This window comes from Schistocerca piceifrons, chromosome 2, assembly GCF_021461385.2.
Source record: "Schistocerca piceifrons isolate TAMUIC-IGC-003096 chromosome 2, iqSchPice1.1, whole genome shotgun sequence".
Lineage (NCBI taxonomy): Eukaryota > Metazoa > Arthropoda > Insecta > Orthoptera > Acrididae > Schistocerca > Schistocerca piceifrons.
Window position 1 is genome coordinate 63,803,296 of NC_060139.1, and position 144,179 is coordinate 63,947,474.

At 42.2% G+C, this 144,179-nt stretch overlaps 1 protein-coding gene across 1 annotated transcript; it reads right to left on the minus strand.

Annotated features, from left to right (window-relative positions):
- Positions 1 to 27,536: 27,536 nt before the first annotated feature.
- Positions 27,537 to 72,819, minus strand: LOC124775149. Its single transcript, XM_047249989.1, has 6 exons — positions 72,804 to 72,819; positions 59,851 to 59,999; positions 54,743 to 54,920; positions 49,972 to 50,166; positions 34,939 to 35,050; positions 27,537 to 27,743 (listed from the first exon to the last, which is right to left on the minus strand). Exons 2-6 carry the CDS (start codon positions 59,987 to 59,989, stop codon positions 27,537 to 27,539), a joined length of 831 nt encoding a protein of 276 aa, XP_047105945.1. The 5' UTR covers positions 59,990 to 59,999; positions 72,804 to 72,819.
- Positions 72,820 to 144,179: the final 71,360 nt, after the last annotated feature.

A 144,179-nucleotide genomic window follows, 5' to 3' on the forward strand; every position in this document is an offset into this window, starting at 1 on the left:
AAAGAGACTATAATATGAATATTAATAAAAATAAACCTAGGATAATGGAATATAGTCCAAGTAAATTAGCGATTCTGAAGATGAGTTTTGTCTTCTGTGCAGAAAAATAACTGATAATGGCCGAAGTAAGGAATATATAAAATACAGACTGGCAATAGCAAGAAAAGCATTTCTGGAAAAGAGGGATTTATTAATATCTAATATAAATTTTGTGTTAGAAAGTCTTCGCTGAAGATATTTGTCTGGAGTGTAGCCTTACGTAAGAGTGAAACGCAACTGAGACAAGAAAAGAGAAGTTTTTTTTTAAATGTTATGTATAGAAGAATGCTGAAGATTAGATGGGTGGATCGAATAACAAATAAGGAGGTGCTGAATCGAAATGGGGAAAAGAGAAATTTGTGACACAACTTGACTAAAAGAAGGGATGGATTCACGTGACATATCCTGAGGCGTCAAGAAACTGACAGTTTCGAAATGGAAGGAAGCGTGAAGGGGTAGAAATTGTAAGGGCTGGCCAAGACTTGAATACAGAAAGGAGGTACGTTGTAGCAGTTATACAAAGAGGCTTGCACGCAGTGTATCTGTAAGCCTTATGTTTGCTATACGTGGGGATCGCTGGATGTTATCGTACCCTTGAGAGCAGATCGCTTTCATCAGGTTATCGATCATCCGTTATCGTTGGCGGTGGGAAAGCGCACGTCAGTTAACCACTCCAAATCTGTTGCAAGTCATCTAGACGTAACATAATGTTGTGACAGTAACTGTTCTATAAGGCAGTGTTTCATGCTTCGTAGTGGAATGCTTCTTTGTGTAATTGACACGGGCGTAGAAGACAGTATCGATCTTAAATATGAGCTGGAGATCAACGTAGAACGCTGGGGCGTGCAGAAACCCAAAAAGGATATTTCAGACTACTTGAAGTTGCAAGCTAACATCCCATAGATGTTCGGGCTCACATGCTTTTCCTCTTCGTCGAAATGTCTTGGCTCAAACTTGTCTAGGGGTTGAATCGCAGGTGTCGCATTACACGTCCTAAATTAGACAATTGTGACCCTTTGGTTAAATTGTCTGGCTGATGGCAAGTTTGCGAAATACAAAGTGAATATACCATATAATAACAGTAGTAATAATACCGGGAACTAAATTAACGACCCATAAATGATCTAGAACACACAGTTGCGATTTGGTTAGAATAATGTTTATTCAGGAAGCAAACTAATAGCGAAAGTGGTCGTATTTAAAGTTACTGTTACACTCGAGCGCATGTCCATTTGACACAGTTCGATCATTCGCAATCTCATAGCGAAATACAAGTTATCTACGCGAAGAGTTAGAGTTCACACCAGACGCCCAGCTGCTCACTGCTCAGAGACTAAGACCCGCCATACCACACAATGCGAAATTTTCTAAGTCGTTTCACTTCCTAGCTGCGCAAAGACCGACTGTCCGCTTTTTTATTTTTTTATTCATTTGTTTATTGTTCCGTGGGACCAAATTAAGGAGAAGTCTCCATGGTCATGGAAAGAGTCAATAAATGAAATTATAACACGATATTAGAAACAGATAAAATGAAATATAAAAAAACATATTCAGGTGACAAGTCGTAAGTTTAAATGAAGAAAATCGATGTAACACTGGAATTTGCTTAATTTTTTAGCTCTTCCAGGAGCTCCTCGACAGAATAGAAGGAGTGAGCCATGAGGAAACTCTTCAGTTTAGACTTAAAAGAGTTTGGGCTACTGCTAAGATTTTTGAGTTCTTGTGGTAGCTTATTGAAAATGGATGCAGCAGAATACTGCACTCCTTTCTGCACAAGAGTCAAGGAAGTGCATTCTGCATGCAGATTTGATTTCTGCCTAGTATTAACTGAGTGAAAGCTGCTAACTCTTGGGAATAGGCTAATATTGCTAACAACAAACAACATTAAAGAAAATATATACTGCGAGGGCAATGTCAGAATTCCCAGATTTTTGAATAGGGGTCGACAAGAGGTTCTCGAACTTACAGCACATATAGTTCGAACACCCCATTTTTGAGCCAAAAATACCCTTTTTGAATCAGAAGAATTACCCCAAAAAATAATACCATACGACATAAGCGTATGAAAATATGCGAAGTAGACTACTTTTCGTGTTGAAGTGGCACTTATTTCAGATACTGTTCTAATGGTAAATAAAGCAGCATTTAGCTCCTGAACAAGATCCTGGACATGGGCTTTCCACAACAGCTTACTATCTATCCGAACGCCTAGGAACTTGAACTGTTCCATCTCGCTTATAATATGCCTATTCTGTCTGATCAAAATATCGGTTTTTGTTGAATTGTGAGTTAGAAACTGTAAAAACTGGGTCTTACTGTGATTTAGCATCAAATTATTTTCCACAAGCCACAAACTTATTTCATGAACTACATTATTTGTTACTGTTTCAATACTACACACAAGATCCTTCACTATCAAGTTGGTGTCATCAGCAAACAGAAATATTTTTGAATCACCTGTAATACTAGAAGGCATATCATTTATATAAATAAGAAACAGCAGTGGCCCCAGCACCAACCCTTGGGGAACGCCCCACTTAACTGTGCCCCATTGGGACTGAACATCACTACCACTCTCAATATTGCGGAGAATTACCCTCTGCTTTCTATTCTTAAAATAAGAGGCGAACCAATTGTAAGCTACTCCCCTTACTCCATAATGGTCCAACTTCTGCAGTAATATTTTGTGGTCAACACAGTCAAAAGCCTTCGTTAAATCAAAGAAAACACCTAGCGTACGCAACCTCTTATTTAATCCGTCCAAAACCTCACAGAGAAAAGAGAATATAGCATTTTCAGTAGTTAAACCATTTCTAAAACCAAACTGAACATTTGACAGCAAATTATGTGAATTTAAATGCTCCAGTAACCTTGTATATACAACCTTCTCGATAACTTTAGCAAACACCGATGGCATAGAAATAGGTCTACAATTGTCAACACTATCAACATCTCCATTTTTATAAAGTAGCTTCACTACCGAGTACTTTAATCGGTCAGGAAACCGACCACTCCTAAAGGAAAAGTTACAGATATGGCTGAGAACTGGGTTAACATACATAGAACGATACTTCAGTATTCTGCTAGATACCCCGTCATACCCATGAGAGTTCTTGGTCTTTAGTGAATTAATTATTAACTCAATCTCCCTCTTGTCAGTATCATGGAGGAGCATTTTGGGTAACAGTCTCGGAACACTTTTTCTAAGAGCGCTATATGATTCCCTGTTGGGACTAGGTTTCTATTTAGTTCACCTGCTATATTCAGAAAGTGATTATTAAATACTGTACATATATGCGACTTATCAGTAACACGGACATTCCCACTAAGCACAGATTCTATATCCTCGACCTGTCTCTGCAGACCAGCCACTTCCTTTACGACTGACCATATGGTTTTAATTTTATCCTGACACTTAGCTATTCTATCTGCATACCACATACTTTTTGCCTTCCTAATAACATTTTTAAGCACCTTACAATACTGTTTGTAATGGGCTGCAGCATTTAGATTTTGACTGTTTCTAACGTTTTGATATAATTGCCACTTTGTTCTACAAGACATTCTTATCCCTCTAGTCAGCCACCCAGGCTGCCTGTTTGTGCTAGTACCCTGTTTTAAACGTTCTAACGGAAAGCAACTTTCAAAGAGCGTGAGAAAAGTCTTGAGAAAAGCATTATATTTATCGTCTACTGTATCAGCTCTATAAACATCTTGCCACTCTTGTTCCTTGATAAGGTTTACAAAGGTCTCTACAGCAAGCGGATCAGCTTTCCTAAACAGTTGATAACTATATTTAACATGTGTTGCAGCACAAAAATCTTTTAGAGTTAAAATTTGTGCATCATGATCTGAAAGGCCATTCACCTTTTTGCTAACAGAATGCCCTTCTAGTAATGAGGAATGAACAAAAATGTTGTCTATGGTTGTTCTACTGTTCTCTTGCTCTCTCGTTGGAAAGAATACGGTTTGCATAAGATTATATGAATTAAAGAGGTCTACCAGCATCCTATTCCTTGCACAATCACTTGTACTATTAATATTGAAGTCACCATATATAATTAACTTTATGTATTTCCTATAAAGTTAACCAAGAACCTCCTATAGCTTTAGCAAAAATGTTGTGAAATCGGAGTCTGGGGATCTATAAATAACAACAGTTAGAAGTTTAGCTCCGTTAAATTTAACCACACCTGCACAACATTCAAACACCTTTTCAGTGCAGTACTTTGAAATATCAATTGACTCAAATGGGATGCCGTTTTTCACATACATGGCGACTCCCCCACACCACAAAGAGCTCCTCGAAAAGCTGCCAGCCAACCTGTATCCTGGTAAAGGAAGCCTCTGAATTATCTCCTTATATAAGAAGTGTTCAGATATACCAATAATTTCAGAGTCAACATCTATAAGCAGTTCACTAACTTGATCTCTAATACCTTGTATATTTTGATGAAATATACTAATTCCCTCATTACTCAGATACCTAAGCTTTCTCAAAAGTGATTCCCTTGTTAGAGAGACTTCCCTTAAGCAGGAATACCTATCAGCTGACTTCAATCTAAAAAAGGTGCAGCTCTAACACCCACTACTGCAGGAATTTTCCCATGAGTGATCCCACCAACCCCACCTATGCTGTCACCTATAAGCTTTGCCAATCTCCCCTTCCCATACATGTTGAGGTGCAGGCCATGTCTAGCGAAACCCGTCCTGTTGATAGACTCCACCGACACCACTGAAATGTGACCCATGCTTTCTGTCATCAGCGCACCCCCAAGTCTCATGTTATTACGCCTGACGGCTGTATTAAGATGAGGCCGATCGTGACGCTGAAACAGTTCCACGAAATGCACATTCGTGTTGCCAGTCTGAGTGGCTATCTTTTCCAGGTCACCATCTATGTTATACTCCCCATCCCTATCAATACTGTTACCAGCCCCACCCACAATCACTACCTGATCCTCTTTAGTAAAATCCCTACATAACCCCCCTATGTTAACAGTCACCTGAGCCAACCCTGCATTAGACTTCACAATGCTGGTGACGTGGTACTCACTCCCCAGCACTTCCTGCAACTGCTGGCCTACACCTCTGCCATAGGAACTACCTAACAGCAGAACCTGCTTCTTCCTCTTCGACTTTGCAGCTGTTCTAGGCACAGTAACTACTGAGGTCTGCTGCATACTTCCTACATCTACAGCTACTAGAAATTCGTCTCCACTAGACTCTGACAGTTGGTCATATCTATTGTAAACACCAATAGTAAAACTATCTGAAAATCTTCTTCTCCTAGCAGATCTCTTGCCAACAGCCAGCTCCCATTCCCCAACCCCCTTCTCCCTCCTCATCCTATCTAGCTCCTCCTGCGTGTTTTTCAACTGCACCTGAAGGGCACAGATCTTACGCTCCTGCTCCTCTATCAACCTACTCTTGCTACATAACCTGCAGTTCCAGGAGAGGATCTCACCAGAACGCCCACAGGCTTCCCCAGTGAAAATACTTCGAACAAGTCTCACACCGCAATCCACTACTCACGAACCTACGGCAAAGCCCACACTTCTCACTCATGGTAAAATTTTTCTTTTTCTAAGTCCTGCTACTACAATAAGAAGATGTTAAAAACCTGACTACAATAATCACAAACTTACTCTACAAGGGAACTAACTACTGTTACTAACAGTATTAATAAACAACAAACGTGAATATAACAAAAGACTAGTACAGAAAGAGAATCAAACATCTAATGACACAGTAACGAAGCTGAAAACAGTTCCCAAAAGGTTCTTCTGAAATTATTTCACCAGAAAACACCAAGAACACCGGTTGAAGACTACTAAAGTTCCTAAATAAACCACTATACACAAACAATTAATTAGTACTTAGCTTTCGATGCGCCGCTACAGCTGCAACTGGTCAGCGTGGAATGTAAACACAGGCAAGAGGTTAAGTTGCTCGATACGAAACACTCACAAATATCAGGTCACAACACAAGAAAGGCAGAGGTGCATGAAGAAACCACTAATACGTCACTTATATAGTAAATATTATCACAAAAACCGTTAAGATATGTATGTGAAACCTAAAAATATATGAAAACTTAGAGAGCGATCTCACACGCAGTCATTCACTTATGACGTCACACCAAAGGCTTGGTGGTGGGAGGATGTATGGGACAGGTCTTGCATCTAGGTCTATTACAAAAAGTGGTTCAAATGGCTCTGAGCACTATGGGACTTAACATCTGTGGTCATCAATCCCCTAGAACTTAGAACTACTTAAACCTAACTAACCTAAGGACATCACACACATCCATGACCGAGGCAGGATTCGCGTCTCAATCCGAATTATACACTTTGGTGCCTCCAGCCGCACTGTACTCTTTGGTGTCTAGACCAGAACTACCCTCTGCCCGCCTCTGACGGCGTTTCCCGCGCACCGAACATCTTCGCTCAACCAACTAACGCAGTTCCCTTTTCTGAAGCCGTCCATATGATTGGCTACAGCTTATTCTACATTATTTTACATTTGAACATATTTAAATAATCAAAGCTTGACGACTTTCACGTTATAAATAAAGTAACAATAATATCCATTACATAATAAACGTTAAATTCTTTTACATAAAACCAATACAGTTTCCTTCTTAGCTTTGAATGCCACGGCCAGTAGCTTTGCATCAATGTTATCGACTACAGTCTTAGGCAACTGAAGGCATACTGCAAGCAGTAGCACAAGTGCATGATGGGAGTGGCGACTGGGTAGGGGTAAAGAGGAAGCTGGAGTGGGGAGGGGGAGGGATTGTATGGTGGGAGTGGCAGACAGTGAGGTGCTGCATGTTAGATGCAGGGCAGGGAAGAGGTGGGGAGAGGGGAAGTTGTGGTAAAGGAGTGAAGCAAAAAGACCGAGTGTGATGGTGGAATGATGGCTGTGTGGCTGTGTAGCGTAGGAATGGGAACACAGAAGGGGCTGGATGGGTGAGGACAGTGACTAACGAAGGTTGAGGCTAGGAGGGTTGTGGGAATGTAGGATGTATTGCAGGGAAATTTCCCACCTGTGCAATTCAGAAAAGCTGGTATTGGTGGGAAAGATAAATACGGCACAGGCTGTGAAGTAGTGATTGAAATGAAGGACATCCTGTTTGGCAGCCTGTTCAGAAACAGGGTGGTCCACTTGTTTCTTGGCCACTGTTTGTCAGTGACCATTCGTGTGGACAGACAGCTTGTTGGTTGTCATGCCCACATACATTGCAGCACAGTGTTTTCAGCTTAGCTTGTAGATCAGATGACTGGTTTCACAGGTAGGCACGCCTTTGGTGGGATAGGTAACATTTGTGACCAGACTAGAGTAGTTGGTGGCGGGAGGATGTATGGGACAGGTCTTGCATCTAGGTCCATTACAGGGGTATGAGCCGTGAGGTAAGGCGTTGGGAGCAGGGGTTGTGTAAGGAAGGAAGGGTATGTGTGTAGGTTCAGTGAACGATGGAATACCACTGTGGGAGGGGTAGGAAGGATAGTGGGCAGGGCATTTTTCATAGCAGGACACGATGAAAGGTTGTCGAAACCCTGGCAGAGAATGTTATTCAGTTGCTCCAGTCCTGGGTGATACTGAGTTATGAGAGGAATGTTCCTCTGTGGCCAGACAGTGAGACTTTGGGATGGGGTGAGAGCCTGGAAACGTTGGGAGGATAGTTACAGCCTGTGAAGCCTTCAGTGAGACCTTCAGTATATTTTGAGAGGGACCACTCATACTGCAGATGTGGTGACCATGGGTGGCTGGACTGTACGGAAGGGACTTATTGGAATGGAATGGGTGGCAGCTGTCAGAGTGAAGGTATTTCTGGTGGTTAATAAGGCTGATATGGATGAACGTACTGATGTAGCCAACTTTGAGATGGAGGACAACTTCCAGGAAGGTGGCTTGTTGGGTTGAGCAGGACCATGTGAAGCAAATGGGGGAGAAGTTGTTGAGGTTCTGGAGGAATGTGGATAGGGTGTTCTCAACCTCGATCCAGATCACAAAGATGTCATCATTGAATCTTAACCAGGTGAGAGGTTTAGCATTCTGGGTTTTTAGGGAGGCTTCCTCTAGATAACCCATGAATAAGTAGGCATAGGGTGGTGCCATGTGGGTGCCCATAGACATACCCTGGATTTGTTTGTAGCCTTCAAAGGTAAAGCAATTGTGGGTGAGGATATAGCTAGTCATGACGACAAGGAGGGAGGTTGTTGGTTTGGAATCCGTCAGGCATTAGGAAAGGTATTGTTCAATAGCGGTAAGGCCAAGACATTAGGAATGTTAGTGTAAAGGGACGTGGCATCAATAGTGAGAAGGGCATTGTGTGGTAAAGGGGCAGGAACTGTGGAGAGTCAGCGGAGGAAATGGTTCGAATCTTTTATATAGCAGGGTCGGTTCCAGATAATATGTTGAAGGTGCTGGTCTACAAGAGCAGAGATTCTCTCAGTGGGAGCACAGTAACCAACACAATGGGCATCTTGGATGGTTAGGTTTATCGACTTTAGGAAGCATGTAGAAAGTAGCAGTGTGGGGGGTGGTAGGGGTGAGTAGAGAGACTGACTCCAGGTAGCGGTCCAGGAGGGGCCTAAGGATTTGGCTAGTGACTGGAGATCCTGCTGTAATTCTTGAATTGGGTCACTGTGGCAAGGTTTGTAGGTGGAAGTATCTGACAGTTGATGGAGTCCTCTTGCCAGGTAATCCTTGCGGTTCAAAAGATCAGTGGTGGAGCCATTGTCTACAGGTAGGATTATAAGGTCAGGACCAGTTTTTAGATGGTGGACTGCAGTTCTTTCTGCAGAGGTAAGGTTAATTTGCATGCATCATCAGCCACAATTACTTCCCATTTGAAGTCATTACCTACAAACAAATCTGGGGTACGGCTATGGGCACCCACATGGCACCATCATACGCCAACCTACTCCTAGGCCACCTAGAAGAATTCTTCCTAAAAACTCAGAAACCTAAACCCTTCGCCTGGTTGAGATTCATCAATGACATCTTTGTGATCAGGATCGAGGGTGAGGACACCGTATTATCCACACTACTCTAGAACCTCACCAACTACTACCCCAATTGCTTCACATGATCCTACTCAACCCAACAAGCCACCTTCCTAGATGTTGACCTCCATCTCAAAGATGGCTACATCAGTACCTTCGTCAATATCAAACCTACTAACCATCAGCAATACCTTCACTTCGACAGCTACAACGAATTCCATTTAAAGAAGTATCTTCCTTACAGCCTAGTCACCCACGTCGATGTGTGACAACAAAGAGACAGTAGACAATGACTCACACCGCTGGCAGCCACAAAACATACTTACGAAGCTGACGACGCAGCTGCCGTAGCTAGTAATTACGTAAAAATGGAAGACATTAGGGAAATCTTACTCCAGGAACACGATGTAAAACAGAACAGCATTGCATACCCTGTAATTCACATTACAGTAAATGACGTAAAATTTACTACAGTACTTGACTCTGGCAGTCCCATTTCAGTAATTAGTGAAACAGCCTTTAGCAAATGCAACAAATCGAACAACTGCCCCACACTACCATTACGTAAGATTGAATAACAAGGTGCAAATTGTAGATGTACGCGAACAAACCAACTTAGAATTCTTTTGTCAAAGCCACAGTTTCTCTATGAACTTTCTTATCGTTGCATTATTGTCGACAGAAATTGTATTGGGAGTAGACGTTTTGAATGAATATGAAACAATCTTAAACTTTCACGATGCTGAAATAAGTATAAAGAAAGAAGGTAAGTCAATAGCTTTGAAATTTGTGGATTGACTCTCGAAACATGACGAGGAAATTAATCGGCTTTACCTCTTGTTAGACAACAGTTCGGAATTTTCGACGGAACTTGACACTAACAATCACTTTGCAAGTATTGACGGGGATGATATCGACTTAATTCAGAATAAAATTCAAACAATTGAGAACCATAATGACACTGATAGGCAGGATCTTTTCGATATTTTACAAGCACATTCCACAGATTTTACTCACAAAACAGGAACAATCAAGGCATTTCACTACCAGTTTTGTGTTCGTGATTATACTACATTTTGTGTTAGACCATACGTAATTCCGGCACATTATAGGGACCGTGTTAGAACAGAAATACAATCCATGCTTGACGAGGACATTATTGAACCTGCATTAAGCTCATACAACAATCCATTACATGTTGTTGAGAAGAAAAATGGATCGATAAGGCTTGTCTCAGATTCGAGACAAATCAATACTATCGTCGTTCCTGAAACAGACAGACTGCAAACGTTAGAAAAACTTCTTCAAAATTTTAATGGTGTAAAAGTGTTGTCTTCTATTGATCTCAGATCCAGCTTTTATCAGATCGAACTTCATCCAGAATGTAGAAAATACACAGCTTTTCTTTGTTTCGACGTTTGTTATCAGTTTCGGAAACTTCCTTTTGGTTCGAACATTTCTTCGGCAGCATTCATTAGCGGGCTAAATTCTATATTAACTGAGTTCTTAAAACGTCATATCACCTTATATGTGGACGATATTCTAATAGCAGAAGCCTCATGGGAGCAACATAATCGCATACTCAGCAGTGTGTTACGTATTTTTGCAGAATCTGGAATTACTGTTAACTTGGAAATGTCGGAATTCGGTAGGTCAAAGCTGAAGTTTTTGGGACACATTATTTCTTCTGAAGGCATTCAGCCGGACCCTGAAAAGTTACAAGCAATCAGAGCCATTCCAGTGTCATCCACAAAAATAAAAAAAAAAAAAAATAAAAAAATCCGCAGTTTTCTAGGTCTCGTAAATTTTTACCGTCGTTTTCTGAATATGCAAATTCTAGTAACACTAAAACTTCGTTCTCTCACTGGAAAAAATACTGTATGGAACTCGGACGAACAGGCACAGTCGGAATTCAATTCTCTGAAAGAAGCGCTACTTAACGCGCCAATACTAGCACAGCCAGATCTGTCAAGAGTTCTGCCTTAGCACGGATTCTTCTAAAGTAGGTCTTGGTGCCCATTTATTTCCAGAAGTCATAGAAAATGACACTACTGTTCAGAAAACTATTACTTTTGCTAGCCGCTTGCTAAAAAAATCTGAAAAATCTATTCCGTTACTGAATTAGAAGTTTTAGCTATCGTTTGGGCATTTATCAAATGCCGTTTCTTTCTTTCTGGTAAACAAGTAAAAGCATACAGTGATCATCGTGCATTACAATTTCTTATGTCTTCAAAATTAAATAATGACAGGTTAAAACGTTGGCATTGTTTCTGCAAGAATTCCACTTCACAATAGTCTACATTCCCGGCAAGGAGAACATTGTTGCGGACGCACTGTCACGTTCACAAGCTGGGCTTGAGAAAAGTAACTCAGAAGGAAACTTTTGAAAAAGTTTCAGTATTCTTTACATTCAGAAAGTCGCCTTTGAAAACTTCATCACCACATATTTAAAGGACAGAAGATAAAGATCCGATTTGGAAAGGCATCAAAAGTAAATGGCATGAAAAGACACACACAGATTCGGCATTATTATCTGGTAAGAAACAACATACACTTCAAATGCTGCACTGTTGATGACAGACTATGGGAGCTTTGCATTCCTGACGATTTTGTTAATAAGTACATCTGGTAAATTAATTTCAGCTACGCACATTTTAGTCCACGAAAATGTTATCATATTCTTCGAACGACTTGTTATTTTAACAATATGGAAAAGAGAATTCAGAGAGTCTTGTCTATTTGTAAACTTCCCCAAAAAGCTAAACCATCTACCATCTCACATTGTGCTCCGTTGTTTCCTATCATTCCTTCTAAATTAAAAGAATTTGCTGCTGTTGATCTCTTGTGGACCTGTGTCAGAACATCGATGGATTTTCGTACGTTCTAGTAGCTGTTGAACTAACTTCAAAATTTGTTTCTTTCACTCTGTAACTTAAAGCCACTGGACGGTCTGTATCCAACGTCTTTGTTAAAAATTTCTTACGTGAAGTTGGACACGTTGCTAAAGTCATTTCAGATAATGGACCGCAATTCAGATCTGCTGTTTGGTCACGTATGCTTCGGATTCATAAAATCAAACCTGTTTTTATTTCATTATGCTCACCACATTGTAACCCGTCTGAACGGATTATGAAAGAAACCAATAAGCTTTGTAGACTTTGTTGTCACAGAAAGCATCAGTATTGGGACAGACATTTGCACTTATTTCAAAACGTGCTGAATGACATGCCTCATGACTCCACTGATTTACCACCTATTCTTGTACTGAAGAATGAAGAACCACAAAACAGAATCAGAGAGCTTGTACCTTTTCCGAATACACGTAAACTTTGACACAAAGACATAATTGATTTGGCTATTAAAAATATAAATTCTGCTGCAGACAAAAGGAGAAAACTACATAGTAAAGAAACTATATATTGGTCTGAAAGTTCTCATTAAAGCTCATTCATTGTCACATAAGAAGAAACACTTGGGTCACAAATTCTTTCTGATTTACAATGGACCTTCAGAATCCGACGTATATCACGTGATAATTGCGTTGAAGTTGAAACTCTGCGTACTAGGAAGAGTAAAGGTTTACACCACATTTCACATGTAAAACCGTTTACTGAAAGATAATTTGCTTTCTGAATTAGTCGTTGCTATAAGATTTCTACTTCACATTACTAGTATGCTTTGTCACACTTAGAGACTGTTAACATGCAACAATGTTTTGAAGTTAACTATCCAGTCAAGAACCTAGGGAACTTATTTAGACAGTAATTACGAATGCACTGTTATAGTGAACAGACGACAAAGTGTTATTGTGTGTACATTCTTGCTTGTTAGTTGCACGATTACATAACGACTATGAGGCGTATTTACTTAGAACATATACTGCTAATGAGATTTTAATGCAACATTTTGGTTTACTTGAAAATACATTCTGGATTTAAAGTATTTTCTGAGAGATTGCAGATGACTTAGTATTTGGTTTGCTTGACAGCTACATGATTATATCAAGTCGACTATTAACGAGTAATACAATTTACATTGTTGCTTTTGGGCTGTATCTGTTTTATGTCTGCACAGTTTTTCTGTATTATTCTGGAAAGTAAAACATGTTTGAGTAGTAACTTTTATGGTATAGTTACAATGAGACAGCTTTTTCCGTAGCACAACAATATGTTACAGTATAGTACTTTCTTGATCAAGGTAATGTACGTAATAACTACAATATCTATACGCATAGCATTTCACTTCTGTTTATTACGAGGTAAGTGCATTGATTTCTGTAGAACTTTGCTTATGGACGATGACAATTACGACACTTGGCACATTTTTACCATTAAGTAATGACAGAGATTATCTTACAACAAGACGCACAGTTTAGCCCTACAGTACACGCATTTGAGTGATTAATTTTTGTACTTGGAACATTTTTTTTTTTTTGGAAAGATTTTTGAATTACAACGATACAAAGAAGGTTTTCTGTGATACATTTCATTCGATTGCTGTAATCTGTAACATCCGAGGGTATAATTGCATTAACCTTATGGGTTACACGCCTACTTTGTGTACTAAGCATGTGGCAAGTTCTAGAAGCCCTAGCTAATATGGTATTTGCTTATACAACTTTACACATCGGTTCCATATCTCTCTAACACAGAATTACACAGCTATCTGATCATTTAAGAGAGACAAACACTTTTTTTACTACATCAATGAATTCACACTTACGAAATAGCATTGTGTCTGTACTTTGTGAACTTTTCATATTTTTTTGGTACCACTGTGATACTATGAGAGCTTTGGATGATATATTTGGTATGGGATCATGATTTTTAAAGTATGTTTTAGGTAGATGACACTATTGAAATGAGCAGAGAATTTTTTTTTTCGTTTTGAAATTATTAAACAAAGCTACAACGTTTTTGAGATTTGACTGTGGTATTATGATGTTAATATTGTGACTACAATGTGTATTATGCTGTTGAGATATGTTTATTATCAATAAAATGATGCTATATGAGGAATGTGATTATGTGTTTATATGCATATGAGTAATGAGAAGAGATTAGGGACACTGGTTTGTGAAAAGCATGCTGGAAACCAAGAATCGTACTTTAAGAGTTATGAAATGTGTGTACGTGGGTCAATGTAGCACAATGCTGGCAGGAAATTTTTGGACACTCTTATATTTATCAGATTTTATTTCTACACATATGTAACGTAAATTTTCAACCTGTGAAATTTTTTATATGAGACTATCACTATAGCAGAAACTGCTGTCATAAATATTTAGGTAAAGAAGCTAAGTGAGCTTGACATACTGCATCGTGGGTGCCCAGCTGTGTGACAGTTGCCTGGAAGAAAACCATTAGTGTGGGCATTTTAGAGGCACAGATGTAGAAAAAGGGGCCATTAACCTAGATATTGACATTTGTTTGTAGAAAGCATCGCAAATACGACACACTCATACATGAAAACATATGATTACACTTTGGAGCTTGTAATTTCTGATATTTGCTGAAATGCCTATGAAATCATGAGAAGTATTTTACGTCTACAAATCTGACTATGACTACTGTCTTTCTAGTAGAGAGACTTTTTTACTGCCTAATGAAATGCCATATGGCTAGCGAATGAAATCTGTATTCTTTGCCTTGTATATATTTGCTCATTTTGTTTAATATCTAGTTTCTAGTTGCACTGCAGCACTGGTTAAAATAAAATTTAATAGATGTACTAATATCACTATTTTATGCCTACAGATCCAGTAAATAATAATTTTATGATCTACTTTCTTAAAAAAATGGAGCACAAATAGACATTTCCCTTCACAGGAATTGCATATTGCATACATAATTTTTTCACCAGTTTGGTAACTTGTTTTGTAGAGTAAGTTATCATGATGCATCACTCTAGTGTTATGATGTGACATAGGTATCAGACATTTCGTATCGTTACGGTAATATTATTTCTACTTGAGCTTTGTCATATTTATATATAAGTATAGTATTTGCTGCTGCTGCTTGCCAGACATAGTGCTACTGAATTTCACGTTGCATTACTTTTTTAAGCCAGTTTTACTACTGATTTATTTTTCTTATTGCTGGACATTGCCTTATATTAGTTGTAATGTTGCATTTGCTTTGCTAATTTAGATATACTGCGGTTTGCTTTGCCAATTTGCATTTTTTGTCACTGCTGTTTGTGTTAATTGTTTTGTGCTGCTGCATTACCTCGTCCCTTAGTTTATGCATCTGAGCTCAGCAGATTCAAGTTAGCTCAAGAGGCGGTAAGTTATATAAGAGAATGAGTTATGATGAATTGGAAGAAATCCATTGACAAGCTATAAGAAAAAGGTTTGGCCAGAAAAGTAGTGTACAATGAAGAATAATTATTTTGAAAGAGAATGTGAACAAAAAAGTAGGGTTTAGGGACAACAATTTAGGTAGGATTTTCTTGGAAAGAAATGGTGAGGTAAGTTTGAATATTCTCATTTATTTACTTATGTTATAATTCCTGTAGCACTGACGTATATGTTTATTTCTATTCTTTTTTAAATCCCATATTTCTACAAATATTATCTGTATTATTATGCTCTTTAATGATATATTTTGTACCTTTGTAATTGTATTCTTATGTTGTAAATTTATAATTGTATAGACACCAGATCTTCAAATTAAGTTTCATTTCACTGCACATGTTTCTGTTTGGTCATAGTATATGCACAATATGTAAGAAGTTAAAACAGAAGGACTGTTAGTGCTCGCATGTGTGTTTATTGTGGTGTCACCGCCAGCCACCACACTTGCTAGGTGGTAGCTTTAAATCGGCCGCGGTCCGTTAGTACATGTCGGACCCGCGTGTCGCCACTGTCAGTGATCGCAGACCGAGCGCCACCACACGGCAGGTCTCGAGAGACGGACTAGCACTCCCCCCAGTTGTACGGACGACGTAGCTAGCGATGCACACTGACGAAGCCTCGCTCATTTGCAGAGCAGATAGTTAGAATAGCCTTCAGCTAAGTCAATGGCTACGACCTAGCAAGGCGCCATTAGTAGTTTATTGCCTGAATCTACAGAGTCTCACTTGTATCGTCAATAGCGATGTACAACAAGAATGGATTAAAGTTAAGTATACCAGCAGCTACGTACTTTTCTTTATAGCTTTCATTACGTATCCTGTTTCAGACGTATCTCTAGCCTGCGTGAGTTAACGCGTGCCTTTCGGCTACTTCCGAGTGGCGTGGCTGTTAACCTACGCCACAACATTTATAATTCAGCAAGGGACTGGTTAACAACATTGCTGGTTTTAAGGACATTTGAAAAAAAAATTTTTTTGATTGCACAAGTGGTGGTTTACGGACTTGTCATATTACCTGCAAGACTCTTCGATGGTGATTGTGCAGCTGCACAGTCGGAACAGATGGCTACTGGCCATTACTACAGGGACTACTGTGGGCCTGCACATTTGATGGCCCACCAATAACATTATCTCTACAAGGACTAGAGTGGGTCTGCACCTTTGGTGACCCACCAATACCATAATCTCTACCAGGACTACAGTGGGTCTGCTCTGTGATGACCTACCTACCAATATTCTTCGTAACTTCGACTGACTCTGCTGTGGGTTTGCTCTGTTGTGGCCCATTATCTATCTGCATGTCAAGAGTCAGCACTGTCTTTCCGTTGGAAGGACAACACTACTTCTTCAAGACTGCATGGAAATCCACTACTTCCATGTGCATTTTCTTTTACTGCTATGACTTTGTACTACTGTGATGAATGATCACGACTGTCTTTATGGACTGTGAGGACAATTTTTGCTTTTGACCAACAGTGTATCAATAAGTGTGTTCATTTGATATCTTTGTTTTGTAATTACGAGAAATTTTTTCAAATCAGTATTGAGTACTGCCCAAAACAATTTGTAAAATTTTTTGTGGGGAGCATGGGGGCTATGTAAGGAGGCTGTTTAGGTTTTTATGTTGGTAACGCCACGTAGCCCTCTGTATGAAAATCACTGACTGTGCTGTGTGCAGTCTGTGGCTGGTTGGCATTGCTGGAATATTCGCTATTGTAGTGTTGGGCAGCTGGATGTGAACAGCGCGTAGCGTTGTACAGTTGGAGGTGATCCGCCAGCAGTGGTGGATATGGAGAGAGAGATGCCAGAGTTTTTAGCGTTGGGCTGTTGGAGGTGAGCCGCCAGCAGTGGTGGATGTGGAGAGAGAGATGCCAGAGTTTTGAGAGGTTACTACAAGCAGACGATCTGGACGTGTGTCCGCCAGAAACACAAGATGGTTGTCATGAATTGATAGATATATATGATGACTTTTGAACATTGTTGAGGTAAATACATTGTTTGTTCTCTATCAAAATCTTTCCTTAGGTAACTAGTTCTTGTCAATCTTTCCCATATGCTCTGGTTCTTTCATATTATCCAGGACCCATCTCCTCAAATTCCCGCGTTTTTGCAGTTTCTTCAGTTTTAATCTACAGTTCATAACCAATAGCTTGTGGTCAGAGTCCACATCTGCCCCTGGAAATGTCTTATAATTTAAAACCTGGTTTCTAAATCTGTGTCTTTATCTGAAATCTTCCAGCGTCTTCAGGCATCTTCCATGTATACAACTGTCTTTCATGATTCTTGAACCAAGTGTTAGCTGCGATTAAGTGCTGTGTGCAAAATTCTACCAGGCGGGCTTCCTCTTTCATTCTTTACCCTCATTCCACTTCACATCATATTTCCGCAAAATACGACGTATCTTGTTAATAATGTTCCCTGTGTAAGCCAAAGAGGCCGTAGACTCTGATGCCACGACAGTCACACGGTGCGACATGGTCGCGAATTGAACAGTGACCTGAATATAGAATAAATTTCCTTTAGTTCACGTCTAAGGTCACAGATTTTTTATCATCAGGCTATCTGTTTCGGTCTATAACGACCATCGTCAGATATATTTTATGAGAACGTGTCCTGATATACTGTAGCCATAGTGGCATCATCAAATGCTTAACACGAAATCAGCGCCAGCATCGTCAAATATACAAATTTCTTAGCAAATGCCTTTCCGAGATTGGCCTCTGAAATACTCCTCTGTGATACAGACAAGAAGGAGATTGAGTCAATAATTAAATCACTGAAGAATAAGGACTCTCATGGTTGTGATGGAGTGTCTAGCAGAATATTAAAGTACTGTGCTGCACATGTTAGCCCTGTATTTAGCCATATTTGTAATTTTTTCCTTTAGGAATGGTCAGTTTCCTGAGCGATTAAAGTACTCAGTAGTAAAGCCGCTTTATAAAAAGGGAGAAAGGGATAATGTAGATGTTTTTAGACCTATTTCTATTCCATCAGTGTTTGCAAAAGTTATGGAAAAGGCTGTGTGTGTAAGGTTAATTGATCGTTTTATGTCACACGATTTGCTATCAAATACACAGTTCGGCTTTAGAGGTCGTTTGACAACTGAAAATGCTATATTCTCTTTTCTCTGTGAGGTACTGGATGGGCTAAACAAAAAGTTTCGAACGCTTGGCGTATTTTTTGATATAATTAAGACATTTGGACCATTACGGAAAAGGGGAGTAGCTCACAATTGGTTCACCTCTTACTTTAGCAACAGGCACCAAAAGGTCATTATTCACAATGTTGATAACGGCTGTGATGTGGGATCTGAGTGGGGTACTGTCAAGTGTGGGGTGCCCCAGGGATCAGTGTAGGGGCCGCTCCTGTTCCTTACTTATATAAATGACGTGCCCTATATTATTATGGGTAACTCTAAAATATTTCTGTTTGCTGATGACACTATCTTGGTAGTAAAGGATGTTGTGTGCAACACTGACTCGGTTTCAAGTAGTGCAGTACATGACCGCAGTTCATGGCTTGTATAAAATAAACTAATGTTAAATCACAGTTGTTGTTGTTGTTGTTGTGGTCTTCAGTCCTGAGACTGGTTTGATGCAGCTCTCCATGCTACTCTATCCTGTGCAAGCTTTTTCATCTCCCAGTACCTACTGCAACCTACATCCTTCTGAATCTGCTTAGTGTATTCATCTCTTGGTCTCCCTCTACGATTTTTACCCTCCACACTGCCCTCCAATACTAAATTGGTGATCCCTTGATGCCTCAGAACATGTCCTACCAACCGATCCCTTCTTCTGGTCAAGTTGTGCCACAAACTTCTCTTCTACCCAATCCTATTCAATACTTCCTCATTAGTTATGTGATCTACCCATCTAATCTTCAGCATTCTTCTGTAGCACCACATTTCGAAAGCTTCTATTCTCTTCTTGTCCAAACTACTTATCGTCCATGTTTCACTTCCATACATGGCTACACTCCATACAAATACTTTCAGAAATGACTTCCTGACACTTAAATCAATACTGGATGTTAACAAACTTCTCTTCTTCAGAAACGCTTTCCTTGCCATTGCCAGCCTACATTTTATATCCTCTCTATTTCGACCATCATCAGTTATTTTGCTCCCCAAATAGCAAAACTCCTTTACTACTTTAAGTGCCTCATTTCCGAATCTAATTCCCTCAGCATCATCCGACTTAATTAGACTACATTCCATTATCCTTGTTTTGCTTTTGTTGATGTTCATCTTATATCCTCCTTTCAAGACACTGTCCATTCCATTCAACTGCTCTTCCAAGTCCTTTGCTGTCTCTGACAGAATTACAATGTCATCGGCGAACGTCAAAGTTTTTATTTCTTCTCCATGAATTTTAATACCTACTCCGAATTTTTCTTTTGTTTCCTTTACTGCTTGCTCAATATACTGAATGAACAACATCGGGGAGAGGCTACAACCCTGTCTCACTCCTTTCCCAACCACTGCTCCCCTTCCTTGCCCCTCGACTCTTATAACTGCCATCTGGTTTCTGTACAAATTGTAAATAGCCTTTCGCTCCCTGTATTTTACCCCTGCCACCTTTAGAATTTGAAAGAGAGTATTCCAGTCAACATTGTCAAAAGCTTTCTCTAAGTCTACAAATGCTAGAAACGTAGGTTTGCCTTTCCGTAATCTTTCTTCTAAGATAAGTAGTAAGGTCAGTATTGCCTCACGTGTTCCAGTGTTTCTACGGAATCCAAACTGATCTTCCCCGAGGTTGGCTTCTACTAGTTTTTCCATTCGTCTGTAAAGAATTCGCTTTAGTATTTCGCAGCTGTGATTAATTAAGCTGATAGTTCGGTAATTTTCACATCTGTCAACACCTGCTTTCTTTGGTATTGGAATTATTATATTCTTCTTGAAGTCTAAGGGTATTTCGCCTGTTTCATACATCTTGCTCACCAGATGGTAGAGTTTTGTCAGGACTGGCTCTCCCACGGCCGTCAGTAGTTCCAGTGGAATATTGTCTACTCCGGGGGCCTTGTTTCGACTCAGGTCTTTCAGTGCTCTGTCAAACTCTTCACGCAGTATCATATCTCCCATTTCATCTTCATCTACATCCTCTTCCATTTCCATAATATTGTCCTCAAGTACATCGCCCTTGTATAGACCCTCTATATACTCCTTCCACCTTTCTGCTTTCCCTTCTTTGCTTAGAACTGGGTTTCCATCTGAGCTCTTGATATTCATACAAGTCGTTCTCTTATCTCCAAATGTCTCTTTAATTTTCCTGTAGGCGGTATCTATATTACCACTAGTGAGATAGGCCTCTACATCCTTACATTTGTCCTCTAGCCATCCCTGCTTAGCCATTTTTCACTTCCTGTCGATCTCATTTTTGAGACGTTTGTATTCCTTTTTGCCTGTTTCACTTACTGCATTTTTATATTTTCTCCTTTCATCAATTAAATTCAATATTCCTTCTGTTACCCAAGGATTTCTACTAGCCCTCGTCTTTTTACCTACTTGATCCTCTGCTGCCTTCACTACTTCATCCCTCAAAGCTACCCATTCTTCTTCTACTGTATTTATTTCCCCCATTCCTGTCAATTGCTCCCTTATGCTCTCCCTGAATCTCTGTACAACCTCTGGTTCTTTTAGTTTATCCAGGTCCCATCTCCTTAAATTCCCACCTTTTTGCAGTTTCTTCAGTTTTAATCTACAGGTCATAACCAATAGATTGTGGTCAGAGTCCACATCTGCCCCTGGAAATGTCTTACAATTTAAAACCTGGTTCCTAAATCTCTGTCTTACCATTATATAATCTATCTGATACCTTTTAGTATCTCCAGGGTTCTTCCATGTATACAACCTTCTTTCATGATTCTTAAACCAAGTGTTAGTTATGATTATGTTGTGCTCTGTGCAAAATTCGACCAGGCGGCTTCCTCTTTCATTTCTGTCCCCCAATCCATATTCACCTACTATGTTTCCTTCTCTCCCTTTTCCTACACTCGAATTCCAGTCACCCATGACTATTAAATTTTCGTCTCCCTTCACAATCTGAATAATTTCTTTTATTTCATCATACATTTCTTCAATTTCTTCGTCGTCTGCAGAGCTAGTTGGCATATAAACTTGTACTACTGTAGTAGGTGTGGGCTTCGTATCTATCTTGGCCACAATAATGCGTTCACTATGCTGTTTGTAGTAGCTTACCCGCATTCCTATTTTCCTATTCATTATTAAACCTACTCCTGCATTCAGAATGAGATTTTCACTCTGCAGCGGAGTGTGCGCTGATATGAAACTTCCTGGCAGATTAAAACTGTGTGCCCGACCGAGACTCGAACTCGGGACCTTTGCCTTTCGCGGGCAAGTGCTCTACCAACTGAGCTACCGAAGCACGACTCACGACCGGTACTCACAGCCTTACCTCTGCCAGTACCTCGTCTCCTACCTTCCAAACTTTACAGAAGCTCTCCTGCGAACCTTGCAGAACTAGCACTCCTGAAAGAAAGGATATTGCGGAGACATGGCTTAGCCACAGCCTGGGGGATGTTTCCAGAATGAGATTTTCACTCTGCAGCGGAGTGTGCGCTGATATGGAGAGCTTCTGTAAAGGAAGGTAGGAGACGAGGTACTGGCAGAGGTAAGGCTGTGAGTACCGGTCGTGAGTCGTGCTTCGGTAGCTCAGTTGGTAGAGCACTTGCCCGCGAAAGGCAAAGGTCCCGAGTTCGAGTCTCGGTCGGGCACACAGTTTTAATCTGCCAGGAAGTACTCCTGCATTACCCCTATTTGATTTTGTGTTTATAACCCTGTAGTCACCTGACCAGAAGTCTTGTTCCTCCTGCCACCGAACTTCACTAATTCCCACTATATCTAACTTCAACCTATCCATTTTCCTTTTTAAATTTTCTAACCTACCTGCCCGATTAAGGGATCGGACATTCCACGCTCCGATCCGTAGAACGCCAGTTTTCTTTCTCCTGATAACGACATCCTCTTGAGTAGTCCCCGCCCGGAGATCCGAATGGGGGACTATTTTACCTCCGGAATATTTTACCCAAGAGGACGCCATCATCATGTAATCATACAGTAAAGCTGCATGCCCTCGGGAAAAATTACGGCTGTAGTTTCCCCTTGCTTTCAGCCATTCGCAGTACCAGCACAGCAAGGCCGTTTTGGTTATTGTTACAAGGCCAGATCAGTCAATCATCCAGACTGTTGCCCTTGCAACTACTGAAAAGGCTGCTGCCCCTCTTCAGGAACCACACGTTTGTCTGGCCTCTCAACAGATACCCCTCCGTTGTGGTTGCACCTATGGTACGGCTATCTGTATCGCTGAGGCACGCAAGCCTCCCCACCAACGGCAAGGTCCATGGTTCATGGGGGGGGAGGAAAAATCACAGTAAGACTCAGTTTCTACAGTTTCTAACATACAATTCAACAAAACCTGACGTTTTAATCTCACAGAACGAGCATATGATTAGTGAAACGGAACAGTACAAATTTCTAGGTGTTCAGATAGATATTAAACTGTTGTGGAAAGCCCAGGGTCAGAATCTTGTTCAGAGACTTAATACTGCCATTTTCACTATTCGAACAGTATCAAAAGTTGTAAGTAGGCTGTTTATGTTTTCTTATTGGCAACGTTACGTAGCGCTCTGTGCTGTGTGCAGCCTGTGGCTAGTTTGCATTGTTGTCTGCCATTGTAGTGTTGGGCAGCGGCAGCTGGATGTTAACAGCGCGTAGCGTTGCGCAGTTGGAGGTGAGCCGCCAGCAGTGGTGGATGTGGGGAGGGAGATGGCGGAGTTTTGTAATTTGTCATGAACTGCTATATATATTATGACTATTAAGGTAAATACATTGTTTGTTCTCGATTAAAATATTTCATTTGCTAACTATGCCTATCAGTAGTTAGTGCCTTCCGTAATTTGAAACTTTTATTTAGCTGGCAGTAGTGGCGCTCGCTGTATTGCAGTAGTTCGAGTAACCAAGATTTTTGTGAGGTAAGCGATTTGTGAAATGCATAGGTTAATGTTAGTCAGGGCCATTCTTTTGTAGGGATTTCTGAAAGTCAGATTGCGTTGCGCTAAAAATATTGTTGTCAGTTTAAGCACAGTTCTGTACAATTGTTCAAAGGGGACGTTTCAAAGTGAGTGATACTTCGACACGTAAATTAGTCTATTTTGCTTATTTTCATTCACTTATGTCGTATGGTATTATGTTTTGGGGTAACCCTTCCCATTATAGAAGGATATTTTTGGCTCGGAAACGGGCGGTTCGGGCAATGAGTGGCGTGAGTTCACGAACCTCTTGTCGACCCCTGTTCAGGAGTCTGGGTATTTTGACATTGGCCTCTCAATGTGTATATTTCTTATTGTCGTTTCTTGTTACCAATATTAGTTTATTTCCAAGAATAAGCAGCTTTCACTCGGTTAATACTCGGCAGAAATCAAACCTCCATTTGGATCGGACTTCCTTAACTCTTGTGCAATAAGGTGTGCAGTATACTGCTGCATCCATTTTCAATAAGCTGCCACTCTTCACAAATCTTAGCAGTAATCCACGCGCTTTCAAATCGAAACTGATGAGTTTCCTCATGGGTCACTCCTTCTATTCTGTCGAGGAGTTCCTTGAAAAATTAAGCTGATTCTTATTGTATTGCTGGTAGCGTTTATTTAAACTTATGGACTGACTTTTTTTCAGGTTCATGAACATTTACTTTTATCTGTTATTACTTTTATGTTGTAAGTTCATGTACTGACACGTTCCATGACCCTGGAGATTTGCTCCTCAATCTGGTCGTACGGAACTTGACGTGTAAATAAATAACAAAAAATAAAAAATATATATAAATAAAAGTACGTACAAGAGTCATATTTTCAGCCACTCTGTTGTTCAGAACAACAGTGAACAGAAGTGCTGCTGCGAGATGACCCTTTTATATACTAGAGATTGAAAATTCCGCTGCAGTTGTAAGGTTCTTTTATTTAACACACGACAGGCTTCGGGCTCTTACAGGTTCAACTACAGGTGTCGTTCTGAAAATAGCAAGAAGTGGGAGATGATTTTTACATGCTGTAATGCACATAAAAAAGAAAAACCCCTAAAAAAATTAAAAAAAAGACATTGAAAAACTGCCGGTCGGTCTAGGTGTTGTGAAACCTAATCACGAATTCAAACTGTGAACGTCCGAACTAGTGGCCTCGCGTTCTTCTTCCAGTCAGCAGATGACAGTACCTTTGAGACTGGTTTACCAGCTTGCGTCTCCTTCTCGTCCGCTACTCCACGCTCTGCGCTCCTTGGTACCACACCGCGTCTTCCACTCGTCCACCGCGGCGCTCAGGGTCACAGCACCAAGTGTAAGTGTCCTGGTACTCTTTGCACATTTCTTTGCCCGGCAGTCGTCGTTAGTACTGTCTGGTGTCACTTTGACCCTGACTTAGGTTTCACAGCACCTAGCCCTACCGGCAGTTTTTAAACGCTTCAAAATCTTTCGAAACGTCCCCTTAGAAAAATTTATGAATGTCTGTGCTGATAAACCTCTTACATTAATTGATTTTCACACAGCTGAGCAGAACTGAACGTACTCAGACATTTCGCTCTTTACCTATTTTGATCAACACTAAACTGACACACAATAGCCGGCCGCGGTGGTCTCGCGCAGTCCGGAACCGTGCGACTGCTACGGTCGCAGGTTCGAATCCTGCCTCGGGCATGGCTGTGTGTGATGTCCTTAGGTTAGTTAGGTTTAAGTAGTTCTAAGTTCTAGGGGACTAATGACCACAGCAGTTGAGTCATAGTGCTCAGAGCCATTTGACACACAACATTTTTAGCACAACGCAATCTGACTTTCAATAATCCCTACAAAAGAATGGCCCTGACTAACATTAAACTATACCTTTCACAAATTACTTACCTCACAAAAATCTTCGTTACTCGAACTACTGCAATACAGCGAGCGCCACTACTGCCAGCTAAATAAAAGATTCAAACTACTGAAGGGACTAACTACTGATACGCATAGTTAGCAAAGGAAAGATTTTGATAAAGAACAAACAATGTAATTACCGTAATAGTGTTCAAAAGTCATAATACATGTATCAGTTCATGACATACAGTCTTACAAATTTACTGTCTCTGATGGACACACGTCCAGATCGTTCGCTCTCAAAACTCCGCCATTTCTCTCCCCACATCCACCACTGCTGGCGGCTCACCTCCAACTGCACAACGCTACGCGCTGTTCACATCCAACTGCCCACTACAATAGAGAATTTTTCAACAATGCAGACCAGACACAGACTGCACACAGCACAGCCAGTGATTTTCATACAGAGCGCTACTTGGTGTCACCAATATAAAAACCTAAACAGCCTACTTACACTTTTTATGGATTTATGTTTTTATGTGTAGTGCAGCGTGTAAGAGTTATCTCCCGTTTTTTGCTGTTTTCAGCACGTGACCTGGAGATGAGCGGATAAGAGCCCGAAACTGGTCTTGTGTTAAATAAACGAACCTTGCAACTGTAGCGGTATTTTCAATCTCTGGTATAATGCTCAGTTGCGGATGTTCCTACGACAAGATTGCTTGTGTATACTATTGTATATATATATTTTACGATGCTGGCGCTGATTTTGTGTTTAGCATTTGACGATGTCACTATGGCTCCAGGATATTAGGACATTTTTTCAAAAAAAAGATTTTAAGATTGTTATTATAAACCGAAACACGCATTATCATCACCCACCTGTGCACATCTGGTCGAAAGTGCGATGTACGTCTGATCTTCTTTCACTATAACCATTCTGACGACAGGTGAATCTGAGACCGGGTAACCCACCTGGAAAATAACCCACCTGGAAAACTCTTAGGATCTGAGATGACACGTAGAGCCGGATTGTGACAACTATCAGGTATACGTCAGTGTGAGTAGGACCCCCTATTAACGGCAGGTTCCAATATACCACCAACCTTCCGCCTGACCAACACATCAAGAAAGGGAAGGCAGCAATCCTTTTCCACCCCCACCGTGAGACAAATGTTCCGATGAATTGAATTCAGGTATTCTAAAAAGTCGCTCAAATTCTCACTGTCATGGGGCCAAATAACAAAAGTATCGTCTACATATCTGAAAAAATACGCACTACGACTTAATAACAGTTGGAGGTGCCTGCTTTTCCGAGAGTTCTTGCTTGGGCCCTTAAGTATAAGGGAGAACGTTTTAATGTTTTACCACAGTGTCTTGCTCAACTTGTTTTGTTGTAAGTGCCAGTCTTACTTTCCCGCGATGTTTTTTAGCCTTTATTCTATATTTAAATTATAATTTTAATTGCACATTGACATATTACAGCCTTTGCGGGTGGCTGGACCTGAACAGGTGAAAGCCCAAATGGTAGAGAGTGTTTGTAATTTTAAGTGTAAGTGTATTTTGTGCATTTTTAGTTGTAGCTTCTTTAGCCTCATTCCTGTTGGCTCGTTTGAGCATGAGCGCTAATAACACAGCTCTCTAGAGCCCTAAATGCACACATACATACACACACACACACACACACACACACACACACACACACACACACACACGCACACACGTACATACACAAGCGCGCTCATAATGACCTGTTGTGCCACTAGATACTCCCTTCGTTAACTAAATTATATAACGTTATTTAAACACCGTCTGGCCTTCTCTTCAGTGGGTTTATTCAAATGGTTCAAATGGCTCTGAGCACTATGGAACTTAACTTCTGAGGTCATCAGTCCCCTAGAACTTAGAACTACTTAAACCTAACTAACCTAAGGACATCACACACATCCATGCCCGAAGCAGGATTCGAACCTGCGACCGCAGTGGGTGGCGCGGTTCCAGACTGTAGCGCCTAGAACCGCTCGGCCACCTCTGGGTTTATTCCCGAAGTTACGAGCAGAGCAGTGATTAAGATGATCACCATCACTGGCTAGCTTAACCAGACGAAGAATTCATAAATCAAATAATGCATGGTATGTCGTCCCAGACCATCATGTATTATGAGCCCGGATGACGATAAAGTTTTAAGGTTTAACGAGAAATAAATTTCACACTATTGTAATAAAAAGTAATTATTTTATTTATAACAGTGCTTTTGGAGTGGTCTGGAGATGGGTTTTTAGCAGAAGACTCCCACTACTTTGCAGATGATGTCGTTCAAGGTATAGACGGAAATTGCCTCATTAACTGCGTCAACAATGACGGGCACGATGGCTCCCAGGATATTGTCCTTCTGGTTGTCGAGGATTTGCGGCACCAGGTCGCTGATGATCTCATTCGTCACGTCGCTCAGGTCTCCTCCACCTAGCAGACCCGTGAAGTTCGTCTGGAACAAGCGTATAAGTAAAGTCGTTCTATTAGTCGACACAAGAAACTAACACACGTACATCGCTTGCTTCCAAATATTTTTTTTGAGCACTATGGGACTTAACTTCTAAGGTCATCAGTCCCCTAGAACTTAGAACTACTTAAATCTAACTAATCTAACGACATTACACACATCCATGCCCGAGGCAGGAGTCGAACCTGAGACCGTAGCGGTCACGCGGTTCCAGACTGTAGATCCTAGAACCGCACGGCCACGCCGGCCGGCCCAAAAGTTTGTGTCGGAGATTTTGCGTCCCTTAAAGTCTAATTTCCACCCTAATCCACGTCGCATCTACTTTATCCTCATGCCATCGTGTCTGTAGGTCTAACTAACTCAGTTATGTGTTCCACACAGATTCCTTCCTTCCTTCTTTATCAATCAGTAGGTTTGTTAGCAGTAATAATCCCATGTCTCTCTTCGTTTAGCAAAGTGTTTCTCATTAACGTATTGCCTATTTCACCTCCACTTCGCTTGATAACTATCAAATACGGAGTACAGTTCAAAATGTTCAAATGTGTGTGAAATCTTATGTGACTTAATTGCAAAGGTCATCAGTTCCTAAGCTTACACACTACTTAACCTAAATTATCCTAAAGACAAACACACACACCCATGCCCGAGGGAGGACTCGAACCTTCGCCGGGACCAGCCGCACAATCCAGGAATGCAGCGCCTGAGACCGCTCGGCTAATCCCGCGCGGCACGGAGTACAGTGTTTGCAGGGAAGTGATGTGAATTCCCGAAAAGTCTTAAAAGAACCAAGTATGTCAAACTATTCTAGCATTCTCTGTTGCTCTTTTTTGACAGGTCACATCAATTATGCACAGAATACTGTACTGTAACTACCGAAGACGTATTGCATCGGAGGCTCCCAGTCTGTTTTGCAGATACGACGTCAAATCCTCCCTTTATCGCATGTTTCTTAGTTTATATTTCTTAATGCTTGATTCATGTTCGTGTTGTCTCTTCACTACTTCTATTATTCCTCACCGTGTCATTAATTGAGTTTTGTGCTCAATAGAATGCTCAAACAATTTCATAATTTCTAAACGTTACTTACCGTTTTATACCAACGTCACACTGCTGTAGAAAAATTTGGGAGTGGTGCAGCTCTCGCATTGAAAGTCGCTCTTAACAGTAACACTTTCAAATTTTCGCACAAATACAACTGCAGGATATTCCTGAGCGACACAATTATAAGCAGGCATAACAGATTTGTGTGCCTGGGGCTATTATTTATTTAGTAATTTTTGTCAGGCGGTAATAGTCATTTGTCTTATTGACGAAATGGCCCGGAAGTTTCATGGAGTAAGTTAAGAGTTTGTTCTTTACAACTTACACTCATAGATACTGCTTATTTTTAATGGATTAAATGATCTTTGGTACCCGAGACACACCAATGCCACAAAGAATATTGTATTCACTTTTCACGAAGCTCTATCACAAAGTAATCCAAATGTGATGAAGATAATGATGATGGCCCAATACACACAATAAACTCTCGGGTGGGGTTGATATTAATCGATAATGGTCCAGGGCATAGTAACCAATATGAGGCCATCGTAGCGACGGGGAATACACTATTAATAATATTACCTGTTTTACCGAGTCCATTATCCTATTCCTTCTTCTAATAAGTGTTTTCCTGGTATTCCTGTCCTCGCCGGTGCTGTAAAGGGCCTCTTCACTCCAAAGGTTATGAGTACACCTAATTTTCAACATCCTTCTACAACACATATGAAACGTTCGAGTTCTACTACTCTTTTCTGGTTTCCTTACCGACCGTAGTTTACATCTATACAATTATGTGCTGAAGTTATGCTCAGATTTTCCTTTGTCAAATGAAGACTTAGTTTTGGCACTCCTACACTTCTTTCGTCGCTGAGTGCTCCATTTGCTTATGCCTGTCTTTTTATGTCCTTTCGTCGTCCCACATGAGTCGTCTTGCTTCCAAGACTTTAGAGGACCAACATCGTAGATGATGACAGCTATTGAGATATGTACGACAAATAACTGAAGCTGTTGGGTATAAGCGCTGAGATGCAACAGATAGTGACAACGCTGCTGGACAACTTCTAGAACCATCCCGTGCAAAACTAATTCTCTTCGCGCAAGACGTAGGTGGCAATAAAAACACCAACGCAATGTTGAAGCACGAAGACTTGCACGGAATGGTGAATGGTAGATCACGTTTGCTCGTGCGGATTGCAGACGAGTCAGTGACAGTTCGATAGAGTTCATCCAGAAACACGTAATGTTTATACGACCTGAATTACAGATTCGATATGGCAGCAATATTTTCCCATAATCTGAACTCGCATGAATCTGGAAATTATCACGTAGACACGTCAGTTATGTTCTGCAGCTCACTGGGGACTTGTAAGTGGTATCGTGCATCCCAGTGCTGGGAACAAGACACGAACCTGATCGCTTCTCCCTTTTATCGAAGAGTTTCTATGAACACTGTTAGGATATAATAATACCAAACATTAAATTCTCCGCCGGTAAGCTGAATGAAATAATTCAGAACTAAGGCTTCCAAGGTTTATGACCGTTAGTATAAAAAAATTCCGACTGCCAGTTTCAGTCCAGCTCCTGTATCCCCGTTGTTATTTGCTAGAGACCTCAATGTTCACTATGGCTGACTGAAGACGTTCTCTAAAAAAGCCGCAACTGCACCCATCTCAGGCTGTGTAGTCACAGTGAGGCAGGAACGAGGCCTGCACCTGAATCATTTTGGGCTTAAACTACTATCAGTGTGTGGCGTGTGCCAAGAGACTAACGACATCAAACTATGAAACGATGTTTTGTGTCCATCGGTAGACTGAGGCATGCAAGGGCCGTCTTCTTACATTGCAGTGCTTTTGTGATCCAGGAGTGGTCCTTGGATCGCTGGTTAATATTTTGGGTGACTTGTCGCATATAATTTGAACCACATACGCTGCAAACTGCTGGGTCTAATTTCAGGTTCAACCCCACACCTGCTAGAAACCAGACTGACCTTGCTGGAGAGTGCCTCAATGAACGATAAACATTCCAACGGTCTCTTATTTTCATTCTCCAATGGTTTAAATCAGCGTTTTCCACACGTGACGTGAATCTTTTCTACAAACCATAAAACCATTTTTCTGGGGATTCTAAATACCATACTTTAGTTCGTCCTGCTGTTTTAGTTTGTCTGACGTAAGTATTGTTATTGTCCGATAACATTGGTGGGGGAGGGGCGCAGGAGGGGTGCAGGAGGGGGTGTTCCGTTATTTAATTAAATCCTGTGAACTGATAAAAACGGAAAAGTCAGAGAAATTGTAATTTATATGGTGGGTTATTCCACGCACCATTCGATAATGGAACAGAAAAGGAACCAAAATGGTAGTGGTAGCACAAGTGCCCTGAGGTAGATGAAAATTATCCATTGAAATAATGTTATCCATAGACCACAGTTACGAACTGTAGTATTCACCAGAGGTGAACTATAACACCCAAACCACTGCATTAATGAGTATTTTTTCTTTAGCACAGCACACAACGCACTTCAGTCCATGTAGTGTGCAAGAGGAAGGTAAATGATGTAAGGATCAAAATGAACGTGACTGTGGGTCTACAGCAGGGGTGAGTCACTGGTGACTGGTTTCGGTCGGGCGCGTGGAAGAAATTTCTGGAAGAGCGAGCAAGGTACTCGCACTGTACTACGCCCGGGACCCATTTTCGGTTATTTCCGCCACCGCTCGGCTCGCTATAGTAGAGATGTCTTACATAAGGGACTCTCACCCGTTCAGTATTATTGTCTTTACGTCACTATAATGACCATCTGAGGGCGAGTATTGTCGTACTGCCAACACAAGGAATACTGACGAACAACACTGAAGCCGACGAAAACATTCTCAGCATGGCCAATACATTCTGAGTGTGTGAAGGCGAGTATCATCAGTTTGACAATTGTCCAATCGGTTGTTAGCATTTTTCCAGTATGGATTCTGTACAATACGGCCGATGTATGCTATCGTTCCAGTGCTTTAGAGTTTTAAACTTTTTAAAACGAAGACAGAAAAAGTGTCTTAATTTATTTTCTGTGCAGAAACAACCCATGCCTATGCTGTCAGTCATCAAAAGTATTTTGGACAAATATTTAAATACGCTTGTGGTTACAAACACATTAGATTTCAAACAGTTTGCCGCACGGAGTGATCGTGCGGTTAGAGACGCCACGTCACGGATTGCGCGGCCGCTCCCGCCGGAGGTTCGAATCCTTCCTCGAGCATGGGTGTGTGTGTTGTCCTTAACGTAAGTTGGTTTAAGTAGTGTGTAAGTCTAGGGACCGATGACCTCAGCAGTTTGGTCCCTTTGGAATTCACACACATTTGAACATTTGAACAAACAGTTTTATTTCTCGTATAACATTAGTAAATAATTGTTGCCCGTTGTGGAAGCATTATAACATACAAACTGTTGAAACTGAAGTTAAGTTATAATGAATTAGCTGCAGCCAGATGCCTTTAGTGGCGTTTTTTATTCCATGATGAAATTTCAAGATACCTGATATCCCATCTTCAGATGTGTACATTTATTTTCGGGCCGTGAACATTATTTCCTTGCCAACGGCGTTGCAAAATTTTACAATGAAAGTTTTTAAGATTGATATTGTAAAATGTTGTAAATATAGAAACTATGTTCACGACGCGTAAATAACCGGAAACTTCTGAAGATGGGGTGAACATAAAAAGAATGTATTCGTAAGAATGCACGTTTTGAGGCATAATTTGTTGGAGTGGTGTATCGGGAGAGGGGTGTCATTCCCATTGGTGCTTTACTCCATAAAGAGTAACATCACAGACGCTATAGATTTGACTTTATGCGCTAGGAGCGATGCTGTCGCATCGCACGACAAGACGGCCCGTGAGCTTAATTAAGTACGTGAATCAGGTCCATGTGTGAAACTTATAGTCGATATCGACTATAACTATGTCATTTACCTTCTTTGCCTTCTTATGCTTAGTGTGATATCTGTATCATTATGTTCTTTGGTTCAACCTCTACTTAAATGTTTGTTCATATTTTCTGCAAACTTATGTCGCAAGAATTAATGTAAGCATATAACTTTAAAAACCATGTTTTGTTAAAATTATACTGTGTTAAAATAGTATTTGTTCATTTATTCGTTGGTTCGCGCATAACGAACGTCGGTCTGTACTTACGTAAAACCTGGAGGGAAGTATGCACTACGAAACACGAAAGAAAGTGTAGAAGTGGTGACTGGCGGTAGAATGGTAAGGAATCTTTGTAGCACAAAAAAATCGGTGGCTAGCATTCAGACTGTTCGTATCTTGTATGCTGAAGGAGGCAAGGAAAGCAGAAAGATTAAATAATAATGCCTCAGACGTGGAAATTTACTAGGTAGTAGTTCATGATATTTATTTGTTGCCTCTGAATCATAATAATCCGGTGCGAAGAAAATAACTTTCGGAGCAATTACGTTGTAAGAGCCGTGATTACGTTGGCCGCCCTTGTTTCAGCCACAGAAGATCGCCACAGCAATCACCTTTAGCTCAAGTAAAAGTTTAGTACTGTGTTTGTTTGCAAGGACCAGTAATTTGCTCAAGATGCAAATAATTAGCACCTTACTTTCAACTTTGTCTCAAGAACCTTGGATCACTCCTTAGTCATTTTACACAGACAGGATCCTTTTCCTAGTGATTTAATACAGCCGACTGTCGTATTTTATTGAACTGCAGTGTAGTTATTGTTTTAATAGCACTATTAACTTTTGTGGAATAATATATTTCCTAAGTGTTCAGTTAGTTTTGTCTCTCAAATACACAGCGTGAGTTGCGTAGGTGGATAGTTAAAGTCTGGTAAAAGTGTGAATGCAAAGAAAATGATTAATTACTTTGCTTAAGCTTCATGCTTGCTAAAATCTTAGTTTAATGTTAAAAGTAACTGAATGAAATGGTGATAATTAAAAGTGATTATTGGACATTACAGTTTAATACGTGCTTCAAAGGCATGTAAAAGTGTCGTTTTATTCGTGTATTTATGTTTATATATGTGTCTTTATTATGATTTGCCAGAATCACTTGTTCTCACACCAGACAAAAGTTTCTATGTCTCCCATGTTAAATGTTGAGCCAATAGAACTCTCATTATTACACTGAAAGTGTTTATGAAGTGCAGTAATAATTTTAAAAGATTTTGTGTTGTTGAAAGATTAACTGGCTGCAACTTGCTCAGACCCTAATAGATTGAAGACTCCCTTGTTTCACTTATGCTCTGTTTCATGCAAAGAAATATGGGCTCCCTTTGAATACATATAGTAATCGTATCAGTCAGTACAACAATTTAAAGATAAGTTTTTCAATAGCAAAGTGGTAAAATCTCCTCATGTTCAAATTAGTTGTGCTTCTCCCTTATTAGCTGATTTCGTGTAGTGAACGTAAGTTTTCTTGCTTTGAATACAGACGGTGTATGTTAGTGAGATGCAATTTGTTGCCAGAACAATCTGAGCTTTTATTTGTATTACATGTTATTAGCTAATTTACCTAGACTTGCTAGACTGTGTTACTGTTTCCTGTCCTATTTGCAAAAATAGATTTTAGTTCCAAGTAAAGTCATACACAGTAGTTAATTTTCTTAATGGCCCGTATAATCTCTTGGTACCACCTTCTGTAATTAGAATGGCGACCGTTTTTCTTTCCTCTAACTACAATTTACTTTATAACTATCGTAAGCTTTGCTTGAGCCCCATCAGCCCCGCTACTCATCTGTATCAAAAGTAATCGTTCAGGTAATGAAACTATGTCCGATGCCTTAACCATTAGCACACATTTTAAGTTACTTCCAAAGGATTAAAATTAACGGGACCCTCTCTTGTAGTGTTAGAGGGAATTGTTTTACTTGTCTTCGCGCGTAACGGGAATATCAGTGGCCAGTAGTGTTACATGCGCTTCACAAAAGGTTGTCTGTGACTGGTCTACAGGGACAGAAATGTATTTTTTAGTATAATAAAGTACAGGCATTTCTGATTGAAGGTGCTGGTTATTACAATTCCCATGTAAAGCTACACTGTCATTAACGAAATGAAACTGGAAATGTGGAGGTGCAGACAACACCTAGAAACTAGTAAGAAAACAAGTAGACAATTCACTGCATGTCAGCTTACCTGAACAATGGGAATGTCATAGTCGATGATGAGCTGGTCGATGTATGGAACGTTCTCTGAAGTCGACTTCAGAGCAATGTCGATGCTGAACGTAGAATTCTGCACAGATATGCTGCAAAAAATAAATGAGATACCATACATTTACTTGTATTATATAGGGTTGCTTTAGAGAAAGGTAGAAAAATTGTCCATTAATAGTACAAGATGATGCATAAAAATTCTTCATAAGAAAGATCGAACTCGACAACGGGATTAGAATGGAATATGTTCCTCTGGTGCAAGGTTAATTAGCCGAAGACTTGATTCATGAATCGTGAGATACTGGATAAACTCTCAGAGCGCTCTTACTTATGATTTCTACATTTCTGATGCGACTCCTGTTTCCCAGTGTCATTCTAATTGCACGCATGTGCTCTACTCGTTAGTGCCCACATTTTATAATTCTGGATGTACTGAGCTCTCATATATTACCATAGAATACGAAAATCTAATTCTTTTTTTCAAATTAAACGCCTCCTACATTTTTCGTAAGGGTTTAAGAGACGCTCTTGAAACCCAGTTGACTTGCCGCATGAAATTTAGGATAAAACACGTCGAATCCGTTAGGTAGAAAATCCTGTGTTCAGCTCGGGCGTGTCCATCTCGTAATGGCCGGACACGACGAATGGAGCTGTAGTGTCACAACGTTCATAGCTTCTCTTCACAACGAGACAACCAAGGTAGCACTACGACTATATTTAGTCAAGTCATAGGCTGTTTCATCACTTCGACAGAAAAAGTTGTTTGTTCTGGTGCAACATTCTCCTGTAATCGCATATAATAAGGAATGTTGGTTGTTAAACACTAACTTAGCAAATCTCACGGGATAGAGGGGCACAGGTGGCACAGGTGTGTTGCATGCGCACTACATTTCCCCTGCGGCAGCTGCCGTTTTATAGGAAGCCTTCTCAGTAGTGGTTGTGCAAGTGATATGTGTAACATGCCACGTCGTCGTGAGCCGACGCCGTTCGAATGGGGTATGCTGGTCGGTGACCGACAGCTGGGAAGTTCGATTTTGGTAGGGGTGCAGGAATTCGGCTTCACACGTTCAACCGTGTCAAGGATTTATCGTGAATGGTTGACGGAAGGTGTCACAGTCCACAACAGACTTACAACCGGCCGTCCAGCCAACTTCGTGACCGGTGACATTTGGGACAGATTGTCAACAGTGCTAGAAGGACAACAGTGCAATAAATCAACAAATAACGGATCATTTCAACACAGGGCGTGCTAGACACGTCTCCCAATGGACAATCCGCAGAGCATGGGTTTCAACCTCATCAGGAACAACGGCTTGCATTTTGTAGCCAATCACAGGAATGGACAGTGGGACAATGGCGTAACGTGGTATGACCGGACTAATCACGATTAAACAGTACCATGCCAATGGAAGACACCATATGTCGCACGTACCACATGAATCGATAGATCCCGTCTGCCAAGAAGGTGGGGTGCAAGGCGGTGGTGGAATGGGTTCCCTAGCTGTTCTTGAAGAATCGTTAAATGGCCTGCAGTATGTTGAGCTGCTCAGGTACCATTTCCACCCATTCGTGGCCTTCCAAAACCCTGTCAGTAGTGCAGTGTTCCAAGATGATAACGCGCTGCCACATTCTCCCACATGGCCTGGGAATGGTTCCAGGAACATGAGGAGGAAGCCCAGACAGTGAGCTGGCCTCGCTGGAGCGTATCTGGAATGACACAGAACACAAGCTCTGTGACTTGGATTCTGCATCGACTAACAGACCAGAATTGGCTGCCTCTCTGCAAACAATTTGGAGTCAGCTGCTTCCAGAGAAGTACCAGCGATTTGTAGACTCATTTCCATGGCATCTCACTGCGGTCCGCAGGGCCAGAGGAGGCTCCACGTAATATTGAATGCCTATCCCATGACACGCCTAGATACCCGTGGTCTAAGGCGCCGGTACAGTGGCTCAGCGTGTTCGGTCAGAGAGCTCGTTGGCCTCTGTAATAAAAAACTGAGTGAAAGGATCAACAAACGAACTTGAACGGATGTTGAAGTGTTGACAGAAGAGCCAACACCGTGTTGCTAGAGGAGGCCGAAATGCACGCTTTTAAGCTCACGCAGATTGGCGTGAGGTCTGGAACAAGGTAAAGTACGAGGCCTGTTCAGAAAGTAAGCTCCGATTGATTGCCAAATTGAAACCACAGTGAACATCAGAAATGTTTTACTTGTAACAATTAGCTACACCTTTCAGCTACTTCTCTACGTAGTCGCCGTTCTGACTTAGACTTTTGTCACAGCGTTGTACCAACTTTTCAATAGCCTCATCATAGAAGGCAGCCGCCAGTGCTTTCCGCCAATTCTCCACGCTGGCCTACACCTCGTTGTCTGTGTCAAAATGTTGTCTTCAAAGACAGCGGTTCATGTGACCAGAGATGAAACTCAGGGGGAGACAATTGCGGACTGTATTGTGGGTAATTTCACATTTCCATTTGAAAACGGTGCAGGAGCATCTTCATTGCCCCTGCAGAATGCGGCTGAGAATTGTCTTGAAGAAGAAACAGCACGACAGTTATGTAATGTTAGCTGCATAGCTTCAGGCGAAATTTCTCACCAGGCCCTCGTACTTGGCGGCAGACACTATTTTCTAGACATCTTTACGCACTCACTGCGAGCTCAGAAATGAGAAGAGTGACGTGATGCTAACTGGGGTTATACTAGAATCACTACCCAACACATCTGTGCAAAGCTTTATCGGATTTTCATAGTCGTTTCCATTTCGCGAGCGATCGGAGCTTACTTTCTGAACGCCCCTCGTAATTATCCTATAAAGAAAAGAACGTAGTTCTTGGAATACTTAACTTTAATCCACAGTTGGAGAACATCGCTCTTGTTTAGACATTAATATAATCTCAATATAACTGGTAATGGCGCCTTGCTAGGTCGTAGCAAATGACGTAGCTGAAGGCTATGCTAACTATCGTCTCGGCAAATGAGAGCGTATTTGTCAGTGAACCTTTCTTAGCAAAGTCGGCTGTACAACTGGGGCGAGTGCTAGGACGTCTCTCTAGACTTGCCGTGTGGCGGTGCTCGGTCTGCAATCACTGACAGTGGCGACACGCGGGTCCGACGTATACTAATGGACCGCGGCCGATTTAAAGGCTACCACCTAGCAAGTGTGGTGTCTGGCGGTGACACCACAGATGTCATGTGACGTCCGCAACGACCAAACACAACGATTAAAAAAAAAGAAAGGGGCAGCGACTTTCAGACTTTCATTCATAATAAAAAGTCCTCCGCCACCGCTTAAATTTTGATTAATAAACAGCAATGATGGCAACAATCTTCCACCGTAAGAAGTCACACTCATTTAGCCAAGGGCCTTATCAAAGAGGACGGAGGAGCAGACAGAGGTTCAGGGCACTGTCCTGTCCTTGGGGTGGGAAACTGCCCCAAAAGGCGGAAGAATCAGCAGTGATCAACGGCATGAGGATGCAGAAAGCAATAAAAACCACTACATTAAAGACACATGACGTGTATCCACAGGAAATGTGGCCAGTAATTGAAGTGTCATGATGATCTCTCCATTGGCAAAAGATTCCAGAATAGTCCCCCATTCGGATCTCTGAGAGAGGACTGTGAAGGGGAAGGTGACGATGAGAAAAAGATTGAATAACCAACGAAAGGACAACGTTCTACGAGTCGGGGTCTGGAATGTCAGAATCTTGTATGTGTTAGGGAAGCTAGAAAATCTGAAAAGGGAAATACAAAGAGTAAATCTAGATATAGTGGGGCTCATTGAAGTTAAATGGAAAGAAGACAAGGTTTTCTGGTCAGTTAAGGATAGGGTAAAATCAACAGCAGCGGAAAATGGCAGAAAGGGAGTAGGAATCGTTATAAATAGGAAGGTAGGGCAGAGAGTGTGTTACAGTGAACAGTTCAGTGATAGGGTTATTCTTATCAGAATCGTCAGCAAACCGACAACGTTAGTTCAGTTATACATGCCGACATCGCAAGCTGTAAGACGAAGAGATAGAGAAAATATATGAGGATATTGAGAGAGTAATACAATACGCAAAGGGAGATGAAAATCTAATAGTCATGGAGGACTGGAATGCAGTTGTGGGCGAAGGAGTAGAAGAAAAGTTTGCAGGAGAATATGGGCATGGGTGAAGGAAGGAGAGAGGAGAAAGACTTATTGAGTTCTGTAATAAATTTCAGCTAGTAATAGCGAATACTCTGTTTAAGAATCACAAGAGGAGGAGGTATACTTGGAAAAGGTCGGGTTATACGGGAATATATCAGTCACATTACATCATGGTCAGACAGAGATTCCGAAATCAGATACTAGACTGTTAGGCGTACCCAGGAGCAGATGTAGCCTCAGATCACGAAGTAGTAGTGATGAAGAGTGGTCTGAAGTTGATGAGATTAGTATGGAAGAATGAAGACGCAAAGAGGTGAGATACAGAAGTACTATGGAATGACGATATGTGCTTGGAGTTCTCTAAGGCTGTAGATACAGCAATGAAGAACAGTCCCGTAAGCACTACAATTCAAGAGGAATGGACATCTCTAAAATGGGCGACCACAGAAGCAGGAAAGAAAAACATAGGAACAAAGAAAGGAAGTGTAAAGAAACCATGGGTAACAGAAGAAATACTTCAGCTGATCGATGAAAGAAGGAAGTACAAAAATGTTCAGGGAAATAGAAGTCGCTGAGGAGTGCAACAAGTAGGAAGTGCAGAGAATCTAGGGCTAAATGTGAAGAACTCGAAAACGAATTGTTTGTCGGAAGGACTGACTCAGCGCGGTAGAAACAATGTTCGGGAAATTACAAGCGAGGGTGGTAACATTACAAGAATGCAACCGAAATTGCATTGTTAAATGCAGAGGCGAGAGCGGATAGGTGGAAACAGTACATTGAAGGCCTCTATGCGGGGAAAGACCTGATGTGCTAGAAGAAGAAATAGGAGTCGATTTAGAAGAGATAGGGGTCTCAGTATTAGAATTTAAGAGAGCTTTTGAGGACATAAGATCAAATAAGGCAGAGGGGGCTCGATAACATTCCATCATAATTGCTAAAATAGGGGAAGTGGCAACAAAATAACTATTCACGTTGTTGCGTAGAACGTATGAGTCTGGCCACATACCGTCTGAATTTTGGAAAAATATAATCCACGTCATTACCAAGATTGCAAGAGTTGAAAAGTGCGAGAATTATTTCACAATCAGCTTAACAGGTAATGTATCCAAGTTGGTGAAAAAAATAGTATAAGAAGAATGGCAAAGAAAATTGAGGATATGTTAGATGACGGTCAGTTAAGATTTAGGAAAAGTGAAGGCACCAGAGAGGCAATTCTGACTTTGCGGTTGATAATGGAAGCAAGACGAAAGAAAAATAATGACATGTTGATAGGATTTGTCGACCTAGAAAAATGGTTCGACAGTGTAAAGTGGTGTAAGATGTTCAAAATTCTGGGAAAAATAGGTGTAAATTGTATGGGGAGATGGGTAATACACAATATGTACAAGAGCGAAGAGGGAATAATAAGAGTGGAAGACCAAGAATAGTAAAAGTAAAATCAAAGACCTCAACAATAGTATTAAAAAGGGAGTTCCATTGTTAACCGCACAAGACAGAGCGGACAGATGGGAAAAGTGCGTTCACTGGACTCTACGAGGAGTCTGCTGATACAATAGAACAAGAATACATTATTACAGTTATAGTTTGACAGAGCTTTGGAAGATTTGCGAAGAAACAAATCAGAACGTAAAGTTGAACCCCTTGAGAATTTATAAAATTGTTGATACAAAAAGCCAACAAAACGATTATTCAAGTAAGTGTGTAGTATCTTTGAGATTGGACTCATATCGTCGGACTTTCTGAAAACATCTTTCACAGAATCTTGAAAACAGCCAGCATAGTAGCTCATGTAAACAGTTTCCTAAGACGTATAACACATAGAGAACGTGAAAGAAAATTAGTCATCAGTCAGGTCGACTTTAGAACAAATAAGGACATCAGAAAGGCAGTTCCTTCATTGACCTTAACAATGGAGGCAAGAATTACGAAATGTCATGACAGTTTTATATCATTTTTCGACACAGAAAAAGCGTTTGACAATTTAAAATGATGCAGGACGTTCGTAATTCTCAGCGAAACTGATGTAAGGTTTAGGAGATGACGGGTAACATGCAGTATTTTCAAATGGCTCTGAGCACTATGGGACTTAACATCTGAGGTCATCAGTCCCCTAGACTTAGAACTACTTAAACCGAACTAACCTAAGGACGTCACACACAGCCATGCCCGAGGCAGGATTCGAACCTGCGACCGTAGCAGCAGCGCGGTTCCTGACTGAAGCGGCTAGAACCACTCGGCCACAGCGGCCGGCTGCAATATGTACAAGAACCAACAGAGAGGAACGTGAATGGAAGACCAAGAACGAATTTTCCGAAGACGTCAACATTGTGGGGTTCTGTTCATCGAGGATTGCACCATTCGTCTGAGGCCTGATGTTTGTCGGGAAAACATGTTGAGACAGACAGCTAGCAATATACGTCTCAGGCGTGCTGTCTGACGGATTCAGTGAAGGAAGTGGATCAATCATGTTTTGGGCCAGTATCATGCGTCTGGAGAACGCTACCTGCTATCATGTCTTGTGGCAATAGTGCAATGGTGTTGCGGTAGATTTTTTTGTTCTTGGCTAGTGTGTAATCCCCTTATCGTGCTATACGGCATAAGGATGTGAACACATTTTACAGCGAAGTAGATCGTGTGGTTCCGTAATTTCTGGGTGGACACAGTCCTCCCAGTTGCCCCGAAAAAGGCAGCGTTCATTTGTGTCGCATTCTGCTCTGGGTACCTATGAGCCATGGTGTGTAGGTACTGTCATATACTAACAGTAGGGAAAGCCCGGCGGCAATGTGTTGCAGGCCGGAGATGGACAAGGGACACCTGGAATTTTCTACAGTTTTTGTTGTTATGAGACATGAGGTGTTTTCTGCAGCGTTTGTAAGTATCAGGAGTTTTACATACTTAAGTGGTATGAGGGTGTTGTTTCTTCAGTAACAGAGATTTACGGTGAGTAAAACTCAGTGTATTTTTAAAACCAGTTACATAACCTGTGGACGGTTAAGCCGTGCTTCATCTTGTACCGCGAAATAGAAGGTCTTCCATCATGGATCACGTGATATTTGCAGATGAACCGAGTTTCTTTGATATCTAAATAATCTCCCATGTCTTTAAAATGGAAATATGTGTTAGTTGGCAACAGCTTATATTTTAAAATTTTTTAACTTGTAACTGTTTTTTGACAATACTTCGCCTTACTTTGATTTCACTTACTGATTATGGTGCATAGCAGGGTAAACTTGTAATCAGAGACTGTTACACACGACACTGACGCGAATTTATGGGCTGCAACACTTTTAAATTTGAAAAGAATATCTGTTCCTAGCATACATTGTAACTTAGAACCTGCTTTAACATTTGGAAAAGCCTTAATTTTCCGGAGTGAATTTTGTAATTTTAGTAAAAGATTGCAGCACACATAAACTGAATACTATCATTTCAAAAAGGAATCAGGAAATATGTTATATTTCTGTTACACGGCTATCTAGAGGCGAACGGTGGAAAGTGATCGGCACAAGCTACATTGAAACGTTCAGCAGTGATAACTAAGCGATAAGAGAATGCAGTCTCCATTATGCAGATGGCTGGTGCACAATATTTTTGAGCAGTTTCTATTTTTCGACTTCGCATCCATAGAAGTGTTTTGCTTCGTGTTTACTCCCAGTGCAGTGATATGTACGAGAGGTTTCCAGAAAGTAAGTTCCGATCGGTCGGGAAATGGAAATCTCAATGAAAATCCGAAGAAGCTTTTCACAGATGTGTTCGACAGTGTCTTCAGTAGGCCCGTCGATCGCATCACGTTGCACTTTGAAGTTCTGAGCGCGCAGTGAGCACGTGAAGATGCCTAGAACACGGTAACTATCGCCAAGGATTGGTGCCTGCGCAGAGATTTAGCCCGATTTCATGCAGCCCCACATATCGTAACTGTGGTATCAACGGTCGATACCACACTTGTTAGGAGTTGCAGATATCGACCGCGGTCCATAATCGATATCGCTGGACCATCAAGTAGGGACTAGCGCCGCCAGCGCCGCACCGCGGCTTGTGACAAGTATCTAGCGAGCTCAAGTCCACTATCACTCGGGATGTCAACTAGGAATGTAGCACAGCCTTCAGCTGATAGGAGGCAACCTCTAACAAGGCGCTTAGTCAAGTATGGGATATGCAATGCCTCTCTAGATATGTTTGTAATTATATGTATGCAGGATTTGAAGAAGCCTGTAATACAAGTTAAGTACAATATATATTATTTTTTACCAACGACTACTAATTATTTCAGTCTTTGCAGTTACAGACTATGCAGCCAGCTCCTTACCGACTGCACTGCCAAATCTGCAATATATGTTTCTGTTTAGCATTGGCCACCTGTCATCATAACAACCGACGACGAGATTCATAACAATAACTGTCACGTAATTCCTTCTTCATGACAATGCTCGTTTGCACACTGCAGGGGCAATGAAGACGTCGCAGCGTTTTGGATGGGAAGTGTGTGATTGCCTACCAAACAAACCGGACGTGTCTACCTCTGATTTTCATATCTGGTCATATGAACCGCTGCCTATAAAGATAACATTTTGCCATAGATAACAAGCCGCAGACCAGTGTAGAGAATTGGCGGACAGGACATGCAGCTGCCTTCTATGAGAAGGGTATTGGAAAGTTGTTACAACGCTACGACAGATGTCTAAGTCGGAGCTTCGAGTGTTTAGAGAATTACCTGGAAGGTGTAGCTAACTTTGCAAACAAAACATTTCTGTTTTTCACAGTGTTTACCGTTTCGGGACCAATTGGAACTTGCTTCATCGGTTCACGGGCGTCGCGTAGGATAATGTTGTGGAAGCTGCACAGTATTTCGACGAGACAGCTACTCATCGTCTTCAGGTGCTTACTGATATGTTGCTGTTTTTTTCCTTTATTGTAATTTCATTCCCCTGCCCCATGTGGGCAGGGGAGGACTGGCAGCGGCACAATCCGCTGCTCTTCAGCCAAAAGGCTTTAACAAAAATACAAGGGGAACTCTTGCATAAAAAACTGGGATAAAGAGGGGGAGATAAAAATACAGTAAATGGAGATGATGGGAGTTAAAATATACACTAATACGGGGACATTGGGGGACAATTAAAAAGTCGACACAAAGTTAAAAGAACACAGCTGGCAATTCGTTGCGTACTTAAAACCACTGGAGTCAAACAAGTTATAAGCTGACCACAGTATAAAAGTCACACAGAGCGAGACATTTAAAAAACAAAACCATCAGAATGGGAAGAAATTACATGTAGTGTCCCATGAGGATGCATCTTAGGGCCATTGCTTTTTCTCGTGTACATTAATGATCTCTCATCAGTTACACTGCCAGAACCAGAGTTCGTTTTGTTTGCAGACGACACAAGTATTGCAATAAATAGCATGTCGAGTGTAGCTCTAGAAAGATCTGCTAATGATATTTTCATGGTTATTAACACATGGTTTAAAGCCAACTCATGGACATTAAACTTCGAAAAGACGCACTATATGCAATTCAGAACCTGTAAGAGGTTTCCACCCAGCATATGCATAAAGTATGAAGAAGAGCAGATAGAAGAGGTTGACAGTCTTAAATTCCTGGGATTACAACTTGATAATAAATTCAGTTGGGAGGAGCTCACCACAGAACTGCAGAAACGCCTTAACAAATCTGTACTTGCAATTCGAGCGTTAGCAGACATAGGCGATATAAAAATGAAAAAGCTTGCATACTTTACCTACTTTCATTCCATAATGTCACATGGTATAATATTTTGGGGTAACTCTTCAAGTCAAACAAAAGTTTTCAGAGTCCAAAAGCGTGTAATATGTATTATTTATGGGGTAAATTCACGGACGCCCTGTACCAACCTCTTCAAAGAACTGGGTATACTGACTACTGCCTCTCAGTATATTTACTCCTTACTGAAATTTGTCCTAAATAATATATCTCTTTTTCCAACAAACAGCTCAGGTCTGCACAAGGACTTAGAAGCACTTACTTTAGTTCAAAAAGGGGTCCACTACTCAGGAACACTCATCGTCAATAATTTGCAAGCAAACATAAAAAATTTAGTTACAAATAAAGATCAGTTTAAAAGGAGCCTGAAAGACTTACTAGTGGCCATCTCCTTCTACTCCATTGACGAATTTTTTAATAGAAACAAATGATGTATTGTATATATTCCTACTATTAGTATTGTTATTTCAGCTTAAAAAAATAAAATAAAATAAAACTGGGATGTTCCACATCCACGAGGATCTCCTCAGCACGAATCTATGGAACGAAAAACTAATCTAATCTAATCTAATCTACTGGAAACGACGGAACACTCACAAAGAATAAAAACCGTTGGCAGGGACCTGTTGAAGGACTGTAGGTCCAAGAGGAGGAAACGAGTGGGGAGGCGGATGGGGGGGGGGAGGGAGGAAGAGGAAAAGAGGGGAGCAGGGGGCGCACCAAGAGGCAGGAGACGGGCAGGGTGGGATGCAGAGGGAAGACAAGGCAGGAGGGAGTGCAGAGACACTGAAGGGGAGAACAAGAGAGGGAGGGGGAGTAGGAGGGGAAAGTCGGTCAGGAGTAGGGAGGAGGAGGTGAGGGAGCCCTGAGGAGTAGGCAGGGGAAGGTAGGGTTAGTAGGGTTAGAGTTGGTAGGAAGGGTAGACGTCAGAGCGAAACTCTTCATCCGGGAGGGGTGGACGTTGAAAGCTACGTTGGGAAAAGAGGTGATGTGTTGCTGCAATGGCTCGCCAATACACACGCTGACTTGCTAGAAAAGCGCAGGCGCCAAGGGTTGACGCTGTAATGTCGTCGTAGACGACTCATAGAGCACGACGACATCCAGTGCCCCCTGCCGAGCGAACGGGCAATGAGCTTTTCATTCGCGACGCGGGATAAGCGCGGCAGCAAATAGCGTCCCAGCGCGTCCGTGGGCAGAGTATTGGGGCCCAGTTTAAGTGTGTGGACGTTGATACGCCGTCTGTGTTGATTCGTATTTGTTCGTTTGCGGCCGACGATGCCTTAGTACCGCCACTGCTGAATCCCATGCCTTGTTGAGTTGAAATCCAGTGTATGCATTGGTCAGGTCGTTACTTATGCGAGTTTCGACTGCTTCTTTAATGATGGAGTCCCAGTCCTTGGAAGCGGATGAAAGGATCTTTGGCTCTCCGTAGTTCATGCTGTGTCCCGTGTCAATACAGTGTTCGGCCAAAGCAGACTTTTCTGGCTGACCCAGTCTGGTGTGACGTCTATGTTCAGCACATCTATCCTTAACAGTGCGACACGTCAGGCCAATGTATGATTTCACACACTGGCACGGCATTTTATATCCCCCTGGTCTTCTTAGACCTAGGTTGTCATTAACAGAAGCCAGCACAGTTTGCACTCGCGCTGCAGGGCCGTAGACACATTTTATTTGATGTTTTCTGAACAGCCCGCCAATCTTAAACGACACGACACCAACATCCGGTAGAAAAACCATCCTCGGGGAGATCTCTGTTTCTTCTGGCTACTCTTGAGCTTCAGTGCGTGCAGGTTTAAATACATTATGTATCTGTTTATCAGAGTACCCGTTTAATACAAAAACAGAGAGAACATGGCTAATCTCTGCTGATAAGCTCCCTGCATCTGAGATAATTCTAGCCCTATGAGAGAGAGTCCGCAACACGCGACTGCGTTGAAATGGGTGATGGAAGCTCGTAGAAATAGATCAGTGTGAGTCAGTTTGCGAAACACACTGTGACCCAAGGAACCATCTTCTTTTCTGTGGACCAAGACATCAAGAAACGGGAAGTCTCCATTCTTCTTCACTTCCATAGTGCAGCAAATGCTGGGATGGAGGAAGCTAAGGTATTCCAGTAATGCAGGCAGAGTTGCTGATCCGTGTGGCCAAACTATGAAAGTGTCGTCCACATATCTCCAGAAACATTTAGGTTCCAACACCGCTGGCTGAAGCGCTTTTTTCTCGAAGTCTTCCATAAAAGGGTTAGCTACTGTGGGATACAAAGGGCTACCGATAGCAACACCGTCAGTCTGCTCAAAATACTGTTCTTCAAATAAAAAGTAAGTCGAGTTAGGCATATGTTTGAATAGATGTAAGATGTCCTCTTCCAACTTAGCTCCTGCAAGTTGTAATGAATCAACCAAATGTGCTCGTGTGAACAAAGAGACCACAATGAAACTCACTAATATGTCAGCTGGTTCCAGACGCAAAGTCTTCAGTCGTTGTATAAAATCTTTTTAGTTTCGAACGTGATGTTCACATTTTCTTAACAGTGGGCTTAGAAGAGAAGCCAGATGTTTAGCAGGTGATAAGTTGGGGTTCCTGTATTGCTCACGATGGGACGAAGAGGAATCCCTTCCTTATGAATCTTAGGCAGCCCATGAAGACGTGGTGGAACTGGCGCTTGTACTCTTAAGCTTTTTTCAAAATATTCAGGAAACTGGCTGGATTTGAGAAGCGTCAATTGGGTCGTTCTGGAGACGGCGATAAGCTGAGTCCTGCAGTGCGTCATCTTGCCGACATAAGATGTTGCAGGCAAAAGAACAGTAGCGTTTCCCTTGTCAGCAGGTGAAGTGACTATTTCTGTGTGTCCTCTTAAGGAACGGAGACCTTTCCTTTCTTCAGTGTTGATGTTATGCTTCGGTACAGGCGTCATAGTTACGGCCTCGCAAGCCTCTCGCCTTCAGCAGTCTCACTCGGAAGTTTCTCTAGCAAGTCAGCGTATAGGGCAGGGTGGTCCATTGATAGTGACCGGGCCAAATATCTCACGAAATAAGCATCAAACGAAAAAAACTACAACGAAGGAAACTCGACTAGCTTGAAGGGGGAAACCAGATGGCGCTATGGCTGACCCGCTAGATGGCGCTACCAATAGGTGAAACGGATTTCAACTGCGTTTTTTAAAATAGGAACCACCATTTTTTATTACATATTCGTGTAGTACGCAAAGAAATATGAATGTTTTAGTTGGACCACTCTTTTCGCTTTGTGATAGATGGCGCTGTAATAATCACAAACGTATAAGTACGTGGTATCACGTAACATTCCGCCAGAGCGGACGGTATTTGCTTCGTGATACATTACCCGTGTTAAAACGGACCGTTTACCAACTGCGGAAAAGGTCGATATCGTGTTGATGTATGGCTATTATGATCAAAATGCCCAACGGGCGTGTGCTATGTATGCTGCTCGGTATCCTGGGAGACATCGTCCAAGTGTCCGGACCGTTCGCCGGATAGTTACGTTATTTAAGGAAACAGGAAGTGTTCAGCTACATGTGAACGTCAACCACGACCTGCAACAAATGATGATGCCCAAGTAGGTGTTTTAGCTGCTGTTGCGGCTAATCCGCACATTAGTAGCAGATAAACTGCGCGAGAATCAGGAATTTCAAAAACGTCGGTGTTGAGAATGCTACATCAACATCGCTTGCACCCGTACCATATTTCTATGCACCAGGAATTGCATTGCGGCGACTTGGAACGTCGTGTACAGTCCTGCCACTGGGCACAAGCGAAATTACGGGACGATGACAGATTTTTTGCACGCGTTCTATTTAGCGACGAAGGGTCATTGACCAACAGCGGTAACGTGAACCGGCATAATATGCACTTTTGGGCAACGGAAAATCCACGATGGCTGTGACAAGTGGAACATCAGCGACCTTGGCGGGTGAATGTATGGTGCGGCATTATGGGACGAAGGATAATTGGCCCCCATTTTATCCTTGGCATTCTAAATGGTGCAATGTACGGTGATTTCCGACGTAATGTTCTACCGATGTTACTACAAGATGTTTCACTGCGTGAGAGAATGGCGATGTACTTTCAACATGATGGATGTCCGGCACATAGCTCGCGTGCGGTTGAAGCGGTTTTGAATAGCGTATTTCATGACAGGTGGATTGGTCGTCGAAGCACCATACCATGGCCCGCACGTTCACCGGATCTGACTTAACCGGATTTCTTTCTGTGGGGGAATTCGAAGGATATTTGCTATCGTGATCCACCGACAACCCCTGACAACATGCGTCAGCGCACTGTCAATGCATGTGCGAACATTACGGAAGGCGAACTACTCGCTGTTGAGAGGAATGTCGTTACACGTACTGCCAAATGTGCTGAGGGTGACGGACAATTTTTTGAGCATTTACTGCATTAATGTGGTATTTACAGGTAATCACGCTGTAACAGCATGCGTTCTCACAAATGATAAGTTTACGAAGGTACATGTATCACATTGGAACAACCGAAATAAAATGTTCAAACGTACCTACGTTCTGTATTTTAATTTTAAAAACCTACCTGTTACCAACTGTTCGTCAAAAATTGTGAGCCATTTGTTTGTGACTACTACAGCGCCATCTATCACAAAGTGAAATAAGTGTTCCAACTAAAACATTCTTATTTCTTTACGTACTACACGAACATGTAATAAAAATGAGGGTTTCTATTTAAATAAACGCAGTTGATATCCCTTTGACCTATGGCAGCACCATCTAGCGGGCCAACCATAGCGCCATCTGGTTTCCCCCTTCAAGCTAGACAAGTTTCGTACTTTGTAGTTTTTTCGTTTGACGGTTATTTCGTGAGATATTTGGCCCGGTCACGATCAGTGGACCACCCTGTATATTGGCGAGCCATTACAACACCTCAGTAAGCACCTGAAGATGACGAGCAGCTGTCTCGTCGAAATACTGTGCAGATTTCACAACATTATCCGACGAGACGCCCCTTAAGCGATGAAGTACTTACTGCGTCGCGGAAGTCTTAAACAGCACAATTGGGACTTACTTTCTGGACAAGTCTTGTAATTCCGGGTACAGGTAGAGGGGTAATAGGAGCGCCCAGCTGCCTGTGTTACAGACTGAGGGATTGTACGACTCACGTGAAGGGTCCCTGTCCGTAGACGAGCAGCAGACCGGACAGTAAGGCACCGTCCAGGTTGTACTCGCCGGACGCGAAGATCTCCTCGAAGTGGACTACGACGGACAGCTTGAAGCCGACGATGCTGAACGAGCCGCTGATAGTTTCGAAGGTGGACAGTTTGTCCACTCTGATGTTGGAGACGTTACCAGCCAGCCTGCACAAAAAGAGGTCATGACGTCATAAAAGAGGGTCGGGGCCTAGTGCGATTCTCTTAAGATTAATGTAGTTATGCTTGCGATGGAACGTTGTTCCGTTTACTATGCAAGCTATTGGAAAATAAGAGTCACGCAAGTTTTTACGAGAGTTAATCAATAAATAAATCGCAAACGCCAGAATACCATGTATCGTTTTAAATTTGGCAATTATACGTATCTAGAAGGTAGTGGCATGTGTCACGTGAAAGGTAGACTATACACAGTTAATGATTTGCGGTCAAACCAAGATGACATGTGTGTTATGAATGTGTACCTGACTAGACTAATTCCCTCAGCATCACCCGACTTAATTCGACTAAAGGAATGTAGTCGAAATAAGTCGGGTGATGATGAGGGAATTAGATTAGGAAATGAGACACTTAAAGTAGTAAAGGAGTTTTGCTATTTGGGGGGCAAAATAACTGATCATGGTCGAAGTACAGAGGATATAAAATGTCGACTGGCAATGGGAAGGAAAGCGTTTCTGAAGAAGAGAAATTTGTTAACATCAAGTATAGATTAATAGTCAGGAAGTCGTTTCTGAAAGTATTTGTATGGAGTGTAGCCATGTATGGAAGTGAAACATGGACGATAGATAGTTTAGACAAGAAGAGAATAGAAGCTTTCGAAATGTGGTGCTACAGAATAATGCTGAAGATTAGATGGGTAGATCACATAACTAATGAGGAGATGTTGAATAGGATTGGGGAGAAGAGAAGTTTGTGGCACAACTTGACTAGAAGAAGGGATCGGTTGGTAGGACATGTTCTAAGGCATCAAGGGATCACCAATTTAGTATTGGAGGGCAGCGTAGAGGGTAAAAATCGTAAAGGGAGACAAAGAGATGAATACACCAAGCAGATTCAGAAGGATGTAGGTTGCAGTAGGTACTGGGAGATGAAGAAGCTGGTACAGGATAGAGTAGCATGGAGAGCTGCATCAAACCAGTCTCAGGACTGAAGACCACCACAACAACAACAACCTGACTAGAACAACACTACATTAGTCAGCCGAGGGACTGACTGTCCATGGAGAATGTTGTAATGGATCTCTATTTACGTGACTATTACGGCACTCCAACCCCATTTCTCGATACCAGTAATATCGTACTACTTTTCTGCGAAGTAACAGACATATTTTCGTGACAATATTCACATTTGGTTTTATTAATTTATAGGTACTCCGATGTATCGATATATTACAGTGATATGGTTCTTGTGTGTATTCATTTCTGTGAGACTGTCATAATCTTTGACTTAATTGTAACCGCTTTGGCGCGAATGGGCACAGAGCAGTCTTTGTTTCACTTTGGCAGAGGTTGTTATTTCGCTTAGTAAAAGAACAGTCAAGTCTTGTGTTTAAAGTGGAAATTAAATATATGAAGATTGATACAGAACTGTTTTCTTGAAGATGTGACAGTTAAGAAGAAGTATATGTGAGTTTTCATGAAGTTTAATAAAAATGTGGATCGTCAGCACCAAGTCAAAATTACTTCTACCATACCATTGTTCTGATCTGAGATTGTTTGATCATTAAGAATTTCCTGAAAAACGCATTTGTTAGGTCTTCAAATATTGCTAAAATACGGATCTGGACCTTCTAGCAGTCAAAGTGGAATCAACCCGAATCAAGAAGATGAGGCATCACGATTTCGACGAAATCTACGTGAGAATCCATTCAAGATAAGTGCCAAATTAATGACTTTTTTACAGTGACCTCATTATTTCCATTCAGACGATACCATCCACAGTCAAGAACTTTGTTGTTGCCCGATAAAGCGAACATATGCTGCGTGAGCAACATTATTAATCTGATTTCTAACCTACTTTGCAAGTGGTGGTATTGTTAGAACGTCCATAGCAAAATTTGTACCGCATATGGTTACAACTGTATTTGATCGAAATCTGTGTTCAGTTGCATACAGAAATTCAGCAAATGACGAAAAAAGTCACCAAACACTATCGTGCTGGCCCTATCCAGCGTCCGCAGCTCGTGGTCGTGCGGTTGCGTTGTCGCTTCCCGCGTCCGGGTTCCCGGGTTCGATTCCCGGCGGGGTCAGGGATTTTCTCTCCTCGTGATGACTGGGTGTTGTGTGATGTCCTTAGGTTAGTTAGGTTTAAGTAGTTCTAAGTTCTAGGGGACTGATGACCATAGATGTTAAGTCCCATAGTGCTCAGAGCCATTTGAACCATTTGAACCTTATCCAGCTATGGCACATTGTTTCCGCGTCTAGGGGTATCTCGGTACCCGCAGGATACATCGCTCTTGTGGATTGCAACAAGGTAAGGAACCAAATACTCTTGATGTATGCCAGAGGTCACTCGTTAGATGCGAACGCTGCCACAAGCAGTCTATGGTGCAGGTTTTTAACGCGTTGTCGAGCGGTGAGATAAGAGTTTAAGATTGCAAGGGGAATATTTTGAAAAGGAAAATAAATTTCAGGTTCGTACAACACGCGGCTCTGGACAGAGATCCCAGTTTGCGACTAATTTATTGACTCATATGGCTCAAATGGTTCAAATGGCTCTATGCACTATGGGACTTAACACCTGAGGTCATCAGTCCCCTATACTTAGAACTACTTAAACCTAACTAACCTAAGAACATCACACACATCCGTGCCCGAGGCAGGATTCGAACCTGCGAACGTAGCAGCAGCGCGGTTCCAGACTGAAGCGCCTAGAACCACTCGGCCACAGCGGCCGGCCATACTTATACCTCGTATGGTGTAATTCCACGTGATTTGTTGTTGTCTTCCTCTGAATCGTGGTGGTAGAGATGTTTGGCTGTATCGTGTGGATAAATGTAATGAGTGTCTTGCAAATTAATGGCATATTTGAGTATTAATGAAGACTGAAATAAAAGGAAGTTGTAAGAAAAGAAAGAGCGCTGTCACACAGCGCTTTTAACTCACGACAACAGGAAAAGGGCTGATGATATTAATGTACAATCCGACGGAGAAACAACTTTTAAGTGTTACATGCCCTCAGTCCAAGACATATCAGCACAAATGCTAAGATTTTTTCAGAGACTAGGGATCACAGGCCGCCACTTCTTCTCTTACACCAAGACAGTTAACGTGATGAAAACTGTTTACAAGGTTTAGACTAGAGTCAACTGAGTCAAGCTCTATAGCATCGCTGCAATTTAATATTTCAGCTACGAAAATAATTTGTCTTTGAGTAAGGAAATAAACAAGAACCTCTTATACGACGTCTAGACGTACGAGTTCTAAGTAGAAAACAACGTTTATTTTTATGTAGCATGGGAAGTAGTGGCATGAGACGAGAAGCCGCTGCATTGACTCAAGCTGTAGGTCTGTGTGCTTAGAGCTACGACAGCGAAAAGGGCACATTGAAAAATCCAGCCAAATGTTCAGTCCATTAAGCGGTACAAATTTTAAGACCAAATAACATGAACTGAGGTGTTGCACTTCGAAGAGAGGAAAGATAAATGTCCATGTTGATGCAGGTGTGGTCATCTGTTACAACCAAGTAGTACAGAAAAGTGATGAAAAAATAACCGTGAAAACTGATATACTCGATATCTAAACTGTCGGGAAATTTTCCGCAGATTTCTCGGAGTGTTTTGCACGATATCATGAATTATCAGCTAGACCTCTGGTCGTTGTGTTCCAAAAGTCAAGCGGAAAATACTGTGTAGAAGGAATTTGTCAGTTCGTTAAAAGATATGATAACGTCTTACGGAAGAATTTGTTTATGTAGAGGAGTAGTACAGTCTCGTTTCAAGATTTTACTAATGAATTTCCTTCATATATTTCAGTGTTTTACTTATTTTCAGATAGCTGTAGTGTATGTCGTGACGTTCTATCTCATTGTAGCCCTAGTTTGTAGATTCTGATCACAGATATCGTCTATTACTCTACTGTATAAAGTTCTGCAAGATCAGAATACTGTTAAGACTGAAGCCATTTGGGTAAGGTTACTACTAACAGGTCCAGTGAGCCGATTGATTAATTGAACAGTTATTAAGTTATGCTGTTAATTCACTTTTCAGGTACAAGGCTTAAGAACAACAGAATTGCCAGAAGGAACTGGGCTTTAGACTTGCTCAAAGTTTAAATACAGTCGGTCCACAATAGACTATGTACCACCGATGAGAATACAAATGAACCTTGACCGAGCGAGGTGGCGCAGTGGTTAGCACACTGGACTCCCATACGGGAGGACGACGGTTCAATCCCACTTCCGGCCATCCTGATTTAGGTTTTCCGTGATTTCCCTAAATCGCTCCAGGTAAATACCGGGTTGGTTCCTTTGAAAGGCCACGGCCGACTTCCTTCCTCATCCTTCCCTAATCCAATGAGACCGATAACCTCACTGTCTGGTCTTCTCCCCCAAACAACCCAATTAAACAAATGAGCCTTCATGATAATTCATTATGTATCCTCACACGCCTGCTGTCAAAACACAATGGTACTATCTATGTAGACGTCATTTCAAGTTGTCTGTAGAGCTACATATTTTACAGGTTGTATTTCGTCACTTGTAGATAGCAGTTTCATTACGAACGTACGCGATCATGTCGTTATCGATGTTGATGTTGATGGGCCCAGCAACCTCCAGCGGGTCCAGTGTTCTGTTACCAAGGAGTGCCATGGGTTCCCGCATCATCTGCTTCAGCTGCTCCAGGAATGCCTCGATCTGCTCTTCGTAGGCCATGGGGGTCAGTTCCGCGTCGCGGCGCACAATACCTGAAACGGAAGCCTGTTACTCCACTGGTTTCCAAGGAAATCAAAAATGTTTTCTCAATTTCTTCTCAATAAATTAGACTTATCTCTCATAGTCTGATAATGTGAGGTACATGGTGCACACTTAAGCGACATGAGCGTATTTGAACTTAACAATAATCCAGCCGAACAGTGGTAGGTGAAAAGTGTGACTGATGGTATCAAAATTATGTAAATACGGGACTTATTGGCGAATTTCGCTAATGAACTTTTCTCGGGTTAGCACGTGAGTGGCAGTATTGCAATGAAGCAACGTTTCAACGAGTTTCGTACTCATCTTTAAAAGAAATATCGCTTTCCTGTGAAACGGAGATATCACATTCTACACTCTCTTGAGGACGATGACTGGAAAGCTGGTTGAAACGGCGCTTTAGGACAACGCTGCTACTCGGCTTCAGATTCCACGGATTCCCGTCACTGTTTCTGAAGATTACGAATAGAAAATGTACAGAAAGGTTCGAGATAAAGCTTCCACACAGATGAAAATCAAATGTTTCATCACTGATACTTTCCTATAAAGCAGGCAATGTTACAAAGAAGAAAATCATATACATAATACAGTGCAGCGTCAAGACGCAAAAACAAGAATCGAGAAGGCGAGTCTGTTGTGAATCAGTACCACATTTTCACTTCGTAGATGTATGTATTTCAAATAATTTGAAATGAAACTTGAGACCTGAAACTTAAACACTGTGTTTACTGTCAGTCCAACGAAATGGAACATGAGAAAATGTTTATTATTACAAGTTTTGGCTATTTGCATATTCTGCAAGTACTAAGACAATGCATATCTCAATTCAACCACGCAGCCAATAGGCTATCGGCGTTTGAAGCATTTATGTAAAGCGGAAAACTGACAAAACTGAAGCCAAAAGTAAGCTGACTTATACATCTCATAGTTGCCGTTTCATAATAAAGATATCTGAACTTCGGTTGCTTTCAATATGTGCACAAATTCATACTCATTCACCATACAAAACTCACTGCCTGACCAAAGGGTTAGCGTTGTGCATTTACCCGCATCTATTATCGACAGCTGTTCAGAATTAATTCTAAACTCTCGACATGGTGTTAAAACATAGTTAGAAATTATACAAGTTCATTACTAGCATCGAAGTTAGTACTACTTAGTACTTTTCTCAACACTTCTTAACAGGGACGTGCAAACCAAAGTGTTCAGCTTGGTTTACACCGGAGCGAATAGAAGCGGACACAAGAAACGAGTATGCACCGAATATTCGCTAGTGTTCACTACCGTGGTCTAGAGGTAGCGTCTTGGTTAATAATTCGGATTAATAAACAGCATTTGGTGGCCGAAGACTTCCGGCATAAGAAGTGACCCTCGTTCTATCAACGGTCTTGTCAAGGAGGGCGGAGGAGGAGACAGAAGTTCAGGGGACTCTGTTGACCTTGGGTTGGGAAACTGTCCCTAAACGCGGAAGAATCAGCAATGATCAACGGCATGAAGATGCAGAAGGCAATGGAAATCACTACATTAAAGATACAGGTGGCCTATAATTGAAAAAGTGTCATGATGACATCTCCGTTGGCTAAAGATTCCGAAAAAGTCTCCCTTTCGGATCTCCGGAAGGGGACTGCCAAGAGGGAGGTGACCACGAGAAAAAAATTGAATTATCAACGAAAGGACAACGTTCTACGAGTCGGGGCATAGAATGTCAGAAGCTCGAATGTGACAGGGAAGCTAGAAAATCTGAAAAGCGAAATGCAACGGCTCTATCTAGATATGGCATGGGTCAGTGAAGTTAAATGGAAAGAAGAAATTGATTTCTTGTCAGATGAGTGTAGGCTAATATCAACACGAGCAGAAAATGGTGTAACAGTGTAGGATTCATTATGAATACGAAGGTAGGGCAGAGAGTGTTTTAGAGTGAAAAGTTCATGATACAGTTTTTCTTTTCAGAATCGACAGCAAACCAATACGGACAACGATAGTCGAGGTATGCATTCCGGCACCGCAAGATGAAGACGAACAGATAGGCAAAGTATATCAGAATATTGAAAGGATAATACAGTACATAAAGGGAGATGAAAATCTAATAGTCATGGGACACTGGTATGCAGTTGTAGGGGAAAGAATAGAAGGAAAGGTACAGGAGAGTACGGGTTTGGGACAAGAAATGAGAGATGAGAAAGACTAATTGAGTTCTGTAATATTTTTCAGCTAGTAATAGCGAATATTGTGTTCAAGAATCACAAGAGGAGGAGATATACTTGGAAAAGACCCGTTGATACGAGATTCCAGTTAGAATTCGAAAAAGAAATGAATGTCGGAAGGACTGACTCAGCATACCGGAAAGTCAAAACAGTCTTCGGTGACACAAAAAGCAGGGGTGGTAACATTAAGACTGCAAAGGAAATTCCACTGTTAAATGTAGAGGAGAGAGGGGATAGATGGAAAGAGTACATTGAAGTCCTCTAAGAGGGTGGAGATTTGTCGTATGTGATAGAACAAGAAACAGGATTCGATTTAGAAGAGATACGGGATCTAGTATTAGAATCAGAATTTAAGAGAGCTTTGGAGGACTTAAGATCTAATGAGGCAGAAGGGATAGATAACATGCCATTATAACTTCTAAAATCATTGGGAGAAATGGCAACGGAACGTCTATTTACGTTGGTGTGTAGAATGTATGTATATACCACCTGACTCGGAAAAACATCATGCACACAATTCCGAAGACTGAAAGAGTTAAAAAGAGCGAGAATTACCGCACAATCAACTTAACAGCTCATGCAACCAAGTTGCTGACCGCAATGATGTACAAAAGAATGGAAAAGGAATTTGAGGAAGTGCTCGATGACGACCAGTTTGGTTTTAGAAAAGGCAAAGGCAGCAGAGAGGCAATTCTGGCGTTGCGGTTGATAATAATGGAAGAAAGACTAAAGAAAAATTAAGACACGTTCACAGGATTTCTCGACCTGGAAAAAGCGTTCGAGAACGTAAAATGGTGCAAGATGTTCGAAATTATGAGAAAAATAGGGGTAAGCTATAGGGACAAACGGGTAATATACAATATGTACAAGAGCGAAGGGGGTATAATAAGGGTGGACGATCAAGAACGAAGCGCTCGGATTAAAGTGTGTGTAAGACAGGGATGTAGTCTTTCCCCACTATTGTTCAATCTGTACATCGTAGAAGCAATTATGGAAGTACAATAAAGCTTCAGGACTGAAATGAAAATTCAAAGTGATAGGATGTCAATGATACTATTCGCTGATGATATTGCTGTCCTGAGTGAAAGTGAAGGAGAATTACATATCTGAATGGAATGAATCAAATTAGTACACGATATGGTCTGAGAGTAAGTCGAAGAAACACTGAAGTAATAAGAAGTAGCAGAAATGAGAACAGCGAGGAACTTAACATCAGGATTGATGGTCACGAAGTATATGAAGTTAAGGAATTCTGCTATCTAGGCAGCTAAATAACCAATGACGGACGAAGCAAGGAGAACATCAAAAGCAGGCTAACCTGGCAAAAAGGGCATTTCTGGTCAAGGGAATTCTACTAGTAGTCCTTAATTTGAGGAAGAAATTTCTTAGATTGTACGTCTGGAGCACAGCATTGTGTGGTAGTGAAACACGAACTGTGGGAAAACCGGAACACAAGAGTATCGAAGCATTTGATATGTAGTGCTACAGGCGATTGTTTAAAATTAAGTGGATTGATAACGGAAAGAATGAGGAGGTTCAGCGCAGAATCGGAGAGGAAAGGAATGTATGGAAAACACTGACAAGGAGAAGGGACAGAATGTTAGGACATCTGTTAAGGGGGGTAGGACGTCAAACGGGCCGTTTGGAGCAGGAGAGGTACCACAGGACATTTTAATTTCCACTGTCTATACTTTTACAAATAAATTCATAAAGCTTTGTCAGCATGACCAGGAAGGATTCAGAATTCACGCTCATTGCAGTGGAAGTTCGAAAACATAACGAAGTAATTTTTTTTACATGTGAAATTTCATCATTTTTTTCACTTACTAATGGCAGCATTTGTCGCTATAGGTACACTTTTCTTCATAAACAAGAGAGTTGGCTCGATGAATTTTGCACAGCATACAAACCATACTTAAAGGTGTGTGAAACTCTAGAATATTCCAAATCTATTAAAAACCGTGTTAAAAATTGAGGTAATTAACTACAAAATTTGTGTTTTTTCTAAACATGAAGTTTAAAATACAACAGATCATTCGCTTTTTCATAAATTAAATAAATTCTAGAGTTTCATACACCTGTATGTACGCTGTGCAAAATTCATGGAAGAATCTCTCTAACTTATGAAGAAAAGTGTACCCATAGCAACAAATGCAAGTGAAAAAAAATGATGAAATTTCACACGTAAAAAAATTTATTTTGTTATGTTTTCGAACTTCCACTGCAATGGGTGTGAATCCTGAATCCTTCGTGGTGATGCTGACAAAGTTTTATGAATTTATTTGTAAAAGTATAGACACTGGAAATTAAAATGTCCTGTGATGCCTCTCCTGCTCCAAGTCGGCCCCTTTGACGTCCTACCACCCTTAAGGCATCGGGGAGCGAGTTCCACGGCACTGGTGGGAGCTGTAGAGGGCAAAATCTGTAGAGGAAGACAGAGATTGGAATACATACAGCAAATAATTAAGGACGTAGGTGGCAGGTGCTACTCTGAGATGAAGAGGTTGGCACAAGAGAGGTATTCTTGGCGGTCCGCATCAAACCAGTCAGAAGACTGATGATCACCCTCCCCCTGCCCCTCCCCCCCCCCCCCCCCCCGCCAACAGAAAAAAAGTTCTTTCCAGCGCCATTTCTTTACGAGTGGATCAAACCTACTAACATACCATAACGTGCGTTAGAGATGAGCCAAAGCATGTTAGTGCAGTTTGTGAACGGGTACCTGTGTGATGGCCGTTGCTCCTCGTGGCACGCAGCTTGCTGACAGCGGCCTTCACTTTGCTCAGCCTGTCTTCGTCTATGTGGCCGGCCTGGGCGGCCGCAACCGCCAGCAGCAACATCACGAACGACAGCTTCCACATCTTGGCGCCGCTGCAGACAACGAAGAACACGGTGAATGAAGAAATATTGGTAGCAGCAGTGTTTGTAAAAAGCAGCAGAAGATATTGAAAGAGATAAAAAGTTAAATCAGCAGCAAGGAATCGTAGTTGTGTTATTCTGTTGGTCAGATCAAAAATGTTCAAATGGTTGTGAAATCTTATGGGACTTAACTGCTGAGGTTATCAGTCCCTAAGCCTACACACTACTTAACCTAAATTATCCTAAGGACAAACACACGGTGTGCGAACATTTGCCATGCCGGACATTTGCCACGCCGGACATTTGCCACGATTTTACCTGCTCCGAAGGGTTGGGTCCCTTGCCTCCCCCTCCTCCTACTCCTATATTATGTTTGCAGCTGTTCTCATTTCGAATTCTGGAATATTTACTTCGTGTTCTTTGGTGAAGGACTTTCAAAAAACTGCATTTAGTAACTCCACTTTAGTGGCACTGTCATCGGTAACATTACCGTCGATGTCGCGTAGTAAAGGTACTTACTGAGCCTTTCCGCTGGTTTACTTAACATAGGACCAGAATCTCTTTGAATTATCCGCCGCATTTCTAGAGAGAGCTTCGTTGTGGAAATTATGAAATGCATATCGCATTGAAATCGGCACCAAATTCCAAGCCTCACTAAAATTTGCCAGTCTTGGAGATTTTGCGTTCGTCTAAATTATACGTGCCTTTTTCTGTGCTCCAGCAGCAGCTTTCTGTCATGTTTTGTGTACCATGGGGGATCAGTTCCGTCTCTTATTAATTTATTTGGTATGAATATCTCGAGTGCTGTTGATACTATTTCTTTGAACTTAAGCCACATATGGTCTTCACTTACATAGTTTGGAAGGATTGGAGACTGTCTCTTAGAAAGACGTCAACCGAATTTTTAGCTGCTTTTATAAATAGATATATTTCGCGTTTAGTTTTGGTGAATTTCTTTGTTACGGAATTGAGCCTCGCTACGACTGTGTGTTCACTAATCCCTGTATGCGTCGTGATGCTGAGGATTATTTGTGGCTAAGAGGTCAAGTGTGTTTTCGTAACCATTTACAATTTGAATGGCCTCGTGAACTAATTGTTCAAAATAATTTTAAAAAAGCACTTATAACAATTACGGAAGTTGTTGTCCATCTAAAATAGAGTCTGAAAATGTATTTTTGTCAACATACTGAAGGTAGATCGAAGTCACTACCTACTATAATTGTATGAGTAGGGTACCTATTTGTGATGAGACTCAAGTTTTCTTTGAACTGTTCAGCAACTGTTTCATCTGAGACCGGGGGTCGTTAAAAGGAGCCAGTTATTAATTTATTCCGGTTGTCGAATATAACCGCTGCCCATACTAAGTCACAGGAACTATCTGCTTCAATGTCGCTTGTGAGCTGGAACACACATTACATTATTTTTCCTTAAGTTGTACTTTTTGTTTCTGTTGTACTGCTGATCATTAAAATTACGGCTTTTCCCTCAAAAACCTAGGATGCTTTCTCTGTGACCCTGGTTAGCAGAGCTAAACAATATAGAACAACAACCTACGTTACAAGCATTGCATTCTGTATTACTTCATTTCCTTATTTCTAACATTTTAAGATTGTACGTCGACTTTAAATGACATGTCAATCATAGATGTTCTTATCTCTATATAGTGAACGTATTTTCAGTCATGGTTTGAACATTGTCCCGCTACACTTTATTAACTAATGTTTCGCCGCAAGGGATATCGGATTTTAGAGAGTAAATTAATATGGAATATGTCGTTCTTCTTTTCAAACATTCACATACCCATTTCTTCGTTCCTTATTGTCTTTTGGGCATCCGGTTATACTAATTAAAGTAGGCACAAATACAGTGATCAAAAAGAAATATTATCATACATTCGCATTTTCTTTACATCGTTCTTTCTTGTTGCTCCCATGGCGATGGACTGTTTCCATCGCAATGAGTAAGCCTGAAAGGAAGCTACCGTACAGACAGAGGGATCTGTATTTGTACTTGGCAGAACTAATTACACAGTGACATAACCGTTGGTATTGCTTTCGTTTCCCAAAAGTTATAAATATTTCGATTTCGGGAAAGAAGCTCTCTATTTCGCCAAGATGTCGAAGAAGGAGGTCCCTTGCGTACTGGTTGTATCGAGTAAGATGTGCAGACGACGGCTGGAAAGCGAACAGAAGAAGTTCGAGGAAGGGCGTCCCTTACCTGAGGGATCGCTGCTCAAGCTACCTGGCGAAGGGGCAAGTGTGACAAATGTGCGGCGTGGCAAATGTCCGGCATTCCAAACACACACACCCATGCCCGAGGGAGGACTCGAACCTCCGCCGGGACCAGCCGCACAGTCCATGACTGCAGCGCCCTAGACCGCTCGGCTGATCCCACGCGGCTCTGTTGGTCAGGTGTTGGCGCATGATATGAAGTGTCTTCATAAAATAACCCGAATATTTGTTATTCGGACAGAATTTTATTTATTTATAATATAAAATTAAGTCAGCTTATTTTCCAGTCCACGAAACACTTCAGGAAGTCGATCACTGTGATAACTTTCAGCTCTCTCTACAATTTCTTTTTGTAAGACGACGGCCTTTATTTTTGGGAACATAAACAAAGTCGCTTGGGGGTCATGTCTGGCGAAGATGAAATCTGGGACACCGTTACAGTATTATGCGCAAGTGCATTACCGTGCTTCATAAGCTTCAAATTGTTTCGCGGATTGCCTTACGAAAACGACGTTCAACTTGTAAGGAAAGCTCATTAGCCGTTGGATCTTACGGCACGAACTCAAGGTGCGCTGCACCGTTAAAATCGAAGAAAACAGAGTATAGCCTCCACATATGACTGCTCCGATGGAGCTTTCAGTGGTCTTGACTACCTAAAATGCTTTCACTGTGACGATTAAGGCTTTGTTTCCATGAAATATCAGTAAACTCTTGTTTCGTAACCTCTTATAATGCGTTTCAGAAGTTCTGCGTCGCTGACTTTTTGTAGCAATTCCTTTCTTCGAAATTCGACAATGTATGATAAATTTTGTCGTCACAGTGTCACACCCACAACAACCAGACACTTTTTTTTCACTTTTTCCACTAGTTCATCGCTTGGGTGTGTGACGGTGCGCCCAGGGTCTCTTCATCTTCAACGTTTCAACGGCTGTTTCCTCAGCGCTTATGCCACTTGTAAGCCCTTATTTTATTCACTACACACTCAACAAAATCTGTATTTAACATTTGTAAAACCCTGTTTCACGTTATTGTGTTCTAACAGAAAAAATAAGGCAAATTCACTGACCTATTTATGCACAAAATAAACAATCGCCGATACTACAGCAACACTAGTATCCATTTTGACAGCAGACAACAGACTAAATATCAGATATGGCTAACACTATAAAGTTAATTTTCAGATAAATTTAGCGACACAACAAAGAGATAAATCACGCGAAGTCGACTAATAAACAAGCGAAATCATAAATTTTCCGTAACGTTGAGAACGCACCTCTTGCAGCAGAAAATACTGTGTGCAATACGATTATTTTCTTACACTACCTCATTTCTACATCTACATCTACATCCATACTCCGCAAGCCACCTGACGGTGTGTGGCGGAGGGTTTCTTGAGTACCTATATCGGTTCTACCTTGTATGCTTGGATAAAATGATTAAAATCTTTTCCTGCGACCTGAACTATTTCAGCTGAAGTGTTAGGTTGTCTAGACTGATGCTGGGCGTCGTAATGTTTGGATGAAAACAATTGATGTTGAGGTTTATCGACCAACTCACGACGACATTAGAGACGGCGCACAAACTAGGACTGGCGAAGGATGGAGAAGGGAATCGGCCGTGCCCTTTCGAAAAGAAACCGTCCAGACATCTGGGTTACGCGGTTCAGGGAAACCATCGGGTTTCTAGCTCTGGAGGGCTGGGCGGCGATGTGGACCGCCGGCTTACCGAATGCGAGTCCATTGCCCTACCATAATCGCACGTAATTTTAGTGTATCAAGTCGTAACGACGTACTTAAGATGTTCACATGGACACCGATCAAGTTACTGCAGCCGAAATTCACTTGAGGATGAAGTATTGCCCGTCACAACCCATCTACAATGTTAATAAACTATACTGTGTCTCGATAAAATGGCCAGTCCTTTATTTCAGTCTTTAAATTTAGTGTTGATATGATAGTCCGGCTTTCAAAGTGCTCACTATCTGATCAATATCATCTGAACACTTATTACAGGAAGTTAATATGAGGTGTCTGCACCATTCGCCTTTATGACAAGTTGGACGCTGACGGTGAGGGTGTGCGGAGGGGGCGAGAATTTTAGAGAGGTATTTGAATGTCTGTGGAGGAATGTCAGCCCATTCTTCATCAAGAGTCGAAACTAGAGAAGGTATTTTATTTATTTATTTATTGTTCCGTGGGACCAAATAAGGAGAAGTCTCCATGGTCATGGAACGAATCAATACATGAAATTATAACACGATAGTAGAAACAGATAAAATGAAATATAAGAAACATATTCAGGCGACAAATCGTAAGTTTAAATAAAGAAAATCAACAATGTAACACTGGAATTTGCTTAATTTTTTAGCTCTTCCAGTAGGTCCTCAAGAGAATAGAAGGAGTGAGCCATGAGGAAACTCTTCAGCTTAGACTTAAAAGCGTTTGGGCTACTGCTAAGATTTTTGAGTTCCTGTGGTAGCTTATTGAAAATGGATGCAGCAGAATACTGCACTCCTTTCTGCACAAAAGTCAAGGAAGTGCATTCCACATGCAGATTTGATTTCTGCCTAGTATTAACTGAGTGAAAGCTGCTAACTCTTGTGAATAAGCTAATATTGCTAACAACAAACGACATAAAAGAAAATATATACTGTGAGGGCAATGTCAGAATTACCAGCGTATTGAATAGGGGTCGACAAGAGGTTCTTGAACTTACACCACGTATAGCTCGAACAGCCCGTTTTTGAGCCAAAAATACCGTTTTTGAACCAGAAGAATTACCCCAAAAAATAATACCATACGACATAAGCGTATGAAAATATGCGAAGTAGACTACTTTTCGTGTTGAACTGTCACTTATTTCAGATGCTGTTCTAATGGTAAATACAGCAGCATTTAGTTTCTGAACAAGATTCTGAACGTGGGCTTTCCACGACAGCTTACTACCTATCCGAACGCCTAGGAACTTGAACTGTTCCGTCTCGCTTATAATATGCCCATTCTGTCTGAGCAAAATATCGGTTCTTGTTGAATTGTAAGGTAGAAACTGTAAAAACTGAGTCTTACTGTGATTTAGCATCAAATTATTTTCCACAAGCCACGAACTTATTTCAAAATGGTTCAAATGGCTCTGAGTACTATGGGACTCAACTGCTGAGGTCATTAGTCCTCTAGAACTTAGAACTAGTTAAACCTAACTAACCTAAGGACATTAAAAACATCCATGCCCGAGGCAGGATTCGAACCTGCGACCGTAGTGGTCTTGCGGTTCCAGACTGCAGCGCCTTTAACCGCACGACCACTTTGGCCGGCTGAACTTATTTCATGAACTACATTATTTGATACTGTTTCAATATCGCTCACAAGATCCTTCACTACCAAGCTGGTGTCATCAGCAAACAGAAATATTTTTGAATCACCTGTAATACTAGAAGGCATATCACTTATATAAATAAGAAACAGCAGCGGCCCCAGCACCGACCCTTGGGGAACGCCCCACTTAACAGTGCCCCATTGGGACTGAACATCACTACCACTCTCAATATTGCGGAGAATTACCTTCTGCATTCTGTTCTTAAAGTAAGAGGCAAACCAATTGTAAGCTTCTCCACTTACTCCATAATGGTCCAACTTCTGCAGTAATATTTTGTGGTCAACACAGTCAAAAGCCTTCGTTAAATCAAAGAAAACACCTAGCGTTTGCAACCTTTTATTTAATCCGTCCAAAACATCACAGAGAAAAGAGAATATAGCATTTTCAGTTGTTAAACCGTTTCCAAAACCAAACTGTACATTTGACAGCAAATTATGTGAATTTAAATGCTCCAGTAACCTTGTATATACAACCTTCTCGATAACTTTAGCAAACACCGATGGCGTAGAAATAGGTCTGAAATTGTCAACATTATCCCTGTCTCCCTTTTTATAAAGTGGTTTCACTACCGAGTACTTTAATCGGTCAGGAAACCGACCACTCCTAATGGAAAAGTTACAGATATGGCTAAGTACTGGGGTAACACACATAGAACAATACTTCAGTATTCTGCTAGATACCCCGTCATATCCCTGAGACTTCTTGGTCTTTAGTGATCTAATTATTAACTAAATCTCCCTCTTGTCAGTATCATGGAGGAGCATTTCAGGTAACAGTCTCGGAACATTTTTTTCTAAGAGCGCTATATGATTCCCTGTTGGGACTAGGTGAACGCTGCAGTTTGGAGTGAACTCATAATAAAGATGTTCCGTTAGGTTCAGGTTGTGACTCTTGGCAGGTCAGTTCGTTTCTCGAATGTTTTTGTCCACAGACCACTGCCTGACAGACACTACTTTACGACGGCGTGCACTGTCATCGTGTTACACACAGCCATCGCCTCTGAATCGTTTCTCTACTGTACGCAGTACACAATGCCACAAAACGTGTTAATGTCCTTCTACGTTTACAGTTTTCATAAGCGCGATAAGGGAACATGTTTCCAGTCATTAAGTGCGATAAGGGAACGTGTTTGTCAGTCATTAACTGTCCAATAGCGTCACTCTGCACACCACCTCAAGCGTAACTTAGCGTTCACTACAGAAATGTGTGGCCTGTGAAGAGCTGCTCGATCACTGTGCCCCACTCTGTCTAACTCCCACGCCACCATCATTGTGGTAGCAGGTCTGCTGGAAGCACTTTGTAGCTTGGAACACACGAATGATTTCTTCCGCAGATTTCAAGCATTTTTTACAAACATCTTCTTCAGTGCCCGATGGTCCCTCTCCATCACTAGGTAAGGTCTCCCTGGTGATGGATTAGTTATCGTTATCAGTTAGTGTTTCACCTTCAAAATCACGTCAGCCGACGGTCAACATGAGCTGCTTTAGAAGTATTGAAATGTCACTGGTATATTTGTTACTTCCTTGACATCATCCAGTGACTAATCCAGCTGAGTTCTCTTGACTGTCCCATTCTCCTGTTACTGCTTCTCTACTCCCCGCCTCCTGTTACACTGGCGCTTCCGCCTCGAATGGCATTTTGTAGGCAATTCCGCCAATTACGTAAATAATGTATACGGACTAGTAGAGCTCTCACTAGTGTCAGATGATGCACTAAATACGTAAAATAGTGTACAGAAAGAGAACGCACCTCTAGTTAAACATAATGTGATTGTCGTGCGTGTGAGGTTACTGCAAAGTCTTAAATAGTTGTACTGTCCATCAGTGATAGTTTGATCCATGTCGGGCTATTACACTACTGGCCATTAAAATTGCTACACAGAGAGGAAATGCAGATGATAAACGGGTATTCATTGGACAAACTAGAACTGACGTGTGATTACATTTTCGCGCAGTTTGGGTGCATAGATCCTGAGAAATCAGAACCCAGAACAACCACGTCTGGCCGTAATAACGGCCTTGATACGCCCATGCAGCTTCAACACGATACCACAGTTCATCAAGAGTAGTGACTGGCGTATTGTGACGAGCCAGTTGGTCGGCCACCATTGACCAGACGTTTTCAGTTGGAGAGAGTTCTGGAGAATGTGCTGGCCAGGGCAGCAGTCTAACATTTTCTATATCCAGAAAGGCCTTTACAGGACCTGCAACATGCGGTCGTGCATTATCCTGCTGAAATGTAAGGTTTCGAAGGGATCGGATGAAGGGTAGAGCCACGGATCGTAACACATCTGAAATGTAACGTCCATTTTTCAGAGTGCCGTCTATGCGAACAAGAGGTGACAGAAACGTGTAACCAATGGCACCCCATACCATCACGCCGGGTGTTACCCCAGTATGGCGATGACGAATACACGGTTCCAATGTGCGTTCATCGCGATGTCGCCAAACACGGGTGCGACCATCATGATGCTGTAAACAGAACCTGGATTCATCCGAAAAAATGTAGTTTTGCCATTAGTGCACCCAGGTTCGTCGTTGAGTACACCATCGCAGGCGCTCCTTTCTGTGATGCAGTGTCAAGGGCAACCGCAGCCATGGTCTCCGAGCTGATAGTCCATGCTGCTGCAAACTTAGTCGAACTGTTCGTGCAGATGGTTGTTGTCTTGCAAACGTCCCCATCTGTTGACTCAGGCCGCACGATCCGTTACAGCCATGCGGATAAGATGCCTGTCATCTCGACTGCTAATGATACGAGGCCGTTGGGATCCAGCACGGCGTTCCGTATTTCCCTCCTGAACCCACCGATTCCATATTCTGCTAACAATCATTGGATCTCGACCAGCGCGAGCAGCAATGTCGCGATACGATAAACGATGGGAGCATCAACCGACAGCCTGCAATAACTGCAAATCGAGTGGTGGTGAGATGGGCTCAGTTAAAGTGTGTGACATGAAGAATAGGCACAGGATCTTCCAGAACAAAAGATTACACCGCGAAAATATTAGAGACGTTGGACTGGCTCCGACGAATGGACGGATGGTAACAGTTGAAATCCGGGCAGAAGCTACAGGCAGAGTGTTACCACAAGCTGTCAAGAAGAGATTACTCGGCTTGCATTGTTTAGCACTGAAAGCATGTCGTTGACAACATAGAAGTGAGTGGAGTAGAGTCACTTGGGATAGCGAGTGACGTTCTGTTGTATCTCGCGACGAGTCCCACTTTTGTTTGTTGTAGTCAAATCGATCCCAACCTGTCTGTAGATGAAGTGGTGAAAGATCACAGGGAGCAACAATTCTGAGTGATACATACTGGGTGGCTATAATTAAAATGACGGTGTTTCGAGTGCTGCAGCGAGGGCAGTATACATTGTAGGACGCTGAAACGTTATAGGTATATTCATTAACTGGTGCACTCGCGAAGTATGCAAAAAAAAAGTTTCACTTTTTGCCCGCAGGCGAAAATCTGAAGCTGTAACCAGTCAGAATGAAAAATGTTTCCAAATTTGACGTCACTATGTTGTTTGTCGCTTGGCAATACCTGTTGATTTCTTCTATGAAGCGACTGTTGGCGTAAGGGGTTAAGAGGGATGGAGGTTTCCGTTCCAAACGCAATAAGTATTGAGAAGAAAGACCGTACACTGCTCATAGAGTTGTCTCGTCAGAACGGCAGCAATAACAGCGCTTTTTTGTTGAAATATCGCCGACAGCCACAGCTGCAAAGAGGCCTTATGTGAATAAAGGGGCTAAAGAATACGATCAAGAAATTTAAAGAAACAAGTAAGTTAGGTGGTGCAACATAGGGAGGGAGGCGGCCCATTCCCATAGTATTTGTTGATGAAGTTGCTGTAGCTATAGCCGACGGTGAAGCACATCAAAAAAATTCTACAGCCAGTGCTCGAGCTGTGTCACACGGTCTTTCTCTCCCCTGGTCAATAGTTACAACAAAGATTTTCGGTGCATTTTACACTGATATCCCTAAAAGACACCCAGATAGGATGTGAAGCGTTGAATTTGCCCTCTTCTTTTTGACACGCATCGAAATGGATGGCATGCGGCCGGGGAATACTCTTTAATGGGAAGAAACATCTTACTCAGCACGGTACCGTGAACGCACATAACTCTCGCATATGGAGCTCTCCGCCAAGTGTTGTACAGGAACATCCACTGCACTCAGCTTATGCGACAGCAAGTGAAGCTCCTTCATTCTCGGTCCGTTTTTCTTTGAGGAGATGACACCTTACAGGCGTGTCACGTGTTCAGTGACATCAGCACGTTGTAAGGACTCCTTTGCAACACATGATTCCAGCTCATAAAGAACGCAGTTGTCCACATCACTATTTTCATTTAAGATGGGGCGACAGCACACGTCTCTTGCCAAGTGACAGATTTGCTTCTAGAAACTTTCGGTAAAGACACCATCTCTATACAGTTTCAAGATGTGTGGTCTATGAGATCTCCCTACCTAAATTCACGTAACTTCTGGTTGTGGGGATATCTGAGAGATCGTGTCTATCAGGGTGTATCCAGACTCCTCCTGCTCTGAAGGATAAATAGGACATCGCTCTGATTACATTCGATGCGCAGCGAGCAACTGTCGACCATGTTATGTTGCTGGTGTATCCAGACTCCTCCTGCTCTGAAGGATAAATAGGACATCGCTCTGATTACATTCGATGCGCAGCGAGCAACTGTCGACCATGTTATGTTGCTGAGTCAGGAGACCATATTGAACACGTGTTGTAACTTGTGACCATAAACTAATGAATACTAACAAACGTCTTTTATTTTTATCATACACTACAAGCGCACTGATTAATGAAGACACCTACTAAGTTTCAGTGTCCTGTGATGTATGCAACCCACACTGCAGCTATCGGGACACCATCGGTTCAATTATAATCTCCTGGTACTTTTCCAGCGGGTCAAAGATCACGGCAAGCAGCGATTCTCAATGACACATACTCCTCCAGCTCTTAGAATCGAGGTGTGGATATTTATTGGATGTGACAACAGGATTGATTTGATAATTGTTGAGGGCTAAATGAATGCTCATACCCTTCATGACCAGGGTAACAAAGATAAACAAGATATGTAAGTCTGCAGGCTTTCGTGGCCGTTGTCACTGAAGTTAAAATCTTCTGGGTTATTAGGCCGCGTCATGTTTCTTCTAAAATGTCCGACGTTTCGACCCCTCGGCTGGGATCTTCCTCGGGATCTTTTGGTGTCCACTACTGCTACAACAGCCGGCCGCGGTGGTCTCGCGGTTCTAGGCGCGCAGTCCGGTCGCAGGTTCGAATCCTGCCTCGGGCATGGATGTGTGTGATGTCCTTAGGTTAGTTAGGTTTAAGTAGTTCTAAGTTCTAGGGGACTGATGACCACAGCTGTTAAGTCCCATAGTGCTCAGAGCCATTTGAACAATTTTTTGAACTGCTAGAACACTCAAACATTTTAGAAGAAACATGACACGGCCTAATAACCCAGAAGATTTTAACTCCATAAACAAGATAGTACACTATTGTCTATTACTGGCGACAAATCATTAGAAACTGTACCCATCTGGAGCCACCTAAATTGGAACGATCACATAGCACAAATGTAGGAAAATCAGGTGCCATGCTGGCATTCTTTGGAAGAAAGTTGTACTTCGCGTAACAACCACAACGAAAATATCCGAGAAATTAGAGCTAGTAAGATCATTCTACGCACAATTCCCGCAAGGAACGGGGGGGGGGGGGGGGGAGGGTATCAGTTAGTGGTATCAGACGTACTCTCGGCTACGTGTCGTAAGGTGACTTTTGGGGTATAGATGTAGATGTAGATACCACATCAAAGTTCACACCACTATCGCTTTAAGGAATTTACGGATTCTTGACTGGTCTCCCACTCTCTTGATAGCTCACCCACTGGGGAGACATACTCTTACACATCAGCCTTCACCCCGTAGTCTTTCTGAAATGACACGGCATGTTCTTCAGCCATGGCAAGAAATTCATGATGCTGATCTTCGGCGGGCGTTTGTTCCCATTCCATAACGAATACAAGAGCGTATTCGTTCTCATAGAGGTCACACACGCCATTGAGATATTGACAGACATCAGTTATGACTGAAATTAAAGTTCAATCATTTAATAAACGTTATGTAATGAACATGAGCACAAAGCGTCCGCCCCTGGTAGCTGAGTGGTCAGCACGACAGAATGTCAAGCCTAAGGTCACGGATTCGAGTCCTGGCTGGGTCGGAGATTATTCTCTGCTCAGGGACCGGGTGTTTTGTTGTCCTAATCATCATAATTCCATCCCCATCGACGCACGAGTCGCCGAAGTGGCGTCAAATCGAAAGACTTGCACCCGGCGAACGGTCTACCCGCCGGGAGGTCCTAGTCACACGACATTTATTTAGCACAAATTTGATAAATATCTGACTGGTGCTTCTTGGGGTAACACCCAGTTTCCATCTTTATAATAGTAGAATTGGGAACAAGCCCAAAACCATTTATGTCAATCCACAAGGAAACAGTGACGTAGTTTCATCGGTTTGTCTATTCTTGTTAAATGCTGTTATGTAAGGCAGTCAAGCAATTGCGCCACCGGTATTAAAGTAAAGAGAGTAATTTTCTTCAGGATCAACCGTTTTCTGTACCAGTGAACTGTGTTCGGAGCTCAGTGGATTTATTGCGCATCTCCAAATTTACAGGTGCACTTTCCCATAACAAATGAAAACGTCACTAGACAGAATTACATTCGTTAATGGAAAAAGGGGGAAGTCCATGATTTTAGTCCTCTCACTGAGCGGACACGGCTTATAGACGGTCAATACGGGTGGTATTGGTTTGGCATTTAAAACAAGGCCACAATTATCGGAGCAGTAGTCAGTCCAAGTATTGTACTTTTCGTGTTTTCGCGTAAAAATACTGGTCACTTCTGTACACATCTCTGGTTCTTAATTAGATATATCCCGGCGTCATTACTTACACTATTTCGTAAAGCTTCCACCTCTCTGACAGACACCGGTAAGTCGATTGCGAAAGGGGACAGCTTCTTAGAGACAATTGACGTACACTGATTCTTTAAAACAGGCTTATTAAAAATAGTGAGAAACAAAGAAACTTTGCTTGTTTGTTATTTTCCATCAACAATTACTGACGGTGGGCGTTAAGCGCTAATAATAAAAGGATGAATTAGAAACCGGATTGCAGCTGCCATAGAGCTTACCTGATTTCGTTAATACTCGGAGCGCTGAAGGCTGTCGTATTGTCATGTCGGCAAAATATATGGCCGATGATAACAAGCTACACGATAAGCGATAAGCTCTGATTGGGTGGACAAAACACTCAACGCGTAAAATTTCTGGTCTCTGGGGCAAATGCTCCAAGGTTATTGTTATCAGATTCTGTTCATATCAAATTAATGTTCACGGCAATATACTTTAATGAGTTTTATAACTACACAGTTGTCCTGCTGGAACTATCTATTGATACAAACGCCTTATTATCTCGCATCGTTACCTTTTGTTTCTCCAACAACGCAGAAAGCAGGTTGTTTGTTATAAGCGTTTGCTATGATATGGTTGTCCACAAGAGGCTTCTGAAGTGAAGCTGAACTGTTTCCTTGCAATAGCTAGCAATCTTCGGGGAGACACTCGGAACATTGCGGAGCGAGCCAGAATGGACTTCAGTTATTGTGGTCCAAGGAGTCAGTCATGTAAGTGTCGGGAATAGTGTGAGGACACATACAGCGTTGTCCGGCGTGCTGGAGTGGAGTTAGTTTTGCTTTGCCTCTCATAGAGGTGTTATTAATAGAGCTGGTTTATGCAATACTCACAGCGCAAGCTACGTGTTTCGCACCACCAATTTTTCCGACGCAAAGTTACCCGTTGTCAGTTTTGGAATGAAAATAAATACCGTTCAGGATTATTTGCGCGTGGTTTGCAGTATTTTTAAAACTATCAAAGTAATAAATTGTGTGTATTTTTCAACGTTTGAAGTCTACATTCGTAGTAATTCTGTCTTATTAAATCATACTTTACGCAGTGGCATTAAAGTGTTATATGCTTGTTCTGTTACACTTTGGGCTGCTGTTGTTATACCGAATGTGCGGCGCAGTATTGTCTGCAGAGATTATTTACTTTACATTGCTGACAAACCTCACAGAAATTTGTGTGTTGACACTCCTGCTCAGCAATGGCTCAGCGAAGCAGTCACACAACCAGAATATTTCCAGTGTCTGAGACCTTTCCCTTTTGAATGAAGGTTAATGAATAAAATCTAACTCACTTAGTATTGCTTTTGCTACCCTGTTTTATGTTAGTTTCACGAATTCAGCCACATTCTACCCTCACGCTATGTTTGTCTTTGAAAGCCTCTCGGTAAAATTTTCATGCATGCCGTAATGTTTAACTGTTTCAGACATGCTAGTGTTATCATTGTCTCCTTACCAAATGTCGGAGCTTCCACTAGTTATGCTTTCTCAAATGTACCATTTCATCAAAGATTACTGATTACTGCCAGCCCTATCGAGTGAGGACTTTAGCGAGACATGAGAGTGGAACAAGCAATATGTGCGGATGGGATATGAAATTTAATTGCTTCCCCAGCCATTACTATTACTCCTCCCAAGTATCGGTTGATACGATCTGCTGTACAAATAGAAAGGAATTCAAGTGTAATACCCCCTCCCCCCTGTGGCTGATTAATAATATTACGGGTGTTGTTAATCGTTGCACCAATAGATAGGAATATTCTGCTCATGTAACATGTCAATGAAATTGTGCTCTGTCTTTTATCATCAGCTGCATTGCTGAAGCGTCTGATATAGTAATGTCACTGAAAGAAGGCCTTATTAAACGTTCACGTATTAAATATTTTATTCTTATTCTAGCACGAATGGAACTCTGCTACACGCTACAGCATCGTAAGTATTAAATTTATTTCCTTAATGTGCTAAAAGTTTAACCCGTTTAGTGCTTCACTCAGAGCAATGAAGTGCAAATTAAAATTAAAATAAAAACACCACTCTTTAAAAGAGATATTTTCCTAGCTCTTAATTATACCCATTTCTTATTTCTGATTAATAATTTATATAATGTTAATAACCCAAGGAGTAAATAAAATTTGTTCTTTATTGTATGTAATTCTAAAACCAATGCAGACTAGCTACTATAAATTTGTTTCACTCTCATACCTTCTAGGAAGTTTATGCAGTGTGATTTATATACTGCAACGACATTTTATTTGTTGTGCAAAACATTTTTGATTAATATAGTGAATTTGGATGATTTTTGTCAATAATATTTCATTGTTTTGTCAAACCTACTTGTTGTTGTTGTGGTCTTCAGTCCTGAGACTGGTTTGATGCAGCTCTCCATGCTACTCTATCCTGTGCAAGCTTCTTCATCTCCCAGTACCTACTGCAACCCACATCCTTCTGAATCTGCTTAGTGTATTCATCTCTTGGTCTCCCTCTGCGATTTTTACCCTCCATGCTGCCCTCCAATGCTAAATTTGTGATCCCTTGATGCCTCAAAACATGTCCTACCAACCGATCCCTTCTTCTAGTCAAGTTGTGCCACAAATTTCTCTTCTCCCCAATCCTATTCAACACCTCCTCATTAGTTACGTGATCTACCCACCTTATCTTCAGCATTCTTCTGTAGCACCACATTTCGAAAGCTTCTATTCTCTTCTTGTCCAAACTAATTATCGTCCATGTTTCACTTCCATACATGGCTACACTCCATACAAATACTTTCAGAAACGACTTCCTGACACTTAAATCTATACTCGATGTTAACAAATTTCTCTTCTTGAGAAACGCTTTCCTTGCCATTGCCAGTCTACATTTTATATCCTCTCTACTTCTACCATCATCAGTTATTTTACTCTCTAAATAGCAAAACTCCTTTACTACTTTAAGTGTCTCATTTCCTAATCTAATTCCCTCAGCATCACCCGATTTAATTTGACTACATTCCATTATCCTCGTTTTGCTTTTGTTGATGTTCATCTTATATCCTCCTTTCAAGACACTGTCCATTCCGTTCAACTGCTCTTCCAAGTCCTTTGCTGTCTCTGACAGAATTACAATGTCATCGGCGAACCTCAAAGTTTTTACTTCTTCTCCATGAATTTTAATACCTACTCCGAATTTTTCTTTTGTTTCCTTTACTGCTTGCTCAATATACAGATTGAATAACATCGGGGAGGGGATACAACCCTGTCTCACTCCTTTCCCAACCACTGCTTCCCTTTCATGCCCCTCGACTCTTATAACTGCCATCTGATTTCTGTACAAATTGTAAATAGCCTTTCGCTCCCTGTATTTTATACCTGCCACCTTCAGAATTTGAAAGAGAGTATTCCAGTTAACATTGTCAAAAGCTTTTTCTAAGTCTACAAATGCTAGAAACGTAGGTTTGCCTTTTCTTAATCTTTCTTCTAAGATAAGTCGTAAGGTTAGTATTGCCTCACGTGTTCCAACATTTCTACGGAATCCAAACTGATCTTCCCCGTGGTCCGCTTCTACCAGTTTTTCCATTCGTCTGTAAAGAATTCGCGTTAGTATTTTGCAGCTGTGACTTATTAAACTGATAGTTCGGTAATTTTCACACCTGTCAACACCTGCTTTCTTTGGGATTGGAATTATTATATTCTTCTTGAAGTCTGAGGGTGTTTCGCCTGTCTCATACATCTTGCTCACCAGATGGTAGAGTTTTGTCATGACTGGCTCTCCCAAGGCCATCAGTAGTTCTAATGGAATATTGTCTACTCCCAGGGCCTTGTTTCGACTCAGGTCTTTCAGTGCTCTGTCAAACCCTTCACGCAGTATTGTATCTCCCATTTCGTCTTCATCTACATTCTCTTCCATTTCCAGAATATTGTCCTCAAGTACGTCGCCCTTATATAGACCCTCTATATACTCCTTCCACCTTTCTGCCTTCCCTTCTTTGCTTAGAACTGGGTTACCATCTGAGCTCTTGATATTCATACAAGTGGTTCTCTTCTCTCTAAAGGTCTCTTTAATTTTCCTGTAGCCTCTACATCCTTACATTTGTCCTCTAGCCATCCCTGCTTAGCCATTTTGCGATTCCTGTCGATCTCATTTTTGAGACGTTTGTATTCCTTTTTGCCTGCTTCATTTACTGCATTTTTATATTTTCTCCTTTCATCAATTAAATTCAATATTTCTTTTGTTACCCAAGGATTTCTATTAGCCCTCGCCTTTTTACCTACTTGATCGTCTGCTGCCTTCACTACTTCATCTCTCAGAGCTACCCATTCTTCTTCTACTGTATTTCTTTCCCCCATTCCTGTCAATTGTTCCCTTATGCTTTCCCTGAAACTCTCTACACCCTCTGGTTCTTTCAGTTTATCCAGGTCCCATCTCCTTAGATTCCCACCTTTTTGCAGTTTCTTCAGTTTCAATCTGCAGTTCATAACCAATAGAATGTGGTCAGAATCCACATCTGCCCCTGAAAATGTCTTACAATTTAAAACCTGGTTCCTAAATCTCTGTCTTACTATTATATAATCTATCTGATACCTTTTAGTATCACCAGGATTCTTCCAGGTATACAACCTTCTTTTATGATTCTTGAACCAAGTGTTAGCTATGATTAAGTTATGCTCTGTGCAAAATTCTACAAGGCGGCTTCCTCTTTCATTTCTTCCACCCAATCCATGTGCACCTACTATGTTTCCTTCTCTCCCTTTTCCTACTGACGAATTCCAGTCACCCATGACTATTAAATTTTCGTCTCCCTTCACTACCTGAATAATTTCTTTTATCTCGTCATACATTTCATCTATTTCTTCATCATCTGCAGAGCTAGTTGGCATATAAACTTGTACTACTGTAGTAGGCATGGGTTGGTTGGTTGGTTGGTTTGGGGAAGGAGACCAGACAGCGTGGTCATCGGTCTCATCGGATTAGGGAAGGATGGGGAAGGAAGTCGGCCGTGCCCTTTCAGAGGAACCATCCCGGCATTTGCTTGGAGTGATTTAGGGAAATCACGGAAAACCTAAATCAGGATGGCCGGACGCGGGTTTGAACCGTCGTCCTCCCGAATGCGAGTCCAGTGTTTAACCAAGGCATGGGCTTTGTGTCTATCTTGGCCACAATAATGCCTTCACTATGCTGTTTGTAGTAGCTAACCCGCACTCCTATTTTTTTATTCATTATTAAACCTACTCCTGTATTACCCCTATTTGATTCTGTGTTTATAACCCTGTAATCAACTGACCAAAAGTCTTGTTCCTCCTGCCACCGAACTTTACTAATTCCCACTATATCTAACTTTAACCTATCCATTTCCCTTTTTAAATTTTCTAACCTACCAGCCCGATTACGGGATCTGACATTCCATGTTCCGATCCGTAGAACGCCAGTTTTCTTTCTCCTGATAACGACGTCCTCTTGAGTAGTCCCCGCCCGGAGATCCGAATGGGGGACTATTTTACCTCCGGAATATTTTACCCAAGAGGACGCCATCATCATTTAATCATACAGTAAAGCTGCATGTCCTCGGGAAAAATTACGGCTGTAGTTTCCCCTTGCTTTCAGCCGTTCGCAGTACCAGCACAGCAAGGCCGGTTTGGTTAATGTTACAAGGCCAGATCAGTCAATCATCCAGACTGTTGCCCCTGCAACTACTGAAAAGGCTGCTGCCTCTCTTCAGGAACCACATGTTTGTCTGGCCTCTCAACAGATACCCCTCCGTCGTGGTTGCACCTACGGTACGGCCATCTGTATCGCTGAGGCACGCAAGCCTCCCCACCAACGGCAAGGTCTATGGTTCATGGTGGGGGCAAACCTACTTATGAATTATAAAATTTCTTATATCTGTTCTGATTACCGCCCCCCCCCCCTCAACCAAGAATTATTGATTCAATTTAATTATCTAAGTTTTGTCTCCGGTAATTTTCAGGACATATATTTCGTCCTTCATAACAGCACATTGAGTAATCAGGGTGGAAAGTTCAGAAATGTTGGTTGATCAAAATAACAGTAAGTAGATGCTAAAATTCTTCTCCATTGTTTGGTTCACGTCTAGTGCTCTTTTTTCTCGCATTCCTGTAGAATATTGACAAAATATTTGCATTTGCGGGAGTTGTCGTGTATGGTCTTCTTGTATCAGTTCTAATCAAAACATTGAAAAAATTTAAGTTTTCGCTTTGTTGTTATTTTTATGAAATCATTTTACAGATTTTAAATAACGCTTTTCCTTTGTGGTTCACAATTATAAAAACATACGTTTGAGCATTGTTATTTAGACATAATGGGCAACACTCACCCAACTTCGACTACATTTGAATATACACAACTTGTCTTGGAGAACTAGTGCACAGCAACTAACTTAAGTTACTCACTGATAGTCCATAGATCATTAAATACAAAGATAACAACAGATTGGTCAAAGATTATTGAATTCCTCCATGTGCACACATCTGTCTGACTCTTAAATTCGTCAAAACAGTTAAGATAATATTTATAAAAAATATTTACAAAATTTATGACAATTAAGGAAGTGTATTGCTGAAATGTGTGTTAAAACATCTTGTATCAGAAATTACACTTGGTACATAGAACATGAGGTATTCAGACAGTTGTCGTTACACAAGCCCACCAGTCAGAATGTGATCATGAAAATGATAACAGGTTGATGAAAACATAAAGGGAACTGGTTTGACTGCAATGTTACACTTTGAATAGTACAAAATAGTATGTTTTATTTTTCTTCATGTAAGGCTCATTTGACTTCTTGACCATGGCATTGCGAGTTTTTCCTGCTGCAATTCTTTAGTATGACTGGTGGTATGACACATTCCCATAAGGCTTCACATTACATGTTTCTGGAGATAGCTACAACATATACACTGAAGCGCTAAAGAAACTCGTATAGGAATGCTTATTCAAATGCAGAGATATGTGAACAGGCAGAATACTGCACTGCGGTCGGCAACGCCTATATAAGCCGACAAGTGTCTGACACACTTATTAGATCGGTTACTGCTGCTACAATGACACGTTATCAAGATATAAGTGAGTTTAAACGTGGTGTTACAGTGGGTGCACGAGCAACGGGACACAGCATCTCCGAAGCAGCGATGAAGTGGGTATTTTCCGGTAGAATAACTTCACGAGTGTAGCGTGAATATCAGGAATCCGGTAAAACCTCAAATCTCCGACATCGCTGCGGCAGAAAAAGATCCAGCAAGAACGGGAACAACGACGACTGAAGAGAATCGTTCAACGTCACCGAATTGCAATCCTCCACAAACTGCTGCCGATTTCAATGCCGGACCATAAACAAGTGTCAGCGTGCGAACCATTCAGCGAAACGTCATCGTTTAAGAGCCGAAGGACCACTCATGTGCCCTTGTTGACTACACGACAGAAAGCTTTACGCCTCGCCTGGGTCCGTCAACACAGAAATTGGACTGTTGATGACTGGAAACATGTTGCCTGGTCAGATGAGTCACGTTTCAAGTTGTATCAAGCTCATGGACGTGTACTGGCATGGAGACAACGTCATGAATCCATGGCCCTTGAATGCCTAGCCGGCCGTGGTGGCCGTGCGGTTCTAGGCGCTGCAGTTCGGAATCGCGGGACTGTTACGGTCGCAGGTTCGAATCCTGTCTCGGGCATGGATGTGTGTGATGTCCTTAGGTTAGTTAGGTTTAAGTAGTTATAAGTTCTAGGGGACTGATGACCTAAGATGTTAAGTCCCATAGCGCTCAGAGCCATTTGAACCATTTTTGAATGCCAGCAGGGAACTGTTCAAACTGGTGGAGAATCTGTGATGGCGTGGGCCTTGTGCAGTTGGAGTGATATGGGACCGCTGACATGTCTAGATAAGACTCTTACGAGTGACGCATATGTAAGCATCCTGTTTGATCACCTGCATCCATCCATGCCCATTGTTCATTACGACGGACTTGAGCAATTCCAGCAGGACAATGGGACCCTCCACACGTCCAGAATTGCTACATAGTGGCTTTAGGAACACTATTCTAAGTTTAAACGCTTCCGCTGACCACAGACATGAACATTATTGAGCATATCTGGGATGCCTTGCAACATGCTGTTCAGAAGAGATCTCCACCCCCTCGTACTTTTACGGATTTATAAACAGTCCTGCAGAATTCATGGTGTCAGTTCCCTGCAGCACTACTAGTCGAGTCCATGCCACGTCATTTTGAGGCACTTCTGCGTGCTCGCTTGGGCCATGCACGGTATTAGGCAGGTGTACCAGTTTCTTTGGCTCTTCAGTGTATGGCACTTTGCCACTAACTGATGAGGACACAAGTGACATTGCAAAAGTGTTTCAAAATGGGATGACAACGTGAGACACAGTGGATTGTAAAACATGAAGGAAATAGTCACAGAACTATGGATAGTACATCAATTACAATAATATAAAATTATATAGCACAAAACACATGATAAAATATTACAATAACAATTACTACCATAAAAAACGAGAAACTGTATCATACGTGTGTTTCATTAACTACTTGGTTAAATGTTTTTTTATTGTAAGAAAAAACATATTCCTTTGTTAGTTTTGCTTCATTATTCAGTCTACCTTTTAAATTTAGTCAGCATGTGGACGACTAGTAACTACCTGGAACCTATTATTTGAGCTGGTCGGGAGAACAAAATGGTAAGCGCCAAAATAATAGTTTCGAGATACACGCAACTAAAGTTTCAATTGATCTGCAAATCTGAATAATTTTTTTTGAACAGTCCTTTCACTCTGTAGTGATTCTAACATCTATCTTCTACTATACAGACATAAATGAAACTCAGAACTGACTAAAACAAACGAAATATACAAAAATTATTACATTACCATACACCATTAACAACACATAGTGATAGAACATTACATATTAAATTTTACAGTAAGTCTTCAACACTTTACTTAAACTGCAAAATGATTCATGACTCTCATTACTAATGTCTTTTTCATCTAAACCTGTAGCTTTAGTGACAGGAAAAATCCATTGTGGACAGGAGGTATGTAATTTAGGAACGACAGGACGTCAGCAACTTTCTTCTTTTCAGTAAGCCTTGGCCCATTGTATTTAAGTCGAAGCGTAGGAACTGGTTCTTGCCTTCCACATTTTCTGAAGTTTATTTCATGCCAAATGTCATGACAAAATGTCTCGCTGATGAATAAAGATGATGGATACTCGGAGGTCACCTTCCACCAACATATTTTCCTTAGGTTGACATCTCAATCATCAACTGTCCTCTTTCTGAAGACAAAGGCTTCTTTAGAGTGTCATATTTGATAGAAATCCTCTCTTTTCATATTATGTACAAGCCGACTTCATGAAGATCTCGCACCACTGATCTGGACTGTACACATCTTGTACTTGTCGTCGAACGTAATTTTCAATTGTACTTCAGGAACGTAATGGTATGTACATGCACTTACCATTATGTTCGTGAAATGTACTAAAGACAGTATATTTACAAAATAACATACCTCTGAGTCATCTGAATAGTTAGGAATGTATTCTGGATCCCTCTCGAAGATATTAGTATCATTGGAAGTATATTCCTCGTCTTCTGCCATGTTTACTGTTGCCATAATCTCAGAGATGTTTTTACTTGCCGCCATTCTCTCTGTCACTTACCATTATGTTTCCGCAACAGACGGGCAGTGGCGCTTACCATTAAGCTCCTTCCTGACATCTGTTGAGTGAATTTGGAACTACTAGTAAGTTTACTGCATTGTGCATCCCACAGGTGGTGTCATTAGCCATCTACCGCAAAATACACGTCGATGGCGCTTACCATTGTGTTCCCCCGAGCAGCTCATTTTATTCTTCAACTCATCATTTTCTTTAAGAAAACTTTATTAACACTTGCATTGTTAAGTCTGACCTCTCTTTCTTTGTTGTAAATATATATTGTACCATGATGGAAAATCAGTTTTTCATACTTTACTTAAGCTTCATTCTCTTCGCCACAAAACTACTCCCTATTCATCACACATTATCTCATCTCATAAAGACATCATCAGCCTTCTGAATATCTCAATACAATTTTTCTTCACTATAATACTCCTGTATATGATCTTTATCTACAATTCAGGCTAATAACATATTTCTTACTTTTTCCACATTACAGTAAACCCATTAATTAACAACCAGTTATTCAAGTTTCCTCAGAAGTTTTAGTCTCACCTTACTCTAGATTATACACAGGTTTGAAAAATATTACTTTCTTTTCCATTACATTGTCTCTGCTTCTCCTCCTCCCAAGTGTATTTAGTTACAAGTTCATTGCCATGCAGAATGACCTCTCTGCTAACTGATGAAACTGCCAGTTTTACAGTAAGCAGCTGTTTCTTATATTTATTCCTTACCATGAAACCTGATTTTTGCAGGGGTTTTCCAGTGTATTAAATATCTTACTGAGTGCATGGAACGAATGTGTGTCATTTACAACAATATTAAAGTGAAAGCACGTTATGTTGTAGGGCCTACATAATGAGAAAAATAATGTATTTTTCATTACTTATGAATAAAAGGGAATGTGTTTTGTTGGAACATTAGTTAAACAAGAGAAAACACAACAATCAAAATATCATAACATTATAGTAAGAGAAATATAAAAGAAATGGCTTTTCATTAATAGCCCACCATAAGTGTAGTAGTGAAGACAAACTTAATACCTAGTTACATGGCGCTGGGAGTTTCTCAGATATTCAAAATGTTCATTCAACATTATTTACCAATATACACGAAAAAGAAATATATACATAACTAACAATAAATATTTTCACAAATGAGATTGAAATTGTATTACTAAACAATGAAAATCCTTTCAAATGGGTAAATGTCTATACACATACATGGTGTTCAGTGTATAGTGTAAGTTACTTGTTTTGAGATCAGATGCATAAATGATAAAGACTTGCTCAGGGCCCAATTCAGAGACTTCTCAAGAGTATTTACATGAACTACAATATATGTTCAGAAAAAAAATTCTGAGGCTTTAAAGGTTTCTTCAGGTACAGACTAGCAAAACCAGTTAGTAAAGAACAATAAAGAGAATTTGCTCCAAGGAGACATCTGAGACTTTTTGATTTATGGCACTAGGCTCATGCAATAATATCTGAGACTTTAAATGGTGATATTGTGCATTGAAAACTAATATACGTTCATAACGATTATCATTAACATATTCATTTCAATTTAAAGATAGGTTCTCAGCATTTCAGTCTGAGACGAGCTACTTTATCATCGTAGTGAAGAAAAGTCCAACGTTTCATTTTGCAAAAAAGTTTATTTATGAGCATGGTACATGTCACAGTTCAAAACATAGGTTAGAGCTTTGTATCACAGTCGGTAAATTATGTACTATGCAGCATTTTGTATCCAAACATTATCCATATAAACATGTGTTACTTTATGATTGGTATTTTTAAAAAGAAAAGATAGGATTTAAAGTAGAAGAAAACATTGATAGATTCGAAGATAGTAGGAGAAGCTGTAGTACTGAAAACAACCAGGAAACAGTACTACAGCAGCTAAGTCCCTTGTGCTCACCAAGCATGTAATGTACAAAGAAGTGTACATTCCTCTGAGGTCTAAAATTGTGACTTCAAGACAACTTATTTGCATATACTTCAGTATAAATATAGTTGAATATGATCTCAGTTCATACAAAGTTTCTGGTTTAGGATTTAAATTTCTATTTACCAGTGAAAAACTTTTTTTTGCTGAACAAGTTCATTATGTAACACAATACTCCAAATAAACGACTTCTTTCATTTGTTAAGTTTTAACAAGATAATATTCCTCAACCAAAGAAGTTTTCTAGATATCAGATAAACAGTATGCAACAGAACTGCAAATTTTCAACAATTTTCAATGGACCAATGTATATGTGAAAGAATCTCTTTCCTTCTGCTGCTAATATTTTGGATCTTATACGTGATTTTACAAGTACATAATCCCCAGACTTAAATAATGTTTCTTTTAAATTATTGTCACCTCTCCTTTTTCGTTCATCTTGCCGTTTCTTCACGTTTTCTGTGACAGTCTCCTCTCTTACCAGTGTAGACAAAATTGTACACGGTGGGTATTTAATCAAATCTGATAGAACGTTTGCAGCTTTCTGTGGTGTCACCGCCAGACACCACACTTGCTAGGTGGTAGCCTTTAAATCGGCCGCGGTCCGTTAGTATACGTCGGACCCGCGGGTCGCCACTATCAGTGATTGCAGACCGAGCGCCGCCACACGGCAGGTCTAGAGAGACTTCCTAGCACTCGCCCCAGTTGTACAGCCGACTTTGATAGCGATGGTTCACTGACAAATTACGCTCTCATTTGCCGAGATGATAGTTAGCATAGCCTTCAGCTACGTCATTTGCTACGACCTAGCAAAGCGCCATTACCAGTTACTATTGATGCTGTAAAACATGTACCGTCAAGAGCGATGTTCACCATTTACGGATTAAAGTTAAGTATTCCAATAGCTACGTCCTTTTTTGCTAAAGTCTAACTTCCTTGTCCTGTTCCAGACCTCACGCCAGCCTGCGTGAGCTAAAGCGCGTGCCTTTCGGCTTCCTCTCATAGTGGGTTGGCTCTCTTGCCAATCCACAACACTTTCTTACGAAACATAATCTCAAAAGATGTAAATCCAGGAGAACTGTGTTATAAACTATTCATGATGTCTCCAAAATCAGTAATGCGTTCAAATCAAGTAGGGTGCTTGTGACTTCAATGTTTACAACATAGGTGACCGATCTCTTTCATGTATCTTCCTGCAGGGTTTGTTGACAGATTATACACTGAAATCACAATGTGTCTATTTGTTATTCTTTCAACAAGTTCATTCCAGTTTTTGGATATGAAGTGTGATCCATTATCTGATGGAATGGCTTTTGCTTTTCCTACATTTTTAAAGTAATCCATCTCAGCCTTAGAAACAACCTTTTACTTTTGGCATTTCCGACAGGGTATAATTTTATAAATTTGGAGAAAATGTCAGTCATACCAAAAATTTAACTGTGACCCCCTCTACTCTTTGACAATGAACCATAGAAGTCGATGGCTAACAGATCTATAAGTTTTTCAGGACTAATGTTCAGCATTTCACCTTGAGAAGTCCTAATACTTACATTTACTTTTTGAAATGTATCGTGGGATGACGACTCGTTCCTTACTTTTTTAGCAGTATTGTAAAAATAAACAATGACTTGTAACTTTTGAATGCATTTCTGAATGTCATAGTGTCCATAGGGTTGATGAGTGTACCTGATTAATTTTTCAGCTTCCCCCTCCAACTTAACTTCCAGTTATCAGTGTCAGAATCTGTCCTCCTACCAATGTTACTTTACGTATTTTGCAAAATTTATCCTGGTTTTCATAGCCTGTCTTACCTAAACAGCTTTTGACCAACCTCCAGTTTGGATCATGATTTTGATTTGTCGTGATTCTGTCACACATAAATGTAATGTCTTTCTCACCACAAACATCCTTGATATATCTCATCTTAAATTTCTTTTCCTCTTCCCGATCCAGTAATTTATTTATCTCACATAAGAATAATCTAGATAAATCATCTTCAACTACATAGTCAGTAGCTTTGGTGTATTCTACTTCATGATCAAATTGCTGTAAAAACATACCCAACCTTTCGAGTCTTTAACGTGTAATCTGTGCTCTTGGATATAACTTAATGAATATTTTGTGATCTCAGTATATTTAGATTTTATGACATAACACATAATTTCGAAACTTGTCAAATGGTCAGTGAATAGCCAATAGCTCTTTTTCAGTAATGGTGTTAAATTTTTCATGTTTTAGTAACATTCCGCTTCCAAAAGCAATTGGACAACGTGTAATTTTACCATCAATTTCCTTTTCCTGAAAGAACTCGACACCTGGTCCACAATTACTGGTGACAGTGTATTAGCAGAAGGCAAACTGAAATCAGGTCTCTGTGATAAGCGTTGGTTGTTCAACTCTTTCTTAATACATTCAAATGGTTCAAATGGCTCTGAGCACTATGGGACTTAACATCTATGGTCATCAGTCCCCTAGAACTTAGAACTACTTAAACCTAACTAACCTAAGGACATCACACAACACCCAGCCATCACGAATACATTCAAAATCTTTCTGACATTCATCACTCTAATTCCACACAGTATTCCTCTTAAGTAAATTTCTCGAACATGGTGCAGTCAGCCTTTCAACTACTAACAAATTTTCGACAGACTCCACATAAACCAAGAAAGACTTAAACTGCTTTCTGTTACATGATGCTGGATATTTGGAAATGGATTGTATTTTCTCATGGTCAACAAGAATCCCATCTGTAGTAACAACATGACCGAAAAATTTAAGTTCTGGTACAGCAAATTTACATTTCTTTAATTTAAGTGTCATTGCCCTTTGTCTGAGTTTATTGCATACTTCTTTCAAAAGTTGAAAGTGTTCATTCTAATCTTCTCCAGTTACTAAAATGTCACCTTCATAGATTGTCACTTGTGATACATGTTTTCTACAAAGTGCTTGATTCAAAGCACCAATAAATTCAGCAACTGATGAAATCAAACCAAATGGTAGAACACAATATTTATAATAACGGCCACTGTATAAAAAGGCAAATAGTTTACTAAAGTCAAATTGAGGCTTGGCAAAAAATAAATGTTCCTAAATTTGTGTAAAGCTCATCAGTGCTTAAAGGGTGGTCTGCTCCTCTGTGTAAAAATTTGTTTAACTGTCTGGAATTCAATCTCTTCACGCAAATACAACAAGTTGGTTATTGTAAGAACTAGTACTTCTTTGAATAACATTGCATACTTACATTTTATGTAATTTCCTCTCCGCTGCTGGTCTTCTGGTAACTGGTACACTATAAGGTCTTGTAAAACATGGTTCATTTTGTGTAATTTCTTCTCCACTGCTGGTCTTCTGGCAACTGGTACAGTATAAGGTTTGTAAAACATGGTTCATGAAATTAAAGCTGTAGACAATTTTATGGCTACAAATTGACCACAAATTAAATTGGAAAACTCACGCTCTAGACTTAATGGAACGCCTTAGTTCAGCTAGATTTTCAGTACCCATGATAGCAGAAATAGGTGATTTAAAAATGAAAAAGTCAGTTTATTCGGCCTACTTCCATTGACTAATGAGTTATAGAATCATCTTTTGGGGAAACTCCTCTCACAAAGGTAATATTTTCAAAATTCAGAAATGAATCATTAGATTTATATCTGGTGTCAGTATTATATCATTATGCAGGGACCTCTCTAAGAAAGTTGGTATTTTAACTACTACTTCTCAGTAAATATACTCATTGATGTCCTTTGTCATTTCCAATATGTCTCTTTTTACACAAAATAGTGCAAAACATGATTATAATACCAGAACCAAAAACAATCTTGTGAGGACTATAAAAGCTTAATGTTAGTACAAAAAGGAGACAAAATCATGGGCACTCATACATTCAATTACTTACCACAGCATATCAAAGAACTTGTAAGTGATAAAGATCGGTTTCAGGGTGAGTTAAAGAATTTCCTGTTGGCCAACTTCTTCTGGTCTTTACAAAAATTATAGCTCATAAATCTGCCTGCATTAGAATTGTACAATATCCATGTATCTCAGTAAAAAATATAAAAAAAAACTTTGACTCATTCCACATCCTGGAGACTCCTCTCCAAGGGATCCATAGAAAACCATAAAAAAAGCACTCCGTCTTCAGGCCACAAGTGGCCCATCGGGACCATCCGACCGCCGTGTCATCCTCAGGTGAGGGTGCGGATAGGAGGGGCGTGTGGTCAGCACACCGCTCTCGCGGTCGTTACGATGGTTTTCTTTGATCGGAGCCGCTGCTATTTGGTCGAGTAGCTCCTCAAATGGCATCATGAAGCTGAGTGCACCCCGAAAAATGGCAACAGCACATGGCGGCCTGGATGGTGACCCATCCAGGTGCCGGCCACGCCCGACTGCGATTAACGTCGGTGATCTCACGGGAACCGGTGTACCCACTGCGGCAAAGCCGTTGCATGGAAAACGATAAATGTAATGTAATGTAAAATGAGGTTTCAACTATAAAGTACACTGGTAAGCTTTTACTATTCCCAGCACATTACTAGAGACATTACTGCACTCCCAAAGCAATGTTTTTGATGTTTACTGAGCCTACTAGCTTCTCCTGCTTTAGTGTTAACAAGTTCTTCAGGTGTTTATTTGATTTTTTATAAAAGTGTGTGAAATATTATGAGACTTAACTGCTAAGGTCATCAGTCCCTAGATTTTTTATACTTTAGTTGCTACATTACCTTTACTGTTAGTTTATAATTTTTCTAGTACTTTATATTTTCCTTTCTTGTTTGATTTTGGTTCTTACTATTTTATATTTTATCTTTTTATGATTTTAGCTATGCCTCATTTTTGTCTATACCAAGAGTGTCATGGTTCACACCTCCTCCTTCTATCAAAACTGCATGTTATTAACTTTACTCCTACTGATGAAATCTGGCTTGAGAAAATTGGTTACAGCGCAGCTTCCATCTGGTCTTACAATTCAAAGTTTCTGTTCTTCCAAATCAAAACCTACACCAACTTCTCCTATCCAGTTTAGCCTCAGTATAAAATCCTCTGAAAGTTATGCAATTATAGGACATTCTTCAGTAAGGAGTACTCCTTCAGTACTAAAAGTATCCACAGCCTAATTCTTCACTGTTTCACTGTGTCTATCTGTGGCTCCTCTGATTTTAACTCCAGTTACTGTTAGTTCAGCGTAATTACTTCCTCCCTTTATTCTCTTGCTTAAGGTATCAGAAATTGTTGACACCTGGCTCCCTGCCTTCCCACAATCCCACCTTTACATTAATGAAAGGACTACAAATTGCATCAAAATCACTGTGGTCAACATATTCATATAACAAATCATTTTCAATTTCTTTGAGACTGTTACCTGTGGTTTATATCTTGCTTGTACTGGCCTCATCTGGATTACAAAGTTTCAACACACTAACAGAAAAACCATTACCTCTAGTACCAACACCAAGAATATCACTTACCCAAGACATTTCACTCGACTGACATTGCTCTTCATGCATGTACTTACCTGTCGGTTGTTTACAGATATATTAATTTTGTGCTACCAGTTTGGATAGAAAGTTGAACATCCAATGATTAACATTTTTCTAAAATTTTCATGATTCTGAGCTGCCTCACTATTTAACCACAAGTTATAAAACAACATTTCATAACTAGTCATCTCAGCTGGCCGCTGTGGGGGAGCAGTTCTATGCGCTTCAGTCCAGAACCGCGCTGTTGTTACAGTCGCAGGTTCGAATCGAACCTCAGGCATGGATGTCTGTGATGTCCTTAGGTTAGTTAGGTTTCAGTAGTTCTAAGTCTGCAGGGTTCATGACCTCAGATGTTAAGTCCCATAGTGCTTAGAGCCATTTGAACCATTTGCACTAGTCATCTCAGTCAAAAATTTATAATTACTCTCACAACTGCTAAATGAAGTATCTTCACGATTGGGACATAATTGTTCCTATAAAATAAACTCAGGAACTCAGTAGCTTTAACACTATAACTAAAATTACTCATTTTCTCAACTATGTCTTTGGATATTTCTAATATTTATACAATACAATCATTAACATCATTCTCCTCCTTCTTACCATACACTGCAACTTCTTGCTTAAAACGTACAAGAAACTTCTCTTCCTCACTTTACCACATAAGATCACCATCTTCACATCAGCTAAAACAAACACAACTACAAAAATCATTACCTATCAAATTAGTCTTAAACATAGCATCATTTTCATATTCAGATTCATGAGAGTCACTTTCACATAACACAGTGTGTGCTTCTGACTTGCCTGGTTCTGGCGTAAATTGACTGCTCCCAATATAATTACATACTTCGGTTACCTGTTCTGATAAAGTATTGTTCTCTCCCCATTCATAAAAATCTACTAAATTCATTTCTACTTCATGTTCAGTGTTATCATGTGCATTGTCAATTGTGTCTTTTGGTTTTGGTGCATGGCATTCATTATTCTCTACTGTAGTGGTGAATAGTGGATAACACACTTAATTAAAATAATTACTCATAACATCAAAGACTTCGTTTGCTGTGGATGGTTGGGTTGGTTGGTCCATTTCTGTTGCATTTGTCTGCTCATAGCTTCAGACCAACAATGGACCCTGCATTGTTTTTTTTTTTTTTTGCTTCATGCACCTGGTATTTTCTAGATATGTGTTGAACTTCCCATTGTCTGTTTCTGTGTACGCAACTATTTTTTTCATTCCTTTGCCAAATTGTGGTGTGATAACCATTCCACTGATACTGATTGTTTTCAGCATAAATACTGTGATTCTTTGGTGGAAAGTTGTTGTGGTGGTGATAGTCTTTGTGTTCTTCTTTGTGATAATTATTATTTCCCCAATTTTGATTCCCATTGTTGTCTGTGAAGTTGTGGTAAATGTGGCGCTGTTTTCCTGTTTTCTTTTTCTGTTCTTTTTTTTCAAAGTGCTATCCATCTTGCCAACATACATTAAAAACTGTTCAAGTGTGTCATCTAGTCCATAAACTAGATCCCACTGAATTCCAGCTGATAATCTACGTTTTGAAGCAGAAGTCATGTGAGTTCATGAAAAGGTTTACTGATGTATGCTAATTAGCGTATCTGTTCCCTACAAAATTGTTTCATATTGTCTCTCCCCTCCCTGTACCTAGCCCCATTCAGAAATTCACTCTTGATACGTGGCCGCTTTGTTCCTGGCTCAAATTTCTCTAAAAGTTTCTTTCCAAAGCTTCAAATGATATGTCAGAACAAAAATTTTGGTCTGCCCACGACAATGGTTCATCCTCTAAAAACTTTTTAACTAACTTTGTAACCGCCCCCACACTTATCGACCTTAATGACAGTGAAAAATTACACTGCGTGCACCTAATGGAAATTTGGGAAAAGCAATCATCACCGAAGTTAATTTGTCGGTAAAGAGGGAGGAAAGGGTTACATCTAAATGAAAGGAAAAATGCAATGAAATTGGTGGAAAATAATTTTGAGAAAAGGGTAAAATTAATAAAGAATGTAAATGTGCGGTCGTTATGTTAACAATTAACTGGCGTTAATTAGATATTTGAGATGGGGAAAATTACGGTCGCCAGTCCTATGGACAACTACTATAGTAACTGAAAATGAAGGATTAATGCACATATAATTAGCACTAAAAGCGTGGCAACTGGAGGTTCACACGTGTTGTGTGAAAACTGAGTGTTTGTCAGGAGTAATAAATTTCGCTACACTCTGACTTAATTTAGCAAAAGAATTGATAAAACCGGAAAATTGAAAGTTAATTTAGTGACTGAAATTAATAGTGAACTTTGTTTCTGAAGCACTGCGAAATTCAATAAAATTAGATTAGTCTTGGGCCACCTCAACAGTAATTTCAAAAGCTACTTGAATGTACGCAATTTCGAAATAAGAAATTTAACTTTGAACTTGAATGAAATGATTCTGAACAATTAACAATAGTAAAATTTAGTACATACCAAGCTGAGCTGCAGTCACAGGGTAAGCTAAAACATGGTAACAAAACTCGCACTCTTAATTTGTGCTTGTGTAATCTAAATATTGTAGCCAGCTATGAATACTTTAATTGAACTTTGAAATTAAAGTAGTGATATGGAGTGATATTACTTTAATGCTGGCGTTTGAATTTAACGACACTCGGGTTCATTCCGGAAAAGGAAGGGACCCTGCTTGGTAATGCAATTGGGACAATGAGCAACAAAGGTTCATGCTAAGTTGCTGTATTTTTGTGATGCAACAGTTTGAAAAGCTGAGGTCCGCCATACAGTTCTAAAACTTAGTTAGTCTTCCTTGTTGGTTGATCGAAGGTTTGCAGTAGTCGATCGGGGAGGTGGCGACAGTTACTCATTGTCGGCCGTCGCTGTTGCACAAGCTGGATGTCGGCGCGCCTTTTTCTCGACACGGTCACCAGACGAAACGGGCTCTTGATGTGCGCCAGCTAATGCTTCCCGTCCGCGACACCGTGTCAGAAACCATCATAGCAAGTCGAGCGGAATTACATGCTGCCAAACCCCGAAAGCGCGGCAACTCGCGGGGGCGTCACACAACACACCTGCTCCACCGCCCTACCCCAGCCAGACCCCCTCTGCCCGCACTCCATGCGGCAGAGTTAACACTACCAAAGATCCTAAACACTTTGGTTCTCCACGCGACCTATCGATGTAATCGTTAGATGGGATAGTTTTCCCTAGGCTAGACTCAGCGTAAAAGTACAAATAATATTTACAAAACAAACCAATTATACATCGACATAAATTCACACACACACACACACACACACACACACACACACACACACACACACATATATATATATATATATATATATATATATATATATATATATATAGTAGAACAATTACAATATATCTTCAGGTAACAAAACAAGGAAAAAAATTTATAGTACAATAGATGGAATTAGGAGGATATGCATTTCCTGCGTTACAACTTAATTTTCGTGTAATCGGTCATGTTTGGCAGAAAATTATCTTCACAGTGCTGCATAAAATCTACAGTATGCATAGTAACCTCATCAGAAAACTTTTTCACTTGTGTATTACACATAGTACCAGTGTTATTAATTAGGTCTTTACTGACAGGATCTGATTGAGGCTTTCTACTTTTTTAGCTATGTCAGAAAAATTACTTTCTAAGTTGGTTACGTCATTTTTGCCGATTACATTTTAAGTTCAACTTTCTTGTCTACCGACCTTAATCTGTGCTCTGGGCTACTTGTAATAATATCTAGCTTCACAGTTACATTTTCCTTAGCAGTGTTAATACATTTCTCTAGATTTACAATGACAGTAGTGATTTTCAAATGCACTTTATGAAAGGCACTTTTATTTTTCTCCCTAGCACTTTGGATCGTCTGTTAATTGTTGTGTTTTTTTGGTAAGGCCCTTATCAACTCCACTTGCGTTTCAACGGCACCCACTCATACCTCAACTGGGTACAGTTTAGTAGATATCGGAACTAACTTTTGATTCAATTTTTCATTATTATCGTCCATCTTCTGATTGCTCAGTGTTAACGACCAGCCTATATCTAGCATTAATTTCTTTAAATCGGCTATGTCGCTACTACCATGTTCCAGTTGTTCATATATCTCTGTTAAACCGACTTTCTCAACAAATTCAGGTTCCACAAATGATAAATTTTCGTCTGTCACTGTTGTACCTATGTCCCTGTTATTAAACTTTTCACTGTCCCCGTTGTTATATAATTCACTGCCTCCCCCTCCCTCCCAGTTCTGCAATTTCTTTACACCGTAAAATTGTCATTTTCGCATCTGTTGATCACAAGACAAATTTCTACTGTCTTCTCTGACATTGCTGATGATTGTTTATTCCAGTTCATTCTTCTTGGTATTCATCTTTCGAATTAAATCCTCCTTCAAGTTGGAATAACATATATTTTTTTGTATTATGAGGAGAGAATATCAACAACCACATAGTGTGAAAAGTATTTTTTTACTATCATAGATACATGATTTTCATTTCATCCTTGATGAGAGTCCCCGTATTCTGTTTTCACTTTGTTGTTAAGTTTTTGAAATAATTTCACAACTCTTAAAGAACGCTTTTCCATGTGGTTCACAAATATAAAAAATATAGAATGAAATTTTCACTCTGTAGCGGAGTGTGTGTTGATATGAAGCTTACTGGCAGATTAAAACTGTTTGCCGGACCGAGACTCGAACTCGGGACCATTGTCTTTTGCGGGCAACTGCCAAACCATCTGAGCTACCCAAGTAAGACTCACGACCCATTCTCACGGCTTTAATTCCACCAGTACCTGGACTCCTACCTTCCAAAATTCATAGAAGCTCTCCTGCATACCTTACAGAACTAGCACTTCTGGAAGAAAGGATGGCTTAGCCACAGCCTGGGGATGTTTCCAGAATGCAATTTTCACTCTTATGGGGGAGCGGCAGATTTGGAAGTTGTGAAACACCTCAGGGTCAGTTTCCTTAACTCTTCTGCGATAAATAGTTTAGACAAGAAGAGAATAGAAGCTTTCGAAATGTGGTGCTACAGAAGAATGCTGAAGATTAGATGGGTAAATCACATAACTAATGAGGAGGTACTGAATAGGATTGGGGAGAAAAGGAGTTTGTGGCACAACTTGACTAGAAGAAGGGATCGGTTGGTAGGACATGTTCTGAGGCACCAAGGGATCACCAAGTTAGTATTGGAGGGCAGCGTGGAGGGTAAAAATCGCAGAGGGAGACCAAGAGATGAATACACTAAGCAGATTCAGAGGGATGTAGGCTGCAGTACGTACTGGTAGATGAAGAAGCTTGCACAGGATAGAGTAGCGTGGAGAGCTGCATCAAACCAGTCTCAGGACTGAAGACCACAACAACAATAACAACTCTTCTTCAGATATTTAACAATAAAATTTTGTCTTTCAGTGAACCATTTTGTTTGACTGATTGAAATTCTTTGTTTATATATTCATTCGTTCGAATAACCATAATTTCGTTATATATCAGAGCCGTAAGTAATGTCACAATCATTTCTTGTACGTTCTTTGCGGCCAGAACCTTCAGTGTATTGCCCCTTCAAGCCGGCCTGAGTGGACGAGCGGTTCTAGGCGCTACAGTCTGGAACCGCGAGACCACTACGGTCGCAGGTTCGAATCCTGCCTCGGGCATGGATGTGTGTGATGTCCTTAGGTTAGTTAGGTTCAAGTAGTTCTAAGGTCTAGGGGAGTGATGCCCACAGCAGTTAAGTCCCATAGTGCTCAGAGCCTTTTGAACCATTTGCCCCTTCAAGGTCGCTATGGAGGTTTCTTTTTACTTTCACTTTTTTATCAACATAAGTGAAATCAAAAATGATATGACCATGATTCTACAGTAAGGACTATTAAATGGCTGGTCACTAAACGAGAGAAATAAGAGCCTGCTAGTACCCAATACACTAATACCCCGTACCTAATATTTTAAACTAGGCTTCTGAAAATGGATATAATTTTGGCAAGCAAATCATCCACTCGCTCCTCGTCTGACAAAGGACAGGGCAGATTCGCCTCTGACATTTACCACTGTCCACTCACAAGAATATGTCACGCATTGGACGCCTCAGAAACAAACAGGATTGTCTGATTGATAGAAGTGCACCGTGGAAATGCTGAAAAACCGGAACTGGTAGACCCTTGAATATAGATATATGTCCGAAGACAGACATAAACTATTCTACAAAATGCTTCTCAAAAATTTTCAAATCCAGTATTGAGTGAGGTTTCTTGGAAAACTCCAGTGGTCCACAATGTTCACTCGGGGCCTTAGGTATAGCGTCTATTAATCGGGTTCGATCCAGCCACTGCTTAAATTCTGAATAAAAATCATCAGCGACAGTGACTGCAGAGTTTCGGCGTCAGAAGTTACACTTATTCTGCCAACGGTCTTGTTATAACAGGCGGGGAAGCGGACAGAGATTCAGGCATTATCTTGCTCTTGCTGTGAGATCAGCAATGATCAATGGCATGACGATGCAGAAGGCAGTGGAAACCACTGTGTAAGAGACACTAAATCTGTATCCACACAACATGCTGCTTGTAATTGAAAACCGTGTCATGATGGCAATAGTAGGGAGATGACAGCCTCGGTACACTTTTGATATCAAATTGATATGCAAATTAATTAAATTGATTAATTAATCAACCCCGCCCCCACCCAACCCCGCCCACCCTCGACTCTGACCAGGCCCACCCTCGCCCCTGAATGACGTTGTATCTTTTTCTCAGCCTGCACGTGTGCCCCAGCCCCTCCCCCTCCACTTCCCAACCCTCCCCATGCCCCACCTATCCTATTGGCAGAAAATCTGAATTTTGGTGGGAATTTCGAATTTTGAAGGGAATTTATTTGCCCCAGGGCCAGTGGCGTGGCGTGGTTGTAAAGACTGGGGAGACTCTGCAGTTATTATAGGGAGACAAAATAATACAATAAACAGTAATTTAAACAAACGGAACAAATGGATCAAACAAAACAACAACAACAACAACTACTACTACTACTACTACTACTACTACTACTTCTAACACTACCACTACCACCACCACTAATAATAATAATAATAACTAACATGTTCAAGAAACAATGACAAATTTGGAGAACTCTAGCAGCAAGAGAAGAAGCACTTATATTTTCTTGTACACAAGTGCAATGCTCCTGTCTTTTCTTTCTACAAATAAGTCTATAACTCGGTCTACACAGATCTGATCAATGGATAGCTCTCCAAGTAGTGTCTCTTCTATTGCTAACCTGCTCAAACAAGACAGCCGGGTGTTTGACATTGAATTCCTTAAATAATTCTTCACTCATTTATGAGTGCCCATGCTTCGTTCACTGCTTGCTGTAGTTGCGGGGAGGTTCAAAACCAAACGCCGGAACTTCGTTGTTCTTCATAAACAGAGTCTGAATCATTGTTGACAATGTACTTTAAGAGGGTCCTTAGAGATAGGGTTTTTCCTCATCAGTGTATATGTTACACAGTTCATACAGTTTATTTTCAAGTTGTCCATGTTTGGAAAATTGTACTGTTCTAATTAACTGAAGCAGCTTCAACTTGGGGAATTCTTTTTGATAGTTCAGGAAACACTTTTCGTTCAAAAGTTCAACAAACTGAATCTGTGGAAAGTCTTGAAACCCTCTTTCCATCTGAACAATTTGCAAATCCAGTATCTCGTAAGTTAGTGCCCTCAGAGATGTCTTTTGACCGTAACAGAATGATAAGTAGCCATTCAAACACAAGCTACATTTAATGCATTCATCAACGAATGTTTCCCTTTTTAACTGTGGTAAGCTTCTCAAAACAGTTATTATTTCGTCGTGGAAAGCAGTTACACTGACAGCTTTTGACTGAAGAACATTGAAGAGATGATCAACATAAACAAACCACGCTCGGCAAAGCAAAACAAGTAGACAAACGTAGGATCAGCCATCCGTCGTTTCATTGCCACAGCAAAGCTCAAAGATTCTGGGTCCCACTGAGAGTCTGTGTCATCAGTTATATAATTAAAAACACTCAGAGACATGACTAGACATTGTTGAAATTGCCCTGGAACGAAAGTTCCAGCGAGTATTGCTTGCATGTGGCAGTTTAAATCCTTTCTCAGTTAGCAATACAGTTCATTTTGATGATAGGCTAAAAAACGAATTGAATGCACTAAGATCACTTATAAACATGCGTACTTGTAACATTGCCTAATTCAGTTGGTGTTCGTAAAAATGAATAAACAGCGCATAGGGACAGAACCGCTTCACCAATTGTTGTAGTCCTCTTTCTCTGCCCGCCATTACAGAAGCTCCATCATATGTTTTACAAATCGCTTTTCCTTCAGCATTCCATTCTTTCAATAGTGCATGAATAATGTTTGACAAACCTTCAGCAGTTTTATCTCCAGTAACATCGTAAAATCCAACGAATCTTTCCTCAATTTTCACTGCAATACAGTATCTGAATATCATACTCATTTGACTCTTGCATGACACAGCCAACGTTTCATCAGCCTGAATCAAAATGAAATTGAACTTCTGAATTTCAGCTTTTATTTTCTCATTAACTGCCAGAGTTGTCATTTCTGTTACATCATTCTGTATATCAGGAGAAGTTCCTTTAAAGGTTGAAGACTATGACAGATAGTCTCGGATTAACTGCTCTCCTAGAGCTAATAAATCCAACAATTCGAGATAGTCACCTTTGTTGCTGGAGGATTCGTCTTCTCGATGGGCGCGAAAGGCTAGTTCTTGTTTACAAAGATATGTAATTGCCTGAATAAAACGAGCCAATACTCTCCTGTTGGATGCCACTTGTTCGTTGTATTTTATTGCTGTCAGACGAGTGGCTTCAGAAGGGCTTGCTCAATTCTACTTTTGCCCAATAATTGAAATGATTCTTCGTTCTACAGGTGACGTTTTAATATCTGATGCTTTTGTGCTTTCCTGTCAAAGTTCTTAATTGTACAAATTCCCTCATTAAAACATTCCTTTTCAAGACCAAAAAGAAGACATATATAACAATATAATCTGTTATTAACAGCATTCGCAGTCAGCCAAGTATACTTTTCATACCATGCTGTCTGAATAGTGCGTTTTTGTGTGGCTTCACTTAAAACTACACTGAGTATAGGAATAAGTCGTTTGTCCTTCAATTTTTTTATGTTAATGTAGAAAAAGGCGATTTTAATAAAACGTAACGAAAATATGCCCTAAAATCACACAAAGAATGACTACGAACACAAACCGCGCGACTGTTCACTTCCATGTTAAAAGCCAGCACAGAAGCGGCGGAGACTAGTCTCGATACCTGCTAGCAAATGCAGTGCACCAGCCTTCGTAGAAGAGGAGGGGAGCCAAGAATGTCACTAAAGCGCAGGCGCACACAGCCAGGTAAGGGAACGGAGAGAGAGACTGAGAGCCGTTGACTCTCAAGCAGGCAAATACACCAATACTCAGGGTGCGGTGCGGGCTACAAAACTGGTGTCTTTGCACATTTAGAGCTCTCATTACAAATTGTTTCTATTTTTTTATGAATTAATATTGTATATTGCATATTCTTTTTTAAGCACGAATACAGGGGAGACTAAGTCTAAAAGTCTCCCCTCATGCTACGCTGGCATCACACCCCACCCCACCCGTGAATTGACAGGAAATTGAAATTGGGGACTCGAACCCTGGTGCTGTTGGACGGAAAGCCCAATTGCACCCTCCCAACGCAATTATACCACAGAGGCGCTTGGAAATGATGGGAAATTAAAAATGGTGGTGCCATTTCTGGGACTCGAACCCTGATTCTACTGCATGGAAAGCCAAAGTGCACCCCCTAACATACGGAAACTGTCCAGATGCGGGAGAGGAAGGTTAGATTAGTGTACTTCCTTTATTTTGGTCGAGAAATGACGCAAATATCGATCGTATGATCCGGTCTAATTACATAACCATATGCATAGTGCTACACAAGGAGGGCATAAAATAGTAATACAAATAAAAAACTGACGATACAGTACAACCGGTGTTATGCAGCTGGGAAAAAAATGTCGGAATACCACTCGAAACTGGCGACAGACACACTCAAACATTACCCTATACCTACAAGCTGGCGGGAAGAAGGCAGGGGTGTAAGGTACTACCTATATTCTTTTTTGTGGGAAATACGTTCAACTGAGGAGATGCTGGTGTTGGACAGAGAGGAGATTAATAAGTGTATTACCTGTAAACATACAGTATCCATCGCTTTTTGATGTCAGAGTTCGCTACAGATGCCTGCTCAGAAACCATGGTGCAGCCTAGGAAACCGAAGCCAATACACTATACCACAACTTATGGAATAAAAATTCGTCACAGATTTAATTACACTTCGAAATTTTCGTCAAAAAACCAGCACTCATAATAACGGGTCATAATGCATCACTGGGGAAAACTGTGAGACTGCAAAGGTGGCGGTAGTTGAATGTGCGTTCTCCGCAATAGGCGTCCACAGACTGCCAAAAATTGAGGCCCTCTTCTTCCCTCTCACCACCCCCCTCCCTACATCCACTTAAGGGGGGGGGGGGAAGCGTCTTGGAAATGGCAGCTGCTCTGCCTGCGAACTTGCGGCACGGGAAGGCAGCTATCCGCACTCGGCTTTCCACCATGTGGCCGCCGTCAAAAAGCGACAGTCCTAGACAACACAAAAGGAAAATTTACAGGCATAATCCCACCCATCCTAAGAATGGTCCAGAAGGCTCGCAGCACTCGGCTGTCCACCATCTGGCAGCCGCCCTATGGCGATGCTCCGACAACAACAAAGTAGCGTGTATAGTCAACTAAACAATAGGAGATAAAGGGATGGCTGCGTCAAGTGCAACTTGTTCGTCTAAAGTATAGTGAAACAGCCGCCCCTAATGGTTAGGGAGCGCACCTGACACAGACTAGGCAGGCCCCCAACACCTCCAATAGGCCTCCCGTTCTGCGATGGAAAACACTTTCATTTGACGTCAACGCATCTATAACCAAGCGTGTATTAAACAAAGAAAAACACATTTGCAACCATAATAAATGTCCTCCTTCCACGAAAATAGGCAAAACCCATGTTCTTTCAGTTTTATGAGCAAACTCGGTATAGTTTTTACGTTCGACTGCAACCGCATCTCATTATTTTGTGACGTCCAGCGAAGCGTAGCGCCACCGATCACAAATGATCAACAGAGACATTCCACCCAGTGTAAAAGCAGGGTAAAAACTTTGACTATTTCGATGCGAGAACTACCGATCACCACAGAATGACCTCGTAATTTTGAAACCCTCATCAGAATAAAGAAAAAGCTAGAATTTAAATTTAAAAAATCTGTATTAAGTAATTTCTTCCAGCTTGTTGAATAAATTACACGACCTGAGAGCGTCCCCTGTGTTCAGGCAGTACAGTGCAGTGAACAGCAAATCAACCGCCACGGGAAGGAGCAGGTACGTTTCGGCACACAATCGTTAAATATCTATCCCCGTTCTTGTGTCTAGGGAGTGTTATACAATCTCGAGTGCTACAGACTAGCTTTTATTAGTACTCCATATCCTATCCTCTTTCCTTCCGGGCGTGTTACAATAAGAATAATATAAAGAAGAAGGGAGAAGAAAATTGAGAATCAGTTAGATTGGCCTTAGGAAAGGTAAAGGCAGCATAGAGGCAGTTCTCACATTGTGCTTATCAATGGAAGCAAGGTTGAAGCAAAATCTAGAGCCGCTAATTTGATTCGTCGACCTAGAAAAAGCATTCGACAGTGTAAAATGGTGCAAGATGTTTGGCATTCTGAGAAGAACAGCTTCAAGCTACTGGGAACGACGGGTAATATGCATTATGTTCAAGAACCAAGAATGTCACTAAGATTGTGGGATCTTGAAAGAAGTCTCGGATTAAACAAGGTGTAAGACAGAGAGGCAGGCTTTCGCGCGAAGTGTTCAGTCTATACATGGAAGAAATAACGACGGAAAAAAATGTGAAGAGTGGGATGAAAAATCAGGATGAAAGTGTATCAATGCTATTCTCAGGGAATGTGAAGAAGAGTTATAAGATCTCTCGGATGGAATTAACAGACTAATGAGTAAGGAATATGTATTGAGAGTGAACCGTAAAATGACAAAGGCAATGAGGAGTAGCAGAAATAAGAACAGAGAGAAACTTAATATCGAAACTGGTGGTCACGAAGTTGAGGATTCTGCTACCCTGAAAGAAAAATAACTCATGACGAAGTAAAGAGGACATAAAAAGCAGACTAGCACAGCACAGGCAAAGAGGGCGTCCCAAGGCAGACATAGGCATTAATTTGAGTAAAAAGTTTCTGAAAACGTACCTTTTGAGCACAGTATTGTACGGTGAATCAGAGACAGTGAGAAAATTGAACAGAAGGAGTTGAAACGTTTGAGATGTGGTGCTAAATGTTGAAAAGTAGGTGAACTGATAAGGTAAAGAATGAGGAGGTTCTCCACAGAATCGGTGAGAAAAGGAAGATAAGGAAAACATTTACAAGAGGAAGCGACAAGGCAATACGACATATATTAAGATGTCAGGGAATAACTGCTGTGGAACTACAGGGAACTGTAGAGGGTAAAAACTGTAGAGGAAGACAGAGATTGGGATACATTCAGCAAATAATTGGGGTCGTAGGCAACAATTGTTTCTCTGGCACGACAGAAGAGGAGGGAAAACAAAATGGCGCACTCCGTTAGTGAAATGCTTAGTTGACGGGAGTGTTTGGCAAGAATTAATAGTGGGTGGGTGTAGCAGACGATTCCGGTGTAGTGAAACAAGTCTGAAAGGTGGAAAACGAAATGACAGACCATCTCTCTGAATAGAACAATCGATCGTAAGAGAAGTGGAGGCGCTGGTGCTCGATGACCGTCGTATCACAGTCAAGGAGAAAGTGAAAGAAGTGAAAGAAGTGAAAATCAGTGTTTGATATCATGCACGACATTTTGAACATGACGAAATTCGCCACCTACTCGGTTTCGCGGCTGCCCTAGATCAACCCATGAAGCTCATAAGCTTATAATCGAACCGTGATAGCAGCCATTCGATTCAAAATTTCATGAGCTGCTTGAATTTGTGATGGGTGGGTCTATTAATAGCAGGCTTCTTTTCTGTTTTTTTGTACGTGCTAGATATAACGGTCGCTTTGACCGTAAGAAAATTACATATTGCAAGAGTAGTGGTCAAACATTATGTTTTATACGACTATCAGCAACATGAGAAAAAGTCTGGACTGAAGGAATCCAGCCGTAAGTCTATCAATTCACTGAAAAAGTGCTACACTCTTGTGAACTATTTCCCTGGTTTAACTTTACTCACGGCTTAAATGGAGCCTTTTGAATAATTAACAGGTGGCGGGGGAACTTTCCCTCGTGTTGGAACTTTAATGTTCTGAGCTATTAGTGGAAATTACTGCAGTAGCTCATCACTAGTTGGGAGGTACTGCAACTGATGTTGGTGTATGTACACTGGTCAGCCAGAACTTTATAACTACCGTCTTCCTACTGGTATAAACCCGCCCAAGCAATGGCAGCCCCACCTGGTGAGGAATGATTGCTGGTCAGACACACGCACGAAGCTCGTAGTGTCAATGAGCCTGCTGTCCGTATGTAGAATGGGGGAGGCGCTCGATCTGTCTGAGTTTGACCGAGGGCAGACTCTGATGGCCCGGAGGCTCCGCACGAACATTTCGGAAACTTGACAACTTGTCGGATGTTCGACGATTGCTCTCGTGAGTGTCTTCAACACGTGGCGAAACAAAGGCGAAACCACGTCCGGACGTGGTGAAGTTGTGTGGCCACCACTCAATACAGATATCGGACGTCGTAGGCTGGGCAGACTGGCAAAACAGGACACGTTGGGAACTCTGGTGGAACTAAAATCAGACACAGTGCACCGGACACTCCTAGCGATGGGCCTCCGCAGCCGATGATCTTCTCATGTGACAATGTTAACATCATGACATCGGCAATCTCGCGTCCGTCGGCCGTCGTAATTTAATATACTGTTATTATTATAATTATTTTGATTGTTGCCGACTTACGTGGTGGCCTTAATCAAAATGATAGTTCATTCAAATTTGATTTACGATTAAATGCTTTCCTGAAGTTCTCCTTTTTAACAATATTAATCTTAAATTATTTGTTACGTTAATGAACGTTAGACTCACTGAATCTTAAAACATGAGCATATAAGTTGAACAATGGAATAAACTCTTCATATTAACTTTCTCGGATAGTCAGTTCACTTTAAAGCAAAAAATCTTTAGTTATTAATTACAGTTGCGGCCCACACACGCGCGAGAGTATTTTTTCTTACCTCCGTTAACCGTTGCCTCGTAGTCGGAGTCCTGGCTCTGGCTGTCGGCTATGGTACTGAAAATAAGAATCTTAAAGCTACGTATTTTCTGCAACTTCGTGCGGCTGTGGAGAAAAATGAATATTACGTTAATAGCGGTCGAGTTTTTCGCTTCCGCAAATTTTTTATAATATCGCCACGTAATGGCGTCGTGGGCTGCATCGGCCGCTGCGATTGTTGAACTGTAAATTACTTGAATACAGGTTAATTCGAGGAAGGCGGACATGAAATCGGGATCACCTCTTACAAATTAAAAGTGCACAATAATATTAAATCAATATACTATCTGCTTAATTCATAAAAATATGCTTACATTTGCCAGCACTCGCAAGATGTCCGCCTACACGCAACCAAGACAAGAGAAGAAGTGAAGACGGCTAAAAAATTAACAAAAGAGCGTATCTTGTCGTCTCTTTAGATCATTTTGTTATATTTCTTTGCCCTCGAAACTTACACAGAGAAATTATTATAATATAGAGAAAAATGTATGTTCCCCTGAACGGCTATTGTCCACTTATTATTCGAATTTTAAATTTCTCTTCTTTATATGAGGTGTGGCTAGAAAAAAACCGGACTAGTACTGGTGAAACAATAAAACGAATGCAATAAGGCTGAAAGTCGCGTGGCCTGTCACGTGACTCTCGCTTCGCCTACTGCTCGAGTTTCATCTGCCTCCTGCACTCAGTCTGCCCGTGGCGTCTGTTTTAAGTAGTTGACGTTTTGTCTGTGCGTCGGAAAATGTTGAGTGTACAGAGAGAACAGCGTGTTAACATCAAATTTTGTTTCAAACTAGGAAAATCTGCTAGTGAAACGTTTGTAATGTTACAACAAGTGTACGGCGATGATTGTTTATCGCGAACACAAGTGTTTGAGTGGTTTAAACGATTTAAAGATGGCCGCGAAGACACCAGTGATGACACTCGCACTGGCAGACCATTGTCAGCAAAAACTGATGCAAACATTGAAAAAATCGGTAAACTTGTTCGACAAGATCGCCGTTTAACAATCAGAGCAGTGTCTGAGTTAACAGGAATTGACAAGGAAAGTGTTAGGCAGATTCTTCATGAAAGTTTCAACATGAACAAAGTGTGTTAAAAAATGGTTCCAAAGTGTCTCACAATTGAACAGAAGGAACGCCGAAGAATGATTTGTTCTGACATCCTGGAAAACATTGAAAGTGATCCCACCTTCTTACAAAATGTTATTACTTGCGACGAATCGTGGTTTTTTACTTACGATCCCGAAACTAAACGCCAATCGATGCATTGGAAAACTACTGGTTCTCCACGACAAAAAAAAAAAAAGCACGAATGTCAAAATCGAAATTCAAGGCAATGATGATTTTTTTTTTGACATCAAAGGGATTGTGCACATTGATTGGGTACCAGAGGGACAAACAGTGAATCAGCATTACTACATTAGCGTCCTGGCTACCCTACGTGAGCGAGTACGGAGAAAACGGAACGATTTGTGGAGAAAAAAGTCATGGATCCTTCACCAAGACAATGCCCCAGCTCACAGTGCGTTGTCAGTGAAGACGTTTTTGGCAAAACACAACATTCCCATCTTAGATCATCCACCCTACTCACCTGATTTGGCCCCCTATGACTTTTTTCTTTTCCCTAAAGTCAAGTCAGCTTTGAAAGGAACTAGATTTGAGACTGTTGAAGCAGTAAAAGAAAAAGCGACGGAAGTAATGTATGGACTTACCGAAAATGATCTGCAGCATTGCTATGAACAGTGGAAAATTCGTATGGAGCGGTGTAGAGACCGAGGAGGAGAGTACATTGAAGGAGATAACATAAAATTGTAAATAATTGTAAATAAATGTTTTTTCCAGCATCAGTCCGGTTTTTTTCTAGCCGCAGCTCGTAAATACCGCTTTTTAAGTCTTTTCGTAATGTAGCACTGGGGACGCTATAGCAACAACGACTGAAATGGATTTGTGACCGTCGACACTGGACTTCGGCGCAGTGGCAGGGCTTTGCATGGTCTGATGAATTCTGGTATAGTATACCAATGGGAGGGTGCGAATCCGTCGTCTCTCAGGGGAACAGCTCCGTGAAACCTATACTGCAGGCCGGAGACAAGCTGGTGGCGGCTTCATTACGCTATGAGGAACATTCACGCGGGCATCCTTGGGTGCAGTAGAGCTCGTGCAAGGCACCATGATGGCCAAGAAGTATCGTAAACTGGTTGCAGGCCACGTGCACCCCCTCATAACGATTACGTTTGTAAGGTAGCCGTATTTTGCACCTTACTGTAATATAATAATTGTTGCAAAGACGAGTTAGATATCGGTTATTATGTTATTTATCAGGCAATCAGTCTATTGAAATTAATATAGGGAGTATCAGACGGCATAAGACGCGTATTAACTTTAAGAAATTCGCATGTTGCATGAAGGCGGATTTCAGGTGATATTTTCACGGAGTTTGGCTGGAGCGGACGAGCGGCACTGCTCAAAGGCAGGGCAGAGGGGTGCGGAAGTTTACAACCGACCATTACGAGTCGGCATGCGAAAGCGTCCCACTGGGGGAGACGCGCCGCCGGTGCAAGTAGGCACCCATTACGAGGACAACAGAGGGAGGCCTTCGAGGGACGGCGCCTCGTTGGCGCCGGGCGTTACGCCGACGCCACTATGTCGAGATGAGCTGGCGCCTAAGGGAACCTTCCCACGAGTCTTAATGTTTTCTGGGGCTTTCTAAATAAAGGCGCGGTTAAGCTAGTGCAATGACGTTTTCCTGCGCGATGGTGAACACAGAGACACGATTGGTGGGTTTAATTTTGAACGGAGGCTCAGTTTGTTCCAGAACATTCTAGGCGCAGTAAGGCGCGGAATATTTTGATTGACTGGAAGAAGCCAGGTAGTAATAGGGGGCGCGAAGTGTGCTGATCTAGAGCCACGGGATTGGCCAGGTCGAAAAATAGCGTGGGGTTGCTGATTTTTGCAGAGGGGAGCTTTTGGAGCTGTTATCAGAGAGAAGCGTCTTAGCGCCTGTAGCGAGCGGACGTCGTGCTTTCGGCTCTGCTGTAGGAGAGTAAATTCTTTTCAGTGTGCTGTGCAGAACTTTGAATAAGTCTGCCAGCTGCAACTGAAACTAGTATTCAGTTAGGGGTACTGTGATGTTTTACTGTTAGAGAAAGGCTGATTCCGCTAATTAAGGTTGGGAATACTGTCTCACAGGAAGCAGACAGGAGCAGAGCAATTTCCTTGAGCTACACTTTATTAAAGACGTTACTGGAGTCCGCCTTTGGGCTGGTGAGTCCCGTCTTAACGAGTGCGAGATGACTGGAAAGAAAGCAGAAATAGCTTTTGAATAGGAGTTTACGAACAGGAAGCCTGTTCGCGAAAATAAATTCATTTTTGTTACAATTGAGGCTCCTCGACGACGCAGACGCCATAGGCAGCTTGCTGACCTGTCCACGACGCTGCATTTGGTAATGTGATGCTCAGCTGCGGCATTTAATCCGATATTACGCACGCCTGTGATTAACAGAGCTCAGTTTTCCAGCCACTCAATTATTGAGAATTTGGTAATTGAAGTAGGTTTGTCTGACGTATTTTATGCCATCTGATAAGGGGAGAGAGAAGAAAATAACAAGTACAGATGCGTTATCCGACCTCCTTAGGAATTAGTTTTGGAATTTAAGGTACATTGCCATTTGTTGTGACTTGGCAAGACAGCCAAGCCACTAGGAGAGGAAGCCGAAAGGCACGCGTTTAAGCTCACGCACGCTGGCGTGAGGTCTGGAACAGGTAAGGGAATTAATAGTAGCAAAGAACGTAATTAACTACTGGAATACTTAACTTTAATTCATAATTGGTGAACATCGGTCTGACGATACATGTATCACAAGATAAACAGCAACTGATAATGGCGCCTTGCTAGGTCGTAGCAAATGACGTAACTGAAGGCTATGCTAACTATAGTCTCGGCAAATGAGAACGTAATTTGTCAGTGAACCATCGCTAGCGAAGTCGGCTGTACAACTGGGGCGAGTGCTAGGAAATCTCTGTAGACCTGCCGTGTGGCGGCGCTCGGTCTGCAATCACTGATAGTGGCGACACGTGGGTCCGACGTATACTAACGGACCGCGGCCGATTTAAAGGCTACCACCTAGCAAGTGTGGTGTCTGGCTGTCACACCACGCCATTACTAGCTTGATTTTATCACTTACGAATGTATGTCATTGTTCAGTTTGATGTTAGGAATATTACTGTTCAATAAATATTTTCAATGCCATCCTTGTTTGTTTAGTAGTGACCAGTTCCCTGAACACTATTTAGTTATTAAATATTAATCAAAATTAGTCAAGGGGCAGTTTTAATCAACAGGTTGGGTCTCATAACAGGCCTTCAGCCAGAGCCAACGACCCGATCCAGTAGGGAGAGTGAACATGTAAAAGCATTCTTGTTAAAAAAACCCCGACATTTGGCGGACCCTCCTAGCATCCCTAGGAGGATTTCTTCATTTATTGAAATAAACCCCTTCCACGTTTCCCGACGGCAGTGGCACATCACAAGGCCAGACGTGTGATGGATTGGATCGGGGAACACGTGGCGAATTCCAATTGATGAGCTGCTCCCCTCCCCCATCTCTCCCGAAATGAACCCAATCGAACATATGTGGGATGTGACTGAACGTGGCACCAGAGCTCATCGGCCCCCTCCCCGGAATTTATGGGAATTAGGTGAGCTGTATGGTATGGTGTGATACGGTGCCAACTCCCTCCAGCGACAAACCAAGGCCTCATTACTTCCACGCTACGACGCGTAGCCGGTGTTATTCGTGCCAAAGGTGAATATATCGTCTATTAGGTAGGTGGTCACAATGGTCTGACTGATCAGGGTACGTGGTTACAACACGATGGAGCGCCGTTTCACTTTGCGCAACTTCGTATTGAACACATGCTTCAGATGTTCCCTGAAAGTTGAATGTCAACTTGAATGTCCAGATTCGTATTCAACACGTTCACGAAATCTGACGTCTTCGTTTCTTCTTCTTGGGTCGTGTAGAAGACTCGTGGAGGAGAGAGCTGTTGAGAGTCCGCAGCTCGTGGTCGTGCGGTAGCGTTCTCGCTTCCCGCGCCCGGGTTCCCGGGTTCGATTCCCGGCTGGGTCAGGGATTTTCTCTGCCTCGTGATGACTGGGTGTTGTGTGCTGTCCTTAGGTTAGTTAGGTTTAAGTAGTTCTAAGTTCTAGGGGATTGATGACCATAGATGCTAAGTCCCATAGTGCTCAGAGCCATTTGAACAGCTGTCGAGAGTGAACAGAGTCGGCTGTCAAGAATAGTCTCTGCCCGAGTCATCGTTCGAACAACCTGGGTAATTCGAGAGGATACGACGGTGGTCTTGTGCATTGGTGTCATGCCTGCATAAAAACCGGACGACACCACTTTCACCGGCTATTGTGAACATTGTTCCTTGTGAATCTGAGCACATAAGTAACGTAACTACAACTACTGTCTTAAATATTTGCTTACATTGTGTTCGATTGTCATGAAGCTCGGTTGTGTTTAAACAGATCACCATCAACATCATTTTTTACCATAAGACACCAGAATCCCAAAAGTCTTTCACCGTAAGGCTGAATAATGAGCTAAAAACTTATGTGAATATGCATCTTGATGTGAACTCGTAGGATCTAAACCGGTTAGTGCTTTATTTAGATAAATAAATAGAGTTATCAGTAGTAGCTGGTGCTTTCCTCTTCTTTGAAAGAGTAAACGTAAATAACTGTTTAACAACCATGAACCACTTCGATTTTTATAACTGTCTTACATTGATGTATTTCTGATTTCTGTTGTCTATCACCCCAAAAAGCCAGGAAACGAACTGTGCAGCACCTTGGTTGGTTCCTTTCTTAGGTTATCGAAGCTAAAATCCATAGAAAGCCTTATGGTATTTTGGGTTTTGAATTCAACAACCACACTGAGGACAGACTTTTGCAAATGATGGCCTGTACTACTTTCGTTTACATCGTCAACTTGCTTGTTTTGCTACCTGCTCTTGTAATTCTGAGAATGAAGTTTTCCATTGTTCGTTTGACAGTTCTACGGTGGTCTTCCAGTTTAGTTACTATTACTATTAGTATTTGTGAAGCTCCTTTTTGGAAAAAAAACGCAAGCACTGAGGACATACAGTTCTCGATCATTTAGTGAGTCTCCACTGTGCTTTAGAATTGACAGTACACACTCGTTGCCGACTTCGGAAATTAAGTGTAGAATAATGTGTTCAACTCCTCAAATAGAGACGAAATCTTTTTTTTTGCTACTCTTTATCTGTTTCAATGTTCGTGCATTCGCTGTCGTTTCCAATTGTATTAAGTACGAATACGTCTGCTGGTTTAACTGCTTCACTTTCACTGACCTTAGTGATTACTAAGGCATTACTGTAGTTAATACCGATTCTGCTTCTCGTTCATGACCCTTTGCGATTATCCGTTTATTTTTAACGCTCTACTGTAGTCTAAGTGAACAAAAATTTATCATCACAAAGTTGTAATGGTACCGGATGGTATCTATCGATACGTTATCCTTTACCTCCCTTTCCCGAAAATCAATTTACGTCAGAATATTCTATTATTCTGACGTAATAAAATTGTAGATATGCATATAACGTAAATGTTGTTTAATAACTTCATGTACGTAGATTCTAATTCTTGTTTCCTAACAGTTTATTACAGATTTTGTCGAAAAGTATTCAACAGTAACCTCGAAATCCCTAATTTCGACATACTGATAAATCATATTCATTGCTTTTTCTCATTTGTGGGCACATCAGGTACATCGCGCCACACTCACTTTTAAAACGAACTTCTATTGATATCCTACTAAAGGGATATCTTCCTCCTTTACCTCTATGAAATGGCTTGCGACACACATGTTCCGCATTCTGGAGATTTGAAACTGACTGGATTGTAGATAGCTTAGGAATAACCGCTCGTTTGCCTCACATACGTTGCATGTCGCTTGGAAGTGAATTGACGAGGAAACCAGAATTTCCGGCACTCAGTTATTCTTCCGCCGTCTTTGACTGATGTCTAAACAAGTAGCCTTCCAGTCAGTTCAGTAACTAGTTGTTTTTGGAAAAAGAACGCAAATACTAACAACGTACAGTGCGAGAAGTACACAGAATGGAACATTTACTGTCCCCCATTTCCGACAGACAGTGACGTTATCGGAAATTGCTCAACGTAGGTCAGCTGCTGTTGTGCTCGGTCAGGGAATCCCGTTCCGGAAAACCTTATCTCGAGTACGTTGCAGCCCTCTGACGATGCTTACATCCAGAACACGTCGGCGATAGCATCTTTCCGACAAGGGAAACGTGGAGATAGGTGTAATTGGCCGAGAAAGGTCTTGTGCGAGTGGTGTGTATTCTGGCATGTTACGGAATATTGGAGCAGCTGGCAGCAGCAATTACGGACGAAGAAACTGCGATAAATCTGGAACCCTGCAGCAGCTGTCAAACGAAAGGCGAGGCTACGGGAGCTACAAATATAACAGGCTTCCTCGCTTTGAAAGCTGTGCGCCTGCTCAGTACGTTTACGCTTATCTCTACTCACACCTTTTTAAAATTTTAAGAACTTACAGCACAACTTTTCATGAATAAAGTAATTACTTCGAGATATTTTAATTTAAATTCTACTGTTAGTTGCTTTTCACAAGTACAGGGTGGCGCACGAAATGTGTTACCACTTTGTTTTTGAATATAAACTTTATTGTCAATACAATCGGAAAGCAACATATACTACAATGAAGAGCCGTCCATGGAGATTTGTTCTAACTCAGCACTTGCTCAATATGTCCACCATTTCGTTTCCTAACTTCCTTCAAACGAATATTGAAGTTAGTGATTACCCTACGGCACATGTCTTCCGTAATTTCACTGCAAGCTTGAAGAATAAGTCTTCTGAGCTCCATTAAATGACTCGGACGTTTCGGGAAAATTTTTTCCTTTAAAAGTCACATGGATTGAGGTCTGGACTATTGGGGGACAATTTTGTCCGTCATTGAAGCGACCTGGAAACCTGAGGGAAATGATCCGCATGTCGAAATGCTCGTGTAAAAACTCCAACACAGTGTTTTGCAGTATGTGGCCTTGCTCCCTCTTGCACGAACCACTGAGTGTTGAAGGGCAAGGCAGTGGAAAGAAACTGTGGAATGAAGCTATTGCGAAGCATGCTCAAATAACGCTAGCTGTTCACAGTTTCTTCAAAGAAAAAGGGTCCAATAAGTCCGTGACTGGAAATTGCTACCCACGCTGTAATCCTCGGAGCATAATGTTGTTGTTCATGAAGCACTTGTGGGTTTTCAGTGGTCCAAAAGCGTACATTTTGTTTGTTAACCACACCATCTAAATGAAAATGCGCCTCTTATGAACACCAAACGTTGTCGAGAGTTTCTTCCCTATCCTCCGCCCACTGAGTAAACAGTAGTCTCTGCTGCTTGTGTTCTTCAGAGAGCTTCTGTGCACAGGTCATCTTGTATGGGAACATATGGAGGTCCCTTTCAAGAATGCGTTGAACGGAGCATCTGGATATTCCCAGTTGCACTGCCGCCTTTCTACACGATTTCCCGGGACTTTTCTGTACAGCAACTCGTACCGCTTCAATATTCTTCGGCGAACAAACAGGCTTAGGCCGAGGTCGCTTCGCTTCCAGTACTGTTCCTTCCTGTACAAATTTATCATACAACCTGTGGATGGTCTTCTTGCAAGGGACCCATCATGTGTTAAACTGTTGTCGAAAAACGCCTCTGAGTCACAACAAAGCTTTTCGTTTCATGAAAATGTAACACAATTGCCGATCGTTGCTGTGTCGCCAGTCTTCCATTGTCAGCCATTGCTGCTTACTAGTTTCCTAGCGGCAGTATCGTGAATTACACGTCATTTCGTAACTCATTTGTTTTTCCAAGCTCTGCTGGTACTGCTGTAGAAATCCCAGCGGGATATCTAACGGGCGTCGTAAATTGTGAAAGAAACAATTGGTAACACATTTCGTGCGCCGCCCAGTATTTGTGAAAATCAATACAGGCTACGATATTGTTATGAGAAAATACGGCAGGAATTACAGTGTTTCCCTTTATTCTTCCATGGTGTGGCCGATTGCTGTAGCAGCACGTTGATAAACTCTCATTAAATCGAATTATCAGTGTATCAGTTTCTTGGGTAGTCGAGAAGATGACAACATATAGCATGCTCTTTCTCATATGGCAGTAACTAAAATGTTGATGTAGTGTACTAGTCAACATATTTGTAGCGGTACCACCGTTTAGGATAGGGAAAGTTAGTTTTGTGCGATATTCGGAGCTCGAGTTACAGCTGGGTGTGGGCTGGATTGCAGTAAGTTACACATACCAGCAGATTCGAAGGCAAATAGAGGCCACAGGGGCGTAAAACTGCCAGTGAGGGCGCACACAGCAGTTTCCATGGCGCAAGTCACAGGCAGAAGGGGGCCGCTGGCCAGCATAAGTGTTATGCATAAATGACGCGAACCAGCGCTATTGGTAAAACAGAGGTGCACAGCCAAGTATAAATAGGTGCTGTTTTCTAATGAGATTCATTCAAGTGTGGCAGCTCTCCTGGACAGTGGGGCGTGTCACACTGCTGGGCTACACACAGCAACAGATAGGGCGACAGCATCCCAGTCCAAAGCAGGTCATTGGTTCGACCCTCTGAGGCTGACACAAGGTCCACAGCCAGCCAGCTGCAGGCCACTCTTCAGCTCATTACCACGGGCAGTCGTCTCGGCTCCCGACACACGCTGGAGGCTTTTGAGGCGAGGGCCGCAGATACGGACACTGGATTGTGGGCACTTGTTGGTCGCCGCCATCTCAGCCAAGCCGGTGAGGAGAAGGACACAGCTGGCCACCTGCAGCTCACACCGAACAGCGCTGAGTCAGTTGCTGGCGCAGCCATCCTGACATCATTGGAACTCAGCGGGCCGGCCAAGCCTGGCATGACACAGCGTTGCATCGCACAGGCTGCTGGGGTGCTTCCTCAGCATTTCGGGGCCTGTGATGCAGACTGAGGTGAACGGAGCACTGTCGTGGAAGCAAATAAAGCATTTGGAAAGTTCTCGCCGAGTTTTAATATGGCAACTAATGGCACCCACCCACTACATATTTCTATACCTGAAAATATGTGTTAGTGTTTGGAAAACGGAAGATTTTTTTGAACTTAGCACGGCAAATGCATTGAGCTTCATTGACACAGGATCGAAAAGAGATAAGTAGGTTTTTCTTTCTTTATTACAGTTATTTTAAAACACATTAAGTTGTTATATGCATCTTGTAAAACATTCTCCTATAGTCTGCTGGGCTAACAAGTGTGACCTTAAATGAATAGACAGGGCCTATCACTGATATTGTTTGACTGGATCATCGGACATGTATCGCCCTTCTTATCAGTAGATCTGCGTATTATACAAATTAATGTTCATGAAATGCAATCCATAAACGATAGTCCAAACCCGGTGAATAATGCGATTTATTCATTATCTGCAGGAGCTGTACAAATGTCATCACTACACCCATTTGCAAGAGCTCAAGCAGTACTCTGTTCCAGCTATGTCACGTAGTGTACTTGCACCTAACAGGTCTAGTTAGTTTTTAACCCAAAGCGAGGTGTTGAAATATCACGCTGCTAGTGTGGTGAAGACTAAGTCGGCCCTTCAGAATACCAAATTCTCCCCAACAGTATGTCTGCTGCCTACACAAAATTCATCTGTAGAGAAAAATTTCAGAGTCCAGCATTCACATGCGATGCTCCCTGCTGCCTACATAAAATTCATCTCTAGAGAAAAATTTCAGTAGGGACTGATGACCTTAGCAGTTAAGTCCCATAAGATTTCACACACATTTGAACATTTTTTGAAACATTTCAGAGTCAAGCATTCATGTACAATCCTAAGTCCAGCTCCGCCACTCACAAAAATTCAAAGCCTGAAAACACAGTGATCAGCTCAAAAACGCAGTTCTACTGCGTGTCGCCCACTGCAGGGAAAATCTCTGTGCCTGTGCCTTGGACACTGTCTGGTCTCCTCTAAATGCAAAAACGGACCCCAAAACACAGAAGTTACCGATTTAAATAGGCTCCTCTTCCTTCCTACTACTGACTTGCTTTAACTGACCATTGTGATACGCAAAAAAAGGCAATTCATTTGAATTTAGCCAATAATTACATTAAGGCACTACCGTTTTTTCGTCTTTCCACTTCACTCATTTTGAGATCTTAGAGTAGGGTTCTACATATGCTAGATCCCTTTCAGTCACGAAAATCAGTATACCAAAATAGATTAAACAAAGAAAACATATTTAGATCATCATTCAAGTGATTGAACTGGCGTGTCATTATGAACTACATTTGAACTGCATTCAGTTTTATTAATTGCGGTTTCAATTACATGATAATTTTACCGAGAGATCCATCTTATATCCACACCATTTCTACATATTAAGATTGTTAGTATGTATGTTTGTGTTTTCATCTATGTATGTGTACATGTGGTACTGTGGCTGAATTTGTGTATTGCTTACTTTTAATGGATGTTGGACCTTTAGAGCTGCTAACCGAATCGCCGAGATATTTTACTCAGATGTAGCTGTTGACAGTGGCTATTGTTTCACTTACAAGGGGAGGCCGCCAATTGTGAAATTCAGATTCGATTCATACTGCGCATAAGAAAAGCTCATGGCCAGAGGTGTAATGTGGCAAAGCACCGAGATGCACTTCTCAGCCGTTGTCGAGAAAATCGACAGTTAAAAGAAACCGTTGCAGCGAAATACTCTCTACGACTAATAATTTTCTACAGCGTCGTGGCGCAGTGGTAAGCGCTGGGGTTCGTAATCCGAAGGTCGCCGGATCGAATCTCGCGCCATGCAAATTTTTTTATTATTAGTTTTTTGTAATTCAAATATATATATATATATATATATATATATATATATATATATATATATATACACATACTATTAATGAATTGCTTATGCATACTGGTGAAGGCAGATCGCTCTCCAATTGTACCGCCTCCATTTTTCCGTTTTTTTCTCAGGGTGTGCCAAAGCTCTCCCGTCCGTACTGATTTTCGACGATGTTATAAGTTGCGCTAGGGACCGCATCTATCTTCTTTCGAAGTTAGCCGGCAACTACGCTGTTATGCGGCGGCTCGTTTCGGCCCATTCAACATCTGTCCTTCAAGTGTAACGAGCGAGTAACGGAGTTTGGCTTATGCTACACGTATTCGTTTCGGAATATCGTTTCTACGTCTTCCGTTAACTATACGTGGTTAACATTATGAAGACAATTAATAACATTTGTGAAATACAACTTTGTATGCGGAAAACATAATGATGTTCGAAGTCGCCAGTTTTTGCACGACAAACGACTTTCAACAACTTATTATATGCGTAATTGTTGCAACTGATTGCCGGGAATTATATATATATATATATATATATATATATATATATATATATATATGAATTACAAAAAACAAATACAAAAAAAGGGTTGCATGGCGCGAGATTCGATCCGGCGACCTTCGGATTACGAACCCGAGTGCTTACCGCTGCGCCACGACGCTGTAGAAAATCATTAATCGTAGAGAGTATTTCACGGCAACGGTTTCTTTTAACTGTCGATTTTCTCGACAACGGCTGAGAAGTGCATCTTGGTGCTTTGCCACATTACACCTCTGGCCATGAGCTTTTATTATGCGCAGTATGAATCGAATCTGAATTTCACAACTGGCGGCCTCCCCTTGTTAGTGTGGTACGTTCATGCCGCTACACAGAAGTAACAGTACTTAAAATATTTTTCACTGGTGTAATGGTGCATTTCGTCTGCACGCCATGACTTTCATAGCTTTTGTTGTACAGACTGTTGCGAAATGCCGATACGCTGCTTTTGTTCATACAAAGATATGGGCTTAGAAGTTTCTTAACATAAATGGATTACAAGATTTTAAACATGGCTGCAGCAGCAAGAAATAAATGGATTAAACACATTTGATTCTCACTGAATATAACGACCTTTCACTAGCTGCAGCCGCCCTACTGAAGTTACCAGGACTTTCTTCTATAAAATCCTCCTCCCAGCTTTGCTCACAGATGTCAAAATTTCAATTCGGGTAACCGCTTCCTTTGAACCAAGTCCCCATCTTCAGTCCTGTTGTGCTCTCAATTAGTAGACCACTCTCCCATGACCACGTGCCAGCCTCTCTATCTACCTGTTGCCTCTGGTGTCGTCACAGGCTCATCTGAGTCTCGGGTACAATACGACACCACAAATAATACAGTACACACACATTTGGAATTTTTTAGAAAGATTCTCACCTTCTACAATATAATCACTACAGGAGAATGGGAAATTTGAATCTTGTGTATTCCATTTCATTAAATAACAGTTTCACCTTCTTAAAGATGTTCCTTATACTGTTCTGTATTTAAGAATCAGACGTAAGGAGCATAAGCATGCAGTTGCTATCTGAACTATCGAAAGACGGTAAACTCAGATTTGAAACGTAGTTGGGGAGGGATATAAAAGAGGAATGGTGGTAGAGGTTGTTATTTTATAGCGACAGTGTAAATTTATATTTACATTATAGCGAGGAGAGAGAGATTGTGGCGATACCAATAATGATTAGTTTTATCACTTACCTGTGTTGTAATTGTTATATTTCTTCCTTAAACCTAGGTCATCTATAATGGGTGTAATAATAACACATAACTCTCATTTAAAAATATGCCCAGTGACTCAAAAAATTACTGTTTTTATTTACTGACTTAATGTAGGTGAAGAGTTTCGAATAATGCTGACTGAGATTAGAAATTGAACTGACGCTGTGAGTGTCAAGTATACTTTGAACTGACAAGATTGTACCCTCCTTGATCAAATAATTTAATCTGTGATCAAGTTTACCTTGAAAAAATTATCAGTTGAAGCTAGCAGGTGAATAAATTATACCAGCTTGAGATACTTAAAGAATAATTATCAGAAATGCGTTAGAGTGACGTTTCTTGGCTCAATTCATTATCTCCACATAGTAACTACATACCTTCTTTCTAGCTATGTCTAGTAATGATACTGTGGTGTCTTGCCCGCTCGTCTCTTATAGGATGCGTAAAGAATGCTAGTTTCTCGGATAGCTGTACAAAATTAAAGCAAATCACATTAACGGTTACAATAAAGCAGGTAGACAATTGTTAACCACGGTTTACACTGTCGTGTCGCAAGCAATTGACGACATGCAAATATTCAGTGTCTTTCGCTATATAGGATGTCCATGCAAGTAATGGATATGGAACACGAGTAGTAGTGCTTCTGGTGCACTGTTCTAGTCCGTGGCTACTAGTGTCCGTCTTCTAATGTCCGGCCCGGGAGTGGGTGCGGCTCTTGCATTCTCTTCGGCTAGAGGCCGCTCTACTCATGATCCGGTCCCAGTCAGCGAGCCATTGGCTAACGTAATTTTACAGCCTTCTCTGCTCTCGTGACTTTCATGCTCGTACCGGCGGTTGTCATTGGTTAACAATTTTTTATTTTTAAAAGGACTTGGAGTCCGGGGTGATATGTTACAGAAATGCAGCCAACAGCTAAATAAACCAGAGCCGGTACAAACCACCTGCAAGAGGGTATGCTGGAAGTTTGCATTTTAACTATTAAACATGGAGCTGTCACACGTTACCATGATCTTCTGCCTGCAAGATGCTGCCAAAGGTGTGCTGCTGTGAACACTCAATCTCCGCCGATAGTGCGCCGCCAGTCCAGTGAATCGCAGCCAGTTAAAATTTCACCGCCCACTGGCTGTACTTGCATGCATGCTCTGAAATAAGAATACGTGATCGTGACTCCAGACTCTGTGATCCCACCTTGAGTATGCACAATGTAGCACATCTCCACTGGATTTCATACTCAGCTATCAAATATATCCACATAATACTAACTGTGGTGTTCCGTCTGAATTCTAACCACTTACATCGAAAACTTAGTGTTATCGCTTAGAAAAAATCGCGCAATCTCAAGTACTGTACGGGAGCACTCGTCTCAATGCACCACATCGACTACCATCAATCGCGTCTCCCCCAGCACTGCACCAAAAATTCAGCCTCTATTTTTCTTACGATATTTTCGTGCCACCATGTTTCAGGTACCGATAGGAACGTGATTCCGGCCAGTAAATCGGTTTCTTCTCCGACAAAACTTTCGGCCAGAAACGCGCGTCTCTGCTCAAATCCGATCGTACTGTCACACTACTGCATTAAAACTGCTACACCAAGAAGAAGTGCAGATGATAAACGGGTATTCATTGGACAAATATATTATACTAGAACTGACATGTGATTACATTTTAACGCAATTTGGGTGCATAGATCCTGAGAAATCAGTACCCAGAACAACCACCTCTGGCCGTAATAACGGCCTTGATATGCCTGGGCATTGAGTCGAACAGAGCTTAGTTGGCGTGTACAGGTACAGCTGCCCAGTCAGCTTCAACACGACGCCACAGTTCATCAAGAGTAGTCACTGCCGTATTGTGACAACCCAGTTGCTCGGCCACCATTGACCAGACGTTTTCAATTGGTGAGAGATCTGGAGAATGTGCTGGTCAGGGCAGCAGTCGAACATTTTCTGTATCCAGAAAGGTCCGTACAGGACCTGCAACATGCGGTCGTGCATTATCCTGCTGAAATGTAGAGTTTCGAAGGGATCGAATGAAGGGTGGAGCCACGGGTCGTAACACATCTGAAATGTAACGTCCACTGTTCAAAATGCCGTCAATGCGAACAAGAGGTGACCGATACGCGTAACCAATGGCACCCAATACCATCACGCCGGGTGATACGCCTGTATGGCGATGACGAATACACACTTCCAATGTGCGTTCACCGCGATGTCGGCAGACACGGATGCGACCATCATGATGCTGTAAACAGAACCTGGATTCATCCGAAAAAATGACGTTTTACCATTCGTGCACCCAGGTTCGTCGCTGAGTACACAATCGCAGGCGCTCCTGTCTGCGATGCAGCGTCAAGGGCAACCGCAGCCTTAGTATCCGAGCTGATAGTCCATGCTGCTGCAAACGTCGTCGAAATGTTCGTGCAGATGGTTGTTATCTTGCGAACGTCCCCATCTGTTGACTCAGGGATCGAGACGTGGCTGCAAGATCCGTTACAGCCATGCGGGTAAGATGCTTGTCACCTCGGCTGCTAGTTACATGAGGCCTTTGGGATCCACCGATTCTATATTCTGCTAACAGTCATTGGATCTCGACCAACGCGAGCAGCAATGTCGCGATGCGATAAACCGCAATCGCGATAGGCGACAATCCGACCTTTATCAAAGTCGGAAACGTGTTGGTACGCATTTCTCCTCCTTACACGAGGCATCACAACAACGTTTCACCAGGCAACGCCGGTCAACTGCTGTTTGTGTATGAGAAATCGCTTGTAAACTTTCCTCATGTGAGTACGTTGTAGGTGTCGCCACCGGCGCCAGCCTAGCGTGAATGCTCTGAAAAGCTAATCATTTGCATATCACTGCATCTTCTTCCTGTCGGTTAAATTTCGCGTCTGTAGCACGTCATCTTCGTGGTGTAGCAAATTTAATGGCCAGTAGTGTACATTCTCTCCCACTACAAAAATGCGCTCGTGCTGAAGTCTTTGACATCACTAGCCCTGTGCCAATGGTTCCCTTTCCTTAGTTAAACTTTTTAGTTTCTCGTCGAGGCCCTTCCTTATAGAGGTCAACGCTCTGGGCTCGGGGCTACTCAGCCGTTTTCAGTCCCTCAGTGCTTTTTTCGCCCAGCTGTTTGATCAGTCCTGCTTTCTGCAGGTCAACTCGGTATCTCCCGTCATGTCACCATGGCCTGGACCCAAGAAATCGCCTCGTTAGCTCAATGCACAATGGACCGGCATGATGCTTTTCAAGCACCTACGGGATATCCGTCCGCCTCCCACTATCCGCCACGCTCGCGTTGAAAAGTGGCTCCCAGCAAGTTTTACCGCTTGTTCCCCAGGCAGGCGACATCAGCCTGGGCTCTGTTCACGCTACTCACATGCATCGAAATTCACATGCTGCCACCACCTGATCCATTGTACTCGCTGCTTCTAAACCAACTCCATAACTCAAAGAACACAAAAGACGCTCAACAATAAGCGAAGAGAAAACTTTTTAACAAACTATGAAATAAGTGTGAAAGGTGGCTGACAAAAGCCAGCTGCCTTTCATAGTGACACACATCCCCACCAGTTGCCTTGGCTCAGAATATCCGCTAATTCCCAAACCACTCCAGAGAAATCTGGAGGCCGTTTCTCAGACGCGGCCACAGCAATGAATTCAGTTAATAGCGTCAACCCTATTAGCGGGAGATATTCAAAATTTTCGTCTGTGAGTGTGACAGTATGAAGAGTGTAACACAAACCGCAACTGTAACGTTATACAATTTTTTTAGGAAATCGATCATTTGTCAATTTGAAAGAGTTTTGAAAGACCCGCAATCAAACAACGCAAAAGGCTTACTCAATATTCCTTCGGAATTCCTAAAATCGTTGCTGAAAGTTGCGATCAAAGTTTTATTCAAGTTAGTGTTATAGTTAAGGAGTTTAGAGAATCAGTATCAGTCTTCTTAGACTATGATCCACACAACTGTGAAGATGTCAAAGGAAGATAAATTCGGTATCTGTCACACGCTCTGGTCAATAAACCAAGCATACAAGTTGCTCATAAAAGTAATATCCACACAAATGGTAAAGAAACGTTAGGAAGCGTAAAGGCACCAGAAAGTTAGTTCTGACTTTGCACTTCGTAATCGAGTTAAGACTTAAGAAAAATCAAGGCACTCTCGCAACATTAGCTGACATGAAAAGAGTATTCGTCGAAGTAAGATTCTTTCAGATATTTAAAATTCTCAGAAACAATGGTAAAAGAGACAGGAGGAGACACTTAATGTAAAATAAGTTCAAGAACCATTAGGAAGAATGCGAATGAAAACCAAGAGGTAAGTGAGCTGAATAAATAGGTCTTAAGGAAGAAATGCAGTCTTTCTCTGCTAATGTTTCATCTGCACATCGAAAAAGCAATGCTGAACACAAAGTGAAGGTTCAGGAGCGGGACTAAAATTCAGCGTGAAAATAACACAAATAATAAAATTCAATGATGAGATTTCTATCCTCATTGTAAATACGGAAGAATTAGAGAATGGATTGTACATTATGAAGCCCAGTGAGCACTGATTAAGGACTGAGGACTTTGAGAAGAGATGTTAGAAAATCACGTTGAAAATTAGGTGGTCTGATGTTAGAGATGAGGAGGTTCTTCTAATAATCGGCGAGGAAAGCAATATGTGGAAAATACTGTCGAGAAAATGTGACAAACATAGGAATTTGTTAACACAATAGAGAATAACTTTCATAGTGCTGGAGAGAGAGAGGGAGAGACGTACATAGAGGACAAAAACTGTAGCGGAAGACTGCTGTTAGAATATGGGGTGAAAATTGTTTAAACCGATAAACTCTGGGAGATTGCACGAGACACAAAACAAATATTTTTCTCTACTATCGTAATTTTTTGTGAGCATTATTTAATCCGGCTCTTCAGTTGTAATGACTGGTCTGTTGTTGTAGCGGTTCCTGTTGCAGCGACAGAGGGTATGCTTCGCTCTTCGGTTGTAATATCTCTTTCACAATGGCATTTCGTTACACCTCTTGACCCAGTACAGTACCCATTTACTAATGGAGCGATATGCCTGGAGTGATTACACTAATGTAGCTGGTGGTTACTACAGAGTTAGTAGCGGAGCACAATGGACGAGGTGACCGAGCGGTTCTAGGCGCTACAGTCTGGAACAGCGTGACCGCTACGGTCGCAGGTTGGAATCCTGCCTCGGGCGTGGATGTGTGTGATGTCCTTAGGTTAGTTAGGGTTAAGTAGTTCTAAGTTCTAGGGGACTGATGACCTTAGAAGTTAAGTCCCATAGTGCTCAGAGCCATTTGAACCATTTGAACAATGCACGATTAGGACAGCGGGTTTATCAAGAACAGTATCCTAATCACAGTATCCCGCATGATTCGACGTTTACTGCTGTGTACCAATGTCTATGTGAGACCAGATCATTTAGCAGATTACTGGACAGGGACAAAGCCACACAGTACAAACGCTACAATTTGAGGAAGGTGCCCTGCAGCATGTGGAGGAAGATCCGTCCATCAGCACTCGTGCAAAAGCGATTAATCTAAGGGCGAATCACACTAATAGTAGAAACGTCCATCTTGAGCAACCGTTTCATCCATTTCGTATACAGCGCGCACACAACTTGGAACCATGTGATTATCCACTCAGAGCACAGTTTTCGCAGTGGTACCTGGAAGAGTGTCCAATGCATCCGACAGTCCCATGCGCTGCTTACACAAGTCCTGTTAAATCAGAAGGGCATCTGGTTGCCCAGATTGTAGCAGCAGCTAAGGACACTAGTGAAGTCTCTGACCTCGTTAGCTAGCACGTGACCCGCCAGTGTAATCTGTGTTTTCAAGTCAGTGGAGACATTTTGGACCTCTACTGTCATTGAAGTACTTGTGTTGTACGAATGTTGTTATCTCTTGGTCATCATCATCATCATCATCATCATTTAAGACCGATTATGCCTTCCAGCGTTCAGTCTGGAGCATAGCCCCCCTTATAAAATTCCTCCAAGGTCCCCTATTCAGTGCTAACATTGGTGCCTCTTCTGATGTTAAACCTATTACTTCAAAATCATTCTTAACCGAATCCAGGTACCTTCTCCTTGGTCTGCCCCGACTCCTCCTACGCTCTACTGCTGAACCCATGAGTCTCTTGGGTAACCTAGCTTCTCCCATGCGTGTAACATGACCCCAGCATCTAAGCCTGTTCGCCCTGACTGCTACATCTATAGAGTTCATTCCCAGTTTTTCTTTGATTTCCTCATTGTGGACACCCTCCTGCCATTGTTCCCATCTTCTAGTACCTGCAATCATCCTAGCTACTTTCATATCCGTAACCTCAATCTTGTTGATAAGGTAACCTGAATCCACCCAGCTTTCGCTCCCATACAACAAAGTTGGTCGAAAGATTGAACGGTGCACAGATAACTTAGTCTTGAAACTGACTTCCTTCTTGCAGAGGAGAGTAGATCGTAGCTGAGCGCTCACTGCATGAGCTTTGCTACACCTCGCTTCCAGTTCTTTCACTATGTTGCCATCCGTGAGAATATGCATCCTAAGTACTTGAAACCGTCCACCTGCTCTAACATTGTTCCTCCTATTTGGCACTCAATCCGTTTATATTTCTTTCCCACTGACACTACTTTCGGTTTGGAGATGCTAACCTTCATACCATAGTCCTTACATTTCTGATCTAGCTCTGAAATATTACTCTGCAAACTTTCAATCGAATCTGCCATCACAACTAAGTCATCCACATATGCAAGACTGCTTATTTTGTGTTCACGTATCTTAATCTCACCCAGCCAGTCTATTGTTTTCAACATATGGTCCATAAATAATATGAACAACAGTGGAGACAGGTTGCAGCCTTGTCTTACCCCTGAAACTACTCTGAACAATGAACTCAATTTACCGTCAACTCTAACTGCTGCCTGACTATCCATTAAAGACCTTTAATTGCTTGCAAAAGTTTGCCTCCTATTCCATAACCTCGTAGAACAGACAATAACTTCCTCCTAGGAACCCGGTCATATGCCTTTTCTAGATCTATAAAGCATAGATACAATTCCCTGTTCCACTCATAACACTTTTCCATTATTTGCCGTCAGCTAAAGATCTGGTCCTGACAACCTCTAAGACGCCTAAACCCACACTGATTTTCGTCCAATTGGTCCTCAACTAATACTCGCACTTTCCTTTCAACAATACCTGAGAAGATTTTACCCACAACGCTGATTAAAGAGATACCTCTGTAGTTGTTACAATCTTTTCTGTTTCCATGTTTAAAGATTACTGCTTTTGTCCAGTCTGATGGAACCTGTCCCGACTCCCAGGCTATTTCAATTATCCTGTGTAGCCATTTAAGACCTGACATTCCACTGTATTTGATGAGTTCCGACTTAATTTCATCCACCCCAACCGCTTTATTGCACTGCAATCAATTGACCATTTTCTCCACTTCCTCAAATGTGATCCTATTTCCATCATCATTCCTATCCCATTCTACCTCGAAATCAGAAACATTACTGATCGTATTTTCACCTACATTGAGCAACTCTTCAAAATATTCCCTCCATCTGCCCAAGGCATCCACAGGATTCACCAGCAGTTTTCCTGACCTGTCCAAAATACTTGTCATTTCCTTCTTACCTCCCTTTCGAAGACTGCTACTTACACTCCAGAATGATTTTCCAGCAGCTTGATCCATAGTCTCCAACCTGTTTCCAAAGTCTTCCCAAGATATCTTCTTGGATGCTGCAATTATCTGTTTGGCTTTGTTTCTTTCTTCAACATAACTTTCTCTGTCTACCTGAGTTCTAGTATGTAGCCATTTTTGATACGCCTTCTTTTTCCTTTTACAGGCTGCCTTGACTGTGTCATTCCACCAAGCTGTTTGCTTCATCCTACTTTTACACACTACTGTTCCAAGACATTCTTTAGCCACTTCTAGTACTGTGTCCCTGTACCTTGTCCATTTCTTTTCCAATGACTGCAATTGACTACATTCAACTAACTAGTACATTTCTGAGATCGCTGTTATGTACTTGTGCCTGATTTTCTTATCCTGAAGTTTCTCCACTCTTATCCTCCTACATATGGACCTGACCTCCTGCACTTTCGGCCTCACAATCCCAATTTCACTGCAGATTAAATAATGATCAGTGTCATCAAAGAATCCCCTGAATACTCGTGTGTCCCTCACAGCCTTCCTGAATTCCTGATCTGTTATTATCTCGTCAATGACAGATCTGGTTCCCCTGCTTTCCCAAGTATACTGGTGAATGTTCTTATGTTTAAAAAAGGAGTTTGTGATTACTAAGCCCGTACTGGCACAGAAATCCAAGAGTTGTTTCCCGTTCCTGTTGGCCTCCATATCCTCTCCAAAATTACCTATAACTTTTTCATACCCTTCTGTTCGATTTCCAATCCTGGCGTTAAAATCACCCATGAGCAGAACACTGTCCTTGTCCTTTACTCTAACAACTACATCACTGAGTACCTCATAAAAACTATCCGTCTTATCTTGATCTGTCCCTTCACAATGCGAATATACTGACACAATCCTAATTTTCTTGCTAGACACTGTCAAATCTATCCACATCAGTCGTTCGTTTACATAGCTTATTGCAACTACGCTGGGTTCCATTTCTTTCCTGATGTAAAGCCCTACACCCCATTGTGTAATTCCTGCTTTGACTCCTGACAGGTAGACTTTGTATTCTCCCACTTCCTCTTCTTTCTCACCCCTTACCCGAATGTCACTAACAGGTAAAACGTCCAGCCCCATCTTACTTGCAGCCTCTGCCAGCTCTACCTTCTTCCCAGAGTAGCCCCCATTGATATTAATAGCTCCCCATCTCATTACCATTTGTTTGCCAAGTCGTATCTTAGGAGTCCCTGGTTTGTCAGTTAGAGGTGGGACTCCGTCACCTCTAAAGGTCCGAGGCATTTTGCTCTGATTGTTGCCAGCATCATATTTAAAGTACCAGGGAAGCAGGTTGCTAGCCTTACTTGCCCCGAGTCCCATAGGGTTTTACCTCTAACGGCTGAGGGACTAACCGGTGGATGTGGTAGTCTTTGCCGTATGAGCACAAAGGTGACCACGACTCAGAATATGTCCGAGATGCCCAGCCTTATTCCAAAGTAAATTGTATCCCGACTGTCGGGACCACTTACTTGGCCACTCATACGTTGACCATGGTTCATGAACTAGGACATGACTACCCAGGGTCTGTTCGTTTAATTAATTTTCTTCCAGAGAAAACTCGCTCTACTGATTTAAAAAATCCTCACAATACAATATGACATTAGAGAAAAATATTTGTTTTGGTGTACCGTGAAGCCTCTCAGAGTTCGTTGGTTGAATAATTTTCACCCCGTATATCCACGGAATAAGGACGACATTTGGCGTGAAACGTTTGCACAGAAGAGGAAGTCATGGAAATGGAAATGATCGTATGGCGTCAGTGGCCGATAGTTCCCATGGGGGATGTTCAGCCACCAAGTGCAGGTCTTATTGAGTGCGACGCCACATTGGGTGATTTGCGCGTCGACAAAGGGGATGAAATGATGATAACAACACAAGACACAGTCCCTGAGGGGAGAAAATCTCCCATCCCAACCGGGAATCGAACCCAGGCCGCCATGCGTGGTCTTCCAACGCGCTGACTGTTCAGCTATTGGGGTGGACAGGGGAAGTCATGACGAGAAGGATCGAATCAGTCAGAAGATTAATGGCGGAGAAAACAATAGTGTAGTGACTAAGTCAGAGTCAGACCGAGATTGGCCACCTGTACTAAGATTGTTTTACGTTGGTAATTGCTCCGGAACTGCCGATAAACCCTTCCTTATTGATCAGCGAAGTAATACAGATAGGTTACGTAATTTGTATGGCGACCCCAGCATCGCTAGAACCTAATTATTTGCGGCCGCTGACGCCCATTATGCCTTGTGGGTGACTTCGACTTACGAAGCGCTTTGTTTTGCTGAGTTTTTATGTAGTCCTTGACGTTTTCATGCAAGCAGGCATTGTGTACCCGCAATTACGGGAGGTGTCGTCGTTCCATTAGTACGAAACCGGACGAAGCACTCGCACCTCGGTACGCCCACTAAGTGCTGCAGCAGCGCAATCAGTGTAACGAAATCAGTGTTATCGACGACGTTTAATGGAGCTGGCCGGGGCGCGGCGTGGAGGCGCTGCAGTCGCTGGCTCACCCCTCCCAGCAGCCGAGGCGAACGGCACCTTCCCGTCGGCTGTCTGTCTGCCCAAGCGCGTCCGTAAGTCAGCGCATCGCGGCGCGGGGATCTGCCACTAGGTAGGTAGCACAGGTAGCGGTGCATGAGCAGTCTTACTCGTCCATATGTTTGTGTACCAAGGCACAGGAATCAGCCATTAGGTCGGTTGCAAAGTTTATGGTGTATGAGTAGTCGTCCAAAGAACAGTGTGAAACAGCCGCGCATGTCGGAGGACATAGGATAGGTACAACGAGGAAGAGTGAAGGAAGAGAGAGAGAGAGAGAGAGAGAGAGAGAGAGAGAGAGAGAGAGAGAGTGAGAAGAGAGGGGTGTATCTCTAATAGACAAGACACATAATGGCATGCCGGCGGGTGGCCGAGTGGTTCTAGGCGCTTCAGTCTGGAACCGCGCGACCGCTACGGTCGCAGGTTCGAATCCTGCATCGGGCATGGATGTGTGTGATGTCCTTCAAGTAGTTCTAAGTTCTAGGGGACTGATGACCTCAGAAGTTAAATCCCATAGTGCTAAGAGCCATTTGAACCATTTTATCATAATGGCATGTTTCGTCCCTTTGTTAGTATCTGTAGGTGAGCAAGTATCCAAAACGGATGTAACAGACACATGTCGATATAACCGATCTGATACCCTTAGTTAACTATAGAAGTTTTAGTGCAAGGTAGAGATACAATGTGGTCTATCCCAGACTTACTACATCTACATCTACATCCATACTCCGCAAGCCACCTGACGGTGTGTGGCGGAGGGTACCGTGAATACCTCTATCGGTTCTCCCTTCTATTCCAGTCTCGTATTGTTCGTGGAAAGAAGGATTGTCGGTATGCCTCTGTGTGGGCTCTAATCTCTCTGATTTTATCCTCATGGTCTCTTCGCGAGATATACGTAGGAGGGAGCAATATACTGCTTGACTCCTCGGTGAAGGTATGTTCTCGAAACGTCAACACAAGCCTATACCGAGCTACAGAGCGTCTCTCTTGCAGAGTCTTCGACTAGAGTTTATCTATCATCTCCGTAACGCTTTCGCAATTACTAAACGACCCTATAACGAAGCGCGCTGCTCTCCGTTGGATATTCTCTATCTCTTCTATCAACCCTATCTGGTGCGGATCCCACACTGCTGAGCAGTATTCAAGCAGTGGGCGAACAAGCGTACCGTAACCTACTTCCTTTGTTTTCGGATTGCATTTCCTTAGGATTCTTCCAATGAATCTCAGTCTGGCATCTGCTTTACCGACTATCAACTTTGTATGATCATTCCATTATAAATTACTTCTAATCCGTACTCCCAGATAATTTGTGGAATTATCTGCTTCCAGTTGCTGACCTGCTATATTGTAGCTAAATGATAAGGGATCTTTCTTTCTATGTACTCGCAGCACATTACACTTTTCTACATTGAGATTCAATTGCCATTCCCTGCACCATGCGTCAATTCGCTGCAGATCCTCCTGCATTTCAGTACAATTTCCCATTGTTACAACCTCTCGATATACCACAGCAACATCAGCAAAAAGCCGATGTCATCCACCAAGTCATTTTTGTATATTGTGAATAGCAACGGTTCTACGACACTCCCCTGCGGCACACCTGAAATCACTATTACTTCGGGAGACTTCTCTCCATTGAGAATGACATTCTGCGCTCTGTTACCTAGGAACTCTTCAATCCAATCACACAATTGATCTGATAGTCCATATGCTCTTACTTTGTTCATTAAACGACTGTGGGGAACTGTATCGAACGCCTTGCGGAAGTCAAGAAACACGGCATCCACCTGGGAACCCGTGTCTATGGCCCTCTGAGACTCGTGGACGAATAGCGCGAGCTGGGTTTCACACGATCGTCTTTTTCGAAACCCATGCTGATTCCTACGGAGTAGATTTCTAGTCTCCAGAAAAGTAATTATACTCGAACATAATACGTGTTCCAAAATTCTACAACTGATCGACGTTAGAGATATAGGACTATAGTTCTGCACATCTGTTCGACGTCCCTTCTTGAAAACGGGGATGACCTGTGCCCTTTTCCAATCCTTTGGAAGGTTACGCTCTTCTAGAGACCTACGGTACACCGCTGCAAGAAGGGGGACACTGCTGTAATGTAAAAGTAATGACTAAGTTGGCAATGTATTCGGCATTGTGGACCATTACGACCGTTACTAAGTATTGTCTATTTGTTAATGTTCAAATCAAATGGCTCTGAGCACTATGGGACTTAACGTCTGAGGTCATCAGTCCCCTAGGACTTAGATCTACTTAAACCTAACTAACCTAAGGACATCACACACATCCATGCCCGAGGCCGGATTCGAACCTGCGACCGTAGCGGTCGCGCGATTCCAGACGGTAGCGCCGAGAACCGCTCGGTCACAACGGCGGGCTTCGTTAATGTGATTGTCGCTTTGTATAACACACCTTACGCCTTGTTACCGCTGAGCAGTGGGCGCGCAGTTTCCTCTTGACAAAAGAATAGTGACAAGTGTGAGAGGGGTGGGGCACACTGGTGTATCCTACACGGTCGAGTCACATTACTGTGACCACCGAATGTGTTGGGAGTCAACGTGAAATAACCAGTCACAGACGCATGTGGATGCAGTAAGAGTGGGGGTATATTAAGAGTGACGGGGAACGTGGAGAACAGGGCAATGCGTAAAAGGAGCGATTTATCTGATGTCCAAAAAGCACATGATGATTACACTTTCGAGTCAAGGGTGGAAGCATTTCAGGAAGGGCCAAGTTTGTAAACTGTTCGTGCGTCACAGTTGTTAACGTACACCGTGCACGGCAAAATGGTGTTATCTAAATCCAGCGTCGTGGAAACTATGGTGCACCACGGCCATAGATGACAGGCATGAACAAAGGCTGTGAAGACGTCTGAGGGCAAATAGACGTATAAATATTGAGCAACTGACTCCCCAAATGAACCAAAGGGCTACCAACAGTGTCTCCTCTACAACTGTTCACCGAACGTTACTTACTGTGTGTGGACTTCTGCAGCAGGTGCCTGGTTCGTGCACCCATGCTGACTGCTGTTCATAGGCCACGAAGACTGGAATTAACACAACATTACCGTAACTAGTCGTCAACTGAGAGGCGACAGGTGGCCTTTCCAGATGAATCATGTTTTATGCTCCATAGGACAGGTGGCGGTTGAAAGTGAATACCCTGTAACTATTATCGAGAGGGGGCCAGGCCAGAGGGAATGTTTTCGTAGAATTCCTTGGACCATCTCATGATTTTGGTAGGCATAATGAATCACCAAGATATGCATCTGTCCTTGGGGACCATATCCACTACCAGATATACACTACTGGCCATTAAAATTGCTACACCAAGAAGAAATGCAGATGATAAACGGGTAATCTTTGGGCAAATATATTATACTAGAACTAACATGCAATTACATTTTCACGCAATCTGGGTCATAGATCCTTAGAAATGAGTACCCAGAACAACCCCCTCTGACCGTAATAACAGCCTTGATACGCCGGGGCATTGAGTCAAACACAGCTTGAATGGCGTGTACAGGTACAGCTGCCCACGCAGCTTCAACACGATAGCACAGTTCATCAAGAGTAGTGACTGGCGTATTGTGATGAGTCAGTTCCTCGGCCACCATTGACCAGACGTTTTCAATTGGTGAGAGATCTGGAGAATGTGCTGGCCAGGGCAGCAGTCGAACATTTTCTGAGTCCAGAAAGGTCCGTACAGGACCTGCAATATGCGGACGTGCATTATCCTGCTGAAATGTAGGGTTTCGCAGGGATCGAATGAAGGGTAGAGCCACGGGTCGTAGCACATCTGAAATGTAACGTCCACTGTTCAAAGTGCCGCCATTGCGAACAAGAGGTTACCGAGACGTGTAACCAATGGCACCCCATACCATCACGCTGGGTGATACGCCAGTATGGCGATGACGAATACACGCTTGCAATGTGCGTTCACCGCGATGTCGCCAAACACGGTTGCGACCATCATGATACTGTAGACAGAACCTGGATTCATCCGAAAAAATGACGTTTTGCCATTCGTGCACCCAGGTTCGTCGTTGAGTACACCATCGCAGGCGCTTCTGTCTGTGATGCAGCGTCAAGGGTAACCGCAGCCATGGTCTTCGAGCTTATAGTCCATGCTGCTGCAAACGTCGTCGAACTGTTCGTGCACGTGGTTGTTGTCTTGCAAACGTCCCCATCTGTTGACTCAGGGGTCGAGACGTGGCTGCACGATCCGTTACAGCCATGCGGATAAGATCCCTGTCTTTTCGACTGCTAGTGATACGAGGCCGTTGGGATCCAGCACGGCGTTGCGTATTACCCTCCTGAAACCACCGATTCCATATTCTGCTAGCAGTCATTGGATCTCGACCAACGCGAGCAGCAACGTCGCCATACGATAAACCGCAGTCGCGATAGGTTACAATCCGACCTTTATCAAAGTCGGAAACGTGATGGTACGCATTTCTCTTCCTTACACGAGGTATCACAACAACGTTTCACCAGGCAACGCCGGTCAACTGCTGTTTTTGTATGAGAAATCGGTTGGAAACTTTCCTTATGTCAGCACGTTGTAGGTCTCGCCACTGGTGCCAACCTTGTGTGAATGCTCTGAAAAGCTAATCATTTGCATATCACAGCATCTTCTTCCCGTCGGTTAAATTTCGCGTCTGTCGCACGTCATCTTCGTGGTGTAGCAATTTTAATGGCCAGTAGTGTAGTTTGTTTTGCCTCGGCACAATGGCATCTTCCAGCAGGACAATGCAACATGTCAAAGAGCTCTTATTGTAAGTTCCTGCTTCGAACACTAGAATGACTTTGCCTACTGGCCCCCAGACTTCCAGGATTTAAACTCTCTTGGGAGTCTTTGGCACCACCTCGATTGGGCTGTACCCACCAAAGATCCTCAACGGAGAAACCTAGCGCAGCTGGCGACGGCCCTGGAGTCGGCATGGCTTCACTTCGCATCTCTGTCGATACGTTCCAGAACTTCACTGATTCTCTTCCTGCACCTCTGGAAGCAGTCCGCATCACAGATTGTGGTTATTTAGGATTCTGACAAGTGGTCACGTCAAGCGTATTTCAAACTTTGTTGACAAAGCATACGTATCGTCGCTGCAACTCGTGTATCCCTTACGAATAATTCTAACTGAACAGTATATATATATATATATTGTTAATCTTTCCAGTAAACACTAACTTAAATGGGAATGAAATTTTCTGGCGACTACGATCCTGTGTGAAATATTCTCGGTGTTTTTGCAGCGCCAGCGTAGTGTAATATTTGAGCTTTCGAGAATAATCTCAAACACCTTCTCAACTGCTAGATTTTGTATTGTGATTTCGTTTACCCAAAATAGGATGGGCTAGCACTAGAAGCTGAGTATTCAGACGTACAGTTTCTTAAAATGATATATGCTAAGAAACAACAGAAATAATTCAAAAATAGGGAAAAGATAGTGGGTGCAGGTGCGGAGCTGATGTACGTTGTTGGAGAATGGAAATTATCATGTTTCATTCCAGCTGCTATGATACTGAAACGGAACTTGCTTATGACTGTGATGAGAATTTATTGCAGTAGGGTTGGAGATGGTGCACATGGTAGGATGAGAGACGGACAAAATAAGGGCGCGAAAGTGGGAGTAGCGACATTTTTAGAAGAATTTGAAAAAATGGTTCAAATGGCTCTGAGCACTATGGGACTCAACATCTTAGGTCATAAGTCCCCTAGAACTTAGAACTACTTAAACCTAACTAACCTAAGAACATCACAGACACCCATGCCCGAGGCAGGATTCGAACCTGCGACCGTAGCGGTCCCGCGGTTTCGGACTGCAGCGCCAGAACCGCTAGACCACCGCGGCCGGCGAAGAATTTGAGAGTGGCGTCTAGGTGAAATATGAAACGCGTAGATAGTGTTGTTTGATTAAGGGTATTGAATCACTCGAAGGAATTCCCGTCTCGGACGACACTTGTAAGAAAATGAATTACATTTGCTGTGGTCGGAGTTCGATGTAAGAGAGAGTGGAAAGGGGGGGAGGGGGTGTAGCGACAACCACTTCAGGTTTTGTGGAAGGACACTTGTCCTTGCACTTGTTGGAGTAAGTTAGGTGGGATAAGCTGCAGGTATTACATTGAGAGGGACTTGAAGGTCGTGCAATTGATCTGGGAGGTGACTGGATAACCTATTGGATTGGGTGGACGTGCTTTTACAATTTGGGATTTTGTGGTCAGCGTAGAAAGGAATTTTTGGCAAATATATACCTTCGAAATGGAAACTTGTAAAATAAGAGAGCGATGGGTAAACAGGTAGTAAATTTTTAATCAGGATGCAGAAGATACACAGGCAAGGAAAAGTGGGGCTAGCATTGCAGTAGATGCGGAGGATATTTAGGATGTGGGACTTCGGTTGCGATTTACGATTTCGTTCGACTTACTCGACTGTGGGTTGTGATCTGCTCCACTGAGGGTCAGTAGTCAGCGTGGAGGTTAAGGCTGGATGGAACGTGAGAGATCAAGAGAAAGCGAGGATGCGTGTAGGTTAAACGTTTTGGAAGGGAATTTGCCGAGCAAGAGCAGCGATGAAGGCAGGATCACTACAGAAAATACAGTGTTTCTAACACCAAATGACTGGGTCTCTGGAAGAAGGAATTTTGGTCAAAAAATATGAGTTTGAGTAAGAGTTTGACATGTGGTACGAGTGGATTTCATTGGTTTGGTGTCATTGAGATTGTACATGGTTTTCTGTCTTCTTAGTTGGAAGGAAGGAAGGAAAATTACGGTTTAAAGCCTAGTCGACAGCACGGTCATTAGAAACGAAGCTCTAGCTCGGATCAGAAAAGGGTGGGGAAGGAAATGAGCCGTACCCCTTCCAAACGAGCCATCCGAGCGTCTGCGTTGACCGATTTAGATATAACACGGAGAAACTAAAAGTGGATAGCTGGACGGAGATTTGAACCGTCGTTATACCGAATGTGAGTCCAGTGCTAACCACTGCGCCACCTCGATCGGTTTCTTCGTTAGATAGGATGACGGCCTTTTATAAAATGCTTTTGGGGAATGTTTTGCGGAAGTTAGAACTGGTGCAGCTGCTGACGCAGGCGAGTGCGACATTGATCATGATATGTTGATATGGACAGAGACATTGCTGCTGATGTTGCAACTAATGGTCGTAGTGGTAGTGATAAGTATGGTGTTGGCTTGAATGGTGCTGTTCTGTTTGGTAAACGAGGAATCAGTAAGTTATGTAATTGTATTGAAGGAGTCGCTCTTGTCATCGTACAGGAGCAAAAGTGGGTAGAAGAGGCAGGGAAAATGGACAGTGAGGGAAGAACGGCGGATATTTGTTAATGTTGGAGAGGCGTACTGGCGTTTTATTCATTACTATCGTAAAGGTGATTGTGGTGGCGGTACGATAAGTGCTAGTCAGGAGCAGAAATGCAGTGGGTCTATGTGACTGAGGCAAAGCTACGGCGATGGAAGCGAAGAACAGCAGAAAGTTACACATATACTGAGGTGACAAAAGCCTTGGGATATCTCCTAATACTGTGCCGGACCTCCATTTTCACGACGTAGTTGAGCAACTCATGCATTCAACAAGTCGTTGAAAGTCTTCTGTAGAAATACTGAGCCATGATGCCTCTATAGCCGTTCATAACTGCGAAGGTGTTGCCGGTGCAGGATTTTGTGCACAGACTGACTTTTCAATTATGGCCAATAAATTTTCAATGGGACTCATGACAGGGGATGTATTTGGCAAAATCATTGGTTCTAACTGTACAGAATGTTCTCCAAACCAGTCACAAAGAACTGTGGTCCGCTGACATTGGCGCATTGTCATCTATAAAAATTCTATCGTAGTTTGGGAACATGAAGTCCATGAATGGCTTCAAATGGTTCCCTAGTAACCGAACATGACTGTCTCCAGTCTACGAACGGTTCAGTTGGACCAGAGAGCCCAGTCCATTCTACGTAAACACGGTCCAAACCACTATGGAGTGACCACCAGCTTGCACGGTGCTTTGTTGACAACTTGGGTCGACCATAGCTTCGTGGTGTCTGCGCCACACTCGAACCCTACAATCAGCTCTTACCAACTGAAATCGGAACTCGTACGGCCAGGTCACGGTTTTTCAGTTATCTGTGGTCCAACCGGTATGGTCACGAGCCCAGCAGAGACGCTGCAGGAGATGTGCTGTTAACAGAGGCATTCGCATCAGTCATCTACTGCCTCAAGCCATTAACGCCAAATTTTGCCGCTCTGTCTTGACGCGTACTCTGCACACTGATTTCTGCAGCTGTTTCCTGCAGTGTTGCTTGTCTTCTAATACTGACAACGGTACGCAAATGCCACCGCTCTATGTCGTTAAGCGAAGGCCGTCGGCCACTGCGTTTCCAGTGGTGAGCGGTAACGCTCTATTGGCACTGTAGATATCGGACTGTTGAATTTCCTAGCTATTTTCGAAATGGAATGTCATATGCATCTAGCTACAACTACCATTCGGCGTTCAGAGTCTGTTAATTCCCGTCTTGCGGCCATAATTAGGTCGGAAACCTTTTCACATGAATCACCTGAGTACAAATGAGATCTCCACCAATGCACTGCCCTTTTATGCTTTGTGTCTCCATGATATTACCACCATCTGTGTGTGTGCATATCGGTATCCCATGATTTTTGTCACTTCAGTGTAAGAAAAAATGGTTCAAATGGCTCTAAGCACTATGGGACTTAACATCTGAGGTCATCAGTCCCGCCGGCCGGGGTGGCCGAGCGGTTCTAGGCGCTACAATCTGGAACCGAGCGGCCGATACGGTCGCAGGTTCGAATCCTGCCTCAGGAATGGATGTGTGTGATGTGCTTATGTTAGTTAGGTTTAAGTAGTTCTAAGTTCTAGGGGACTGATGACCTCAGAAGTTAAGTCCCATAGTGCTCAGAGCCATTTGAACCATTCCATCAGTCCCCTAGACTTAGAACTACTTGTACCTAACTAGCCTAAGGACATCACACACATCCATGCCCGAGGCAGGATTCGAACCTGCGACCGTAGCAGCAGCGCGGTTCCGGACTGAAGCGCCTAGAACCGCTCGGTCACAGCGGCCGGCTTCAGTGTAAGACACAAGCGATAGTGATCTTGTTTGCGGCAATGCAGAAGACTATAGAATGATGACACAGCTTCAGGCATTGGTGACGCCTCTGGAGACAACTTTACGCGGTTGTCACAGTCGCCGTTTTATTCTCTATCGTTGGCTCACTGGTTGCGACACGGACATTCTTGTGGTCAGTATACATTTTCAAAGTCATTGTCTGCTTTCTGACCTTGTAGCTGTCACATTTCTTACACGCTAACCTCTCAGCTGCGGAGGGCAGGGTAACAGCTTATCATTGTAAATTACTCAACTTCAGTTCGGCTGGTCTTGCAGCGCTGCCTGATGTCGATGATGACGGATGCTCGTCGCCGACACTCCCTCATGCCTTTGAGAGAGTTCCTGAGCTACCACGGCGCTGACTCCCAGAACGCTGCCAACACCACTGTCATCGTCATCCTAGATTCAGTGAGTACCAGCTACGAATATTCTCTTCCAAAACTGTTGACTCGTCAGTCTTGTAATCTCAGGAATCCCCCTCTAACCATTTCTGTTAACAACGAGACAAGCCCAAGTGTTTCCGTACTATAGTAAAAAGTGCGTCCATACTTCCACATCTGCTGGATGAAAAATCGATTTTATTGGGTTGGCTCATAAGTTCGTAGAGTTTGCCATAAGTTTAATAAACACAGTAGTACACATAACAGAGACTTTAGTCATCCATAATATATTCTTTTTCAGTATTTACGACAGTCTACCAACGCTCGGGTAACTTTTCGATTCAGCAACTGTAGAAATCACGCGATTTTGAGGCGAAGAGCGCGTGATGCAATATACGAAGCGCGTTTTCATCCGGAAACGAAGTTCCTTGAATGAAATGATAATTAAATCAAGACCCTAAGCTGTCGAGAGGCGTTGATATACATCAATGGGGACAGGTGAAAATGTGTGCCCCGACCGGGATTCGAACCCGGGAAATCCTGCTTACATGGCAGGCGCTCTATCAATCTTTTTTATTTTATTTTTTATTCTTTTATTTTCAATCGAACAAAGTCACCCCTCAAAAAAAGGTGAACTTGTATTTAAATAACATCAAATATTATAGTATATACTTGTATTAAACTAATAATAAAGTATCAGAACCCAATAAAAACGCGAATGTTAGGAAAAAAATTTGGCTATGTCAAGACGCGAACCACCGCCCCAACAAAATTACTCCCACTAGGACAGTGACGGAACACTTTTTTTTTTTTTTTTTACCTGCGACCGATAAACATAGTACGTCCTGACACATGATACTGTCCGGGAAGGAACCTCGCTGCCGTCCTACCATGCAGCATGAAATAACAACAAAATCAAAGTGGGGCCACCTCCGGCACCTAAAGAAAAGTATTTATGGATATGAAAACAAAATTTGAAGTACATCCATTTGCTAACTGTTCAAGCCTGTGTTTTTCGTAGTCGCATACTCGCACAGTGTTCTTAGTCGATCACTTTACTTGGTCGGTTTCACAACGAAAGCACCGCCGCTCCTCTTTGCGCACCCGGCACACCCCAAGTATATGGCGGGTCCGCAAAAACCGTTACTAGGAAATTGGCATACCAATCCTTGTACTTTTGTAGCCGTAATAGTTTTGTGTGTCCATCTTGCAAGTATTGGCAGTAATCTAGGACGTTCAGTAAGTTCGTACGTGTGTCTCTATAGATGTAATGGACCGTCATACCTGTGATCCACGCCACTGCGTTCGTCTTATGACGCGGAAAATACGTTTCCTCTGGAAAAAAGACTATGTCAGAACAGACTGCTGTATAGATAGTGCGCCGCATGAACGCTATTATCTTTCTTGCGAGAGTCCAGACAGCCAATGCCTCGCCGCAGACCAGCCGATGATCGTCCGTATCCAGCACGCCGCATTGGTGACACAAGGGCGAATCCGCCAAATGTATTGCGTTCTTTTTATCATTTGTAGGGTATTTTCGGTTGACGACAATGTACCATGTTGATCTGACTGATGTAGGTAGGTCGGGGTGGTGGACCGTGCGCCACACTACGTGCCAATTAACAGCTGGATGTTTGCGTTCCACCCTATTCCGGGCGATTTGCTGAAGAAGCAGATGGTACACGTCCTTCGATGTCGACTGTCGGGTCGTCGGTAAACGCTCTCGAACTGACTGGAGGAAGATGCGATGTTGGTACGAGTTCTTCGATGATCGTCCCCGTAAGCGAGTGATTCCTGTTGCGCCACCGTTTGAGCATAGTATTAATATACATGGCACGCGCCTTCTCGTGCACGTTCACTAAACCAACGCCCCCCTCTCGCGCTGGGAGGGTAAGCGTGTTGTACTGTACCTTAAAGAGTTGTCCCAGGCGGACATAATACCCAAAAGCCGCCTGAAGTCTCATAGCCATCGTGCGCGTCAAGGGGAGAAGGTGTGTCAGGTGGCACATCATGGGCGCGAGATAAAGGTTGACGAGTAACGCTCGCTGCAGCATATCCATCGACCGTAGGGCGTTTAGTCGTACTGCCGTGCGGACTCTGAGTAACAGTCTTCGGTAGTTGTCCGCAGCCGCTCTCGCTGTCTCTTTATGAAAGGTGATACCCAAACAGCGGAGGGTTTCCACCGCAGGTAAGGGTCCTTCCGTTCCTGGTTCTAGTCCACGCCCTACATGCATGAATTGTGATTTTCGGTAGTTGACCACACTGCCCGCTGCCATCCCATACGTCTGTAGCCAATCCAGTGCTGTTTGAGTCTCCCTCCTATTCCGTACGAGTAACACAATATCATCCGCGTATGCTCTGCATTTGAATGACAAATGCCGTAGGGAGATCCCGGTAAGACGGCGGCGAAGGCCTGCGAGGCACGGTTCTAAGGCGATCGCATAAAGGAGGATCGACGAGGGGCAACCCTGTCTCACTGATCTTAAGATCTTAAAATACTCAGTTCTCCCTCCGTTGACCACCATCGCTGATCTGGCGCCGTGCAACAGTCGCATCACAGTATTGGTCAATAATGGCGAGACACCCATCCTGTTCATCACCGCCGCAAGGGACACATGATCCACGCGATCAAAAGCATGATCGAAATCTACTGCAACCATCGCCCCCCGGAGGCGGCATGCAGCCGCGAGGGCGACGACGTCACGATAGTCTCCCAAGGCGGTGTGGATATTACTGATGCCGCCAAGACAAGTCTGATCGGCATGTATTCGATTCTCCAGCGACTTTTTGATACGACTTCCAAGGATGCGCATGAAGATCTTGTAGTCACTATTAAGGAGGGTCAAGGGGCGATAATCACAAGGCCGTTTGCCACCACGGGGCTTCGGTATCGGTATCATGAGCCCTTCCGTGAATTGAATGTGAACCGGTACTTCTTGCCGCAGAAGCTCATTAAACATACATAGCCACATCGGTGTCATAATGGTCACAAAGGCACGGTAAAATTCCAACGGGAATCCGTCTGGACCTGGGGACTTGTTGCAAGCACCTCGTGTAATCGCTTCCTCCAGCTCTTCACACGTAATTTCAGATAACCCGTCCGCTTCCACGTTCACACTCGTCGCGTGTGGGATCTCTTCCAGGACGTTCCCCAGCTCCCTCTGACCCTCCCCGCTGCTCGCATAGAATCTGCTAAAATGATCCGTGAACGCCTGTGCTATGCCCCTTTGTGTTGTAAAACGACGGCCATCGCCGAGATCGATCTCATGTATTAAATTCCTGCGTCGTCTTCGTCTTTCCTTTATCACATAATGCATCGAGGGAACCTCGTTGGGCAGGAAATCCTGCGACCTCGCGCGTATCATCGTACCTGCCATCCTCTGCGTCGCAAGTTGTACCAGCTTCGCCTTAACTCGGTGGACGGCCGTCTGGCGTTCTGGTGTAGGTGGTTGTGCTAACAGTTCCCGGAGAGCCGTAAAGTAAAACTCAGTGGTCGTGCGCTGCCATTGAGAAACCTCCTTCCCATAACCTATTAACGTCCTCCGTAAAGCTGGCTTCGCGCACTCGATCCACCACTGCAGGACAGAACCGAAAGAATTTCGTCGACGGAGGCAGCCATGCCACGCGTCCTCCACCATGCATCGGCATTCTGCATCTCGCAGGTGGGAGACGTTCATCTTCCAATTACCCCTCCGTTTCCACACCTGCTGTCTATCAAGGTTAACGGTACAAATATATGCCTCGTGGTCTGTAAACGCTGTCGGCCATATTCCTGCGTCCACCGTCGACATTGCTAACGCCCTAGAAACGTAGATTCGGTCCAAACGGCCCGCGGAGTGGCTTGTAAAAAATGTATATCCTGGTTGGTTGCGATACTTCAGGTCCCATGTATCGACTAATTCCATCCCGTTGATCAGCTCTCTAAGTTCTTGGCTAGTTGTATAGTTAGGTTGTTGGTCCTTTCTGTCGAGCACACAATTAAAATCTCCGCCGAGTATGCAACCATCGTATCGTCCCTGGAACAATGGTGTAACCCCATGGGCGTAAAAATCTGCTCTGTCCCTTCTCTTACCCGAGCCTGACGGTGCGTATATGTTGATCAAACGTATTCCACCTATGGTCACGGCCGTACCACGGGCAGAAGGCAAATACTCCACTTCGTCTGCACGTATCCCTTCCTTTAATAGTATAGCTGTGCCAACGCCTCTCTCGTCACACGGGGAACAGTAAATGTCGTAACCGTAAAAGTCCGAGGGGGGAAGTACCCGAACTTCTTGTAATAGTGCTATGTCTAAATCCGCAGCCTTTATCATGTCACTGAGCATCTTGATTTTTACCGGCGTCCCAATGCTATTGATGTTAACAGACCCTATCCGATAAGCTTGTTACATGGCGGTCAACGTAGATAGGGTACCGTACGGTCGCTAATTTTGCCGTACATAGGCTGCTGTCGGACTAACGTCCCCCGCCGTCCCCTCATATGGTCTGTCTTTAGTCCGTGCACTCTGCCGGTCTTACACCGGGAGAGTGCGTGGGAGCAGTTCCTCTAGCATCATCAGTTCCCCACGGGGGTGGCTCTTCTGACCAGTCCCCTAGTGTCCCACCGTTGTCGTGCGGTGCAGGCGCCGTAGCCTCCTCAGTAGCCTGTTGCCGTCTATCGAGCTCCTTCGCTGTGTCTGGAGCATCGTCAGCGGTAGGTCGTGCCGCCGTCCCGCTGGCCACCGTTGCATCCACGCTAGGCAGTTCTTCTGTATCCATGGTCGTCTGTTCTGTACCCGTAAACTTCTCAGAATTGTCTGCTAGATCAGATTGGTCGTTCTCCACCGTGAGGCGGCGCTTCTTCCGGCGTTTTGGTGATCGCTGTTTACGTTGCCGGGCCTCGGAATCAGAGGTCAACATGGTCTCCAGTTGTTCGTGGGGGGGCGTCGGAATCGTGCGCCGTCGTATTATCGACGTCTCCAAGTGCCTTATCTGAAGGGGCCGCAAGCGGAACCGAAGAGAGTGCGTCCTGTGACTGCTGCAGGCGGTCCAGCGCAACGTCGTCTTTCTGTGGTTCGCCACGATCCGCCGCTGTCTGTGTGTTCTGGTACGCGTCTGTCTTGCGGCCCACGTCATCGCGTAATGCGGCGACGTAAGTCATGGGGAGCACAGTCGGATGCGGCGTGAGGGGTGGATCATCCCGTGGCAGCTGTAATAACCTTCGTTGAGCACACTCAGAACGTATGTGGCCCTCCTTCCCACATCCAGAACACGTCCTTGGTTGTCCGTCGTAAATGACAATCGCCCTACAACCGGCGATGTACAAGTATGACGGGACGTGTTTTCGGAGTTCGGTCCGTATTTGTCTGACGCCATTGAGGACAGGATACGTCTTGAAACTCGCCCATTTTTCAGCCACGTGAGATAGGACCGTTCCGTAGGGACGCAGGGTGTCTGTCACCAATTCTTCTGGCACTTCGAATGGAAGCTCAAAGACGCGGATCGTTCGGAGGCCCATGCCGGCGTGTTCAACTGTTACCGCTCCAACATTCCCGTCCGAATGACAGAAACGAAGTCCTTGTCGGTGTCGAAGTAGTAGTTCGTCACATGCCGCTTCATTGATGAGCTTGACATAGACAACGCTGCTGACTATAGATAAGTGTATTCCAACTAGAACGTCAGGTTCGATTTGTACCTCGTCCCGTAAATAACGTTCGATCTCGTAAGCCTTCGGTCGAGCGTATTTGTTAACAAAACTAAATTTCAGTGTCGATTTGCGGAACGACAAGGCCATGATTCGTTCTATGTATTACCGCGACACACCGCTACACACTCAACGTAAACACCTCTCGCGCAGACGTGTGGCAGAGACGTAAACACCGTCCGAACCGCTGCGCCGCCAAAGGCTGACTTTCTGAGCCACCGAGGTGACAGAGAATAGTGCGCCTGCAGGGATTTATCCCTTGCACGCTCCCCGTGAGACCCACATTCCGAACTTAATGTCCACACACTACATTCGTAGTGCCCCTGCCCATTACACTCATAACTAGCGGCAGACAATCTTACCAAGTCCCGTAAGAGTTCGGGCAATGCGTGTGCATCCAGCACAAAGGAAGATGGTCAATGACTGGTTAGCCTTGAACTATATGACATGTCCGAAAGAACAGATACCATAGGTGACCATGCAGCTCTCTTAAAATGAAATGATAATTAAATCAAGACCCTAAGCTGTCGACAGGCGTTGATATACATGAACGGGGACTATTGAAAATTTGTGCCCCTGCAGTCGCACTATCCTCTGTGCCCTGGGTGGCTCAGATGGATAGAGCGTCTGCCATGTAACCTGGAGATCCGAGGTTCGAGTCCCGGTCGGGGCACACTTTTTCAACTGTGCCCGTTGATGTACATCAACGCCTGTCGACAGCTTAGGGTCTTGATTTAATCATCATTTCATTATAAGAGAGCTGCATGGTTACCGATGGTATCTGATCTTTCGGACATGTCCGAAAGAACAGATACCATCTTCATAAAGTTCCTTGAAGGTTGGTCGATACATCTACATCTACATCTACATTTATACTCCGCAAGCCACCCAACGGTGTGTGGCAGAGGGCACTTTACGTGCCACTGTCATTACCTCCCTTTCCTGTTCCAGTCGCGTATGGTTCGCGGGAAGAACGACTGTCTGAAAGCCTCCG

Coding starts and splice junctions, on each gene's coding strand:
- LOC124775149 (XM_047249989.1), bottom strand. CDS start 59,989: ATGTGGAAGCTGTCGTTCGTGATGTTGCTGCTGGCGGTTGCGGCCGCC. Junction 54,921..59,850: donor GAGCAACGGCCATCACACAG/GTACCCGTTCAC, acceptor CTTCCGTTTCAG/GTATTGTGCGCCGCGACGCG. Junction 50,167..54,742: donor ATCGATAACGACATGATCGC/GTACGTTCGTAA, acceptor CTTTTTGTGCAG/GCTGGCTGGTAACGTCTCCA.